The sequence below is a fragment of the Mytilus galloprovincialis genome, chromosome 10 (genome assembly GCF_965363235.1).
Source record: "Mytilus galloprovincialis chromosome 10, xbMytGall1.hap1.1, whole genome shotgun sequence".
NCBI classification, from domain to species: Eukaryota; Metazoa; Mollusca; class Bivalvia; order Mytilida; family Mytilidae; genus Mytilus; species Mytilus galloprovincialis.
This window is the reverse complement of record NC_134847.1, coordinates 52,589,447-52,715,868: the sequence shown is the minus strand read 5'-3', so window position 1 is coordinate 52,715,868 and position 126,422 is coordinate 52,589,447. Positions and strand designations below refer to the sequence as shown.

General features: G+C 31.6%; 4 protein-coding genes across 6 annotated transcripts in view; 2 read left to right on the top strand and 2 right to left on the bottom strand.

The window, feature by feature from the left end:
• LOC143047815 (protein henna-like) overlaps nucleotides 1-2,196 on the top strand; it is a 17,926-nt gene extending 15,730 nt beyond the window's left edge. For all 3 annotated transcript variants that reach the window (XM_076221093.1, XM_076221095.1, XM_076221096.1), the window contains exons 12-13: nucleotides 396-511; nucleotides 916-2,196. In XM_076221093.1, coding sequence (XP_076077208.1) covers nucleotides 396-511; nucleotides 916-974 — 175 coding nt within the window. In that variant the 3' untranslated portion in view covers nucleotides 975-2,196. The remainder of the gene's footprint in view (nucleotides 1-395; nucleotides 512-915) is intronic.
• A 2,999-nt stretch (nucleotides 2,197-5,195) lies between these two features.
• LOC143049226 (peptidase M20 domain-containing protein 2-like) lies at nucleotides 5,196-12,505 on the bottom strand. The gene is made up of 7 exons (XM_076222936.1): nucleotides 12,392-12,505; nucleotides 11,441-11,817; nucleotides 9,849-9,997; nucleotides 9,131-9,273; nucleotides 8,505-8,659; nucleotides 7,553-7,796; nucleotides 5,196-5,364 (listed from the first exon to the last, which is right to left on the bottom strand). The coding sequence occupies exons 1-7, from the start codon at nucleotides 12,468-12,470 to the stop codon at nucleotides 5,237-5,239; spliced, it is 1,275 nt and encodes a 424-aa protein (XP_076079051.1). The 5' UTR covers nucleotides 12,471-12,505; the 3' UTR covers nucleotides 5,196-5,236.
• Nucleotides 12,506-21,190: 8,685 nt separating this feature from the next.
• Nucleotides 21,191-30,082, bottom strand: LOC143047817 (charged multivesicular body protein 1b-like). Its single transcript, XM_076221098.1, has 7 exons — nucleotides 29,947-30,082; nucleotides 28,468-28,565; nucleotides 27,438-27,584; nucleotides 26,292-26,360; nucleotides 24,785-24,936; nucleotides 22,775-22,856; nucleotides 21,191-21,851 (listed from the first exon to the last, which is right to left on the bottom strand). The coding sequence occupies exons 1-7, from the start codon at nucleotides 29,951-29,953 to the stop codon at nucleotides 21,810-21,812; spliced, it is 597 nt and encodes a 198-aa protein (XP_076077213.1). The 5' UTR covers nucleotides 29,954-30,082; the 3' UTR covers nucleotides 21,191-21,809.
• Nucleotides 30,083-30,136: 54 nt separating this feature from the next.
• Nucleotides 30,137-88,080, top strand: LOC143047816 (nucleolar pre-ribosomal-associated protein 1-like). The gene is made up of 34 exons (XM_076221097.1): nucleotides 30,137-30,323; nucleotides 35,254-35,393; nucleotides 37,244-37,531; nucleotides 39,098-39,194; nucleotides 39,830-39,912; nucleotides 47,334-47,492; nucleotides 47,982-48,112; nucleotides 49,299-49,494; nucleotides 50,811-50,948; nucleotides 51,667-51,840; nucleotides 57,220-57,316; nucleotides 58,141-58,394; nucleotides 59,384-59,485; nucleotides 62,417-62,669; nucleotides 63,157-63,238; nucleotides 65,183-65,250; nucleotides 65,672-65,823; nucleotides 70,385-70,585; nucleotides 72,358-73,390; nucleotides 74,688-74,825; nucleotides 75,421-75,647; nucleotides 76,769-76,833; nucleotides 77,294-77,457; nucleotides 77,862-77,972; nucleotides 78,759-78,822; nucleotides 79,385-79,547; nucleotides 80,096-80,192; nucleotides 81,045-81,317; nucleotides 81,455-81,561; nucleotides 82,042-82,185; nucleotides 84,174-84,283; nucleotides 84,613-84,774; nucleotides 85,713-86,488; nucleotides 87,958-88,080. The coding sequence occupies exons 1-34, from the start codon at nucleotides 30,185-30,187 to the stop codon at nucleotides 88,008-88,010; spliced, it is 6,441 nt and encodes a 2,146-aa protein (XP_076077212.1). The 5' UTR covers nucleotides 30,137-30,184; the 3' UTR covers nucleotides 88,011-88,080.
• The last annotated feature ends 38,342 nt before the right edge of the window (nucleotides 88,081-126,422 follow it).

The window sequence follows — 126,422 nt, the reverse complement described above, 5'->3', positions numbered from 1 at the left end:
AATAGTTGTCAGTGAGCAATTTTGTACTCTGATTCAAATCATCTTATCTTAAACTATATTTTTTTCTATGAGAACAGTTCTTTAGATACAATTGAAAATTGGTACTGATCATCTGCGTGTAGAACTTTATATAGATAAAAACGTGAGGTCTACATGTAAAACATATCCGCATACGGGCTTAAGTGGCATATAAAATAAAAATAAAATATGTAATTGATATAGTTTTCACATTCATTGCATTTATAATATGTGTTTCTCCAAATTTCGCTATAGTTCTATTGTTATTTGTTAATTTGCAAAATTTGCAATGATTGGAGTGTATTAACAATTTTTAATCATTTTCACTTTAGAGACTCTTCAAAGTGTGCATTTAATAAACATTGTCTGTCTTTCAGGGCATTTGCATCGACCATTCCCAGGCCTTTCAGTGTCAGATACAACCCTTACACACTCTGTGTTGAGGTTATTGACAGCAAAGATCAGATAATTAATCTTACAAAGACAATCAAAGGTAATTTGTTACACAATTATAATTGTAAATAGTAAAAAGAAAAAAAAAGTCAGTATATATGTTACATTATTTAAAAGAATTCTGAAACAAATTCATATCAAAAGTATTACCATGGTCCACACTAACGAAGCACAAACTTTAGTTTTATTTGAATAAAAATCGACAATTTAGTATGTATGTCTAACAGTTTATGATATTGAATCCGTAAAAAATTTCCTTGGAAATGTCAAGATATAGAAATTCCTTCATAATATAAGTTCGAAGTGGAAGAAATATTCTGCAATATTGTTTCCATTGAATAAAAATTACAGTACTTGTTTTTTTAAGGGAAAACGGTATACACAATAACTGGAATAACCAATTTAATATGCATTATACATTTAATTCGTTCTCTTTTTCTACAGGCGATTTATCACTGTTGGAGGATGCTTTGGCAAAGTTGGGAAATAACAAGAAAGCATAATTATCGTATCATTTGGCAGTAAACATCTGACTGCAGATCATACACATGACAAGAACTTGATCTATGTTGGACTTTTGTGTATGCATTGTTGACAAAATGTAAACCTGTATATTGTATAAGGAGACTTAGTTTTCTCCTTATACAATATACAGGTTTACATTGTTCAAATATGTTTTTTTAATATATGTTACTTTGTTGATTTTGTTTTATTTTAATTTTTACACAAAAGGAGAATTTTAACGGTTATTTATGCATTTAACGTTTAATTATTTGATATAATGTTACATTTAAACATTGTATATATTTGTGCATTTTGGTAATGATAGAAATTGATATTTTTAGAAGATTTGAATTCTTGTAGTTATTGTATTTGTGTATGGATTTATATCAACACAACAATGATAAATCTGCTGTTCCTCACTCGCCGGGATTCGAACTCATGTATATATAACATGTATATAATACATAGAAATTTTATTCAAAAGTTTCGATTAGCAAAGAAATTTCGCTCTGAGAAATTGTTTAAAAAATGAAAGATTAAATGTGTGAAATATGTCGAAGTTGTGCTTTATTTTAGTCATTGCAATACAATTAAATGATGACAGTATTAATTCAATATAATGATTTTGTTAACAACATTGTTATCTTAAAATGTGAAGGTTTGTATCAAAAACTCAATAGGGCATATTGTATTGCACAGAGATTATATGATTATAGAAGGTGGGTGTTAGGGCATACGGAATTCAGGATTTGCTTTCGAAATACAAAACTGGGTTGAAGAATTCTTACATTTTAATATTTTTAATTGTTTACACATTATACAGGTTATAGTATACATAATTTAAATGATAAACACTTTGGATACTGGTATCTAGTCATTTTTTTAATTTCATAACATATTTTACTGTTATATTTTGATACATATATGTTGGGTTTTTTAACTGCCAAAATTTCATAAGTTTATCCTTGCTAATTGGCATCGAGAAAGATACTTTAAATACTAACAACATAAATTGCAGAATTTAAATAACTTAGGGTTTAGCTACAAGAGCTTATCATTAGTAGCTTCAAAAGAAAGATCACCAAGTCAACGAGAAACATTTTTGAAAGTATGCTTGTATATTTGATGTAAAAATTGTCCTAAAACCACAGATGTTATTAGAAATTGTTATTTTATTCATGTTTGACGTGTTATTTGTTGACAATAAACAGGTGATATATGTGATGTGTTCATGTCTCCATGTCCATGTATGACAAGAAATTAATTACTTATGTGACACCATATGTATTGTTTGTCTGTAATACATCACTGGATTTTAAATAGGTCAGGTATTCACAGTACAATTACGTTACCCCAAAAAATCATGTGTAATTTGACTGTGTAGATTTCCCTTTGCAATTTCAAAATTTATTCAAAATTTTATTTAATTATTTTTAATTCATCCAATATTCTACAATATAAATTCAAATACTTTTCAATAAAAACTATAATGTTTTTTGTGGAATAACGTTAAATCATAAACATACTGAACTCCCAAGGAAAATTCAAAACGAAAAGTCCCTAATTAAATGTCAAAATCAAAAGCTCAAACACATCTAACGAATGGATATCAACTGTCATATTCCTGACTTGGTACAAGCATTTTCTTTTGTAGAAAATGGTGGATTAAACCTGCATAGTTTTATAGCTAGCTAAACCTCTTAAAATGTTTGCAGACGCTAGGAACCTTCAACAGACTTTGTTTGATCTTGGCGTTGAGTTAAAAAAAAATTAAAAAACGCAATTAGGAATATCAACTTCAACTTTAGCATAATATGAAATAGAACAATAAAACAGCTGTGGTGATTTGACGATAGACGCACCAACGAATAAAGTTGTAAAAGATTGAATTATTTATAAATATTTCCTCAAATGAATACATTTTGATGGGTATATGTAGGACTCTTAAGTGCGGATGGGACGCTAAAGTGCGATGGTGTTCGCTGAAGTGCGATGGTCCGCGAAAGTATAGACAAAAGAAACGTACTTTGATGATGACGTTAACAGTCGTTTGTAAACATGAACAAGAATAAATTAAAATTTTTGTTTCACAACTTTTGAACCAAATGTCCATGACTTAGCCTAATTATTTTAAATCTAACCGTGCTTTGTCGGCTGTGGCAAATGTATATTTTGGTGTTGTTTTTTTTTTGGGGGGGGGGGGGGGGTGATGGAAGAAGGACATGTATCCTTCAGTCAACCATTTTTGCTAAATACTGAATAGTATTCCCATGATAAGTATCCTGTATCCGGCTTCTTTCGGAAGCAAACGGATTTAAATCATTTTATTCATTGTGGTCTTCGTAAAAATACTGTCTATTTTATTGAAAAGTAACGTCAGTAAAATAAAGGTAATTTTTCAAGCGTTAATTATAAATATCGGCTCAAAAATGTTTGTACATTGTAGTCAAATATAGCATGTATTTGTACTTGCTACGAAAAGGGGAAAGCGAAACAAACATTGCATTTTTCTATCGTTTAAATTAAAGCTTATACAAATAAATGTTACTTACACTGTAAGGGAAGATGTTTACATTATACTGTGTGAACAACAAGCTATACTACACCAATTATCAAATACGCCCGAATTGTTAAACAATTATTTACAGGAAATATATTATGTTGGGACACCTAAATTACTTTTTCAGCAATTATTACGTGGTCAGTTTTCTTAAGGAGTAGGTCCAGTAGAAACCCTTTTTGGCCCCGAAATAAAGCAGTTTTACAAAATTGTTAAAATGTAGACTTTTAGCTATTTATTGGAAAGAAGAATGCTTCTTCTACATAAATATGGGCTGTTTTTGACAATACAATGCACATATATCGAGTACTAGCATCATTAAATCGTGCTAAATTACTGAAATCTTCACAATTTTAGCATTTTAGTTAAATTTTAGACGGTTTTCGTCTTAAATGAAAGTGGCCGCATTCGTGTTCATTCTTAATATTGAAGCGTAAGTTGTATTTGATAATAATAGATAACATATATAAAGGTTGAGGATAAACGGATGCGGCCACTTTTTGACAAAAACCATCTGAAAAGTGACATTTTTTGGCATATTTGATAAATTTTTCATATTTTAGCTTGAATCGGAGCGTTTCTAATGACTAAATCAGTTAAAATCGTTTACATAAACTAACTGATTCAACTGAAATAGACACTTAAGTGTTTAAATAGTGTTCAAAATCTTTCGTTCGATGAACCTGAAATTTGAGGCCAAAATCGGCCCTTACTGGACCTACTCCTTTATAAACAATCGCAAAACAGAACGGTAAATCATACAGCCTATCTCATTATATGTTATACCTTAGTATACTAGCTCTTGCAAAAAGACTTGTTTTTAACATCCATGTACTCTAATGCTTGAGCCCTCGAACCTTACCATAGTGTTTAATCGTGTAACCACCCATCGTACTTTAGCAAACAAGCAACCATAGAACTTTAGCGTGTTATACAATCGCACTTTAGCAAACAACCAACCATCGCGCTTTAGCGTGAGACATCATCGTACTTTAGCGTGACCATCGCACTTTAGAGTCTTACATATATATTTATTGATATATCACGCTTGTATAAAGTAGCTATGTCTTAACAAGCGGAAGATGCGATTGCAATATTTATGGGTGAGCCGTCTTTACTATTTTGTATGCAAGTAAACACTGTACCTAAACTAAAACTACTTACAAAATATTGATCTATCATATGTAGTTTTTAGTTCAGTTACAAATCACTGCAGATCTAGTTGTGAGAGTTTTAGATAGCTATAAAACCAGGTTTAATCCACCATTTTCTTCATAAAGAAATAACAGTGCCCAGGTAGGAATATGACTGTTTCTTTTTATTCGTTGATTTGTTTTGACTTTTAATTTTTCAATTTGAAAAGGGCTTTCCGATTTAAATTTTTCTTGGAGTTCGGTCTTTTAATTATTTTTTCCCTTGCACATTGTCCTAGTGACGGACTAATTCAAACAACCTAACCAGCGGACCATGGAAATAAGGTCGACACATATACTTGTTGGACAGGTTTATATTATACAATCTCTATGTTCTTTGAGCTTTTTACCTTTGAAAAAATACACTTGAACAATACCACTGATCAAACACATACAGAACCAAATGAAGTTGGCAGTACGAAGAATGTCAGTAGGACACATTCAGGTACAAAACGATTACGGCCGCAAACTGTTTGATCATTTTAATTACAAATAATATGTTATAATGTTATTGATTAAGGTTACTAAACTCTTCCTTTATCTCTTTAAGAACAGCTGGTTTTGTATATATATCTAATGCTGTCATTGCCAATGCTTTTGATATAGCTAATGTGTATGGTTGTGCTGCTGGGTCACCTATAAAATATTATGTATATTCATTAGCAATTAATGAGACTTCCATTATCAAATCGAATTCAGAAGACACCACATGTAGCAGAAGGTATATATAATAGAGACCATTACCGACATCTTTTAATACAATATATAGATACAGGTATTCGTCAAATGCTATTTGATCAGTTGTCCGTCTTGTTTTATTCAGTTTTAATTACTTTTCGTTTTTATTATTTTCATATCTTGACCATCTAATTTCTTTTTTAAAATTGAAAGTGTGATTTGTCACACACAGGAAACATGGAAAAAAGTAAAATCAGTTTACCTCTCATTTATTTTTCTACTTGGAAATTCACGTAGTTAATCTATAATGACAGTCATTATCCATTGTTTCAGCAACGCATAGTTAATGTGTCCTTCTTTTATCCCTGCACATTTGGACATTTTTCAATAATGTTGAAACAAAGTGAATATATTATTTCAAATTTTTCGTAGGATTAAACATTTCAGGAATAAAACAAATTAGTTTTATTTGCGCCTGTCCCAAGTCAGGAGCCTCTGGACTTTGTTAGTCTTGTATTATTTTAACTTTTAGTTTCTTGAGTACAATTTGGAGTTTAGTGTGGCGTTCATTTTCACTGAACTAGTATATATGTGTTTAGGGGCCAGCTGAAGGACGCCTCCGGGTGTGGGAATTTCTCGTTGCATTGAAGACCTGTTGGTGACCTTCTGCTGTTGTCTGCTCTATTGTCGGGTTGTTGTCTCTTTAGCACATTACCCATTTAAAAAATATAGATGCGAAAGATATAAAACGCAGAATTAAACTCGGAGATAAATCTACACAATTATGGCAAAACATGAAAAATATCTTGACGGTGTCCTGTGGAACGGGTATGGTATGGAGAGATGTGCCATTGCTGTTTGTTTGCCGATTGAGTCCAGATTGAATCCCGAATGCGAACTGTCTTTGACGAAACTGTTCCGGAACAGTCCCGTTATAAATACAAAATTTGTCAATTATACCCTCGTCTGAGTCCCGACAACTACAGACACGACACGACTGAGTCTAGACAAAGCCGTTTGCGATGAGGTACAGCAGACTGTGATAGAAATATTGCAACAGTTTTCTAACGGATATCTTCCGTCCGTGTCGGTTCACTGTCTGATGTCTGTCGGATCGTAATCGACAGAATCCGAACGCTGTCGGGATAGATTCTGTCGTTTTTAACCATTGGAAAGATGCAAATCGGATTGAAAACGGGATAATATGAACACTGTCAAGTTCGGGTGGAAACGGCTGAATTTGGACGCTTCCTGAACAGTATCTGATTGTTGTCTTGATTAAGTGAATATTTTTTTTAAATTCAATAAAATTGAAATTCCCATCCACGATTTTCAAGGTCTTGATCAGACTTTTAATATACTTTTATCGGGAATACTCCTAACAAGGACGGCAGTAAAAATCGTGAATGTGTGATCGAAGCAATATATTGTTACCAATTATGTCCTATTCCCGATAGGGACATTTTGATCGGGTGTGGATTCGTATGGCAGGTGATACATGCATAGCATGGAAGCTTATCATGTCGACGTACCCGGTTTCTCCTCTTTTGGAATTCACGTAGATCCTCCGTTTGAGTTGGTTGCCTAAATGTGTCTCTTCTTAGTCGGTTCACGAGATTTGAACATCGGTAAACAATTGCGGCTATAATTTATACCTTGTCAGCATCATGTATTAATATATAATATTCATCTCCCAGTTTAAGAGGTCTAAAAATCTTTCCTTTTCTAAAAAGAATAATTTGCAAACCCAAAGAGAATGTATGTCGCCTCTCGTTGATTTATATCATATACACAATTATTTTGTATCACATGATGGAAACAACAGATAGTGTGTTCGACCAAATTTGTATTTTGATAGGGAAAATGTGTATCCAAACTGAACATAGTAAAGTATAGAAGTATTCATAGATAATTGTGATAGTTTAAAGGATAATCTGACAGATGGTATTTGAATTCACTTGACTTTGGAATGCTTTTTAGTTCATTCCATATATGAGTTTTCATTCGACTAACTTTTTATATCCTTGGTAAAAGCCATGTTGTATGTGTTTCACAAGGATTATGCAGATTACTGATCAATTTGGAGATTATCTGGTATTGTAAACAAAATATGCTAGAATCTGCATTTGTATTCCCAATTTCTTACCCGAAGCTGTTGTGAATCCTTCGTTGTGGTTGCATATTTTTGTTCCGATATAATACTTCGGATGTATACTCGGAACAATCCTTGATACATTTCCCATGTCAGTGGCACCACCATATTTAAGTACCACATCCAGGTCATTGTCAATATGCACGCCAATAGATGACGCATTTTCTTCAAACAGCTTTGCCATTCTGCTATTCGACATTAAAGCGGAATAAAAGTGGTCAGCAAATTTATATGTTACCTAAGATAAAAAAAAAAAAAAAAATATAAGCTTGCGGTCAAGAATAATACGTGTAGCTGTGTGGTCTTTCTCTGGATGTCTTCAAAATCATTATTTAAACAAGATTTAGACACATTATAACCTAACACTTTAGTTTAATATAATGTTGAAGGTTTTTTTTTCAACTTACATATTTGAAGGGTTATGAATATATTTGTACACATTAAAGGGTAATTTAAAGACACTTTTCACAAAACTTGCTGTGCCTAAAGAACAAGAATTCTGATAAGTTGTAAATGAAAACTTACAGAAAAACAAAAGTGGATGAAATGAATTGAACTGATATACTATGATTGGTATAATCGTTAAACTGCAATTAATAAATGTCAATTTCATATTTTAATTGCTCGAATAAAAGAAGATAGCTTAAATAAAAACATACAAGAATAATGTCAACAGGGTCCAAAATATAACGGTATAATATGTCAAACCTTTAAATCGTTCCAGAGAGATTTAGCTAGCTTAAAAACCAGGTTTTATCCACCAATTTCTACATAAGAAAATAACTGTACCAAGTCGGGAATATGAGTTGTTATCCATTCATTTAATGTGTTTGAGCTGTTGATTTTGCCAATTGACTAGATATGTTCCTTTTTGAATTTTCCCCTGAGTTCAGTTTTTTTGTGATTTTACTTTTTCCTAGCGTCAATAATACTATAAAGTGTGTACCTTACATCCTGTCGCAGTTGCTGCACCTTCAATACAACCGACGAATTTCTCCTTTAAAATATTGAGCTCTTCATCTGTTGGTGTGCTGAGGTAGTATTCAAGTTCTGCTTCATTGGGAATAATATTAGGTACATCCCCTCCCTTTTTAATAATACCTAGAATAAAGAAATGTACGTTGGCAAAAGTAACGGTTTTTTTTTTATTATTAATTCTAAAGACATATATACTCGTTGTATGCATCAACATTGTATGATGAATAAAAAGTACAAACTACATTGGTCATCACTTATTTAATATGTTGAATTATCAGATCAGAAAAATTAGTATAACGGGAATGCATTTATCGATTCCAATGGTCTATTATACATCAGATATTCTTGATAATTGATACAATTTGTACAATCGAACCTCCGTTAAAGTGTGCCACCGTAGGTTTCGCCCAGTTTGTTTAAACCGATATGATCTACAGTTTTTACAGATTGAGTACTTTAGGGAAATTCATTGGGAACCAAACTTTCGAATTTGATACATAGTATAAGAAACCCTTTGTAATTGCCCAGTAAAGGTTGAATAAGTGGCTGCAAACGACGACACCTTTAGCAAATTAAATTAGTATTACTTCTTACCCATAGCTCTCCACATTGGTTTCATTTGCTGTCTCATACATGATATATTGTTATAACAAGTTACTGCTGCGTCTAAAGCATTCACTCCATCCCAGGGGAAAGACGATGCATGTGATGCCTTTCCCGTAAAACTAATGTTGATTCTGAAATGTATAAAGACGGGTCATTATTGGAGACTTGATTTTAAATATTGATCAAATCAAATACAGGAACTATGCCAAGATAATTTGTATCCATCAACACGGACAGGTTTATGCGTAATCCTTTAATTTCATATGTAACTAGGCATAGTCACAACACATGTTGAAAAATTTCTGAGTGTGTGGTTTAATATGAGATTAAAAGTTAAACACTCTGAATAGTGACTGATGTAGCACATGGACTGTTTACCCTTCCAGTACATCTGGAATAATTAACATGATAAATTATGCTCCAGATTTTACTTACCACTGAAGATCCAAAAAATATTGGCTATACTTTTTCTAACTTTTTAGATGAAAGCTCTTCGTCTTTTTAATAAGCTTTTGATTTTCAAATATGTTGGCCTCGAGCATCACTGAAAAGACATTTATTGTTGAAATGCGCATTTGGTGCTGAAAATTGAAACCGTTAATATTATTATAAAAGATGAAGAAAGGAAATAAAGTGGAATTGTTCTTGTCCATCAAGAATATATATAAGTATACAGATCAAACTTGACTATAAAATTAAATCTTACGGAGTCATAGCAACCATAAGAGGTTTAGATAATGTGAACTGTGATGGGTGAGCCATCATGGCGACATCGACGTCATCAAATACACCTGCAGCTATCATGTAGGACTTTCCACATTTCCCTTCTTCTGCTGGTGTACCAATTACTGAAAGCTATAGATAGTTGCAAACTTAAAGTAAAATCACAAAATAATCCGAACTCCGAGGAAAATTCAGAAAGGAGAGTTTCTAATCAAAAGGTAAAATCAAAAAGCTCAAACACACCAAACGATGGATAACAACTGTCATATTCCTGACCTGGTACAGGCATTTTGTTATGTAAAATGGTGGATAAAATCTGGTTTTAAAGCTAGCTCAACTTCTGACTTGTATGACAGTCGATCACATCAAATTCTAAAATCAAATTACAGTATCCATTAAAAGGCTACATTAGCAAACGCCTGTGTTTTGTCAAATTTTATATATAAAAAGACTGAGGCCCACTTCGGGAGGCGGATTTTCACGCTGTGTTGAAGACCAATTGGTGGCGCCCTAGGACTATTTTATGCTCTTTGGATTAGTTGTTACCTCTTTGACACATCCCCTATTTCCATTCTCAATTTTATATCTTAAAACATACTTTTCGTAAAAAGCAATGTTATTTTAGTTCAGTGGTATTTAACAATCAAAGAGCTTGTAAGCACTGAACGGTAAAGATTGTTTAAATTTATCATTGGGAAGTAAAATTACTAATTGCATTTGGTTGAAGTTGATTTAACAGCATTTCTAGACAAAGGAAGATAACTCAATTTTTTTAAAGATGATGTTAACAATGACATCATTATATTTTAGAACATATATTAGATTCCTTCACCTTGCAAAAGTTATGTATTTTTCTTGACAAATGTAACAATATGTTGTGCCTGAATATCTGAGCATCTATTACATCCATAAATTTCTTGAAATGTTCATGGAAAATCAAATGATGTAAATAATGTTTTGATCAATGCACTATATTTTGTGCATCAAAAAAGGTAGTGAAAAGCCTTGGAACATTTAGATAACAAGTCAGTCCCATAAAATTTGATTGCATTTCATGTAATCTTTACCTAAAAACTAAATGCATAGCAAACTTGATCAAAATTAACATTCGTGTCTTTGGTAACACAAAAAAACATTAGCCCAAATTGAAGCAGACAAGGCAAATTTAACATGCTATAAGTGTAATATAAAAAAGTATCATATACAACCTGAACTATTATAGCTCTCTAATAATTGTTTTGTTAGGGTTGTTTTAATTACAGAATTATCAATACCAATTATTTCTCCAAAGTCGGTTATTTTCAACATTGGATATAGTTATAAAAAAGAACAGTGTAATGAAATGATTTTGAAGGATGTCCAGAAAAAAACATGACCTTGTTGACATGGCGGACAAGGCTGAAATGAAAGTCAAAGAGAGATAGCTATTTGAATTTTAAACCGGAAGTCAAGGTTACGGTGCGCAGGTGTGATAAAGTTCCCTGTAATGCGTATACATAGTCAGACATAACTCTAAAATGATCTATTTCTTTAAATTTGCAATTGTGTTAAGGAAACGAATATCTATATCCTTACCTTTCCACACTTCAGGTTTTTTGTTGACATTGATTGCTTTATTGCAATCCCTGTAGCCACGCCTACTTCTGCGATAAGGTTATGGCCACATGCATGTCCTATATTTGGTAAAGCATCATATTCACATATAACTGCAATATGTGGCTTTCCTTCGCCATAAACAGCCCGGAAGGCAGTGTCTAGTTTGTACTTTCTAGTCACATCAAATCCATTTTCCTCTAGAAATTTTGTAAGCACTTCATGTGCATGGAACTCTTGGAAACCCAGCTCTGGTGTTTTCCAAATGTCTTGGCTGAGGTCATTGAGTCGATTCTTATTTTCTTCGATGAATGTACAAGCGACGGACTTTATGTCAGACATACTTTGATGGTTAACTTCTAAAATTAAAATAAAAATTAATTCTGACTTAAGTTTAGGTATGTGATATTGAATAAGTTAACGACGTTCGAATGCATAAATTGTTACTAAGATTTGAGCCGGTACGGCATTCGTCAAATCTCATTTGTTAGCTACCGTACGTTAGCGTCAAATGTAACTTAAAATGTATAGAAATAATATTGTACCCGTCATTCGTCATATGGGCTACCCCATTCCTACCCTCATATATTAGCTGTAGTCCAGATATCTTCACACGAGTTTGATCAATGTTTATAAATATGTTGATATAAAACTGAGAAATCGCAAAATTTTATTAATGAAAATGCTGCTACCATATCTCACATAATTTCATTGATTTATGTAAAATACAAAAACGTATTTTAGTGTATGATATCACCGTTAAACCATGATTTCAACATTTATTGCATTCTTAATAGAGGGATTGTGTAAATCATGTAAATGTTAAATTGGCTTTCCTTATGTTTGGGTGTTACGTACACTTAGTAAACTTTGTAATTTAGTTTCTGTCAATGAAATTATGTTATATACATATCAAAATTGTTGTATACAAACTGTGTAAACATAGCGTCCTTGTAATGTTCAATTTCTGACAGAATCTTGTCCGAATCCTAAAAACTGTGGCTATAAACATTAGTACTGAAATTTACTGGATTTAGGATTTATGGAAGACCATTAGTGTAAACATACACTGTATAATGTTTATATTATATTATAGTTTATGTTATATATACACACTAGTCCTGTTTTTATAGGTATACACGTTTGGTAGTGTGTATCGTTCTAAATTCATATAGCTTATATTTTTTGCTTTTGTTCTCAAAGAAACTTTTGACCTATAGGAGATCATACATGTCGTAGGAAGTATATATGTTCGTCTTTTTCGAGGATGCAGTTTAATAAAACTTACTCAATTCAGAATTTTAAAAAGTATTTAAATTTTAGGTTTTTTTTATTAGGGATCAAAAGATCAAAAGATCAATCTTGGATAAAAAAAAAAAAAAAAAACTTAAATCAAATAGTTTTTTTTTTTTTTTTAAGGGGGGGGAATGCTGCAAGTTTTGTTTACTTGACATCATACATACCAATTTGGTCAGTCAATTTTTCTCAAATTACGTTAAGAAGGGTAAGAAGGGGGGGGGGGTCAGTGAAAAAAATATGTGAATTAAGTTTTGAAATTCTTAAATTGTTTAAAAATTAAACAGTTAAGATAAGTAAGATAACTTTAATAATACTAAATTGAACGTAAAGTTTTGATCAGTTTGATTTTGAAACTGACGGTTTGACAGTTTTTATTTTTGAAAGTTTTTATTTTTTTTTGATTTTTTATAAAATATACGAAAGGGAAAAGGACTATATATTATGTCTGTTATAATTGCGAACGGAATAAGAACAAAACGAAACGAAATGATGAATACAAAACTGAATATAATATAAAAAAAAAAATATGCTTGAAGCCTCGGTCACACCTTACCGGATATCACGAACGGACGCCTAACGGATAAAAATAAAAGTTGTCCATTGACAAAATTGTTATCCGTTGGGAGTCCGTTGATGTACTGAACGAATAAAACGGACGCGTAACGAATGCATAACGGACACACAACGGATATGCAACGTACGAGAAACGGAAACGTAACGGACAGAACGCTAAGCTGGTTCTCGACTGATACTACACATTTCATCCGTTGGACGTCCGTTCAAAGTTTTGAACATGCTCAAAATTTCCCACCGGACAAAACGGACGTCAACGGATAAAACGTACGCTAACAGTCATTCCCAAAAAATGGGTACAATTCGAATGTAGACACTGTTAAAAAATAAATTTCAACTGAGCAGAGAGAGAGTGTTGTTTTCTTCTGTGTCTATATCTAGTCTGTCATTTTTTAAATTTTTACTTACACCATTTTTGTTGTTTTCTAGTTTTAGCATTTTTTGTAAGACAAGGTAAGTATGAACGTATCGGAGGTTATTGTTGTATAAAGTCATCTTAAAAATTGCATTAGAGAAAAACACGAGATTTAAATCCAGGCTCATGTGAAATGGGTTACATTTACCACCATAGCAAACTGATTTATACGTATTATTCTGTATATATTGAAAGCAAATACTAATTTTAAGGTCTGAATTAATATAGTGTTTAAAAAATAATTCAAATAAGTAGTTTTCACAACTTATTTAGTAATAAATTTAAACTAATGTAATGTTATGCTGTATAATATTTTAGTTTCATAATACAACTTTCCAGGAAAAAACCTATTATTTATGTTTTCAATCACTTGTATGTAATTTTTATGCTTGTATTAATCCACACCCCCATCTTTGTTACGGAGGTTGATATCAAACCAGTATCTGAATGCTGACACATAGTAACACTTAACTCTTTAATGCTAGCTTTTCTAAACAATTTATTGACATTACAAACTAAAAAACTGTTTTCTATCAAGTTATATGTTTCTTTCAGTCAAATGGACTTGTTCTTGTCAAAATCTCCGTAACGATTCATGAACTTTCACTCAAAAATATGTTTTACCTAAACCGAATACTGTTCAACTTAATTTTATTAGCTCTATACAGATAATGTCATCTTCCTTCACACCATAATGTATGTATTATACTCAACTATGAAGTTTTGGAGTCAAAATAGTTTCATTTCGAAAATTTCTATCCTCCGTAACGACATTTAAAACCTCCATAACGGACAATTCCAGTTCTTACCAACAGCAAACATATAATTGAATGTAAATATTGGAATTAAATGACAAATAAGACAACAGAATTAAACATTTTTCTTAGTAAATCGTTATCTACAAAGAGTAAAGTCCTGTTAGAGAAAATAAACTTTTTTTCCTTAAATTTCTATCCTCCGTAACGTAAATCAATGATGTCGTCTATGATTGACATCACCTTTTCATTTTTATTAGTGATAATTGATGAACTGATTTGGTATCTATAACAATGTACAAGAATTCAATTGGTATGATCGTGTTTACATGCATCTTTAGACTTTTTTTATTTGCATAACCTCCGTTACATTGATGAGTCCTAAATAATCTTGAAAATGTTTGCCATAAACCGCTGTTAAAGTTCTGATTGTCGTCGTAATTACACAAGTTGTGTTGTAGACTATTTTAAATCTAAGAAAATGGCTGATATAACGTTTATTAAACGTTATAATGTTGCTCACATAATAGGGAAAAAAACAAGTTAACCTACCTTTTTCAAAACAATATTTTTTTTCTCAAATCTGTATTTTGTTTGTCTGTTTTCTTTATAATAAATGATGTCTGCTACAAAAATGACTTTCGGCAGTGTCAGCAGCCGCTGATACTAATAAAACAAGTCTGACATCTTAACTGTAAATAACTGCGTCACGGAGGTTATTTAAACGGAGGTTAGTTTTATTTACATTATACATGGAAATATGTAACAATATTGTTGAGTTGCTTTCTCCAAACTGATTATTGAGAAGCTTTATAGGTGCTTTCAATGAAATAATCATCATTTTGATTTGTTCTTGGTTAGTGCGTTCCAAAATACGCGTTACGTAGGTTGAATTCTTATATGCGACAATCGAAAAAAAGAGAAAGAGAAGATTTTTTTTTATTTTTCGTTTCATTGCAATAAAAGTTAAAGGCCGGATTTTAAAATTTGATGTATCAACTTTGCTTAAAGTCCCTTTGAGCATGATTTCCAATCATATAAATATGTTTTGACTGTTCCTAAAGATACGTTACGGTAGGTTATACGTTTATCGGCGACATTGGTTTAATGGGTAAATCAAAGTGTATATTATAACTTTTGATTCTAAAATATTTTTGTGGATAAAAATCAATATAGTGTCAAATAAAAAAACCAAATCTAATCATGATTTAGATGAAATAAAGTGTTTTAATTCACACCGATATTTGGAGTTTTTCTTGGCGACATTCGGAATTCGTGTGATTTCCGTATATTGAATAGAAAATCACCCAAATATATTTACGATCTACATCACAAAAGAATATAATTTTATTTTAGTATACATATTAATCACTTAGAACACGAAAAAGATTATCTGTGACGTATGTTAAGCTTGCATTTTGTGGTTATTTGCCGGCGACACTGAAATTTTGTAATTGTACCCATTTTTTGGGAATGACTGAAAACGGACATGGACGGACGTCTAACGGATAAGAACGGACGTCTAACGGACATGAACGGATTGAAAAACAAATTATACGTTAGGCGTCCGTTCGAGCTATCCGGTAAGGTGTGACCGAGGCTTTAAGGTGTGACCGAGGCTTACGTGTTTAATCTACTGGATGAAAATGAGAAGTATGATTTTAGTCGAAAAATTAATAAGTTAGACCTGATTTTGACACACTATGATTCTCTAAATAATTGAATAGCAAGCAGACATTATTTGACAACTTTGTGATTACTGCTATAAAAGTGGTTATCAATAGTATGTCTGCATATGTGACTTAGATACCTCCGGCACGTATAATGGTACATTTTTCAGGTGCGGACCAGGAATTTGAGGGCCTCGTTAGCCAACGTAGTTGTAAAATATTTCATGCATGTTTATGACGATATCAAATTAACAAAAAAACACAATAGGAAGGTCATGTAATATAATCCACAAGATCGCCACTGGAAAGTTATGCATGGTATTGGATACGGACAGAAAGTTTGGCTTGCAACAGGCAACCACGAGTTGTCGCAGAGGTTATTAACGTGCAGAGAGTGTGGAACTCTCACTTCACGTCCCATTACATAGTTCATATATACAACATCACAGACATTTGGAAAGGTATGAAAAAAGACAGAAGCAATATGCTTAAAAAGGATGGTAACGTAAGCAACACTGAAGATCAAGCGAAAGAGCAGATCAAATTAAAAAAGCCAATACTAATATTGGATTTCAGTAAGACTGTGACAACACCGCCAAATCAGACAAAAATAAATAAAAGAGTACAAAATAAGACTATTTCTAGAATAAGAAATTAATTTCAAGAACTATCAAACGCTTTGTGTTTGTACCGACCGACAAAGCAGTCAACAATGGGGTCGGCGTTTTGCATTTGCGCCGATCTGCATTTCATTTGCGCCGATTTTTTCTTTCATTTGCGCCAATTTTTTCAGGTAAATTACAGGTAATTACAGGTGAATAGATATAATAAGATGTGTTATGAGTGTCAATGAGATAACTCTTCATCCCAGTCGTTAAAGGTGCACTAGATACATATTCAGACTTTTTCCTTGGCCGTACCCGTAGTTCTTAAGCCTCGGTCTTTCGGTCAACAGCACATGAGTATGTTCTTTCTGTGTTTTGACAATAGTCTTCCCTTCAGAATCCGTTGTGTCTCTGGCTTTACACGATTTGGTGGTACATCGGTAAGATATGTTATTTTTCAGGACACTCGCCTTCCGATATGTATGGCCGTCGATGATAAAAAAAAAAAAAAAAAAAAAAGAATTGACTCCTCGGCCCGTTTAAGTGAACAATATGTCCAGCGTGTTACAAAGAAGTTCCAGAACAATATGAATCAAAATAATCTTTAAAATGGTTTACTTTTATTAATAGTTACTTGGATGGAGAATTAACTCATTGGCACTCCTACCACATCATCCTATATCTATTTAACATAAGTGAACAACGTTGATAACCAGATTTACCAATATACCCTCAAGTTATAGTTCATGTAAAAGTATTAAAACTTACCTGTAAATCCAATTAGGAGAAATTATAAAATCGGCGCAAATGAAAAAATTGAAATCGGCGCAAATGAAAGAATGAAAATTTTCAAAATCGGCGCAAATGTCATACGCCCGCTCATTGGCCTTTTGTCTTTTTTGTTTTCTTAACTAATAGATAATTGGTAGAATTAAAAGTGGGCAAACCAGGAGTAAACCGCCGTAATAACTACACGACGTTCTAAATTCAAATTAATCTACATTCAAGTCCGTGCGATCCACAGAGAGTCTTTGTTATAGTAAACAAGTAACAACATATTTTTTACAAATTATGACTTGGATGGAGAGTTGTCTCATTGGTTCTCATACCACATCTTCTTATATCTATATCATAACCACATAACAGCTTAATGCCTTTTCTGGACATTTGAAGGTCCCTGACTACTAGTATGTATTGGTAACCTTAACTGCATGAAAATACAAGTTGTCAACAGTAAAATATCTTTTCATCTCGGCCCCTAGTAAGTGTTCTACAAATATAATCTTTCAGTACTATAAACTTTAGTTCCTTGCAATTGACTACTATCAAAGAACTTATCATAAACTTTTGTAATAAAATATATGAAAATAGTGGAATTAACTTTTTTGTAGCGTAAAAATGGATGTTTTAGATAATGACTCTGTTGATTCTATAAATTCTGTTGACGGTTATGACTTTTCAACTTTACACTACACTTCCACACAATCTTATCAAACAAAAGTTTCCCTATTAATAAAATAGTCCTTTGACCATATTTTTGTGATTTTACTTTTTTTAAAAATCTGAATGCAAATATATTTGCTGCAACTCATTTACATGCCTTTTTCTCTAATGAGAGAGGTAAATACGCTAGATATACTTACTGGAGATGTTTGAAGCTGTTAATTTTCTTATTGGTAATATTTATGTACGTTTCGGCAACAAAGTTTGTCGACAGGTTGTAGGTATTCCTGTGGGCACTAATTGAGCCTCTTTCATAGCAGATTTTTTTTTTTGGTACTTGTATGAATCACAGTTTATGATCAAACTCAGTAAAAACCCACCAAAACTACATTTAATTGATAAATTCAACAGCACTTACCGTTATCTGATTACAGATATTTTTCGTTGAATAATCAAGAATTTTCTGAATATACAGCCGAAATTTTACCCAAAGGAAATTACTTAAAACAAATCAAATGTAAACGGTAATAACTGCATCTTTTCCTAGATTTAGATATTTCAGTTTTACACAGGAAACTCCACAATAAAATTTATGACAAAAGGGACCATTTTTCGTTCTCTATTGTTAATTTTCCTTTATTTTGTATGGGGATGTTCCTTTTGCACCATCTTAGTGTTTATATTTCATAACTGGTTATCTATGTCCTTATCTATGGTGACTTTTTTTTTTAATGAACTTATTTTTTCTTTACTGGTAAATTATTAAGTCATGGATTTCGTTACAACAAATTTCTCAAAATCGTTACTTATTCTTCTATAGATATAAAGATTTAGTTTTCCAGTACAGTTGTACCTGTTAGAACATATTTCAAACGGCATATCTCATCCTCATTTTTACAGAGATGTTGTTTACTGTGCCCGGAAATTTAGAAACGATCAATGTAAACTTATCGATCCTTTAAATAAACATATTCTAATAGGTTGCCAATTCAACACTGTAATTAGATCTTTGAATATTTATGGATTTACAATCTGTCGATAACTGTATCTTGAATGCACAAGGACATGTTTTATCTGACTGTATATAATGACGTCTTTACACTAAATCCGTTGGATGTGTACTGATTGATAATTTAGTCTTAACAGTATTTCTTTATTAGTTCTTATTGGCTTTAAACTAGCCGTCAGTTACTGTGAGCACTCTCAGATCTTATTGTTGTTGGGATGTACAAGTACCCGGCCATGTCCACTTTGTGTTTTGTTAGGAGCCTGTGATTCAGTGGTAATGGTTTGTACAGAAATTTGTACAGAAATTAGGCCATTAGTTTTCTCTTTTAAATTGTTTTACATTGGTCATTTCAGGGTCCTTTAAAGCTGACTATGTGGTAGCGGCTTTGATCATATTTGAAGGACCTGGGTATGTTGACCTAAAGTTGTTAATTTCTGTGTCATTTGGTCTCTTGTGAAGAAGTTGCCTCATTGCAATATTTATCATACCACATCTTTTTTTATTTTATAATAACAGTATTGACAAGCACAAAGACAATTGGATAGTGAAGTAACTCCAAAACAGAAAACAGATAGAAGTACTGTAGATTGGGGTACCAGTATGACATTCTTTACAGAAAACAATATAATAGAAAGTAACATGGAATCTAGAAATGACACAACTACAGAACTACACAATTTGTTTAGAAAGGAGGTATATCAATGAGAAAATGTCCTTCAATCTATGCATGAGGGGAGATAGGACCTTTATTAGAACTCCGGGATCAGGTGTTTTTAAGCTCGGGATTTCGGGATTGACCCTTTCGGGATCCAGGAATTCTTTTTCTAATTTCAGGATTAAAGTTTATTTAAATAAGCCTGGGATTTCGTGATCAGGACCCCCTCCTTCCCCCCCCCCCCCTCATGCATAGAAATGTTATGTTCTTCAAGTTACTAATCAGGACATCCATTATATGAACTTAAAACTAATGTCTTTCACTGTACAAATGATGTTGTTCTTAGATAATAATCTATGTATACATGTATGTACATATATTATATTATGTTTCATTTTAATCCAAATGAGCTAACAATTTAATGATAAATTAGTATAGGAAAGTAACTGGGTCTGTATTTTCAATCCATTATATGTGATTAATTATGTTAAGAGATTCTTTTGTAGTATTTGTATTATGGATTTATCCACTAATAAATTAAAATGGAGAGGGTGTTTTTATGTGTAATAAGGTTGCTATCTGATAAATGTTCAAATTCTCCCTTTATTCATATGTAATATTTCTATAACTGCCAATAAAAAATAACAATCAATTAACCATAAATAGGCAAATTTTGATTACAGAAACTTATAATTTGAGTTCCGAAATGTTTAAACTGTAAATTAGTACACCTACTCTAAAATCAATTCGAAAAATCTTCAGAGCAAAGTGTGGTCATCTTAAGCAATAGCATACCCAATGAAAATAATATAACTATTGCAGACTACAACCATTTTTAGTCGGTATCAGTATCCTACCTGATTCAACATTATACTTCAGAATAACCATCAGATATAAGAAGGCTATCTGAGTTTCATGTTTCAGATCAATAAAGTCCAGAAAAAAGGATTTAAAATTATGAAAAAAAAGGCACCTCACCAGATTAAGAAGTCAACCATAGGAGTTGGACTCCCCTGGGCTTCCACCCTACCTAAATCTGCCACTAAAATCTTAGCATTTTCGAAACTGAAAGAGAACTAACAGTCACCAATCCCAACAATAATATCAAATTGTTAAAATCCTATAATTCTGAATTTGAAAAACCAGAAAATTTCACAAGTGAGGGTGAGGTTACCTTTTGTTTATTCTAATAACAGTGTAAAGTTTCTAGTAAATCATTTTGTTCAAAGCTGCTGCCACCAGATAGTTATCCCTATGTCTTGCATTATGCAACCTGTATGGCAGCCAAGACAAAACTAAACCCACATCATAAATATGTACTTTATGTAACATTCACTCATACAACATGTCTAATTAATATAACAAAGAGAAAATGTAAAGACAAAATATTATTTGTACACAATTACATAATAAAACATAGTAAAATCATAATAATATGGACATATTTAAAAGTGTAATATGTGTATTTTTATTCAATCTACTTTCATTGCCTATTTGAAAATAATAAAACATTGGATGATTTTTTTTGTCTTGGAAGGGTGGTTTTCTTAGTTTCTCATTAACATTGATCTTTCAAGATATAATTAAGACAAATATCATCTACTTCATGATGAAACTACATGTAGAAATAAACTAAGTTTTGTTTTTATTACCAGTATATTGTTTTGAATTTTTAATAACCAATAAGTCAGTGAAGAAAAGTCCAACAATATCTTTTGCCGAATATTTTCATAATTTTTTGTCAAACAAATAATTGAATCTATCAATATAATGCACCTTTCTAATTAGTCTTAGTTGCATAAACTTATCATGCAATAGTTTTTGTATGAATCAGAAGATAAGTGTCTGGAATTCACAGTTTTGATCTTTTGCTAGAAATGAAATATAATGCGCTATAATTATCCATGTTCCTATATCCATTATATCTTCACATCTGCCGTAATTTTGCCAGTCTGTTTGATAATTCATCCTATAATTAGAAATCATATTTTCAATAAACATCCAAATATATATAAATAAAGAGCATAAAATGCTGTTGAAAAATTCTTTTGTCATGAATTTTTTTAATTAATATTGGTATTAAAGGGCAACTACTTTGAAATATCTATCTGTATATTCAAAAACATATGGTACCTTGTACTTATTAGAACTGGGTTTTAAACCAAAATTATTGTCTCAATTATTCTGTTTTGCATTGAAAAGTGTTGGAAGTTTAAACATACTCAAGAGATCGATTAAATGTTTACCAAATACAGTGCATTTTCTTTAAAAAAAATTACTAAAAATTCTGAAATTATTGCTTGTATTTATTATTGCGATTTTGTTATTTAGACTTAAATGCAATTTTAATTTTTATGTTGTTGAGAAAAATCCTGTTTAATTCATATAAAGTATTTCAAAATGAGAGTTTAAATTATTGCATTTACAACTCTGTCGAATTTTTCCCAACAATAAAAACCTCACAATAATTTCTGAATTTACAGTATTCAAAAGGATTTTGTTACTTTCTTTTTCATTTGATGAGAAATGATATGCTTGAAAATGTGTAAACTATATATATAGGAACCTCAAAACAAATTTTGGGATAAAATATCCCTGTGCAACGTATACGTACATCTAATTAATGTATTAAAGAAATTTTGGGTAAAGTCTAGATATAATCAGATTTATTTGAATTTTTTGTTTTTTTCACCACTTTTGGCTATATCAAGGCGGCCAGTATGCTTTGCACACTATGAAAGGCAAAGAAGCGATAACAAGGATTTGTCTCTACAAGGGAGACAGCTAATTCTAACAACTTAAAGTGCTCATTATGGATCTTTGCCAAGTATTAAATTATCAGAACTTGTCTGTCTATTTATAGAATTTAATGAAATAATGACATAAACCAACCTGTTCTGATGATGCTTGTGTTGATGATGCAGTCCCAATTGCTGACCCCTGAGCTGATGGTAGGTCCATATTTAATTCAAGTCTGCAATATAAAAAAATGTCAAACTTAATTATTCAAATTGAGGGTTTTATTATCATATTGAAAGCACTGAGTTTAATTGTAAAGAAATAAGGCATGGGGACTATGAATTTCATACCCTTTAATGCTTGTGATGTTGTGTGCATGTTTAAAACATATGCACATACTCTATGCAGGGTAAATTAGTGGGCTACTGCGCTAGTGAATGGTCAACCTTCTGACCCAATCCATATATTTATTTTTTTATGTGGCACACTGGCAGTGTAAATCTTTACCTTAATTTCTAATAAACCTACTTTGTACTTGCAGTACCAACATTTGTACAGCTATTCTTAAATGTATATTAATGTGTGTATTTTTATGCGTTTACTTGTGTCTCATAAACATGTGTTTAACCCTGCCCTATTTTTTGCACCTGTCCCAAGTCAAGAGCCTCAGGCCTTTGTTAGTCTTTTATCATTTTTGATTTTAGTTTCTTGTGTATTATTTGGAGTTTAGTATGACTTCCATTATCACTGAACTAGTGTATATTTTTGTTTAGGGACGAGCTGATGGACGCCTCCTGGTGCAGGAATTTCTCATTGCATTGAAGACCTGTTGGTGACCTTCTGCTGTTGTCTGTTCTATGGTCGGGTTGTTGTCTCTTTGACACATTCCCCATTTCCATTCTCCATTTTATTAAAAAAAAATTGTGGCTTATATATGAGTGTCCTCAGCACCAATAATTTATACATCTATTTATTTATTACTTCTGATAACTGTTAGAAAAGCTAGGCTTAATTATAAAAAGTCAATATTGAAATTATGCATGAAATATTTTAGTATTGCAAACCTGATAATGCAACATTTATAAAGACATGACAAAAATTTCTGAATTTACACTATTACAAAATTGTGTAAACAAACAGTTGTAATGTAGACAAGAATGGTCTACACATGAAAGAAGTAGCCACACAATACTATGGATTCATTTATTTTACGTGGGTATCAATTTTCATTGATTGCTGAAAACTTGCATACTGTGAAGTACTTTTATTCGTGGGGTACCAAGTGCCCAACAAAATAAAACAACCATTTTCCAAATCAAGACATGGAAAGATCCCCATGTAGGTTTGACTACTGTAATGATCTAGAGAATATATTGAATAACGCAAAATCTGAGAATACTATAATAGAATTCACAGGGCAAGTGCACTATGAACTACAACTGCATGCAGGATTATACCCAGTTAATCTTTTATAACATAAACTGTACAACTTTTAATCTTTTTATTCTCATAAAAAATATTTTTGATCGATGAAAGTCAGATTTCCGTTATTAATATGCTAGTATGTTAAAGTGTTCATTTTATATCCTCATAGTCCTCGTACATATGGGAAATAATAATTTCATGCTGTGCTTGATTTTGATAAGAATCATTTTACAATTCAAGATACATGTACGTTTATAGTCTTTGATTATGTTACTATTTTCTTAAGGTGACATGTTTATGGACACATTTGATGGTCTTTAATCTGTTGATCACTTTATCTTAGCTATAGGTTTATAAGTGTTGTCACTACGATTTATACAGGTCAATGTTTACTTTGCAATTTCCTTCAATCCAGATTAATTGTAACCTTTGTTTCTTAAGGCTTCAATATTTCAATTTTTTTTCAAGAAAACTTAAATCCACGAATTCAAAAATCAATGTATATGTAAATTTTGTTGAAACCACGGAAATTGATACCCACGAATTAAAGTACTTTCACAGTTTTTGTGGATATTTCCTGGTTTTGCGAATCTCTGTATACAAGGACTATTGAAAATAAGTTATTCATTGAAAATTTAAATTCGTGGTACACCTGTACCTACGAAACACACAAAAATTGGTTTACAATTAATAATAATAAGTTCACAGTAATTTGGTTTACAAGATTATCTTCCTTACCCTGCTTCATCTGCTACTTGTTGCATTAAGCCATCCACCTCTCCTTGTGGTGTGGTTAATGTTGACGAATTACACATGGTGTTCTCCATTACTTGTGATTGCACATCTAAGTTCTCAAACTGTGTTTCAAATCTGTCCATTAACTGTGATACCTACAATGGAATATTTAGTCATCAGTTTTACTTCAGATTTTCAAGTCATCATCATCATCATTCATGATAATACACAAATGTTTACAATGTAAAAATTTTACTACTGGTACATTTAAATACATACATTGCTTGTATTTAACTAAAAATACCAGGAACTTACTACAAACAGTAACAGACTAGTCAATCAATTATTCAACAATTCAATGATTGACTGGTGTTATCACCATTTTCATTAAAAGTCAGCTGTGTGTTAAAAATCTTTACAACAAAAGAGTTGATATCGTCTTCCAAATTGTGAACTTTCCATATATATGTAGCAACACTCCAGCATCTCCTGCATACAGAGTGTATATCTCCCTTGATACTATATTTCCTATTTCCTTGATAGAGAGTTGCTGCTCACAAGGAAGCTATTAAACCAAGAGTTCCAAATTAAATGGTGAGGAATTTTAAATATCGCCTCGTAAATTTCATGGACGCCATCACAAGTTGGTTGACCTTTATGAAGTAACTATTTCACAGATGATATCATATATGTTCCTAATGTCAATACTACAGTCTCCTTTCCTTTTCACAATGTGACCTAACAAATTGGACTACATACCAGGTTTGTAATAACATGAGCAACTCAATGGTTGCCACATGTGGATCCGGATCTGCTTACCTTTCCACAGCACCCGAGATCACCCCCAGTTTTTGGTGGGGTTTGTGTTGCTTGGTCTTTAGTTTTCTATGTTGTGTTTTGTGTACTATTATTGTTTGTCTTTTTCTTTGTTGGCGGATGAAAGAGTGCTGGGATAGAACCAACAACCTCAACAGAAAAACTTAAAATCCTAATCAATTTAGATTGTAGTCGAGTGCACCTACCATTTGCTGAGTTTTGAACTCACAACACCAGCGTTGACAGACTGGTAATACATATTAAGTTTAACTACTTAGACCACTCATCCATCAAGGCCCTTTTCAATTAATGACACAACTTTCTAAACCATTAACATTCTTAAACATTTTGTATTATATTGTTTGATTTTACCCTTCTGCTTCTGTTATACAACTACTTTTTACCCTATAACATCTGTTATACAACTACTTTTTACCCTATAACATCTGCTATACGGCTACTTTTTATCCTACCACATCTGTTATACAACTAGTTTTTATCCTACTGACTCTGTTATACAACTAAATTTATCCTACCCCTTTGTTTAACAACTTGTTTATATCCTACCGACATTGTTGTATGACTAATTTTTTACCCTACCGCCTCTGTTATATGACTAGTTTTTACCCTACTACATCTTTTATAAAACTAGTTTTTATCCTAGTCTCTATTATACTGGTCGATGTTACCTTACCTTTTCTAAATTCATTGATTTCATTGCAGATTCCATAGACTTCACAACACCTGCCATAGATCCTGTAACCTGAAAATTCCAAGGAAATATTTTGTAAGAAAACAAAAACCAAAAAAAACATCAGCTTTTTTCATTATAAAGGGGTATAACTCAAGAACATCAAAGTAACGCCACCCAATTTTTCAACTTGATCTGTATTATGTGGACAGTGGTTATAAACTTATGTATAAGTTTCATAACAATTAGTTGAGGCAAACTCAAGTTTGAGAACAGAAAAGAAAAATTCAGCAATTTTCCATATGTAAAGGTGCGTAACTCTAGAAACATATAAGTGATGTCACCCCAATTCAAGTTTGATCTGTGTTTTGTTTTTATAAGCATTGTTTATAGTTTCATAACATTTGGGTGAGACAAACTTCAGTTAGAGTACTAAAAGAATATTTCGGCAATTCTTCAATTTGTAAAGGGGCATAACTCTAGAATGTTAAAAGTAGTGCCATCATATTTCAATTTCCATAGATCTGTGTTTTGTTGTTATAAGCATTGTGTTTAAGTTTCATAACATTTGGTTTAGCTAAGTCAAACTTGTGTTAGAGAATGGTTACCTATTTCAGGACTACAAACAGACAAGGGTAAAACTTCATGCCCTTGGAAGACATAAAAATATTAACTAGCTTTTGATCAATAATGGTGGATTCATTTATTTACACGAGTACCAATTTTTGGTTGAATTGAAATTGTATGTTTGTGGATTTTTTATTTCAAAGTTTTGCCAAAGTAAAGTCTTCATATATCATTATATAATCCCTATGAAAATTTATACTTTGTTGAACATTTAAATTTGTGGTTCCCAAATACATTGATATACCCATGAAATCAACACAAGTTGGTACCAAACAAGTAATATCAAACCACAATATCATAATTGTAGCTGTTCATTTAGAATACTTTTATGTTTTTTTAAAGGTACTTTTTTAAGATGAGGAAAATAAAATGACCCTATAGTTCCAATAGTTCTAAAATATGTCATGTATGTCACTGGATAAGGTTGTGTCTGATTATGACTGAGTATATAATATTTCAAAAACTTGATTCATGAACATTGCTTGTCATGTTTGTATTTTTATACAAAAATCAATTTCTTACCTGTTTTGTGGTTAAAGCCGTCTGGACTCTAGCAGCTACAGCATCAATTCTGGCACTCATTCTACGATAATTTAGTGCTTGGTTCTTTTGTCGTATGGCACTTTCTGCATGTATTTTGGCCCCCTCCATGTTACCTTTCTGAATTGCCTATATTTTCAAATATAAAAACTGTCATTAAACATGTTAAATTTAAAACTACATCAATGTAAACACAATTCTAAACTTCCTTTCATGCTGGGCTTCTTTTCTCTGTGGTGTAAATTTTATACCTCAAACTACAGCAATGTAAACACAATGTTACACTCCATTCATGCTGAGCATCTTCTTTTCTCTGTGGTGTAAATTAAATACCTCTTATTGTTGACCATGTATAGAACAAGTTTAGAATACATTATGTTATGTTTGATACTATATATGACATACAAACAAATCTTTATCATATATATATACAATGTTGTTTTTGTATACATCTTTATAAATCAGGCCATTGCTTTTCTTGTTTATTTTTTTTTTCTTTTTGTCAGACAAGGCATTAGATACCTGCATTGCTATAAATATATGATTGTTGGTTGCTTTACGCCGCATTACTATAAATATATGCATTTAAAATATAAAAAAGAATATTTGGTATGATTGCTAATGAGACAACTCTCCACAAAAGACCAAATGACACAGAAATTAACACCTATAGGTCACTGTATGGCCTTCAACAATGAGCAAAGCCCATACGGCATAGTCAGCTATAAAAGACCCTTAAATTACAAATGTATAACAATTCAAACAAGAAAACTAATGGCCTATATTTATGTCAATTATTATGGCGTGGGTTTTGCTCATTGTTGGAGACTATACAGGGCCCTTCAGTTGCTACCATCTATGCATTTGGTCTCTGGAGGATAGTCATTTGTCACATGTGCAATCATACCACTTCTCCTTACTTTGATATTAATTTCATAATGCAATCATGGCCATTTACGTATGATAAAAAAAAAAAATCAATAAATGTTGATTTGCAGATGTTATAGTTTACCTTTTTCAACTTTGTTTTTTCTTCTCTTTCTGACTTTTCACTTTTTTTGGCATTTCTTTCAAGATCTTTGGCAGCAAATTTAAGATTAAATAAATGTTCTGAACATAAATTAAGGAAAATCATGAAAATATATAACAAATACATTTTTTTTATGATAATTGGTTTAAAACAGATGAATAAATATAATAGTCAGTACAATTGTAATCCAATGTCATGAATGTAAATAGTCAGTTATTTTCTACATTTTATTCATTTGCAAAGTCTGAGATGGCAAAGAGTAATACAAAATGTATAAAATATACTGTCATTTTAATCGTTCCAAGACTGAAGACTGAAGTTCATAAAATTCATTTCCAAATATGGATTTAAACATTTTTAAAGGGCTGATGATTATGCAGTGAAACAGTCACAGTCTGCACTGTTTTCCACTAGTCTGATGCCTTAGACTAGTCATGCTAGTAGTAATATTTTATGCTTTATAATTAAGTTTTATGCAAAGCTTTGTTTAGACACATAAAGAAAATGTACATGATGTAGGCATATTGATTCTTTGGACTAGTAGTCGGAAAAGATTTCGGTGCTGACTGAGTCCTTACAATTTCATTTATGCAGAGCTAGTGACACCTGGTTTTAAAACATAAACAGGAACCCAATGTTTTGTTGATGAGGAATGTCCCCTGAGAATTACCTAACTTCGTCCTAAGTGAAATTTTTTAACAAGATTTCCAGATCCTTGTTCTCATCTAAATAATTAAGCATCATGTCAGTCAAATCATGCAATAACTGTCTATATTTGTACATGCCTGAAGCCTTGAAAGATCCAGGTCCTTGAAGTGGGTTTCATTGGAGTCTAAGCTTAAAGCGGAATTGCTGATTTTTTGTAAGCGTGACACGTGAAAATCAAATTTTCATGCTGTGAAAAAGGGAAATGAAGTCTTGGGGGACACCAGAAATTACCCAAAAAAATCAGAATTGCTTATTTACCTAGTGTAAGCGGGATACCCTAATCTGACAAAACAGTAAATGGGATCCGGGATCAGAACCCCCCCCCCCCCCCCCATGAGACCCCCTTGAAGGACTTACGCATATGTAAAGCAAGAGATATATATCCTTGGTTCCCTAATTTAAATGAAAATGAAATTGATTGCATCTCACGTAAAAGTGACTATAGTATAGCCCTCAAACATCTGGCTGAAACTGCTGTTTACCTTTTTACACACTACATGCACTAAGACAAATGTCCTTGAGAATTATCAATCAGCGAGCTATGATTGGCTCCCATCTTGAAAACCAAGCTGGACCAAAGTAATACTCTTTGTGGGAATAATATTCCTTTATAAGCCTGGAGATCTTCCCAAACTGGTAAAACTTACTTCCGTTGTACATATCATATTAATTTTACATTTTTAAACACTACAACAAAAACTCGTATCTTTCTTGAATCTTAGAAACAGATTTTCATCATTATTAAAAGGATACTGTCCATTTTCTCTGTTTATGATTTTAGAACCCTAGTTGGTCAAAAGAAGATTTATATAATGACTTTTTCTCTTGTGATCCTGTGTTGTTTTTGTTCGTGATGTCATTCAAGTCGTGAGTAATATCTGGAACGATTGCTGGTTCTTTTCTAATTTTAGAAACAATTTATTCGGAACTTAAAAACGACAGAAAACTCTAGAGGTCAATAGAAAGGAGGAAATGAAAATCACATGTGAGCATGAAGGATAAAACTCACAATAAGAGAAAATCAGATTCTACTGTAATTAAATCACCCAAAAAGAAGAAGACAGAAAAGGATGAATACACAGAAGTGCATTTCAAAGTTGAATTAAAAGATCCCATCACCACATTCTTAGGTAAGACCAACAAATATTTGTGTTGATGGATCTCACTAATAATTTTTCGTCAAGAAAAAACAAAGTAGCTCTATCTTAAGTAAAAAAATAAGATGTGGTGTGATTTTCAAGAGACTAATGACACAGAAATAAGCAATATTAGGTCACCATACGGCCTTCAACAATTAGCACAGCTTTAGTCTTTAGTCTTTAGTGGTATCCAGTTATTCCAGTACCGGTCCCAAACCGATCCGGCATCAATCCCAGACCTGCCAACTTTTGAAAATCTCTATGGGGGATTTAGCGCGCGTCCAGATTTTTAAGAGTTACAATTTTTGCGATGTTTCTGTTTGCATTGTTTTTACTCCTAAAATAGTCCCATTTCTCGTTCTTTTTTCCTTTTGGAATACATTCAAATGATGAGCTTGTAGGCCTTGATTTTCTTTTATTTGCATGATTCTTGTACTATTAAAAATTTTTAAATTTACAAATAACTGAAGAATAGAGAAAAATGACATTAAAAATAAAGGATTCAAAGTAGAGACCCCCCCTCACCAGGGCTTCCCAAAAATATTTGAGCCAGCCGGACATTTATATCTGATCCTGATTTTAATCCCTTAAAACTTAGTCACAAAAGCCAATTATGGTAATCAGTTGGCCATCCCAATGATTGACACGAGATTAAAAAAAAAACGATTTTAAACTTTACTTTGATATGAATTTGATGTTCAGATGTAAACTGTTAAATTGGCAGTGCATCATTCATAGTGTGCACATCAACGTGCTCATCAGCGTGCTCATATCTGCCTCAGACTCTTTATTTGTGCAAAATGACATTGTCAAAAACGTTACTTTCGTTTTTAAAATCACATTTTCCTAAACCAGATGTTGACTTGACAATGGTAAAACATGGACCATAAACGGATACGTAAACTCTGTATACGTTTCAAACCACGACTGAGTGAAGAAGCTCTTTCCACTTTATTTCTTCAACAAAATACTTGAAATGAACGTTAGATACAGGTATCAATGATAATTTTTTGCATTTTTGAAGAAATGTAGGTTGCATAATTAAATTTCCCACCTGTGCACATGCGCACACGTGTTCTAGTTCATACAACGTAGTTCTGACAAGTTTTCATTTAAAACCTTTTTAATTTTTTCATCAAATCATGTTGATAAACTAATTTTTATAATTTTAATCTTTTTTACTAAATCAATTAGATACAAACCGCTGAAATGTAAGAAAATAATTGTGAATAGACGGATAATTTTTACGATGTCCGATACTGAAAATAGTTTACCTGTCACCTGAACAGGTAGCTTTCAGCTGTCCAACAACTAATTAGCCTTGATTAAAATTAGAAAGTATTGGAGTAGGGGTTGTTTTGATAGTAATTAATCATCATGTCACTTTTATGACTGGATGTGTGGATGTTAAAGGCAAAAGGTTGGGTCAAAAAGATTGTGAATTTAAATGACTGAAAAGCCTTGAAAACTAAGAAGTAGATGACCGTTTCATGCTTTGCCCAGCCGGACTTTTACCAGACATTATACAAACGAAGGGAATATATGACCATTTGGAAGCCCTGCCCCGCCCCCCCTTTTCCCCCTTCAAAGACCTTCTTACATGTATCTATGAACCATAACTCAAAAGACCTAAACCTACATGTCCTAAAGTTAGAAGGATGAATACAGATTTTGATTTATCATTATTAATGAGAAAACAGATAAAATTTGAGTTATCTTTCTTTGTATTCAGAGGTGTTCTTACCGGCAGAGGCTTATACAATAACACAGTAGAAGTGATTACAAAATGGCGTCGATTTTAAATCAACAGACACACAAAGTCTGGTTGCAAAAATTAAACGGATTTCAAGATAAACCATGTTTTCTTGAGAGTTCAATACAGTTCTCATCTTTTAGTTAACTACGATTTTGTCACGGAAGTAGGGTAAACGTTGCAAATTGTGCTTGTATGATAAATTGATTAAAATTGAAAGGCTGTCTGACTGAATTTGTGGTTACAAATTAATTTTGAGGATTATTATGACCCATTAGGTAATCCGATTACATACAACAACTAATTATGACACCTGTTGTGACTGTTAATTAGTGTAGGGTCGTTAACTTGTCATAATATGTCCCCAGGCAAAAGTTGTTAATCTATAGATAGTAAAGACTAATGAAATCTAACCCACTGTTAAAATATTTCTTTGCATTTTTTTAAAACTTCCTCAGTAAAATGCTTGAGCCACTTGACTTTCATAGCTCATAATTAACGTTTTTACACAATCTATACTATTAAACGAGAAGACCTCATTTTTGGTGTCGCTTCTCTTCTTTCCAGAATAAATTAATCAACACGCCTCTGTGTCCTATAGGTACAGTGCATAGTCGCATTTGTCATCCATTCATATGATTATTCAGATTGAGTTATTTTAGGAGAAAAACGAGAAAAAAGGCATCCGGATATTGTCCCGTCATTGTACGAAATTTTAAGTCAGATTAGACTTCCGGTTTGCGTTTTTCTGTATACTTTGAACATACATATACTACGAATAAAGTGTATTTTTAGAATTTTATCTGCTATCATTTTCAAGTTTACTATCCACGGCGGTCACAGAGTTAATTAAATAGAGAGGGTCTGTATAGTATATCAATGATCACCATGGATCGATTAGTAAACTTAGAATTGAAAGTAAATACGCTTTATTTATATAGTAATGAATGTTCATAATATACAGATAAGCGCTAAAATTATTCATGTGAACTTTTGATACTTTTTCTGAAATTCTCCAGTCATTAAATCTTTTACAAAATTCATTGATTACATAAAAAAAAAAGAAGATGTGGTATGATTGCCATGTTAAGACAACTCTCCACAAGAGACCAAAATGACACAGATATTAACAACTATAGGTCACCGTACGGCCTTCAACAAAGAGCAAAGCCCATACCGCATACTCAGCTTCAAAAGGCCCGAAATGACAATGTAAAACAATGCAAACGAGAAAACTAGCAGCCTTATTTATGTACAAAAAATGAACGAAAAACAAATATGTAACACATAAACAAACGACAACCACTGAATTACAGGCTCCTTACTTAAATAAATGTTCATAACATACTAATGTATGTTCATATTGAAATTGATAGAAAACCAAAAATTGGGAACTTTGGAAATAAAGGTGGAGGGTAAAAAAACATTTTCCTGTCCCCAATAACCTATGACTTATGATATTTTTGCTGAAATTCTCCAGTCATTCTGTATTTTACAAAATTCTTCCAACAACACTTTACATACTTTAAACTACGCTCTGAATGCCCGCGATTTCGCGGGTGTGTTCTAGTATTTAAATAAAGTAGCTAAAGATTATTCGCTTCTCAAAGTGTAAGACGCAATAAAAATCGTATGCTTGCACCATCTTACCCAAAAACAGATTTAATTAAGTTCTGAACATTTCGACATTTCTTCGTTAAAACCGGTTTTAAACAAATCACAAGTACGTGTTAAGATCCGACTAAATACCCATATCCCGATATCGTCAGGTTAATTTGCTAAACTAAGGTAATGCCTCTTGTAATCAATTAATTCACTCAAATCCTGATTGATTAAAGTTACGTAATCAACAAGGTCTTTATAGTTTGATCTTTTGTTTCGTGTTATGTCCTATAATAATTAATTGTATTTTTTTTTCAGGTAACATCAGAGGCTTCTTTAACACTTGTTTTGGTTTTTTTTGTAATATCGAATATAGTCAATATATTTTTTTTTAAAGTTGACAATATTTTGAAAAAAAACATTTGTGATATTAAAAGCAAACGCATTCTGTCTCCTCTTTTATAGAAAGGATTCATCAAACAACATTTCTCAATTTGAGAATTTTTAAGAACTTTAAACAAAAACAAAGTTTGTATGTATTAGCTTGGGGATCGGCTTGTACCGTTGTGTATATAACTATTTGTTATTACACAGATCTGAGACTACTATTAGTTATAGTAGTCTCAGCACAGAATGAAAATGTTAAGATCACACTCAATTGAAAGAAAATGCTAATTACTGCTAATTATAATGTTGATGTCTGTTGATTGTCCTATGATTTTAATACCCAATAATCTTGAAAACTTGTTATTAAAACATTATTAACCTAGTTGTTTTATACTCATCTAAAGAAAATTTTTGTCCAAGGCCTTTTTTTTTTTACCGTACACCTTTTCATTATAATAAAATTCATAAACATTTATGAATTACAATTAATATATATCTTTATTTTTATTCCTTATAAATAGATTTTTTATTGTTGCTGGATCGACTTAAAATATGTGCCGGATCAACATTGGGCCGGATCGACGTGGGCTGGATTGACTTGGGCCGTATCGACGTGGGGCCGGATCGACATGAAAACCGCATAGTTAGTCCAAATAATTATGATGTTTTGAAAGGCTATTGTCCTTTTTTACTTACATGGACGCTGATGTTGCAAGACGTCTAAGCGAAAAAGTATAGTAGCCTTTCAAGACTTCAAAATCACAATAATTTTTTGGACTAATTATAATTATTACGTCTTGAAAGGCTATTATACTATTTTGCTTTGACACCTTTCAGTGACGCTGTTAGATGGACATAAATAAAAACATCTAACGAAAAACACTGTACATTGCCAGGTATTGTACATCAAAATAATAAAAAGACACTAACTTCCTCCTTAATGTATGAATTTTTATATAAGATGTTCATTGAATAAATTGTAAAGTACCATCTACAAACATGGAAAAAAACAGTCAACATGAAAGGTAATGAACCCCTGTGTGGCAACAATATACTTGATATATGCCCTCCATAATGGATCCTAATTTTGGTAAAAAAGATATGTAATAAATAATTCTACCCTATATGGCTATAATACAAATATAATTGAAATATTCAACTTTTTATATGGTTTTGTAGCTTTAGACAAATTCCATGATGCTGCGGACAAGTTTTTAGAGGGAGAAGGATATGACATTGTAGCAGGGTACTGTAGATCATCAGAAGAATGTACAGAAATACTGCAACTGTTAGAAGGAGGGAAAAGAAAACCATCAGAGGTACTATACAATATTTTACATTTATCATATACTTAGTGTAAATATCTGACATAGCTTGTATTTTTTACAGTATGATAATAGCATTGAATTTGTGTGAATTCCATATTTTCTAAATTGGTGTTTAGCAGGGTGATATGAAAAATTTATCGCATGCTTCAGCTATTATCACATGCCTTTCCGTAACATTATCACATGGCATTCAGGCATTACTTTGCAAATTTTGATAAAAATTTTTAGGGAACAGGAAAATATATTATGTAAATGCCCCAAAAATTGGTACAATAATTGCATTTTCAAAGTTTGCAGCATATTTACAGGCCTCTACAATAACTTTTTTTCAACTTGTCCAGTAGGACAAGTACATACCAAAACTTACTTGTCCGAATGAGATTGTTACTTGTCCAAATTTCTTTTACTAAAAATAACGTTTTTACATCTTAAGTTGATTAAAGGAACAAAACGAATTTAAACATTAGAATAGAATTTGATGTTTTTCTTTTGAAATACTTTTCAAAAATATGAGTCAAGTACAACTGAATCTAGTCATGTCACAGGACTTAGGTTCTAGTTTTCATCAATGCTAGTATCATCAGACTCTGCACATGAGGCACCATCTGATAGGCCTGTACGCTCATTTCATAAAAAACATTTGTATCGTATATTTTTCTAAGTTGAAAAAAGTGTATTCAAGTACAATCAATAAAAAGAAGATAAGGTCTGATTGCCAATGAGACAACTCTCAGCAAGAGACCAAATGACACAGAAATTTACAACTATAGGTCACTATATTGCAAGTATTGTTTTTTTTCTACTTATGATCAAATATGATTTTGTGAATTTTACGGTAAATAAAAAAAATATTTTTGTGAAAAAATTACTGGTATGGTATGTATTATAAGGAACAGAATAAGGTAGCAAAATGAGATACTCATTTGTTTTGGTCCTGAATTGTCTCCTGCCTTGCCAAACTGTCTATCAATCATGTCTACTAAATATGTCTCCTACGGTGCCAAACTGTCTATTAAACTTGGAGCTAAACCTGTCGGTGACGAACTGTCCTGTAAAGTTACCTTATCTACAAAGCGCATCATTGATTCGGATCAGTTAAACTGGTTTCCGAGAATAGTATACCTTTTACCTTTTAAAATGTACCTGACAAAGAACCAGTTAAAAATTATAGAAAGAAGAAGAAAACGGTTTTGCATTTGAATAAACAGAATACAGACACATGTCAAATTAATATTTGTTTTCTTGTTTTTTGTTTATAATTACTTTGTTCATCAAAGTTGGATTATTAAAATGTATTTTCTGCAAAATAATTGAACTTGTCCCGACGGACAAGCTTGATACAGCTTTTACTTGTCCGACCTTTTCCCCCTCTGGTACCGGACAATCGGACAAGCGTTATTGTCGAGGCCTGATTTAAAATAGCTACTTTACAAAATTGTTGTCCCTTTAAAAAGAGTTTGATTATGTTTTGTTGATTCTTTTAAAATATATTATACTTTTGTTTTTTTCTGCTCTGGTGAGGCATATACATGCTATACATTGTAATTGAAAGATTTCAAATCAAATGCATTACATTCATTGTACGACGTCCCTCCCCTATACCTACAGATAATGTGTTATAAACAAACATAAAGCAATAATCACAATAAATTCTGTTTAAGAGAAGTCTGATGTTAGAATAACTGAAGAGTAACCGAAGAAACTAAGCAAAATGATAATAATCAACATAAATTGATAAAGTACTACTAGCAGTTACTACATGCTAACTCCCATACTCCAGACCTCAATTAAATTAAATAGTTTACAAATTTGAAAAATGAAATTTGTTTTTTGATTTACAGCTGCAGTTGATATTTGAAACTTTGGAATGCATTTTGATTCGTTTGGTTGACGATTTGTCCAAGTATCAGTCTGTTGGACATACGATTGTGAAGAAGATATGGGGATCCCATACTGGTTCTTTATACTCCAGTTTGTCTCAGAGGAACAAGGCCAGTCAAATCAAAACCACCCTGAAGCTGTTGTCAGCTATGACCATGCTAGGAGAGACTTCAGCAAGAGCTATCCTTACACAGATTGACTTCAGTAACCCTAACATACAGTTGCTGTATGGGAGAAGAGATAGAAAGGTTAGTTTTAATTATGTTGGCAGTATTATGGTTTATTTGACTTAAGTAACCCTAATATACAGTTGCTGTATGGGACAAAAGATAGAAAGGTTAGTTCTAATAGAATGAATAAGTTGGCAGTATTATGGTTTAATTCCTCTTACATACAGGATTTAGAATTTTACTTTTTAGTATCAAGGCAATTTAAACATTTTCATTAGTTGCCATGGTAATTGTTATGGCATGGTATAAATGGTACAGTACTAGTAGCATAACAAATGTAAATTGTTTTGATATACTATAACAAATGTACATGTATAGTGGTCTACTTAAAGTGGAAAATGGTAGCAGGTTTCTATATTTACATTAATATTGCCATGCCACCAAAATGATGGTGTATTTTCGTCAACTACAACATGTGCATGTACCATCTCATAGGCGGGCAAATTATCAATTCCTTATTTTATTCTTTTAGCTTACATGCTATTGAGTTCTATTGGAGACAATTATGAAAAGACAGTGAAAAATGTTTTTAGACACAATAAATAAATTCTTATAGCAAACATTAGCTACTAGGACTTAAATTATCAAACAGATCTCTGAGTAATGCCAACAACCTGATATCTAACATTGCCTTTATGTTTCCCCACATTTTTGTGTGTCTTTTGAGATTGTAAATTACAAAAATGTATACATAACAGGCTATTATTATACCCCCGCTTTAAAAAAGGGGGGGTATACTGTTTTACCTCTGTTTGTCCATCAGTCCGTCCGTCAGTCAAGTCCGTCCCATGAAACTTTCGTCACATTTTTCTCAGGAACTACACATCCACCCTTTCTGTAATTTGGTATCAACATTTATATATGTCAGCCATACCGTGTGATGCGTTTTCAGATTCATCACTTGACAACTTCCTGTTTACCGAACACTTGTCTGATTTTACACATGATAGCCAAGTTGAAAATTTTCGTCACATTTTTCTCAGGAACTACAATACAAGGATTTCTGAAATTTGGTTTCAGGATTTATATAAGTCAGCTATACCGTGTGATGCGTTTTCAGATTCATCACTCGACAACTTCCTGTTTACCAAACACTTGCATATTTTTACACTATTAATATTATCCACTTGCGGCGGGGGTATCATCAGTGAGCAGTAGCTCGCAGTTTCACTTGTTTGAACTTGGAATTATTTTTAATCATGGAATTTGCATAATTTCTTGTGTTTTCTTTGTAATAGAAAGTGTTGTGCGCAGCACAGAACATTTCAGTACAGAATAAACATGGAATTTATTAAAAATGTCAATAACAAGAAATCAAGCAAATTCCATAATTAAAAATAATTCCAAGTTCAAATAATAGCCTGTTACATACAGTATTTACTTTTCTATTGAATACAAAGAGATATTGCAGCAGCCTAACAACATTATAAGACACAGTAAACTTGATATGCAAGAAGACAAGAAGATTTATAACATGATAGATGTACAAAAATTATAGCAGATTCTCAAAAAATTGAAAAATCATTCAACTAGTTGTATGATCATATAAAATATATTTATTACCTCTAATTTGTATTTTTTCAGGATCCGCAAGATGTGCGGACTTGTATGATTCATTTTGTTCTAGGTTTTCTGTTGTCAGGAAGTGATAGCGTTATAAGACAGCTCATGGATTTGAAAGGTATTTAGATAAGTAATCTGTATAACGAAAAAATTAAAGAAAATATATACCAACAGGGCTGATTGTGGAAGGGGGCAATAAATTGAAGTACAGAAACAACAATTGGTGAAAGAATAAACAAAAAGACAAATTGTTCAGAAAAATTAACAAATATGAAGGTGACAAAGCAACAGTGATGAGGCCTGGGCTCTCTGTCATAAAACTTTACTCAAAACCAATCCAGTATTTTAATTGGTTGATTTTTGAGTCTGAGTATGATAAGCATAATTTTTTACCAGGTACAATTTATTTGTGTAAATAGATCTTTCTCTTATAGTGACACCTGTCATGTCTGAACCAATTAAAAATTCATAGTTACATTGTATGAGTATGTGTTATATGAGTGGGGTGTTCTTTTCAGGACATTGTGTTCAACTCCTTGTTCTCCTTGTAAATCATTAGGTGTAAAAGGTACAAGCTTTAGGTTATTTGAGATTAACTTTGAAATATTTTCAATGATTTTTGTTATTGCGAAAATTGAGGTTGGATAGTTATCGCAAAAACAGATGGAACATATGTATGAACAATAATAAATATCAAATTGCATGGTTATTCATCTAAAACAATTTTAAGATAAAGTGATTTCTGCATTTTAGATTTTTCTAGCGGCTTATTTAGTGGTCTATGTTATGACAACATAGAAACGGTACAGCTTGTTCTCAATACATTACTGGAGAAGGTAAAATTTACAGCCGATTTCATTGAGTGTGTAGGCAAAGGTAGTATCTTTGGTTAGCTTGCTTGCTAGCTGAACCATGAAGTCATTATTAGGTTAGGTAAAGTATCCTCCTTTAAGAGTAGACTAGTCCAACAGATAACTAATCCATCTGTATGTAGGACTAGGCTACTTCGAAAGGAGGGTTGTATACCTTACCTAATAATGACTTCACGGTTCAGCTAGCAAGCAAGCTTACCAAAGATATTACCTTTGACTGCTTACTCAATGAAATCGGTTGTAATAATAAATTAAGGAAACGCTATGTTTAACTTCTTGTTAAAAGAGATAGGTCAAACATAATTCTTGAATCATCAACATGATCAACAAAACAGTTTTTATAAGTCATTCAGAAACAAGCTTACATGGAATGGGATAAATATGTTGTATATAATCATGTATGTAGTTCTAAACAAGTAAGTCAATTGATATTTACTGCCAACTCATTCTCCTGTTTTAATTCTTTTTTAGCTCACCTGGCCCAAAGGGCCAAGTGAGCTTTTCTCATCATTTGGCGTCCGGCGTCCGTCGTCCGTCGTCGTCGTCGTCGTCCGTCGTTAGCTTTTACAAAAATCTTCTCCTCTGAAACTACTGGGCCAATTTTTACCAAACTTGGCCACAATCATCATTGGGGTATCTAGTTTAAAAATTGTGTTCGGTGACCCAGCCAACCAACCAAGATGACCGCCATGGCTAAAAATAGAACATAGGGGTAAAATGCAGTTTTTGGCTTATAACTCAAAAACCAAAGCATTTAGAGCAAATCTGACATGGGGTAAAATTGTTAATCAGGTCAAGATCTATCTGCCCTGAACTTTTGAAATGAATCGGACAACCCGTTGATAGGTTGCTGCCCCTGAATTGGTCATTTTAAGGAAATTTTGCCGTTTTTAGCTCACCTGGCCCGAAGGGCCAAGTGAGCTTTTCTCGTCACTTGGCGTCCGGCGTCCGTCGTCGTCGTCGTTAACTTTTATAAAAATCTTCTCCTCTGAAACTACTGGGCCAAATCAAACCAAACTTGGCCACAATCATCCTTGGGGTATCTAGTTTAAAAAATGTGTGGCGTGACCCGGTCAACCGACCAAGATGGCCGCCACGGCTAAAAATAGAACATAGGGGTAAAATGCAGTTTTTGGCTTATAACTCAAAAACCAAAGCATTTAGAGCAAATCTGACATGGGTAAAAATGTTTATCAGGTCAAGATCTATCTCCCCTGAAATTTTCAGATGAATCGGTCAATCGGTTGTTGGGTTGCTGCCCCTGAATTGGTAATTTTGAGGAAATTTTGCTGTTTTTGGTTATTATCTTGAATATTATTATAGATAGAGATAAACTGTAAACAGCAATAATGTTCAGCAAAGTAAGATCTACAAATAAGTCAACATGACCAAAATGGTCAGTTGACCCGTTTAGGAGTTATTGCCCTTTATAGTCAATTTTTAACCATTTTTCGTTAATTAAAGTAATCTTTTACAAAAATCTTCTCCTCTGAAACTACTGGGCCAAATTAATCCAAACTTGGCCACAATCATCTTTGGGGTATCTAGTTTAAAAAATGTGTGGCGTGACCTGGTCAACCAACCAAAATGGCCGCCACGGCTAAAAATAGAACAAAGGGGTAAAATGCAGTTTTTGGCTTATTACTCAAAACCCAAAGCATTTAGAGCAAATCTGACATGGGATAAAAATGTTTATCAGGTCAAGATCTATCTGCCCTGAAATTTTCAGATGAATCGGTCAATCGGTTGTTGGGTTGCTGCCCCTGAATTGGTAATTTTGAGGAAATTTTGCTGTTTTTGGTTATTATCTTGAATATTATTATAGATAGAGATAAACTGTAAACAGCAATAATGTTCAGCAAAGTAAGATCTACAAATAAGTCAACATGACCAAAATGGTCAGTTGACCCGTTTAGGAGTTATTGCCCTTTATAGTCAATTTTTAACCATTTTTCGTTAATTAAAGTAATCTTTTACAAAAATCTTCTCCTCTGAAACTACTGGGCCAAATTAATCCAAACTTGGCCAAAATCATCTTTGGGGTATCTTGTTTAAAAAATGTGTGGCGTGACCTGGTCAACCAACCAAGATGGCCGCCACCGCTAAAAATAGAACATAGGGGTAAAATGCAGTTTTTGGCTTATAACTCAAAAACCAAAGCATTTTGAGGGAATCTGACATGGGATAAAAATGTTTATCAGGTCAAGATCTATCTGCCCTGAAATTTTCAGATGAATCGGTCAATCGGTTGGGTTGCTGCCCCTGAATTGGTAATTTTGAGGAAATTTTGCTGTTTTTGGTTATTATCTTGAATATTATTATAGATAGAGATGAATTGTAAACAGCAATAATGTTCAGCAAAGGAAGATCTACAAATAAGTCAACATGACCAAAATGGTCAGTTGACCCCTTTAGGAGTTATTGCCCTTTATAGTCAATCTTTAACCATTTTTCATAAATCTAAGTAATCTTTTACAAAATCTCCACTGAAACTACTAGGCCACAATCATCTTTGGGGTATCTAGTTTGAAAAATGTGTCCAATGACCTGGCCATTCAACCAAGATGGCCGCCACGGCTAAAAATAGAACATAGGGGTAAAATGCAGTTTTTGGCTTATAACTATGAAACCAAAGCATCTAGAGCAAATCTGACAAGAAGTTTAATTGTTAATCAAGTCAATATCTATCTGCCCTGAATTTTCTGATGAATTGGACAACTGGTTGTTGGGTTGCTGCCCTCCAATTGGTAATTTTTAAAGAAATTTTGCCGTTTTTGGTTATCTTGAATACTATTATAGATAGCGATAAACTGTAAACAGCAATAATGTTCAGCAAAGTAAGATCTACAAATAAGTCAACATGACCTAAATGGTCAATTGACCCCTTAAGGAGTTATTGCCCTTTATAGTCAATTTTTAACAATTTTCATTAATTTGGTAAATTTATGTAAATTTTTACCAAATATAGTTCTCTGTTACTAATGGGCAAAGTTCATTATAGATATAATTGTAAGAAGCAAAATCGTTCAGTAAAGTAAGAACTTCAAACACATCACCATCACCAAAATACAATTTTGTCATGAATCCATTTGTGTCCTTTGTTTAATATGCACATAGACCAAGGTGAGCGACACAGGCTCTTTAGAGCCTCTAGTTGGTTATTATCTTGAATATTATCATAGATAGAGATAAACTGTAAACAGCAAAAATGTTCAGTAAAGTAAGATCTACAAATAAGTCAACAGGACCAAAATGGTCTGTTGACCCCTTTAGGAGTTATTGCCCTTTATAGTCAATTTTTAACCATTTTTCGTAAATCTTAGTCATCTTTTACAAAAATCTTCTCCTCTGAAACTATTGGGCCAAATTAAACCAAACTTGACCACAATCATCATTTGGGTATCTAGTTAAAAAATTGTGTCCGGTGACCTGGCCAACCAACCAAGATGGCCGCCATGGCTAAAAATAGAACATAGGGGTAAAATGCAGTTTTTGGCTTATCACTCAAAAACCAAAGCATTTAGAGCAAATCTGACACGAGGTAAAATTGTTTATCAGGTCAAGATCTATCTGCCCTGAAATTTTGAGATGAATTGGACAACCCGTTGATAGGTTGCTGCCCTGAATTGGTAATTTTAAGGACATTTTGCTGTTTTTGGTTATTATCTTGAATATTATTATAGATAGAGATAAACTGTAAACAGCAAAAATGTTCAGCAAAGTAAGATCTACAAATAAGTCACCAAGACCAAAATGGTCTGTTGATTTCTTTAGGAGTTATTGCCCTTTATAGTCAATTTTTAACCATTTTTCGTAAATCTTAGTTATCTTTTACAAAAATCTTCTTCTCTGAAACTACTGGGCCAAATTAAACCAAACTTGGCCACAATCATCATTGGGGTATATTGTTTAAAAATTGTGTCCTGTGACCTGGCCAACCAACCAAGATAGCCGCCATGGCTAAAAATAGAACATAGGGGTGAAATGTAGATTTTGGCTTATAACTCTGAAACCGCAGCCTTTAGAGCAAATCTGACATCGGGTAAAATTGTTTATCAGGTCGAGATCTATCTGCCCTGAAATTTTCAGATGAATCTGACATGTTGTTGGGTTGCTGCCCCTGAATTGGTAATTTTAAGGAAATTTTGCTGTTTTTGGTTATTATCTTGAATATTATTATAGATAGAGATAAACTGTAAACATCAATAATGTTAAGCAAAGTAAGATTTACAAATAAGTCAACATGACGGAAATGGTCAATTGCCCCCTTAGAAGTTATTGTCCTTTATAGTCAATTTTTAACAATTTTCATAAAATTTGTAAATTTTAACTAACATTTTCCACTGAAACTACTGGGCCAAGTTCATTATAGATAGAGATAATTGTAAGTAGCAAGAATAGAGATAATTGTAAGTAGCAAGAATGTTCAGTAAAGTAAGATGTACAAACACATCACCATCACCAAAACACAATTTTGTCATGAATCCATCTGCTTCCTTTGTTTAATATTCACATAGACCAAGGTGAGCGACACAGGCTCTTTAGAGCCTCTAGTTATTATGCCCCATCTACGGTAGTAGAGGGGCATTATGTTGTCTGGTCTGTGCGTCTTCGTTCATCCGTCTGTCCTGCTTCAGGTTAAAGTTTTTGGTCAAGGTAGTTTTTGATGAAGTTGAAGTCCAACCAACTTGAAACTTAGTACACATATATGCATGTGCCCTATGGTATGATCCTTCTAATTTTAATACCAAATTAGAGTTTTGACCCCAATTTCACGGTTCACTGAACATTGAAACTTAGTACACATGTTCCCTATGATATGATCTTACTAATCTAAATGCCAAATTAGAGTTTTTACCCCAATTTCACGGTCCACTAAACATAGAAAATGATAGTGCGAGTGGGGCATCCGTGTACTATGGACACATTCTTGTTTAAAATTATATAATGTCAACGGCACAAGGTCCATGGTCTTTTGGTATTTATAATTCAAAGGTCCACATCAGAAAGTGAAAAGTTCTTACTTTTAAAATTACTCTCAGGAGTACTACAATGTAATGGGCCCATGAATTTCTATGCCCCATTTATGGGCATTATATAAAAAAGAAGATGTGGTATGATTGCCAATGAGACAACTATTCACAAAAGACCAAAATGACACAGACATTAACAACTATAGGTCACTGTACGGCCTTCAACAATGAGCAAAGCCCATACCGCATAGTCAGCTATAAAAGGCCCCGATAAGACAATGTAAAACAATTCAAACGAGAAAACTAACAGCCTTATTTATGTAAAAAAAATGAACAAAAAACAAATATGTAACACATAAACAAACGACAACCACTGAATTACAGGCTCCTGACTTGGGACAGGCACATATATAAATAATGTGGCGGGGTTAAACATGTTAGCGGGATCCCAACCCTCCCCCTTAACCTGGGACAGTGGTATAACAGTACAACATAAGAACGAACTATAAAAATCAGTTGAAAAAGGCTGAACTCATCAGATGGACAAAAATACAAGTGGACGTGGCCGGGTACTTATATACATCCCAACACAAAAAGACACAATGAACAGATCTGAGAGTACTTGCAGTTATCTGACAGCTAGTTCAAAGCCACAAACAACTAATAAAAAAATCATGCATCTAAGACTAAACAATCAATCCGTACATATCCAACATCCAATGGATTTAGTGTAAAGACGTCATAAACAGCCAGAGAAAAACATGACCTTGTGCAATGCCAAGTTACAGGTATCGACAGATTGTAGATCCATGAATATGTATATGTATATAACATACTAGTAATATTTAGTTGGCTTTTAATTTACTGATAACAAAATCAATATTTATACCAATAAAAACAATATTCAATGATCTTATTACAGTGTTGAATAGGTAACCTTTTAGAATAAGTTTATTTAAAGGAGCGACAAGTTTACATGGATCATTTCTAAATTTCCTGGCATCCTGAATCATTTCCGTAAAAATGAGGATGTGCTATCCCGTTTGAAATAAGTTTTCTACAGGTACAACCAAACTTCAAAACCAAATCTTTATATCTATGGAAAAATTTATTAAAGGTTTTAAGTAATTTATGGTAACGATATCCCTGGTTTAATAATTTACCAGTAATACAAAGGTTGCGTTCGTTAAAATCAAAAACGTCACAACAGACACGGGTATAGCCAACAAGTTGTGAAATATAAACACTGTAAGATGGTGCCAAAGGAACATCACCATCTAAAAATGGAAAATTAACAATAGGGAACGAAAAATCGTCTCTTTTGTCGTAAATTTTAGTGTGGAGTTTCCCGTTTAAAACTGAAATATCTAAATCCAGGAAAGGACAGTTATTACCGAATAAATTTGATTTATTTAAAGTAAGTTCCTTAGGGTAAATTTCAGCAGTATTTTGAGAAAATTCTTGATTATTTTAGCGAAAAAATATCATCAAGATAATGGTAAGTGTTGTTGAATTTATCAATTAAATGCAATTTCAACGGGGCTTTACTGAGTTTAGTCATAAACTGTGATTCGTAACAGTACAAAAACAAGTCTGCTATTAAAGGGGCACAATTATTGCCGTGTGTGCGTTTGTTTGTTCGTCTGTCTGTTCGTCTGTCCCGCTTCAGGTTTAAGTTTTTGGTGGAGGTAGTTCTTGATGAAGTTGAAGTCCAATCAACTTGAAACTTAGTACACAGGTCCCTATGATATGATCTTTCTAATTGTAATGCCAAATTAGAAATTTTACCACATTTTCACGGTCCACTGAACATAGAAAATGATAGTGTGAATGAGGCCTCTGTGTACTAGGGACACATTTTTGTTATTTCAAATATTAGGATCAAAAGGTTACCGACATCTGTAAAATTCAGTTCATTGCCAAAAAGTTTCTGGAGTAGAGGTGACCATGCCAGATTATATCATTCTTAGAACTTATTGTAAACAGACCTCTTCTGATGTCAACAGTACATTTTGTATTTGGCTTAATATTATGTGATATCTGGCATGTGAAATTTGTTCACCCTACTGCTCAGCAAGCCTCACATTTAAACATTTGTTTTTGTTAGAAGTATTGTATTGAACTAAATGTAGGATGGAATCTATATGTTCATAATACTGTAAATTCTGAAATTAATGAGATGTTAAGATTTTTGCGAAAAATGCGACAGGGTTATATTCGCAATAATTTAATCTTGCATTTTGAACTATTTTACATGAATTAAACAGGATTTGTCTCAATATCGCAAAAATTAAAATCACATTTTAGTTTAAAATAACAAAATTGCAATAATAAATTCAGGCAATTAATTTCTGAATTTACAGTAGTGCTTTATTTGTTTACATGTATTTATGGTATTTGGCTATATAACAGGTGATACAGAATCCAGTGATTAGTAAGACTCAGAAAGTTAGAATATTTACTGAAGAAAATATGAAACATTTAGGAAATCTCTACCACTGGAAGGGTATACAAGAATGGAGGAAATATGACAAATATGACAAGCATGATAAGCAAGACGATACTATGGAGGTAAGAGTACAGTAACTGTCAGAAATTCACAGTTTTTATCAAATTACTATTTACAGGTATTATTTTGCATGACTGACTTTAATTCCTCATATTTACAGTAAAAAGCATGCTTCTAGTGTGTTGATTTTTGCTTTAGATTTTATAGGCATATTTACCGTCATTAATGAATCTATAGTTCCCACATAATATAAATTTCATATAAATCAGAAAATTAATGTCATATTTTTCTGTTTTGAGGCAAACAAAAAAGATATTTGTCAAATGAACCAATGATATTGTCATTCTGCTCATACATTCTGAATCTCTCAGACTTTTAACTACACTGTTAATTATTACATCTCAACTCATGTTTTGCTGTTTTGGTGCAAACAGAAAAAGATATTTGTCAAATGAACCAATGATATTGTCATTCTGTTCATACATTCTGAATCTCTCTGACTTTTAACCACACTGTTAAGTATTTACATCTCGACACATGTTTTTTTTCAGGTAGAGGAGACTGATAATTCAGAAGAAAAGCAAATGGCAGCTGAGATGGTTCACCAAGTACTGATAGAACTTTGTACTACATATAAATATGGAATTATTTTCTTTGATAAATCTTTCGGAACATCTCAAAAGTAAGAGAACGTAAACAGCATTTTAATTATCAGTCTATATTATACTGGTGTGAAATCGCCCAGCTTATCCTGTAATTTGATTGTTTTTCAAGTAAACTTTTTATTTAGTCCAGATTACTCTGACGTCCAACAGCTGACCCACTGATTCTAGCATTCTGACTTTCATTTTGAAAGATTGTCATGTGATCACGAGAAAAAAGTAAGGCATTGGGAAATGATGTATGCATATGACCCTAGGTCAATATGAATATATAATCTAACACCTCGCTCATTTACGATGCAAGCAATGTAAATATTCGAGAGCTTCCGAATGTTATCGTGGTTGGCACTAAATGCTTAACACCGATCTCCTGTAAAGGAGGTGAAAAATTGTAGTTGGCTACTAAATGTTAAATATCGATCTCCTATAAAGAAGTGAAAAAAGTATAAATATTTGCATATTTGAGTATCGAGGTCGCGAAATCTCTTGTAGCTTGATGTCCATTTGAAAATAAAAGTAAAAATGTCTTAGTCGATGGTTTACTGTGAAAACTGTCTAAATATGAGAAAATAAAGGATGGCAGGTAGGTGAAACTTACATAAATGAAGAGATAAATGAAAAATTAACAAATTGATACCCAATTTATATTATTCCAAGGCCGTCCGTTGGCACCAGAAGTGACCAAGCAACGCATCTATTTTGGACGTGCAAATATCCACTTTTTGATATGGAACAAGCTCTGACGTCACACGGCCCCAGCTTGTCTGGCAAAACAGCCGTTGGACGTCAGAGTAATCTCGGACTACCTTTTATTATGAGCTTTTAAAGCTATAAATATTTATTTAACAGTCAGACCTCTGACAGACATATACCATCTGTTTCTGACTTATATAAGTCAAATCATGTATTTTGGTAGCAATGTATTTACAATTTCAGACTTATCTGAGTCTGAAAACAGCAGGCTTGTTTTATTCTTTTTATGCGTCATAAAACAGGATGAAAACACATTATTTGACTTTGTTGTTGATGTACATCACCTATATATTATAATATATTTTCTGAGAATTTGCAAGGACCTAAGCTATCTACAAGTAGGATATATGATTTATAGTACATATAAATATACAAAATATATGGCATACATTAATAACACATAAGGAATAAAATCTGTTTACTCCAAGTTAGTTGAAAACTTTTTTCTTTCAGAAGCCAGAATCATGTTATCACAGCCTTTTTAACATCCCTAACAAAAGTGATAGAAACTCCATTGATACAAGAATTGGTTGTAGCCTCACTGGTGGCTTCCCCTGATCAGTTACAATATTATCTCCCTTCGTTACATAGTTCTGTTACACCGAGAGTTTCTAAAAAGTGGATTACAACAATGGACTTTCTTATGAAGGTATGATACATTTTTATCCATTTTGATAATATACCACATTCCAGTGTTCTAAATACTGTATTGATATATCACAGAAATTGCTTTTGTTTAGGATAGTCCAGTAGAAATACAATGAAACCTTTTTAGATTGAACCCTGTACAAATCAGAAATCTGCATTGACTGGTCCTTGTCCAAATCAGAAACCTGAAAAAACCAAACCGTGTAAAAATCAGAAATCTGTCTGAAATGAACCCTATACAATATCAGAAATCTGTGTAAACTAAACTCATATGTTTAAATCTTTTTCACAACCACATAATGTTAAATGACACAAAAATAAAAGTGGAACTTGCTTTTCAATGAACATTGTTTACTGACTGCTTCTTTAATATACAAATAAAACATTATTGTTTGTTTTATGGAGGCTTGTGGGTACAAAAATTTCAGCAAAAAATTAAACATTTGTTTTTCATCACTTATTTTATTGATTACACTATTAGTTATTACTTTATGATATTGTACAAAAATCAAACCAAAATATTGATTCGGTTTGGCCCCAAATGACTTAAAATGTTTATATCATTGCAAAATATCCAAATTATCTCCCTTTGGTGCAAAAATGCCTTTTTTTTTAGCTTTGAAATTGAAGAAGTATCTTTTTTAACTCATCGGTGACCTATATTTTTTATTGTTGTTTTCAAATAAGCTGTACATAAACTAGATAATTGTATAAAATAAGCGATTTCTGTAATTTAGTTCTTTTTTTATTTCGATATTACCTCTATTTCTCATTTTAGTTCAACAGAAAAAAAGGACGACTGTCATACAAGTGAGAGGTTTAGCTAGCTATAAAACCAGGTTCAATCCACCATTTTCTACATTTGAAAATGCCTGTACCAAGTCAGGAATATGACAGTTCTTGTCCATTCGTTTTTGATGCGTTTTGTTATTTGATTTTGCCATGTGATTATGGACTTTCCGAATTGATTTTCCTCTGAGTTCAGTATTTTTGTGATTTTACTTTTTACAAATATGTATCTTCTTTAGAAGGCAGCGTATGAGCTTAAATGAACTGTGACCCGATTTTTATATTTTATTTTTCTATTAATTATATAATAAAGTTCATTTATAAATAAATATACCGAAATCCTATATTAAAAAAAAACAATTGTTTACACCTGCCCTTAAGTAGATTTCTTACTACTTCATACAATTTCATAAAAATCTCTAGATTTGAGATTATTTTATTTTCAAATTTTATTACTTTCATTTTGATCAACTTTTTTAATTCTAATCTCATAAGTTTAACACTCACCATTGTTTATGTTGTAAACAGATTTATAGTTGCCAGCCTGAGAATTTTAGTTTGACAAAGATAAGGGAGGTAATGCCTGTAAGAAAAATGGTGAGAGTTCTGCTTACGACACTCCTCCCTCCATCACAGATATTCCACTCTGTTATTCAAGGATTAAAGGTAAGAACATGCATACCATGAGCATGTTTACCATAGTAACAAAAGTTTTACCATAGTAACAAAAGTTTACCATAATAACAAAAGTTTACCATAGTAACAAAAGTTTACCATAGTAACAAACGTTTTACCATAGTAACAAAAGTTTACCATAGTAACAAAAGTTTTACCATAGTAACAAAAGTAAAACTTTTGGTAAATGACTTCAATTTAGTATGTTATGCTTTTTTGATAAGATAGTTAAAAAAAAATGAATTTATGGTTCACCTAGCAAGCAATTTACTCAACTTTGTTGTAACAAAATAAACACTGATGGTTATTTTTTTATGCTGTAATATTCTACAATGGAGATAATGTCTGAAACTGTCAGAATAGCAAGCTTTATGTTTAAACAAAAAAAAACTTCAAATCTGATATTTTACTTTTGATCTTTGGGATAGGTCATGAAATATTAAATCCCTATAAAAAAAAAGGTAAAAGAAAATTCACAAAAAAAATATTGAGAAAGAAAGTTCAATAAAAGTGACATACCAGGACAAGGGAAATTCCCTTATTCAAGATATAAACGTAACTCTGTGTACATTCAAAGTAAAAAAAAAAACAAAAAAAAACAAACTTTTTTTTAAGAATTTGACTAAACAAGTTATGCATCTCTGTTTGGAACCCACTAGGTACCGATACCATTCTTCTAGGCTTTTTTTTATTATTTTTCCTTCTTTAGCATAAAGAGTTAGCAGTCAGACATGTTGTTATGGATTTTCTAAAGATAGTTCTACAGAGGCTTACAGTGTTACTCAAACTTCTGTCTGGTCCCGAGGGATCAACCTTAATGTCTTTATACAGTCCAGAAGATTGGAAGAATATAATTGAGGGAGTAAAGGAAGATATTTCTAAGGTACAAAAGTTTTCTGATTAAAAACAAATGTATACAAATTACAGAATTAAGGATAAAAATATAATAACAAGAAGATGTGGTATGATTGCCAATGAGACAACTCTCCACAAGACACCAAATGACACAAAAATTAACAAATATAGGTCACCATGGGGCCTTCAGCAATGAGTAAAATCCATTCAGCATAGTCAGCTTTAAAAGGCCGCAAAATGACAAATGTAAAACAATTCAAAAGAGAAAACTAAGTTTGATAACAGATTGTCTAAGAAAATATAAATAAGTTTTATTTGAGTTGGCATAGAATACAAACAGACATAACATATTGAGCTTTTAACTGTCAATTAAATTGTGCCACTTTGATGAAAATCCCAAAAGGAATGCAGTACAAATTATATGTGTTTACATGCCTGTTTGATGTAAGATAGTTCAAGTTACAATAGCTTCGTTTTAGCACATTTCGACCACCACACAATTAACAGTCATACACTTTTGACCTACTTTGGAAAACATATGATACATATGGAAATTAACATTTGTTGAAATTGTACTGTAAATTCAGTAATTATTGCGAGGTTTTTATTGGTGGAAGAAGACTTCAAGTCTTCTGAAGGCCAATGGTGCCGACTTTAAAATCATTGAATTCTCCGTATGCCGCATTCGTTTCTGTGTATTACAATTTCATAACTTCTGATTCCTGACACCGTTTTTTACACATGATTTAGAATCCGAATCATTTAATTTGTAAATTAGGATTGAAAAACAATCACTATTGTAAATATGTACGCTTTTATTTATGTAAATTATTAGACTTCATCTCATCTACATGAACGTTATTTGTTTACTTGTAACCGGATGTTTTTACTGTAGATATTTGAAGTACGCATGCGTGAATTTGGTATCGGGACAACTCGCCCTGTTTACATGTTCGCTCTTGAAGTTACGAATTTGCAGACAAGAAGATTGTGTTTTTAATAAACAGAAAGGATCTATTTCTTATTAAATTGTTGTCTTTATTCATTGTTTTCCTTTGTCATGTGAGTTAGATGCCCTTCTACTTCAAATGGTTTGAATCTATTTATAAAATTATTCAAGACTCAGTTGACAAGAGCAGTACGTTGCTGTTGGGAGAATTTTGATTAAACTCTAAATGCTCAAAGAATAAGAAATATAATCTAAACTGAATGTACCTCCTTCTGAATAATTTATTGCAATATAAATATAAATCCCTTTTGACAAGAGAAATGTGCAAAGGTAATCACGTGTGGTGGCCATATTGGTTTGTTTACAAATATGTGAAGAAGCCTCTAGAACCATGACCTAAACATAAATAGTCTTCCAAAAACGTAAACTTTATGCAATACTCAGAGGCGGATTTAGGGGGGGGGGGCCCGGGCCCCCCCCTTTTTGGGAAAAAATTTGGTTGCTTATATAGGGAATCACTGAAGCGTGACTGGAGCGGGCCCCCTCTTAGGTCAGTCAGTGGGCCCCCACTTATGAAAATTTCTGGATCCGCCACTGATACTATTTTATCAATCATGATTATTTTCATAAATTTAAATTTGATTATTTAAAGAAATAAAATTATAACAATTACGATTTTAGATTAGAGATTCTACACAGACATGCTTTGATCTATTTATAGCCAAATTAGTTTACCTGTGTGAAAATGTAAATAATGGTCTAAATGGATATATTAATTTGTTTACTAAACAAGTAAATACAAACTATGGATGGAAGATAATAATTCACATAAATATTTCAGGACATTTGATTTATTAATTTGTTTACTAAACAAGTAAAGACAAACTATCACTTAAATATTTCAGGACATTTGATTTATTTTAATAAATATAGGATCTACTTCTTTGTTATATTAATCTGGTGATGATTCAAAATTTTATTTTTCAGTTATTAAGTATTTTGTGAAAAAGGGGGAGTGTTTTTTTACATGTCGCGCCGTATCTCAAAAACAATTTATGATTATTGCTTAACACTTTACACACTTCTTTGTTATATTAATCTAAAGATCTGTATACTTTTTGGTTTTGATTCAAAATTTTATTTTAGTGATATTTAGTTATTTTGAAGGAAAAAAAAGAGGGGAGGGGGGTTTTCATATGTCCCTCCGTATCTCAAAAACAATCAATGGAACTTAGCAGCCTGGATAAGTGAGGCTGCTTTTATGATAATTCAAATTACCTTTTATTCACCTTCTTCCACCTCAGAGCTATCAGCTCTTTGATTATTAATCATTTTGAAATATTTTATATGAATTCAACAGGATTTTTCTTAAAATCATAAAAATTAAAATTGGTTTTTGGAAAATTGACGCTTTCAGCGGCATGTTTCCAATACTAGTGAACTGAACTTCCATTACATTTCTCTGCCTACCACGCTTGGTTCGTATTTACTTTCCATTACATTTCTCCGTCTACCGCTCTTGGTTTCGTATTTACTATTTCATATACAAACTGGAATTTGCTTGTATATCATTTTTGTGTAGTAATCAACCGGGAACCAGCTTACATACCTCCGGTCCTTCGTATTACCAAAAAGATCGAAGTGTACCAACCAATGTTGTTAAGATACTCATAAATCTATTTTTATAACTTTATTGATTATGTTAAGTAAAACTAAAACATTGTTAAAACATTAAAGATATATAATTAATCGTGGAAAACTTGATAGTCTTTTCTTTTTACAAACAACTGCCTTTTTATAAGAAAATATAATGTGTCCGTGTTGGTCCCCTTTCTACTGGTTATAAGACAGATCGAAGTACCGGAAATCCGACTCAATCTTTGTTTACAAAGTTACAACAGTACAGTCTGTAACCGACTGTATCTGACATGTGAATAAATTGTCGATATCGATACTGGCTTAAATACAACAGTTTTATTGGCGGGGCGGGAGAACAGATTTGAAACTCTCTATGTTTGATGCGTGCACAACAGTGTCGTCTAGCTGATTCGGCGCGATCACTGTCTTATGGAATTCTAGTCAAATCGGCACTTGGTTAAATCGGCACCTGGTTAATTCGGCACCCGGTATAGTCAAATCGGCATCTAGTCAAATTGTCACCTGGTTAAATCGGCAAGTGATATAGTCAATTCGGCACCCATGTTAGATTTGTTTAATATATATTTTTAACAGTATTTTAAGCAAAAACAGTAGAAATAAGGAATGGGTTGTCTAGAAATTTTACAGTATTTACCCAAGAAGAGTTAGATAAGGAAGGGGTTGGCCAGAAATATTAACCTAATTTTATCATGTTTATTCACATTTTTAAGGGTTGAATCATTTATATATATTATTGATGTCTAATTGACTTTAAACTGGTGCCGGTTTGACTAGATGTCGATTTAACCAGGTGCCGATTTGACTTTTTCTATTGGTGCCGATTTGACTTGTACCCTATTATTAAGGCCCTAAAGTGAGTTTGAATATTGTACGGTGTTTTACTTGGTGCAGTGTCAATACACTCACAGTTAGAGTTATTCTTTACTTGCTTTTCCACAATAGTTGTTGCATGGTATTCTTTGAATTTCTCGGCAGATATGGTTCTCTTCGGACATGCTTTTAAGAGGAATTCGTCTGGTTCAAAAGCGTGAATCAGTCCCTCAACTGCTTTGTACATAAATACTAACTTTGGCTTCAACGCCTTGTTCGTCCTTGTCTGGAGATCTTTTTGTAGTTCCAGTTTGGCAAGCATTTTGGAGACTTATCCATCCTCTTTTGACTTGTAATCTCTGGTGATAAATTTTGCCGCTTGACATGTTTATTTTTGTTACCGAGTAGTGATTGCATACGATAGCTCCATATTAAATTATGAGATCAATTCCTAAAGGTCTAGTTCATTATCCAATCTGACACAAATTTCAATAACTAGAATGCCAACCAAGATGAAAATATTTGTTACCCTCTATAACAGCATAATTACTTGGAATTGTGTTTAATACCACGGTTCAATGGTATAAACTTAAATGGAGACAAAATTTAACATGAAAGATTGTGGATTAGTGTAAAATAAAAACTAGCTTACTATGATATATGGTTAAAGAATGAATATCAAATTATATGGGTCATGGGCAGAGTTGTTATAAAATATCAATATGGCAGAGAAGTGGTTTCAAGTTTCATACAAAGGGACCTGACTGACATGAAATAAAAAAAATCAAAGGAGTATCCCTATTTGTCTAATCTTCAATGTGAAATAAAACAAGGATAACAATATTGTGTAAATCTACAGAAATAGAAATTGCTTCAAGTAACAGAAATAACTACATTTGTGTATGTCACTAGTAACTTATTTAATGAGTATGTGGGTAATTAGTCCTATAACATTTGACCTCAGGAGCATTATTTACTATTTCTATTTACTGTTCTGATATGTTTTTTTTTAACTATCAATGTGTCACACTTTGCATTCAAAAATTAAAAAAAAATGAAAATATCAGTATAAAAACGTTAAAAATTGAATAAGAATGCGAAGTCATATGTTATAGGACTAGTGGGGTATAAGAGCTTATTACAACAGGCTCTTCATAATCATTTGGTTTGAATGGATACTAGTAGTCTGTATTCTTGATTAAGAAAAATGTAATTGCAAATCCGTACGCATCGAATGGAACCATCGCTCATATTAAAACCAGAAGAAGAAAAAAATACACATTACTTAGAATACTTTAGATCATTCCAGTAGTCTTTATTTAGTATGTACAAAAGAACAGCCAGTATTCATTGGATATTGTAGATCATATAAATAGTCTTGACCTATTTATTAGTACTGTACAAAAGAACAGCTAGTAATCATTGGATATTGTATATCATTCCAGTATTCTTGACCTATTTATCTGTACAAAAAAAAAAACAGACAGTAGTCATTGGAAACTGTAGATCATTCAGGTAGTCTTGACCTATTTATTTGTACAAAAAAAAACAGTCAGTAGTCATTGGATACTTTAGATCATTTAGGTAATCTTGACTCTTGACCTATTTATTTGTATTAAAAAAAACAGTCAGTTGTCATCTTCACTTCACACACTCATATACGAATATCAATTATATGCTTACGAGACATGTCAAGACTTGCATAAAAAATATCCCAATATTAGAGGCAGTGGCGTCATTTTTCCTCAGAGCTTTCAGCTCTTTGATTTGTCTTAAATGACAAAATTGCAATAATAAATGCATGCAATATTTCTGGATTTACAGTATTCAGTTTTCCTTCTAGCAGCATGCAGTATTTATATAAGACATTGTCCTTATATTTTACTCTCTGTAAATGTTTGGAATCACTGTTTTATACATGTATATATTGTAGAATGAAATATTACATAAAATAGTTTTGAATTTTAATTGTATTTTGATGATATTTAGGCTATACCAGATGTGCCATCATTGTTCCAGTGTTGGGATAAACTTGTTACACAGATGAAAGACAAAGAACCAAAGTTGGAAGAGGAGGCTTCATTAGGTTTGTGGTGAAATTTACAATTCAAAAAAGCTAACTTTTAGTTTCTTGTGTACAATTTGGAGTTTAGTATGGTGTTCATTATCACTGAACTAGTATATATTTGTTATGGGGCCAGCTGAAGGACGCCTCCGGGTGCCAGAATTTCTCATTGCATTGAACACCTGTTGGTGACCTTCTGCTGTTGTCTGCTCTATGGTCGGGTAGTTGTCCCTTTGACACATTCCCCATTTCCATTCTCAATTTTACATACGTTTGAGAAAAAAGAAATTATTCTATGGTCATGATGATTTCTATATTTTTACACACTTAAATTGTTTCAACTTACTCAGATATTTGAAGAATGCATTATTCTTTCATATAGGCTCCATAAAACACTATCTCATTTTATTTTGTTTCACAATCATGTAAACTAATATTTTTTTTAGCAAAAATGTAAATGTGATTAAAAAATTATGAGATTTATGCAGTTGTCTCCCATTGACCAGCAGAAATAACAAACATCAGACTTGCAATTTGATGTACGGAAGATGAGAAAAGATTAAAATTTATTTTAACATAACCTAGCCTCGAATTATTTATCATTTATTTAAATTTTAATTTTTGTTTTCCTGAGTAAAAAGCAGAAATTAGGGAAATTGATTGGAATGGAAGAAAATTATAACTGGATATGACATTTTGGAGACAAAGAAAACACCATTGATTTTATCCAGATAATAATGAAAGCAATGTTCAATGTCAAAAGGTCACATGTCAAGACCCTAACAACGAAAATAGAACTATTTATAAAACTAACAAGTCTGAAAGTATATAATATTTTTTTACAGAATTGCCAGCAATTTCTGAACCAAGTCATATGATCAGACTTGAACAAATTCTCTCCCTTTACCAAGAAGTTTTTCCATCCTGTCTGACAGACAATCCAGCAAATATTAGTAAAATAATGGAGGGAGTGAGATATTTGACAGAACAGCATGTTCAATCTGAAGACCAGAAAGATTTGGATGAGTATTTACCCCAGTTATATCTTCTCAAGTTGTTGTCTGGAGCTGATTCTAGGAAGTTACCATGGGTCAAGGAGGTGAGACAAATAGTTCATTATTGAGTCCATATATGAAAAAAGGGTCAAATATAGTTCATTGATCAATGTGGTTTTTGTTTTTGAATGAGGTTTAAAAAAACAACTTCCAATACTTGTCTATATCATGACAAAGTCTGTGTACTTCTCTAGTTCTAAGAAATAAGAAGAGAATACTTGCTTACAGTATTAATTAAGATTACAGTCTTGAACAGCTTTTCTCTAGTGTCATCATAAAATTCAACTCTTAACAGTCAACTAATCACAGTGTTTAAACAAATTAAAATACCTCATTGTGCTAGTCCTTTATTTCTTAAAAAAGTTTTTATGCCCCACCTACGATAGTAGAGGGGCATTATGTTTTCTGGTCTGTGCGTCCGTCCGTCCGTTCGTCCGTCTGTCTGTCCGTTCGTCCGTCTGTCCCGCTTCAGGTTAAAGTTTTTGGTCAAGGTAGTTTTTGTTGAAGTTGAAGTCCAATTGACTTCAAACTTGGTACACATGTTCCCTATGATATGATCTTTCTAATTTTAATGCCAAACTAGAGATTTCACCCGAATTTCACGGTCCACTTAACATAGAAAATGATAGTGCGAGTGGGGCATTCGTGTACTGAGGACACATTCTTGTTTTAAAATAACAGAATTTATAATCATAATATTTAATTTTGAGGGTTAATAAAATTAGGAATGGAAATGGGGATTTTGTCAAAGAGACAACAACCCGCCCAAAGAGCAGAAAACAGCTGAAGTCCACCAATGGGTCTCCAATATAGTGAAAAAATCCCACACCTGGAGGCGTGTTCAGCTGGCCCCTACACAAAAATGTATATTAGTTCTGTTTTATATTGAACCACAAAATCCAGGAACAGATTTGTATACATATGCAGAAATTTATTATTGAATATCAAGATTGCAGGAATACATTATTATTATATTGATATAGTTATTAGTTGCTGATTTAAAAAAAAAATTATGCCAATTTTATCTTTTCAGAGTCAAGAAGGTCATACTTTGATGTATCTATTATTGTCAATGGTGAAGAAAGTTAAAAATAAACCACAGCTTGTCAAGACAACACAGCATCTGATTTGTCAGGTATTTTTGTTTTAAGATATGTTTGCTAATTGATTGGTAATTTTGGTAATTAAAGATACTGTGCATTATTTTTTTTCTTGGGTACCAATTATTGCGGATTACAGTAAACTTGCATATTGCTGGATTTTTAATTTAATGGGTTTTGCAAAGTTTGTATATATTAATTTAAGAATTTAAATTCGTTGAAAATTTAAATTTATTGTTACCCTGTACCCTCAAAATCCATGAAAATTGGTATCGAATATTTATGAATCCACAGTATCAAGAAAATAATTTCAATCATTCCTTTACTTTCAACAGTGGTATAACAGCACATAAGAAAAATCTATAAACATCAATTAAAAAAGTCTTGACTTATCAGAAACAAATTTCACAGATACTTACAGCATACTATTTAGCTTTGCTAATTTATTGATAGTGCCAGACATTCTTTGCAAGCTATATATAGGTATGGGAAGTAAAATAGAATAGATCATCTGTCACATCTTTGCTACCAGGTATATGATCAAATATATTAATTGATCTTTAATTTTATTTGTTTCTCTTGAAATAGATAGGTACAAAATAGGTTGTGCTTTGTGGCAACCTGACGAGTCAACATTTTTATTACTGATTTTTTTCTACTTATTTTTTCAAAGCATTTTTAATTCATAAAGGTATATATTCCAAACACAAAATGAGCATCTATTTTATATTTAAGATACATTTAAGGAATGACTGTAATATTTTTTCTGTCTATGAAGATTGTGCACACTGAATAACGCGTGTAGCGAGTAATTTTAACAGTGTGCACCACATTTTTAGCTCACATGGCCCAAAGGGCCAAGTGAGCTTATGCCATCACTTGGCGTCCGTCGTCGTCTGTCGTCGTAAACTATTTCAAGAATCTTCTCCTCTGAAACTACTAGGCCAAATACTTCCAAACTTTAACTGAATGTTCCTTAGGGTATCTAGTTTATAAATTGTATCCGAAGTTTTGATCTATCAACAAACATGGTCGCCATTGCTAAAAATAGAACATAGGTGTCAAATGCAGTTTTTGGCTTATAACTCAAAAACCGAAGCATTTAGAGCAAATCTGACATGGGGTTAAATTGATTATCAGGTCAAGATCTATCTGCCCTGAAATTTTCAGATGAATCGGACAACCCGTTGTTGGGTTGCTGCCCCTGAATTGGAAATTTTGTTGGGTTGCTGCCCCTGAATTGGAAATTTTAAGGAAATTTTGCTGTTTTTGGTTATTATCATGAATATTATTATAGGTAGAGATAAACTGTAAACAGCAATAATGTTCAGCAAAGTTAGATTTACAAATAAGTCAACATGACAGAAATGGTCAGTTGACCCCTTTAGAAGTTATTGCCCTTTATAGTCAATTTTTAACCATTTTTCGTAAATCTTAGTAATCTTTTACAAAAATCTTCTCCTCTGAAACTACTGGGCCAAATTAATCCAAACTTGGCCGCAATCATCTTTTGGGTATCTAGTTTAAAAAATTTGTCCGGTGACCTGGCCATCCAAACAAGATGGCTGCCACGGCTAAAAGTAGAACATAGGGGTAAAATGTCAAAAACCAAAGCATTAAGATCAAATCTGACTGTGGTTGAATTGTTTATCAGGTCAAAATCTATCTGCCCTGAAATATTCAGATGGATCAGACGACACGTTGCTAGGTTGCTGCCCCTGAATTGGTAATTTTAAGGAAATTTTGCAGTTTTCTCATCACTTGGCGTCCGTCGTCGTCGTCTGTCGTCGTTAACAATTTTTCAAACATCTTCTCCTCTGAAACTACTGAATGGATTTGGATGAAACTTAGCATGATTGTTCCTTAGATTATCCTGCTCAAAGTTTGCGCTTCGATTTTTGATCCGTCAAAAAACATGGCCGCCGTTACTTAAAATAGAACATAGGGGTCAAATGCAGTTTTTGGCTTATATCTCAAAAACTAAAGCATTTAAAGCAAATCTGACATGGGTAAAAATGTTCATTAGGTCAAGATCTATCAGCCCTGAAATTTTCAGATGAATCAAACAACCCATTGTTGGTTTGCTGCCACTTAATTGGTAATTTTAAGGAAATTTTTCAGTTTTTGGTCATTATCTTGAATATTATTATAGATAAAGATAAACTGTAAACAGCAAAAATGATCAGCAAAGTAAGATCTACAAATAAGTTAAATATGACCAAAATTGTCAATTGACCCCTTAAGGGGTTATTGTCCTTTAATGACAATTTTTCACAATTTGTTCATCATATTTGCTAACTTTAAAAAATCTTCTCCTCTAAAACTACTCAACCAAATTCAACCAAACTTCATTTGAATGATCAGTAGGGTGTATAAAATAAAGTTTGTGTTTTATTTTCTAATTCGTCAAAAAACATGGCCGAAGGCATTGTTTACCAGGTGAGCGATTCAGGCTCTTGAGAGCCTCTTGTTTATGTTATTTCGAATAGACAGAAAAAATATTACAGTCATTTCTTATAATTTAATTCTAAATTCCATTTTAAACCGTAGAAAACCATGATAAAACGTTGATGACGTCACGGTCACATGACTAAATTATGTCTATGGGCTCATAACAAAATAACGTCAGCCAATCAGAAGACACGTTACATCCAAATTAAATTATATTGAAATAGATTAAGATATATTATTTATAGAGAGAAGAAGACCAATATATTCTGAATATTTGTAATATTCTTAGGAGTTTTGCACTGTTCTATATACATTAAATACAGGATTTTCTCGCTGTGTTGAAGACCCAATGGTGGCCTTCAGCTGTTGTCTGCTCTTTGGTCAGGTTGTTGTCTCTTTGACACATTCCCCTTTTCCATTCTCAATTTTATTTCCAAAATTTCTTGAATTATCTCATAGCAATGATCTGCATTTGCATATGAATAAATTAATCAATTGTATTATTGTCATTTCAGCTTCTTATCAGTACTGGCCTGTTTGATTTCAACAAAGACGAGCTTTCCCTGTGGATCAGACATTACACCAGACATGAATGTGAAACAGATGAGCTAACTAAGTTCCTGTCCAAAGTCATTACAACATACGTCAGTAACCCATACCCCTATAGTGACAAAGTCAATGATTATGTATCGGAGGGAATGAGTTTAGAATCCTCAGGGGCTGATGTTGATACACTTAGTATAGGGACCACTGATAGTAATATCGATGGTAGGTTGTATTTTCTCAGTATTATATGAGCTGCATTTGGATAGAAATCGACCTTATACAAATCAACATCCATAACCTGCTTTGGTTTTGATAAATAGTTTATAGATTGACAATTTTTGGATTTAATTGAGTTCAGTCATGATTCTTGAAAGATATCTGTCTATTAATCTATTTTCTTCAAACTTTTTCATGAACATCTGATTTTATGATTTTGAATATTTTTTTACCAGAGCCTAAAGAAAATTGATATAGTGTTGGAACATTAATCTCCTGATTCACATATAGGCACAAATCTACTAAACATTGTAGAAGAACCTGTCTTCACCTTCAAATTCATAAATATCTTCTTCCTCTCAAAGAAAATCAGCAGACACTCACAGCCTCTCAAGTTTCTCTTTTCCTCAGAGGCAAACACAAACAAAACAGACAACTACTTATTACTATGTTTCTCAATTTAAGACAACACATATTTTCTCTGTAATTCTAGCTCTGTTAGAGATGGAAGAAGAAGATATTAATGAACAGAATACAGACATAGAAGAAGATGATCCTGTACTGAATCACATCAGGTACGATATATTAAATATACATTCTGTATTTGCATATTATTGATTAGTGACTCATGTATACGTTCCTTGTCATATGTGGCACCTATAAAAACCAGTTGTTGGCATGACACGGGTTATGTTCTTCTCATATATGTTATGATGGTATGATACTAAACCCCTAACGTGAAGGAGTGTGCCTGATGTTCATATGATGAAATCATAATCTTTCAGTCAGTTTAATTGAAGTCTGGAGCTGGCATGTCAGTTAACTGCTAGTAGTCTGTTGTTATTTATGTATTATTGTCATTTTGTTTATTTTCTTTGGTTACATCTTCTGACATCAGACTCTGACTTCTCTTGAACTGAATTTTAATGTGCGTATTGTTATGCGTTTACTTTTCTACATTGGCTAGAGGTATAGAGGGAGGGTTGAGATCTCACAAACATGTTTAACCCCGCCGCATTTTTGCGCCTGTCCCAAGTCAGGAGCCTCTGACCTTTGTTAGTCTTGTATTATTTTAATTTTAGTTTCTTGTGCACAATTTGGAAATTAGTATGGCGTTCATTATCACTGAACTAGTATATATTTGTTTAGGGGTCAGCTGAAGGACGCCTCCGGGTGCGGGAATTTTTCGCTACATTGAAGACCTGTTGGTGACCTTCTGCTGTTGTTTTTTTCTATGGTCGGGTTGTTGTCTCTTTGGCACATTCCCCATTTCCATTCTCAAATTTATTATAAAAGAGCAACAATATAGCTGATGCTAGTTTTGTTGACTTTTCAACAGCTGTCAAGTTAAATAACATCAATAAAAGACAATATTTCTTTGATGTGCTGGTTATATCCTAGTTAGTGGCGGATTCAGAAATGTTAAGTTATATAAATAAAAGAAATCAATGTCTATCATGTCTATTAAATTGTTTTAAATTGGTCATAGAGGAAATGTTCATGATTATATTATTTGCTTTAGAATCTTATTATCTTGCATACATGTGAACCTCCCAAAGGGAGTACAATAATCTCGTTTTCAGGGGTCTCCTCCCGTCCTCCCGTTTAGGAGAAAAAAATCCAGTGTATGAAATATTTTATGAATGAAAATTTTCAGCCGCCATTTTTTATAATTTGTTAGGTAATACTACGGCTGTAACTGACACCTGTGTTAAATTTTACCTGTAAATCAAAGAGGATGTATAATTATATGGCTTCACTTGACAGTTTGGGTGTCAAACATAATGGAAATCAACGTTGTTTACCTCTAGAAATGTGTAATAAAAACTGTGTATTGGAAGATAATTGAAATCAATTTTGGTTACTTCCCTTTGATTTATCCTGTTTTTATGTATTTTTTTTTTAAATAAGGTAAATTGTAAGAGGATATATATTTTAAGCAAATAGTCATAAAAGGATGGTAATTAAATAATTTTAAATGTCCTGGGACAAATAAGATCATAAATGTAAAAATTATTTGAGGAATATAGACTTCTTTGCAAGGCTTAAATTGAAATTTATATAAAAAAATCTGACATTTTTGTAAAATTTGTCTATCATTTGATCACTTATTTGTGATTTTAACTTGCTTTAAAAGTTACCAATGATAAGGAGAAACTAGAAGGTCATACTTTGTTATTCATAGGCAGTCAACAACAATTATCTAAAAAAAAAACAACAACAAACAGACTCTTCTCAATTTTTTTTTTAATAATGTGATATCATTCAAATAGAAAAGCTACAATGATACTGTAAACATATTGTATTCTGATGGAAAGTTGAAGAAAAAAACACTCTGAAAGGCAATTTCTACATCAAACAGTTACATTTACGACACATGTCGATAAAAAACCTCCTGATCTGAGGACTAATCTCCTGACCAAAATTTCCCAATCTCCTGATCTGAGTTTCACAGTCTACCTGTAGTGATTTTGGAAAATCAGAATGTAAAAAATATGACATATATTTGATCATTTCAGGTTCCCATTCAGCCCCCTAATCATAGTTGCTTATGACCTGTTGGGTCAGAAAGATCACCAGTCACAAGGTAATAAAAAAAACTGGAATGAGAATGTCAATTACTTCTTTCCAAAACATTTCTTTATGTATGGAATATATTTAAACTCAATTATGATTTACTAGCCTTAAAATTGTTTCATAGTTCAAACTAAAAAAATAATATGCCCTTTTTAAGTTATTCACAGAACAATCTTGAAAAAAAACACCTTCTTCTGGTGGACATTTTATAAAGTGCACACAATGAGATTTTTGTTTTTTTACTCCCAAATATCTGAATGGCCATATCTATTATCCCCTTCAAATTGTCATTTAAGTCCCTTCTTTTTTCTTTAACACAGCTGTTATAATATAACAAGTTCTATGACAAAAAATTATAATTGAATTTCAGCTAATTGTTTTGATAAAATTCTGAAAGTGCATTGAAGATGAATTTCATTTTTTAATTACAGTCACAACAGATTATATCTCCAGCTTACTTGTTGACTTGTTGCACTGTCAGCTGAACCCATTACCACTGGTATCCCTTCTACAGTCTCATGAAGATGTCACTATTGATAAAACTGTCATGTTATATTTCAAGTCATTTATAGACCCAGGAAAGGTAAGGAAATAATATATAAGTCAGCTATACCTTGTGATGAGTTTTCAGATTCATCACTCAAAAACTTCCTGTTTACCAAACACTTACATCATTTTGAACATGACATTCAAGTTGAAAATTTTCTACACATTTTTTTCAGGAACTACATTTCAAGGATTTCTGTAATTTGGTTTCAGGGTTGATATAAGTCAGCTTTACTGTGTGATGTGTTTTCAGATTCATCACTTAACAACTGCCTATTTACAGTCAAGCATTTGAGAGGGGGTATCATCAGGTTTATGTTTTGGTCAAGATAGTTTTTGGCATCTAGTATTGTTTACCCAAATTGATTTGTGAATATTGATTATGATGCATATATTTTAATCAAATAGAAAATGTACTGTTAATTCAAAAATTATTGCATGCATTTATTATTGCGATTGTTGGAAAATGGACAAAAATGTGAGGGTAATTATTGCAATTTCAGGAAAAATCTGCAAACAGATATATGTATCAGATATCAGAATGCGAGTTCTTATTATTACGGTACTCACCCGTTGGCATTATTTGCATTGTTAAAAACGTCACTGAATTTACAGTTTTTTTAAACAAAATAAAGTGTTTGTCAAATAGAAAAAAAAATAATGTATTACACAAACTAGAAAAAATGAATTAATCTCTGCCTTTTTCCTCAATACATATAAATGTCTTTGGTTAATAAATTTTTGTTTTTACTTCCTTTAAAGTCACTCATTTTATGATTTTATTTATTTCCTCTTATTATAAATGAGGATGGTTGTCTCATTCATTTTATTACTCTTGTTTCCTTGTATCTGATCCTTTGCTCTCTTGAACTTGTTTATAAATCACAATATTAAGAATCACAGTCCGTTGCTGAAAGGAATCAAATTTGAAGTGCGTCTTTAATTTTCCCCCAGAAAATTTTATTACCATACTCATCATTTGGGTATTCAATGTATGTTTGTTTTTGAATAATTTCATATAATACCAAAGGTATCTCTTCTGGCAATAGTTTCTCATAGAATATGAGAAAGAGAACATTTTTACAGTTCCTTGAATGAATACTTTCCATACGTGCCATGTTAAATTCAAACATGCAATAATAAGATTCTAAAAAAGCCCTGGTAATGACACAGATTGTCTTTCGGCTGTTTTGTATAGCATTGATAATGTTGTCTGCAATGTCGTTGCCAGGGGTGAAATCTCTCTCATGTAGACACAGTTTTAGATCTCCATCTTTTTCCAGATTTTGAATGCAGTCATTTATAACAAAGTTTCGGTCATTGTCTGAATATGAAACAAACGCATCATAATGATATTCACCCAAATCTTTGTTAAAGTTCAACTTTGACGTAAATGTAAATTTTGCTCTGTAGTATATATATCGAAGTTTTTGTCTCTTTCTATAGACAATAACTGTAAGTAATACTCCTATACAGCTAATTATAGCAAATGACATGATACCGATTATAACCATGTTGAAAAATCTTGTGCAGTCTGCATGTAGATGATTAATCTTTTCTTCAAATGAATATGATACTACTTTGCTTCCGTTCACAGTAATGCACATATATTGAGAAAAATTGATCAAATGTTTTTGGTTTCGCAGCATCCATTTCAAGAATCGTAGTCTATTACAAGTACATTGAATAAGGTTGTTACTGAGGTCAATTTTCGTATTACTACTTTTCATCAGAGCTTTTTCTATATTCAACATTGATAAGTCATCCAAAAATGCTATTGAATTGTTCGTAAGATTCAAAATATTTAATTGTTTTATAGGAGAAAGATCAAAATGGACATCAGTCAAAAAATTAAAACTGAGATCAATAAACTTCAAATTTGGTTGTTGGATGAATATTGCTGAACTAAGTTTATAAATAGAATTGCTAGATAAACTTATATATTCAAGTACACTGTCCTGTGTAAGCATATAGCTATTCTCTGCGAGGTAATTTCCAAGCTGATTTTTTCTTAAGTTGAGATATTTAACGTATGTTAAGTTTAGAGATATCTGACCGAAAGAATTCCCGCTGAAATCAAGTTTCTTGAGACTAGTTGGCACTTGTACCCTTTCTGCTGTAAGAAAAACTATACCAGAGTTGTTTGCAAGTGTCAGTTCACGAATTGGTGGCTTGTGCAATATTAGTGCATTGTTGATTTCTTTATAAGTGAAAGTAGTATTCCTTTTCAAGATATTAATTAGTACCAAAATTTCAATAGGTGATTGTGATACTGCTAAAATCAAATTGATCAGCTCAGTTTCTGAATACAAATGCAAGTTATACCTAGAACTCATACTCAAATGAAAAATTCTCAATTGCTTTAGTTTAGAAAAAGCATAAGGAGACTGTAGAACAAATCTATAACACACATGGAAATATAAATTTGTTAAGTGTTGTGTATATTTGAATGTGTTATTTTTTATAAAAAGATCACATTGTTCAGAGCTTAGTGAATACAAATTATGAAGAGAAGAATATCCTTTCCCTAGAACTAATATTGGTTTTTTTCGAACTTTTTCATCGTCCATATCTAGTTCTAATTTTTCCAACATTTTTAAATCTGAAATAGTTTTATCTGGAAAAATAAAAGGTTCAATTTCAAGGAAATCCTCATTATCTTGAATTCTAAGATGTGTTAGTGATTGAAGAGATCTGAAACTTCCTGGTGGGAATTGCTCGATATTGTAACCCAGCTTATTATTGTTCATTTGAAGTCGGCGCAGGTTCTCCAGTCCAGTAAATGTCTGTTGATTGATAGACTGTAATTTGTTAAAAGATAGATCCAGCACAATCAACTTGGTTAAATGTTGAAATATATTATTTGGTATTTCCTTGATGCTATTGTGGCAAAGATTTAGGTATACAGTGTTGTTTGGTATCAATTCTGGAATCTTTGTCAAGTTTTTACGTGAACAGTCAATGTCGAGCTCTCCTTTTTCATAAAATGAAGTGCAGTTTAATTGCATATCAGGGTTTCTATTTTTGGCCTCAGTTATATCCAAACAGTAATTGCAGTAAAAATGAATTAACAGTGTCAATATGAATATTAAGATTGATTCCATTATGTCCTGAAAAAAATGTTTAAAGATCTGTATATAAAATAATTGATTGATGTTCTTGAAAATTCATTGGAAGTGAAAGAAAGTGCTGAATGACATTTATAGCAACAAGCTCTTCTTTTTGGTTGTTTAAATGTCCTTATGTACCCACAGGGACTTACACAGTCCAAATGAAAATAAGTTGCAAGTATCATGAGTATGGAAAACAAATTTTGTTTAGTTTGCTAGTGTCGACTGAGATAGGAAAATACCCTACAGGGCATGACATTTACTCCTCATTGATTGCAGATTTTGTTATATTAACAAACTAACATATTTTATTAACTTATTATGTATCAATGACAATCTAGTTAAAAACATTTGTTCTTCAATATTTTATAATTTAAACCATGTAAATCTGCAAAATTAGTGAACACAAGAAAAAGTATATTCTTACCTTATAGTAACAATATTTTTTTTTAAATATTTGTAATAAAAACTAATTTAGATGTATAATTTGTTTATGTGAAAATAGATATAAGGATTGCATAAGTTATTGGAGAGTGAAGTTGAAGGACCATATCCTGTTATTAATAATTCTTTTGAGATTTAAGGAAATATTCTTTTCAAAATTATATTTGACCTATAAATTAGTAATTTTAATTTCTTTTTCTCCCTTTTGATTCATAGACATTTTATTTTAAATCTAGATCCACAGATATCTAATGCATACTTCAAATTCTGTAATCTATGTTTGAAACAAAATCAACTTGTTTTTTTTCTGTCCCAATTTGGATACAAGAAAATCATTTACTAAAAATGATAAAAAATTCTAAAGGAGGATAGGAGAAATGAAAAATAAATGTTAACAAGAATAAAACTATGGCAAAAAGAGTTAATAAGAAACCTATTGAATGGAAATACATTTATTTTCATAATGCATGTAGTTTGAATGTTTGGTTAATTTGATTTCTCTGTTTATATAAACATTAGCTCAAGCAATTCAATTCAATTCAATTCAATATTTTATTTAAGTCTTATCTCTCAATAATATATAATACAACATTACATTAAATGTAAAAATATATAAATATAAAAAGAGAGCTATTCTGTACAGAATTACAAGAGACTATAACATTAAAAATTATATAAAGAATGCATCTATTATAAAACATATTGACATTAACATTATTTACAGTATAAAACATTTCTACGTCTATTTAAAATAAGAATACAGGCTTTGGCACAGCTAAGAATCATATTATTATCTGTAAATAAAAACACTTATTTCTGTTCAAGCATTGTTAATTAGGATTTACATCTGCAAACAATATAGACAGGCGTAGTTAAACCTATATATATTATATTTATATTTATCCCAATTACAATTGTACAATATACAAACAAAGAAAGCAATCTAACCAAAGACCTACTCTACATGCATGCATTAGGAAATAAGCTGTTAAGCAATAGAAACTCCTTCTCATAAACAAAGCAGTTTATTTCTATTATTTGTAGGCACAGAAGTTACCAAAGCAGCTCAGTGTTGTTCCATTGACTACAGTGTCCATTTCATTGGCTAATATTTACATAGCAGGGAAAGCAACCAATCAGCAAACAGTATTATCCACTGTGTCATCTGTGGCTCCAGAAGATGTTTCCATAGTTACCAAACAGTTAATGCTATACACCAGTCATTTGTTAAAAGCTGGTGGAAAGGTAGTATGTTTCATAAATTTTCAACATGCCCTTTTGTGATGTATATATATTTCATTTCCTTCTAAAGCAAGACAGGGGTATACAATAAGTTACCCTACATTTTGTTGTAACTGGTGGTTAAGGTCAAGTTACAGTAAATGGGCTATGTCACAGATTTCAGTAAAATTTTGCATACAACTCTGGCTTGATGAACTTCAACTGAAAATCGAAAAAATTATGCATTGATTTCATTTATCATTTAAAATATTACTGATTGAATTCTTACAAAATTGGTGAGCATTTGTATAGAAAGCACATAAAATCGGCATAAAACCTTCTAAAATTTGTCTTAAAATCGCCTAATCTCTAATTCTACTCCATAGATTTTTCTTAAAAAACTATATGTTGTTGATACATAAATTACCGTTATAATGATGTAAAATAAAGATAGGGTCACCGACTTCGTTTTTAGGGTATACATCATTCAATGTTGTGTTCTTTGTGAAAAAATCCTATAAAACGTCGAAATAATCGTAACGTCGCCGTGTTGCAGGCCGTAAAACGTTGATTTTTGACGTTTTTCACTACCAACAAGGTGAAAAAAATGATTATTAGACAACAAACGAAGTCGGTGACCCTATCTTTATTTTGCATCATTATAACGGAATTTTATGTGTCAACAACATACAGTTTTTAAAGAAAAATCTATGGAGTAGAATAAAACTTTTGGCGATTTTAAGACAAATTGTGTATGTTTTTTCGCTGATTGTATGTGCTTTCTATACAAATATTCACCCATATTAAAAGAAATCAATCTGCAATATTTCAGATAATAAAAGAGATAAATGCATTATTTTTTCGATTGTCAGTTGTAGTTCACCGAGCCAAGATTGTATGCAAAATTTGCGCAAAATCTGCGACATAGCCCATTTACTGTTCCTTGACCTTAAATGATACAAACTCCTGCTAAATCAAAGACAAGTGTTTATTATTTAGGTGTATGCCGTTACTTATTTACAAAATTTATTGTATAAATTTAAATTAAGAAATTATTAATATTGCATTCATTTTTTTGTGATTATTGAATTGTTAACACAAATGTGAGATTAATTATAGGGATTACAGGACATATGCTTCATACAACTGATTAAAGTTATAGTATTTTTTTTCATTTTGCATAAACCTATCACATCCCAATAATGAAAACATCATAAAATTACAGACAAGACAGTATGTTTTAAGTCATATGAAACGAGTGAGTGGTGGAAAATAATCCAATTCTTGAACCAATGCATGTATATATCAGAAACTTAGTCTTCTGTGCACGATTTTTTCATTTTTTACATATCATATTATCGTCATTTTTTTTCTCTCTGTCTGTAAGAAGTGAAATTATGGCAGCTCATTAATTGTCGTGTTTTGAAGCTGTAGTTTACCGATTGTCACATTATAGTAAACAATCAACAAAGAAGCATGTGAATAATATTTACATTCAGATAACAGTTTATTTCAGTGACATATCCATGCATATTGCGATCACCGAATTTTTACGAGAAGGGTCAAGCTCAGGTCACTTGCATACGGAAAATATGTCAGTGAATTGTTCCTGAAAGCAAGCAATTAAAAAAAGGTAAACTTCTTCTAAACATGCTAAATGTATAAAAAGTATATGTCTATAAATTCAATAATGAAAACTATCCATTTGTTAAAAAAAACATATGCATATTTTTTTTTATTTGAGGTTTCATATGACTTTAAATATTCAGAGTTAATAAATATTCTTTTTCGTTTAGGATGACATCTCTAGATTTAAAATGGTTAAATTCTTCTTCAAATGTCTGGAAGAAATAGTGAAATTATATTCAGATAAAATGGAGAAACAAGAACCCATGGACACCAATCAAAATGAGTCATCTGATCAGAAAGAGGAGAGTGATAAGACTACCAGTAGTCAAACTATGGAAGATGGCTCTGAAAAAGATCTTACTTGCAGTAAGGAATTCCAACAGTTGTCAGTATCAGACAATACTAATGAAGACATTTTCAAAGAGATAGTAGTTACAGTTCTTAGACATCCTACCATTTTGAACTGGTTCCTATTTGTCAAGAATGAAACTGGTTCCAGTGTTACCTCAGATACTGTCAAAATGTTGATGACTCCTCAGTCACAATTAGTTACTACATGTACATGTAGTTTTGTACAGATTCTGGAAGAAAAGGACGTTAAAAATCTTGAACATTGTTTTGTTGAATATGTCAGCAAACTTCAAACATTGCTTTGTGGTATACAAAGTGTGGAAATGAGTAAATTGTCAAATATTATAAAGGATGTGCAAGACAGTTTACCAGTTCTAACAAAGAATTTGCCAGTCGAGAAAAAAAGGAGTCTGTTAGAAACAATCTTGAAAATTCCAAGCAGTTTTCTGATTAATGATGACCAACTTACAAATCTCAGTTATGTAGCTATTGAGCTGTTTTTGAAACTAATGAAAGATACAGGTGCTAAACTGTTGAAGCTTCATAGTCAATGCACCAAAAGCTTATTTGATTTACTGCTGAAAACTTCAGATGAGAAATTGATGGGTTGTTGTGATGCAATACTGCAAAGGCAACCTCACTTATCAACAGGATTGGAAAAAAATGTTTTAGACAGTTTGATCAAGTCCAACAGCATTATCATGGCAGAAAACCTTATCCTTCATAATCATTTGATAGCTGATTACTTCAGAGAAAGCTTGCAGAAAGGAAAATATGATAAACATTTAGAGAGAATTACTTCCCTTGTTTTGTTCTTTGTGAGGAAGGTGGGATACAACCCAAACTTAGGTAATTTACTTTAAAATTTACTAACTGTCAACCAGATTCAATAAAATAATTTAACATCAGCCAGACAGTCATTTACTTGAAATTTATAAAGGAAAAGTTAAAATTGAAGATTTAAGTCACTGTCCTGTTTATTGTGCATACATTTGAAGCTCTGCTAGAAATTAAGGAACCTCTGCCAAATACAAAAGTTGAAACTATGATTAAGGGTTTTTTTATCACATTAGTGCTCATCAAAATTTAAACTTCAATGCTGAAAATTCATCAGAAATATAAAAGAAAAGCAAGAAAATAAATACAGTTAACTCTCGTTGTCTCGAACTCGGTTGACTCGAAATTTCGGATGAGTCGAAGTTTTCACGCGGTCCCGAACTTTATTCCATACAAAAGTATGTAATTCGACTCCTGATGAGTCGAAATTGGATGAGTCGAAATTTCGGTTGAGTCGAACTAAATTTACGGTCCCAACGCTAACAAAAGCATTCAAAATTCATTTTTTATCTCGAACTAATACACATATGTCAAAACATGACCTCCGGGATTTAAATGGATTGAAGAGTTAATCTGACAATACACGTGTAATTAAATTTCCAGTCACTGACCACTGTATTGATTTATGACATGCTATTTCCATGAGTGTTTACCTAAGATTATCTTTTATAGAATTTTTATAAATAATTAGTGATAAATTGTTAATGTTCATGAACAAGTATTTAAATTGTTTACAAAACAATTAATTTGTGATTTACACTAATGAGCTTGGGTGTGTATAAAGTGAGGATTATGGCTTCCGTTGATGATCACCTAAAAACTACTCAAACGGCGTCTTTAATCTTATTATATGTTCTTTTGAAAACAAAGAGTGAGATAAAACAAAATGAATAGAAATCAAAATTTTCTTAAATCTCTTGTATCCGAGAATAAACAATTTTGTCAGCTATTAGCGACCTGAATTACGAAACTGTCGATTGGAAATTACTCTCTTGGAAAAGCCATAGGATTTTTTTTTAATTGAAACAATTGAATAAGTAAAAATAACAGTCATTATAATAATAAAAGACTGTGACATACAAATACATCGATCTGATACTAGAATATCGATCCCCTTGTCATATTCACCCGGATTTATTTTAGCTTTACAAAGCTAAGCAAGAGTTGTGTCCCTTAGATTGTCGAACTTCCGGTGTTCGTTTGAGTCGAACTACGTGTATCTCGAAATATTTCTCTGGTCCGGCTGACTTCGACATAACGAGAGTCGACTGTAATTTATTTTCAAAATTCATTTTATCTTTATTTATAGATGAAGATAAGAAAGCTTTGCTGAAAGTTGTGTGTAAAAAGTACAAACTTTTAATGGACAATGTTTATAGTATGAGTGGTAACCAAGGAGATTGTTTGGTAGAGCTGATTATCTCCCTTGTCAACAGTGGAGTACTTGGTGAGTTCTGTAAATATCAAGTTAAATGGTCAAGTTATCTCCCTATGAAGTAATATTGTATGCCATTGAATAACTAAGACATGTTAGATTGAGAGCAGATTTAAAAAAAAAAAATTTTATGAAAGGATCCTTTGGTAATTTTTATACCCTGCTAACTGAAGCATTGATGTGTAATGATGGTTGTTTATCTGTCAACAACCCTTGGTAAACTAGAGACTTTATTTCAATGAAACTTTCACAGTATCTTATCTATATCTACAAAAGGGTTTAACATGTTTAACATCTGGTGTCTGAAACTCCTTCTATAATAAAAAGTTGATTTCAAAAAAACTTTCACAAAATCCTTCTTAGTACATAGTTCTTATTTGCATCTTTTATACTACTTCTATCAAAATAAATTTGGGGGTTTTACACAGCAAATCATTGACTTTACCATATCAAAACATGCTTTACAAATGAACAACATTATTTAGAAGGCAAGAAAAACTAACCATATGTTTGTAAATTTCTGTGTCATTTGGTCTCTTGTGGAGAGTTGTCTCATTCGCAATCATACAACATCTTCTTTTTACATACTTTTTTTTTGTAATTTCAGACAAACAGAAAGTCCTATCCAATCAGATAACATTAGCAGGGTCACATGGAATCCACAATTTACCATTTGTAAAATTGCTTCAGCATCTAAATGAGGAATCAACAGATAATCCGATGCAACTACTCAAACTGTATGTCAAAACAGTTACTGAAGCTCATAGTAAAAAGGAAAATTTGGATAGAATTTTCGTTGATTGTGTTATGGAAAAACTGGATGATCTGTTGCAGGTAAAAGTCAAAGATAATTTTCTAATAATCATCCAAAGTAATTTGATTTAAAACATTTTTACACAGGATTTTAACGAGACATGTCTGTATGTAAACAGTTTAGGAAATATTCTGCAAAATTCAAGCATTTTATAACAACATTTTGCTGTTAATATTTTTTATTTGCCAACAAACTAAATAAACATTCTAAAAAGTAATGTTGATTTACTTCCCTTTATCCATAGTTGATATTTGAAAACAAGCAAAATGTTGTATGATTGTCATTCTAACATGACGTCCTTCAAACGCTTTGAGTACACACCCGTGGTAAAATATGAATATATTGCCAGTGCTGTTCCGATTGTACTCCCACGTCATATGCTTTTTTATGAATGAGATACCCGACGTCATAGAACAATGACGTTAGAATGTAAGCATTTTACGGGAAAATACACGCTTGTGAATCCGAAAATCATCACAAGGAAACATACACAAATGATGCCAAAATGTGGCAAAAGCCCTTTATTGTACATCATATAAGACATATAAATAAATAATCATTCAAATTCATCCAAAACTGTCTAAATACATTATTTTAAATAGTTTAAGCATGTCACTAATGCAGTTTGCTCCGTTCTTTTACGCTAGTTTATAAGTGCGTTTATTTATGGGAACGGCAAATATTTGCCTACACCTAGAGCGCTTCGATCCAAAAGAATTGCCGTATGTGTCCTATCAGAATCGAAATAATTCATGGGGGCTTGAATATATCTAGATTTTACCACGGGTTGTCCCTTTATGCCGATATTTTACCCCTCGCTATCGCTCAGGGGTAAAATATTTGTCATAAAGGGCCAACCCGTGGTAAAATCACGATATATTCAAGCCCCCATGAATTATTTCTTAAGTAAAACAACTATCGACCAGAGACCAACAACAAGGATGTAAACAATTATAAGGCACTGTGCAACCATTTTAAAAAACTTCAACAATGAGCAAAACCCATACTGTATAGTAAACTATAAAAGGCCCAAGGTTAATACTTTATTCTTTCACACAGTTTCAAATTGCAGTCTTCAATAAAATGCATTTAATTTTAAAATTGACGAGAGGATAATGTTCTATGTGTTTATAATCCCCAGAGAAACAGTGAAGAATTAGAATTTGAAGGAAAAGCTCTACCAAAGTTTTTGAAAGTTGTACTAAAGTAAGTAAATGCTATTTATATATTATGTTCTATTATTTATTTATTGATTGTTCGTGTTTTATTGCCACTTTCACCACTATTGGCTATATTGTGTCTGTCAGATTTTGATGTTTTTATTGAACTCATTTCTAAAATATTATATGAGAAAACTAATCTAGTTTAGGAATTCTTTTGGCATGTATTCACAAGCCAAATGAGCCCAAAAATGTAAATTTTCATTTGACAACAAAGGTTTATACTTTTTGGTAAGAATACTTAAAGTAAATAATCTGACATTATGTAGATAGGTCTGTCTCATCTCCACAAAAATAGAGACCCTCCCCTCATTAGTCTTTATGTAGAAACAAGTTTATGATTTAGGTTGATGAATTTTAAAGATAAAATATTCATATTATCCAATAGGGAGGCATCATTTTATAAAATATGAGGTTACAGCAATGAATAAATTATTTAATTTCAGGTCAAGATTTTCAGACAAGAGGACATTCAAGATTATCTCAAAACTTGTTGAACATATATTTGATTGGCCAGAAGAGTTGCCATTGACAACGTTGTTTCAGATGGTGATGTCACATTCCTTGTTCCTTCCAATCATGTTCAATGAAAAGCACCAGGATGTTAAAGGTACAGTAGTGGATAATTTTTAATAGACGAGAAGTTAGTGAGTTCAAATAGAGATCAGTTGTCACTGCCAAATCTTGTGCAATGCAACTTTTCCTGCTCTTGACATTTAAATTTTTAATTTTTAAAAGTCTCAGCAAGCATCTCTTAAAATTTAGAGTGTTAAGAGGAGAAATTTTGTATCACACCCAATGTATTGATAGAATCTATATTTATCTTGTACAGGAACTATATAATTTCCGAAGCCAAAAGTAATAATTATTATTTTTGGTAGGTTTGAATTACCTGTTTCACTCTGATGTCTTATTCTTTACAATTGTCTACATCATTTTATATCATTACTTCATATTAAGTCACATGTTACTCAGCTAAACAAAATTTGAATCTGTATATATTTGTCATTACAGGAGATCTAACTATTCTGTTACTACACCTTATTGAGTCTGATTCCTCCTGCTGTTCTGACCAACATTTTGGCATACTGTTAGGATCTTACATGGCTACTCTGTCTGATACAGGTGAGTTTAGATAATAAACAGTAGATTTGTCAATCAAAAAATTAAGTAAATGATGACTTTACACCTATCTTAAAACCAGGGTTAATCCACCATTTTCTACATAAAAAAATGGCTGTACCAAGTCAGGAATATGACATTTGTTATCCATTCATTTGATGTGTTTGAGCTTTTAATTTTTGCCATTTGATTAGGGACTTTTCTGGTAGAATTTTTATGATTTTACTTTTTAATTGATGCACAGCATTTATTAAAAGATAGCTGTGTTCTGATTAGGATTTGACTACAGTACAGAATAATTAGTAGGTAACAACTAAAATAACTGTAGGAGACCGTAAAAACTTGTACTGTAAAACTTGATTCATTCCACCACATATATTTACAAGTGCTTTAACCTAGTTATAACTCTATTAGTTGCCAGTTACCAATATCTCAATGTGGATCATTTGAAGACCTTTTCCTTAAAATAGCCAGTATATCTAGACATTATTTTTTTTGTCATTTCAATTGGTATCATGTTTTGTTTGCAATTTGCTATATTTGATTTTGTGCTTTAATAACCACTTTTAGGACATTGTAATATATAACATTGTGATTTTGTCATTTAGACTAAAATGCAATTTAAATTTTTGCTGTATGGAGAAAATCATGTTTAATTCATAAAAAAAAAATTAGAATGCAAGCTTAGATTATTGCAATTTAATTCTATCGCATTTTTCGCAATAGTAAAAAAATCACAAAAAATTTCTGAAATTCGAGTATTTATTGGTATTTTATATATTCCTACAGATCAGAGACTGTTAAAGTTAATGTATCTTTATGAGAAGAATGAATGTGTGATCTCTGAGTACAGGTAAGAATTGGAATGTACACTACACCCGTAGCCAGGGGATTTGAAGGGTTTTACCCCCCCTCCCTTGAAAACAAATAAGCACTTTAAAAAGTCTAAATACTTTTTGAATTGTAACTGTTAAAGTTGAGTATGATTATATCGAACCCCATCCCATGGCAATTCCTGACTTAACTAGAAAAAAAAATAGAGATCTGACAAGATATGCCAAAGTGTTTCTAAATAAGCATATGCATAGACATTTATCAACAGATTCCTGATTATGTTAAATAATACATTTTTTTCTGATAATCATTGAAACAGGTTTCATTTTTTACATTAGTATTTTTTGTATTTATTAGAGTTTTAGTAACTATAATGTGTTTTTAGGGGCCCTTAATGAGTTTTTTTATTTTTTGTTCATATAGAGAAAGAATTAGTTAGGATTTCATATAAAAGTGCTGAACGTGCTATTTTTTTAATTTTCAAACTCCAGCAGCTTGAATGCAAACAAGACTCAGTTTAAGTACAAAAAGTAATAATTTCTATTAAAACCAGTTTCTTTCATTAAAACCTCTTATTACAGACCATATCTTTGGGGTCCAAAGGCTGTAGAACACCATTCTGTCCAGAAAACCATAGGACCATCATTGATGAAGAAAGCCTCTATAGACCAAGTGATAGAAAACTTAGACAAGGCAATACTACACAAATCTATTCTTAATTTTCCACTGAGGAGGAAATTACAGGTGAGTTAGGCAAATTTTAATGCTGCGTTAAACGTCTTTTAATACTTTGTAAAACTATTTTTTTCTTAGGAATATATGTAAATATATTATGGACGGCAGAAGGCAAAGGATTGGTTGCCATTATATTTGTATTTCAGAGTTTGGCCAGTTTCATTTATAGTTGGGTTTTTTCTTTTATCAAGTTTCAATATCTAAGGGAAATGTGAGATCTTATAAAAATCCCTAAATATTTTTTCATGTTAAATTTCTTTTGTTGTTTTATATTTGCTTGTTGTGAGAAAATTAATTATGAAATTAATATAAGTTCCACCAATGAAATTGAATATATACTTTTAGCAATTTATTTTTAAAACATATTAGTTTTGATTTAGAGTAGAAACCTAATTTGAAAGGGGAGTTGAAATAGGCAGATTTTCCCCGTAGTGCAACAGTTTTTTATAAACCCTATGTAGAAACATAGTGAAAAGTCTAATCAGGAAAGAGGACAGGATTCTACAAGTATAACATTTTTATTGCATGATGAATGATATGTATAATTGTTTTTACAGGCCTATACTCTACAAGATAGTACAGAATGTAAATCATCACTAGATATCTACGATCCATGTTTTATTCTACCTCTGTTCAGTCACATTTTATCTCCAGGTAATGGATGTTTATGTACTTTTATACCTTATAAAATTGGCAGTTTACAATTAGATTCAGCTGATTTATTACATCCGTTAGTATAAGATTGTTGAAATTTTAGATGATGAGGATGATGAAGATGACAAGTCTCTATAAAAATGAGAAAATGTGGTATGATTGTCAATGAGACAACTATCCACCGAGGTTCAATTGTATGGATGTAAGCAATTATATGCAACCGTACAACCTTCAACAATGAAAAAACCCATACCCTATAGTTGGCTTCAAAAGTCCCTGACATGAAAATATGAAATAATGCAATTGTGAAAACATATTGCCTTATTTATAACAAACAATTTATGATAAACAAATACCACAAGCACAAACCAAATGACAGATGCACATTAAGAATGTGGCAGGGTTAAATATGTTTGTGAGCACTCAATTTGTCCATATCCTGGAACAGGGGTATACCAGTACAAGATAAGAACAAACTATAGAAATCAGTTGAAAAGGCTTCGCTCATCAGATAGATACAAATAAAAATACATCTAACAAAAATACTGAGTGGACATTCAGTTCATACTTCAATTAAATGCTTTTAATTCAGAAATTATTGCATACATTTATTATTGGAATTTTTGAAGAATGGACAAAATGTTAGGTTGATTGTTGCTATTTCAGGAAAAATGTTTTTATTATTGCAATACTCACTGAGACACATTATAAGAATTTATAACATTCTTGCAATTGTTTCTAAATTTATAGTATTCTAATTTTAAAGCATGAAATATAACTCATTTAAAGATGTTCATCTCCATAAAGTACAATTTAGATTTATGTCAATATAATGTATTTTCCTTCCTATAGATCAATTGATTGACTGCAGAAAGTTTATAGAGAGAGGTTGCCTTGGTTACATCCTAGCTGCCTTGAGTTGCCATGACAGTACCATGAGAGGTGCTGCCTACTTTGTGTTAGATAATTTCGTACATCATTTAGAAGGGTCAAGGTTCCCAGAGAAGGACCAAATATTGTATGTGATGGTTTTACTTAGAAACAGTATAGAGAAACCAAATGTCAAGTTACCATGTATTATCACGGTATTCCTGACCAAGGCTGTCAGGCTTATGTTGAAAGCAGGTAAGACTTACAAAAATATCTGAATTTAAAATTTTCATGCAACGATATGACAATTAGAAAATAAATATCTTATTATAGCCTACCTACAGCACCAATTAAACTGTATTCATATTAAGTGTAAACATCTTATGTTACAGAGCAGCACATGTACCAGATGATTAACTCTTTCCTGTACCTTAAACCAACACTAGACATCTATAATGTTCCTGAATTCTACAAACTTTTCAACAGTTCTACATTAGAGGTATTTATGAAACATATGTTTTTGAGACCAAAGCTGTCATTAAGTTTGAAGCAGATTTTAATTTCTTGTATCTACTTTTTTTTAACAAAATCAGTTTACAATATCTACTATTAAACATGTTAAAGGATCATATAGTGAAGAAATGACACTAAAGAAATGAAGATATCTACACAATAAGGTTATTCTTTTCAACATCAGACCTTGACCTAATGAGATAGGTGACATGTGATAAACAGACCAATTTGTTAGATAGCACTATGCTAACATTTTCAAGGCGATGTCAGTAGAGATGTTTTTATATAGTGCAAGGCATCCTGTTAGTGTTTATATACAATAAAGCAAAACAAATATTATAACTCTGCTGGACAAAGTGTCTATATACTCTTGTTCTCAAATTTTTAATGGACGTTAAGCAAAAACAAACGATCAATCAAATTTTTAAAGAAGATATAACTGTATAAGCATATATAAATTTTTCAGTATAAGGAAGAAAGAGGTTGGATTTTAAGTTTATTATTGGATGGCCTTAGGGAGACAGCTGATTATAGGGTGTTTGAGAAACGCTACACCTTCAAACTTCTACTTAGTTTCTTTGATACTGCTATCAGTGACAGTAGTTCACAGGTAAGTAATACATACACTCATTTCAAGTTCAAGGTTAATACGTACATTTATTTCAAGTTCAAGGTCTTCATGAATTTGTCAGTATTGTGCTATATGACCTATAGGTATTAGCAAAACAATAATTTTTCGTCTTTGACATCAATTATTTTCTGTAGTGACGTTAAAAATACTGGAAAGGATATTTTGTGTTAACTTTTGTAGCAGACAAATATGCCTACTGACTGGAATATATAATGATTTTTTTTATTATTTCTCAGAATTGGTTGAGTTCTCGATCATCATGTTCCAGGATCTTGATTAAACTTTTCATTAACCTTGCATAAGGAAAAGACAAATTCAACATTTTGATCTAATAGACACCTTTTGTAAAAGAAAAGAGTTTTTGTTTTTCTCAAGATGTCTCCAAAGAAATAAATGTTAAACCTTATTAGAAATATACTAAAAAGATTGTTGAATAAATTTCAGAATGCTAAAATTTTGAAACTTTTTAAAATTGAGTTGAGTCAATTGTATTTCCAACATACAAAAAATATTCTAAACATGACTTGATATATATACATGTAAATTTCCCAATAAATGTGTATGGTCTGAATTTTTAGAGTACTTTGAATGTTTAAAGAAGTTTTTTTTTCACCTTGAGACATAACATCTGAAGCTACTTTATATAGGAGTTTGTAAAAATTTCAGAAATTTTATCCAGCTTCGTACTCTGAATATTTAACCACACATGTGAAAATGACTGCATTGAAACGTGCCCTTGTACAGATTAGGATATGGGCAGATATATATATATATGTATATATATATATAAAATTGAGAATGGAAATGGGGAATGTGTCAAAGAGACAACAACCCGACCAAATAAAAAACAACAGCAGAAGTTCACCAACAGGTCTTCAATGTAGCGAGAAATTCCCGCACCCGGAGGCGTCCTTCAGCTGGCCCCTAAACAAATATATACTAGTTCAGTGATAATGAACGCCATACTAATTTCCAAATTGTACACAAGAAACTAAAATTAAAATAATACAAGACTAACAAAGGCCAGAGGCTCCTGACTTGGGACAGGCGCAAAAATGCGGCGGGGTTAAACATGTTTGTGAGATCTCAACCCTCCCCCTATACCTCTAACCAATGTAGAAAAGTAAACGCATAACAATACGTACATTAAAATTCAGTTCAAGAGAAGTCCGAGTCTGATGTCAGAAGATGTAACCAAAGAAAATAAACAAAATGACAATTATACATAAATAACAACAGACTACTAGCAGTTAACTGACATGCCAGCTCCAGACTTCAATTAAACTGACTGAAAGATTATGATTATATACCAATATCTGTTATTGTTTTTATGACCCACCTATGATACCACCTACGATAGTAGAGGGTCATTATGTTTTCTGGTCTGTGCGTCCGTTCTTTCGTCCTTCTGTTTGTCCTTCCGTCCGTTCTTTCGTCCTTCTGTCTCTCCTTCCTTCTGTTCGTCCCGCTTCAGGTTAAAGTTTTTGGTCAAGGTAGTTTTTGATGAAGTTGAAGTCCACTCAACTTGAAACTCAGTACACATATGCCCTATGATATGATCTTTCTAATTTTAATGCCAAATTAGTGTTTTGACCCCAATTTCACGGTTCACTGAACATAGAAAATGATAGTGCAAATTTCAGGTTAAAGTTTTTGGTCAAGGTAGTTTTTGATGAAGTTGAAATCCAATCAACTTGAAACTTAGTATACATGTTCCCTATGATATGATCTTTCTAATTTAAATGCAAAATTAGAGTTTTTACTCCAATTTCACGGTCCATTAAACAAAGAAAATGATAGTGCGAGTGGGGCATCCGTGTACTAGGGACACATTCTTGTTATCAATGTTATAATTGTCATAATGATTATTAAAGAAACTTATGTTGATATTCAAACTCCAATGTTTTATATTGGGACCCTAAATATCCACAAAACATGACCACTAAAAGAATTGACTTTTTTTACAGGGGCTTGTGTTGAAAATATTAAATAGAGCTTGTCAAGAAAAGACTGTTGCTTTGGATCTTACAAGAAACCATGGAATTGTAACTTGGCTGATAAATGCAATAAATACCAAGTGAGTTATATTAATGTTTTAATGCTAAGTAAATTAGATTAATTTAATGAAGGCCAAGAAAGTTAAATTAATGTAATGTAAGCCATCACAAGTTGAATTAATGTAATGGATTCCAAGAAAATTAAATTAATCATCAATGAATCAAGAAATATAGTGCAATAGAGACAGCCTGTAGATTATAAAAGGATCTTATCTTCAACTAGTTAAAAAAAAAAGAACAATTGCATGCATGCATAATGCTTTGTATATTTTTAATGCCCTTTTTAGCGTCTTTTATACTTTCATTCATAAATGTTAACATGTTTTTTTTTATTTTGAAATTGTTGCAGTGATAGCAAAAGATTTGATATATTTACGGAGATTTTGTCTGGCCTTTGGACCATAGTTCTAGGAGACAAAGAAGAAAATTCAGATAATAAAACCAGATTCCTGCCTACAGCATTCAGTAGGGAGATGTTTACAGCTTGTATAGATTTGTTGAGAAAGTTCAGGTTTGTAATTACAGCTTTCACCATTAAAAAAGTTTGCTTCTGGATTACCATTTTGAGGAGTCTTATGTACATTCTGTTGGACCACCTACCAAGGATTTGGTTTTAAGCCAGTTCCCATTAAATTTCTTTATGAGGATCATATGAAAATAAAAATATGTGATATGATTGTCTGAGACAACTCGGCACCAAAAACCAAATGATGTAGATGCCTATATATAAAGGTAATTTCAGCAATGTGAAAACCCATACAGCATTTTAGCCCTTTATCATGTTTATAGCTTGCTGTTTGGTGGAAGTCAATGCTTGGTGTCGAAAACTGTACTTTGACCTATAATGGTTTACATTTTTTTTTTTAAATTGTGACTTGGATAGAGAGTTGCCTTATTGGCACTCATACAACATCTTCTTATATCTACTTATACCTTAGGGCTCTTACAGGACATGGGAAAATCCAAATGATAGCTCATGGACTAGTTGTCTTTGAAAGCTAGATTTAGGTCTGATTATATTTGATTATGTCATCAAGTCCTACAGTTTTCACAAAGTTTTTGACATTGAAGTGATTCTTTCTGTTCCATTTCAAAATTTTTGGGTGATTTGGTCATTTTTACTAGACATTAGAACTAAATTTTACTAATTTTTTCTCTGAAATTTAACAAAAGATGGTACCATTTTTGAAATCAACTCCTCCTACAGTTTTCTACCCTTAAAAAATACTTAAAACTTTATAGAAAGTGTGCACACATAATGAATTTGTTTAACTTCAGCTATGGAGTTGTTTTAAGTCCCACCCTTCAATATTTCCATATATTTAGATGTTTTATTATAAACCATTCTTTATTAGAAACTCTAGAAACATAAGTGCAACCACCATTTTAGATTTTTATTTATTGTGTTATTTTTTTTTGGCTTTTAATGGCTATCTTTTTCTATTTTAGCATTGAATCTTCAGTTGAATCAGTCATCAAACTGTTGGAAACAATCCTCTCAATACTGCAGCATTTACAGTTCACATGTGACCAACTGAAAGGTCAAGGTTATACTTATATTGCTCCATCATTGAGCTGCTCAGATGTAAAAGCACTTTCTCAGCTGACAAACAGCTTTTCTTCAAAATCTCTGCCAGAAGAATTACCAACGACAGATCACAAGAAAGTTGTCAAGGGAGATGATGAAGAAGATGTAGATCAATCTAGGGATTTTCAAGATCATGGAGAAAATGAAATTCAAGACCAATCAACGGAATCTGTATCCAAAAATCTAAGCTTTTTGACTCTCAAAATATTACTTTTTTGGAATCCATTTTGTGGTAAATCTTCAGTAAGTCAGATCTTTACTGTTCCTCTGAAACCCTCCAGTGATCAATGTCAAAACTGTCTTGATGTATGTACAATGATTATCGCTGAAATAAAACATTGTGAGGACATGGACTTGATTCTCAAAACTTTACAATGGATAAGAAAAAATGTTGAACATTTGATTAATGCTGATCTGATTAAAGATGATTGTAAGAAAGCTAAATTGGAACACATGACAGATGGACTTGTACAGTTGTATGGCATTATCAATATTTTTTACAGAAATGGGAAATGCTTGGGACAAGGACAGAAACTGGAAAATGCTACGCAGTCTATAAATTCAATTCTACTTTCTATGTCAAAGGCAGTTAATAATGATGCAGAGCATGTGTCATTGACAGAATCTGTTGCAAAAGGTAAAACTAGAACAATTAAAAATAGAAATTTTGAAAATTACTTTTTTCATCTATTTTCTTTTAATTGTTCAACTTTATTTCATTATGCTCTATCAATATCAATTAAAATTTGTTGTATTAAAGCAGCACAAAAATATATAAAAATATAAAAAAAAAATTGTGTTATATATTTACAGTAAATAAGTGTTGAAAAGTTGAATAAAGAAAACAAAATTATCTTAAAAACAATCAAACTCATATTGTATATCATGGAATGAATATAAGAAAAGGAATTAAGGCAGTGAAACACAAATCCATCAATGGTATTCAAGTGTAATGAAATAATAATATATACAGTTTAAAATTACTGAACCATGTGAGCATGTTTTTAAAAACGTTTGATTTTAATATAATGTCCCCTAAATACTGAAATTCAGTGCGAAAAAAGTCCATACACGTCATGACCTGAGATTTCATTCTCCAATGCAGGTCATGACCTGCATTTTCATTGTCATAGCTTGACAGGTATGCTTGACAAAAGTTTTAAATATTTTATTTCACTATTCTGATAATATATATTAAAGCAATTAACATTTTAGCAATGCAATTTGTTTTTTATGCCCCACCTACGATAGTAGAGGGGCATTATGTTTTCTGGTCTGTGCCTCCGTTCGTTCGTTCGTCCGTTCGTTCGTCCTGCTTCAGGTTAAAGTTTTTGGTCGAGGTGATTTTTGATGAAGTTGAAGTCCAATCAACTTGAAACTTGTTCCCCATGATATGATCTTTCTAATTTTAATGCCAAATTATAGTTTTGACCCCAATTTCATGGTCCACTGAACATAGAAAATGATAGTGCAAAGTTCAGGTTAAAGTTTTTGGTCAAGGTAGTTTTTGATGAAGTTAAAATTGCATCAACTTGAAACTTAGTACACATGTTCCCTATGATATGATCTTTCTAATTTTAATTCCAAATTAAAGTTTTGACCCCAATTTCACGGTCCACTGAACATAGAAAATGATAGTGGGAATGGGGCATCCGTGTACTATGGACACATTCTTGTTAGATTAAAAATAAAGGAAGACTATGGTTCCTTAATTTTAAATAGTGCAGAAATAAATTTCCTTTATATGGGGACAAACACATCAGAGGACATTGTGACGTAAATATATTTGCTTTTAGACAAAAAATATTTCCGTCAAAAAGCAACAAATTGGATGATCATGTATTTGTCAAAATATCATAATTGAAAACAATATCAACCTTTCAATCATTTGACAAAGCCAAAGTTTTCAAGCTACAACAAATATGAGGAATCATTGATAAGCATTTCAAGTAAAATTTTCTTTTGAAGAATTTTCTTGAAATTGGAATCCTAATAAGCTAATTTCTTCAAAAACAAACCACAAAGACTGCAATAGTAACAAAATACACCAGTTCTTAAAAAAATGTTGAACTGTGCACACATTATTATTTTATTTGACTTTTACAGATCACTCTACAGAAGCTGTGACTATGTTGCTGAAATCCCACTTTACAAGCTAGCAGACATTTGAGAGAGTTTCTACAAGAGCTTATCTTAGGAAAATTTATCAATAAATGACACTTATTGAAACATTTGTTGGCCTTTTTGGAAAATGAAGCTATCAGCGGCATGCTTTTTTGAGGAATTCGTCTGGTTCAATAGCGGGAATCAGCCCCTCAACTACTTTTTCCATAAATAGTCAGTATTCTTGACCTATTTATTTGTACAAAAAAAAAACCAGCCAGTAGTGATAGTCATTGGATACTGTAGATCATTCAGGTAGTCTTGACCTATTTATTTGTACTAAAAAACAGTCAGTTGTCATCTTCACTTCACACACACACATATACAAATATCAATTATATGCTTACGAGACATGTTGCAATGTTAAACTAATTACGGACTCGTTATGTGAAAATCAAGACTTGCATAAAAAATATTCCAATATTAGAGACAATGGCGTCATTTTTCCTCAGAGCTGTCAACTCTTTGATTTTTTGTAATGATAATTTTTCATTTTCATACAAAAAGTCCAAGCATAGATCGACTTAATATCCATGTGGAAAGACCATTACAGCCTTTCAAGGCCAGTAGTATTTTGAAATGTGTTCAATCTTGAATTTCTTACAAAATTGTCATTCTGTAGCTCTTCTTTTAGGCCAATTTGGCCCATATAGCTAGGAATATGTGAGCTTTTGCTACCACTTTGTTTTATTTTTTTCATTAACTTTTCTTTTAAAATCTGGCAATGGATTAAAACCAAATTTCAAAAATGAGCATCATGACGAGATGTCCCCTTTGATAAGTCCAACTAGTGAATTGAATAGGTTAAAAATATAAATTGCATAAAAAATCAGCAACACTGATATGAACTTTAGTTCTTATAAGCACACTGTGAGAATTAATTTCATATAGAGTTGTTTTGCAGCATCACAATGTTAGTGATAGCAGGTTATCAATTTTTTTTACAAATTCTGTGCAACCAAAACTTTATTTAATTTTTTTTTTTGGCTTCTCTGCAATAGAAAGTCTATGTTTGTTTTGCATGTGTCATACATTCACTTCGTTAGAAATTTTGCAAAGAAAACTTTCGTATTAATTTTTATTGGCTTCTCAGCAAAGGAATTATTTTATAGTTGTGTGCAGATTATCATGTTGAGTCGTAGTTGTTTTAAAAGCAAACGGCCTAGCCAAGATCAGATGTGCATTTCATATTGGGTCTATGTTATAGGCTTGTAAAGGCAAGAAGATAAAGTTAACATGAGTATTACTGCTTTGAACTGAAGAAGGGAATATAGGGCTTCACAATGAATATCAAATATCATGTATAGGTGTTACCGTTTTTTGGAAAAAAAACCACTAAAATACACGCTGAAAATGGGCAAAATTTCACGTTATGTTGTTTCATTCAAAATTTCGCTGTTTTTATCAATTGATAGTTAATAAATGAACTTAATTTGAACTACATTATTGGTTCACTGCTATAGACAATTTATTCATCTTTCTTTTACTGGTTGTTGCAACAAAAAATCTTCAGTGGTTACAAAGTTATGATAAAAAGTCAAATACTATGCGTTTGTTATGAAATTTTGTACTTTTGTTTTTAGCTTGCTCATTGTAGTGATAAAAGAGAAAAAGAAATCAAATTTATGCTATTATGTGTTTTGTTTTCTCTTCTAGTATATACATTATAAAAAAACTACCTCATTTATCAATACTGCAGTACTCTAGCTGGAGATATATGCCATCAAAGTTGGATATACAATACAAATAAAGTGAAAAATGTCTTGTCCGTAGACATGCATTCCCTAGTAAACTGGAAGTATAATAACATTAATGTTGCATTGCTAAGTTCCTAGATATGAAAACACTACTAACATTTTTTTTCTACCATCTATTAATAGAGGAAGAATTTGAAAAATATATCAGAATTTCTTGTCCGTAGACAAGTCTTTTTATCAATTTATGGGTCTAAATTAGTCCTATGTGTTGTTAAAACTTAGGGGTCATCCATAATTGTCAACCATTTTCCAAAGTGTACAAAACGTACACTTGGGGGGAGGGGGTTCAAAAATCAACATTTTTACCGTACGCTTTTTTTTTTATTTCCGGAATTTATATCGTTTCCGTAGGGAAAGTCGATTTATAAAATCGAAAATTGGCTTGGGTGTGTTCCTCTTCTTATTTCTTCTTTATTAATTTCACTTGATGATATTGATTTCGATATCATAATTCTACTCAATCGGGATTGAACGATTAAAAGATCAAATCATATGAAAACTAAATCTTTCAAAAATGTGAACTAGTAAAATTATTTAAACAAAAAGTTTGCAAGCATTTCTCAGTACCCCCAATTTTCAATTTCACTTGCTTTATTATAGATCGTTATCGTTTTACTCCGTTTAATAAACAAAATTAATGGAAACACTAAATTCTTTGAATGTTTTGATTTTGACAAGACGCCATTTTGTGAAAAGATTTTAAACTGGTCTTTCGATTAATTTCCTTGTAATGCATTCCAAAATAGTAAACCAGTAAACCGGAAGTAAACTTATTTTTCTTCGTATAAGCCTCCTTTAATTAGGAGCACCCCCATATGAAGTTTAACCTTAACTTAAAATATATCCAATATATGTACACGTTACAGTATATATACATAAACGATAATAGTGCCATGAATGGCATATTTACTGGGACCTTTTAAATAGAAATACAGGCGGGAAATTTAAAAACTCACATTACACTTTTATTGATTGCTGTCTTGAGCTCTGATTCCATCAACAACTGTCAGTCCATACTTTACCAATGCAATATAATCATGCATTTCCCTTTCTTTGATTCTTAGCATAATTTATGTGCCCTTTTGTTAATCTTTTGCATGCTCTAGGTGCCCTTTTTATTGGAGTTACCATTCCCACTGTGTGATAGGGGAAACACTAATCTTTGTACTCTTTATTCTGACAAAACACAAGCATCACAGATAGATGTCATCAAATAAAACAGTCAGATATGTTTTAGTTCTTTTTCAATGCAAATTTCTATATTAAACTAAAATATAATAGACAGGATCTTCTTTTTATTAAGAATGACTGATCCTTCTCTTGAAATCTGAAAATGGTTGATGTACACTTTTGAGGGAGGGTGGGGGATCTGAAAAAGTGTACGTTTTGTACACTTTGGAAAATGGTTGACAATTATGGATGACCCCTAAACATATTTTGTTGTTTTTGTCATTGACCAAAAATCTGACACTGGTGACCATGTCTTGAAGGCAACCATTTAAGAAGAGTATACAGTAGAATTAAATTCAAAACAGTAGATGTGGCCATTGATTGACACATTAAATTCATCCAATGGCTGGGACAATTTACGTGAACGTTTGTCTGTAACGACCACTGTTCACGACGTACCTACGATAGACATTTAAACTGTGGGGTCACCAAAGGTTTCTTAACGCCTTTAATTATAAAACAATTCGAAAAATTAATCAGGAATAACCTTTATGTTTTGATTTTTATAATTGATATCAATCAAAACATCGTATTATTTCTGATTAATTTTTCGAATTACTTTATTAAGGTGTTGAGAACCTTTGGTGACCCCATAGTTTAAGTGTCTTTAAAAAGTACATAGTGAGCAGTGGTCGTTACATACAAACGTTCACCTAAATTGTCCCAGTCAATGGATGAATTTAATGTGTCAATCAATGGCCACAGCCACACTGTTTTGAATTTCATTCTATTTAAACACCATTTATTTATTAAAAATATTAAAAGTTTCTTCAAAAAACTGCATGTAATTATATAAATGATTCCAGTGTTAGCCTAACGATGGCAATTTTTCATAATTTAAACCATTTCTGTACCAAAATATCAAAAGAGTTTTTTCCTGATGTAGTATTCATTTTTGACTTTATGTGAAACACAACATGAACATCTGAATGTGGATAGGCCGAATGTGTACATTTGCAGTGGAGCCTCTCTCTATTTGTCCATGTCAGTTCAGCAACTGTATAAGTTAACCTTTAACGATACGATGTAAATACAAATGACACATACAATTTACAATTGCATCACTGTAGATCCTTGTTTGGGATACAACAATTTTTGCGGAACTTCTCTTATAAAGTTTTTGTTATAAAAATATTTCGCAATTATAATATACAGGTTTCTAGAAAATGAAATAAATACTGAAATCATGGTGTACAAATAATTCATTTCAAAATATACCAGGAAGAAAGAAAAAAAAATGACCGCTCTTAAATTCTAATGTAAAAGTATCTTATGATATTTTTTTCTGCGATGAAAAGTTAACTGACCTAGTTTCGAAATACTTTAATAATGATATATCTTATTTAGCTTTTAGAACAATTATGGATGCATTCATTTTTATACTTTATTATTGTGCTGTTTTTCTTTTTCCATCATGACCAAATGCTTTATTACTATTATATTGTAATCCGATAACCCGTATTGATATCAAACGTAATATAATCCTCACTGATAATGTGACCTAATTATGTAGTTATTGTTTTACTATATGAGACCCATTTTTCCAGATATTTGATCAAATAAATACTTATTTCTATAAATATATGTATTTGAAATACTAGTTTTTGAATATTTTATTCCATAAGTATATACATATATGTTACATTAAATAATTGTCAAAGGTACCAGGATTATAATTTAGTACGCCAGACGCGCGTTTCGTCTACATAAGACTCATCAGTGACGCTCAAATCAAAATATTTATAAAGCCAAAAAAGTACAAAAGTGAAGAGCATTGATGATCCAAAATTCCAAAAAGTTGTGCCAAATACGGCTAAGGTAATCTATGCCTGGGATAAGAAAATCCTTAGTGTTTCAAAAGTTTCAAAGTTTTGTAAACAGGAAATTTATAAAAATGACCACATTATTGATATTCATGTCAACACCGAAGTTGTTAAAATGTGGATTTTGCAGGTAGCATAAACATATAGAACTCAACATATACCACACGACACTTACTAAAATGAATCCTGGATAATCATAGGTCTGTTCTATGTTCTTTTTGGAATTCAACCAAAGATGAAGAACTGGATCTTCAATCGCTGTCCTGAATACCTAAACTTTATAAGTGTCGTTACAAACAACGGTATATTGTTTGGTCTTCCAAGTGCTCCACGAAACATCTTTCTAAATTATCAGATCAGATATAGATTAGAGGGTAAAAAAATCAAAAGATCTTTTAGTGTACATACAATTTCAAACTCATCTTGCAATAGAATTAAAACATTTGATTTTTTCTACACTTTACAGAAAAATTCCTTATTCCAAACTGAAAGACAAATTGAAAGAGTTGGTATTGCTTTGTTTAAAAAAACGAATGGCCAACGTAAAAACAGGTATCTTGTTTTAGGGAGAGTGAAGCCTACTTTGTAAAAAATTACTCGGATTCAAACAAAAAAATATCTGAAACTGACATCAAGATGCCTATTTCCTGATTGACAACAAATTTGTAAGGTTTGAAGGAGGTTTTTTTTTTATTAAACAAACTATCGACATTCCAATGGGAACCAACTGTGCCCCTTTGTGTTGCCGACTTGTTACTTAATTCTTATGCGGAAACTTCTTAGGAAGGTACAAAAGAAGTTAGCAATATCTTTGAACTTTACTTTCCGCTGTATAGATGATGTTCTCACTCTAGATATTACAAAATTTGATGACTATGTGAACGCATCTATCCCATCAAACTAGAGATAAAGGATACTACAGATACAGTTCAGGCTGTCTCATATCTTGATTTACTTCTGGAAATTGACAATTAGGGTCAGTTGAAAACAAAACTGAAAGATGAGAGAGATGATCTCAGCTGTCCATTTGTGAACTTACCATTTCTATGTAGTAACATAAACCAAGAACTCCAAATGATGAAGTTGAAATCAACCCTTCGTTAATTTTATCGATAATATCACGATTTGTTTTATCGTTATTGAATATTTGTTTCACATATGATATCAGATATATTCCTCATATTCGTAACTACATTCCCGTTCCCTTTTCACGAATGTGACCTATCCAATTATACTATATACCATATAATAAATGAAAGGTTTGTTGAGTATAGCTATATATAGATTATTGCTTTTCTTCCTTAAATAATATATTCAAAGGAAGATTAATCGTAGAGAGATGTACTTTTAATTTATAGAAAAAAAAATCATTTTCAATCGTTAAAACATCCACCTCTCTCGATAATTATTCTTTTGTTTTGTTATCATCCTGAGGACACGTACAATCTGAACGAAGTATGCTTGACCTTTAACCTACTATAGTTTATTGGCACATACATTATATTCGAACCCAAAAATTAAATAGACACAAAGGGCATTAGTCGTAATAGTCGTAATAAATTCATTTAAGAAATAATTCATGGGGGCTTGAATATATCGTTATTTTACCACGGGTTGGCCCTTTATGACAAATATTTTACCCTGAGCGATAGCGAGGGGTAAAATATCGGCATAAAGGGACAACCCGTGGTAAAATTTAGATATATTCAAGCCCCCATGAATTATTTCGATTCTGATAAGACAAATATAGCAATTGTTTTGGTTCAAAGCGCACTAGATGGAGGCAAATATTTGCCGTTCGAATAAATTAACCCACTTTAAGATTGGCGGTAAAGAACGGAGCAAACAGATTTAGTGACATGCTCAAACTATTTACAATAATATATTTAGATAGATTTGGATGAATTTTAATGATAATTTACTTATATATCTTCTATGTATATAAAAAAGGGCTTATACCACATTTTAGTATTGTTTGTTTACGTTTCATTCTGGTGATGATTTTCGGTATCAGAAGCGTGTATTTTCCCGAAAAATGCTTAAACTATTACGTTATCATTCTATGACGTCGTGTACTCCATCCATAAACAATCATATGACGTGGGAGTACAATCAGAACAGCGCAACCAATATATTCATATTTTACCACGGGTGTGTACTCAAAGCGTTTGAAGGACGTCATGTTAGAATTTGGAATAGAACTAATCCAAATCAGTTTTCAGCTATTGAGATATTTTTTAATAAAAAATAGCTTGTATGACATTGAAAAGAAATAAGAAATATTTTATTAAAGAAAGCTCAATTATGAACTTAATCATTAATAGCACACTAGATACAACAAAGAATCACATTAAACAATCTTAACTAATATTAATACTACACAAGTTTTAGCTTTATAAAAAGCTATGGACTACTTCTCTCTACACTATTTCAGGTTATATGTGTGCATGATGATGTGGTTGTTAAATTAATATTGGAAATGTGGTATTTTTAGATATTGATTGATATAAAATGGATGTACTTTGAGAGTGTGCGTTATACACCCATTCTTTAAAAATAGACAATAGAAAAAAAGAAAAAAAGTACAGCTGACGGTAAATATTGTGAACATCACACATGTATTACTATATGTAGATTAAGACTCAGGGTATGCGTATCAGGATTTTTCCGTGCGAAAGGACTACTCTAAATATGCTCCGTGAATACCGCTACATGTGTTGTGTGTTCCAAAATGGATAAGGACGTTGAAAGTGTATTCCTAATGTAATAAAAGAAGAAAGTTGTGATTAGTGATTGTGCTGTAATAAACGTTTGATTAAAATCAAATGTGTATTTAGATGTATTCGATTTAAGTGTGGATTTCAAAGAAGATATAGTTTTAGCAGCTGATATAGGCAAGTTTTATATATATCATATTTCAAAATGTAGTCCTCTCCTTTCAGTTTCTTGTTTCTCGGGTTTCATTTCTTACTAGGTGAATGAAAAAAAGAAAAGAAAAAACACATACGAAGACAGGTTCACGTTGAACAATAATGTGTGCACCGCAGTCGATTTTGTTTCAAATATATACTTTATATGAACTAATGAAGAGATAACAACGTTCAATCATTTTACATTCTTTTGTTGTTCATCGGAATTTTCAAGAGAACGTAATTGTTTACCCAAACGGTACCATCTGAAATTTCATCTTTTCATCGATTATTTTCCTTGAAGGTCGTGTCAGCTCTTGTTTTTGGTTTATTTGTGTATTGATGTCCCTTGTGTTGTTTTATTTTTAATATTACCGGAACTTATTTTTGTCTCTCGATTTCCTTTTGCAAAAAAACACCACCCTCTCTCTTGCATAATTAGTTATCAATAAAACGATCACTGCGAACAAAGCGCGAATCGAACACACGAACGATTTGTTTAACAGATAACATGCAGTAACTTTTCCTTAATTCTGCTTAAATTCCCATATCCATCGTCGTTCATAAGCGAAATGTTGTATTATATTTATATTCAAGCAAAAATATGAAACTTAAAAACCTGAAAATTATAACAACTAATGTAGTCCTGTAGTTCATGAAGTAAGCTCTAGATTTGCGGTGTGATCTATCAAACGTCAGAAACATTACTTTATTGGGTCTTTTTAAATTGTAGATGAAAATGATGTTAGGAAAAATAAGAGCAACACCAGAGGTCCATTTTGATAACCAAAGATGGACGAGAATACATCTTTTGGTAGTGTTAAAATCAATTTGAATGTGATTTTTTTTCTCAAGAAACTGTTTTGACGAGTTATTAAATTATTGAATTGGAAGGTGATTCAATAAAATGTTGGTTTTTTTTTGTAATTGTCATTTGTTATTTGGTTGTATTTTTTTCTTTTCACATGATGAAAACAGTTGGCGAAATTGATAGGTTTTTTTCAGTGATTGGACTATTATTTACCTGTAGGAATCAGGTATGCTACCTTCAGCCGTCCAATATTTTTTAAGAAAGAGGAGGGCTATTCTTCAAAATACTGGACAGCTAAAGGTAACATAATGGTTTCTTACAGATGAATGATAGTCCAATCACTGAAATAAAGAACTGGTACAACAATAGAATGACGTCACAACAATGTTTTAACATTATATAGTCTAATAATATCAATATATAATTGAAAACGGCCTAGCTACCCATACAATGCCAGTTTATATGTTTCAAAGGCAGCAGAAGTATACCGCTGTTCGGAATTAGTCATAAATCGATTGAAAGAAAACAAATTTGGTTACAAAACAAAACTACGGGAAACACATCAAATATAAGAGAAAAACAACAAAACAACCGAAATACTAAAGTGCAACAAAAACCAAACAACAATGACTCAAGATTGAAATTGGACACATGATATCATAAAGTGTTTAAATGAAATAGAAGAACTGTCTATATGATAATTTGAAACGGCATAGTGTATACAAAGTTGTTGATTGACCAACTATGCCCATTTTCCTGACTTGGTACAGGACATTTTAAGAAAAAATGGTGGGTTGTTAACAACAATTCCACAAAATGAGTGTTACCACCGTATTTGTTCTTGGATTGAGTAACACGAAGAATGTAACTAGCGGAAGAGATACGGTGCAGGAAATGCTTACTCTTCCGGAGCACCTGATTTCACTCCCGGTTTTTAGTGGCGTTCGTGTTGTTTCTTATTTCTTATTTATAACTGTTTATGTAAATGTCCTTTGTTTTTTTTTAGTCTTTGTTTACTCCTTGGTTTTGATTGTTATTGTCTTCTTATTATTCGGAGAACCTTCGTTCATTAGTGGATGTTGATGAGGTTCATATAAATCTTTCTATGGTTTTTGGTGAAGTATGCTAAAATTGTTGGGTTTCTTTCTTATGAACGCCCTTTTTTTTCTTTTTTTTTTTTTTTTTTTTTTTTTTTTACAGCGGATGACCTTGAATTATTCCGTTGTTTTTGTTGCCGCCGACATTCCTACCCAGCTTTCAGGTATAGAAATATGCTTTTGCCTGAGACAAGTGCTTGCGATGCTCCTGAGGTTGCGGTCATCCGATGTTCAGTAATTCAGTACTTTGATTAACTATTGTGGAATGTCTGCTTTTATTGGACATGATTTATGTATCGCCCCGTTGTTCTACTGTTCTGATGATACAGCAGTCTAAGTGAATGGTAGACACTCTTCTTTCATTATTCGTCTGAGGACTACTTCATATTGTCCTGCTTTCGTTGCAAAATGTCCTCGAGATATTCTTCCGCACGCGTTTAATAACGCACATTTTCGGTATTCATGATTTGTTATTGACATATATATTTCTCACGACAAAACATTTTTATATCATTTGATTTATCTATTTTATCAACATTTATTTTCATGATTATTTAATGAGGAAATTGATATATAACAAGTGATAAGGAATGTTATTTTACACTCGATAATATACGCGTAGTTATACGAAATACGTTCGGTTTTCAGTCAAAAACGCAAGTCACATGGGTAGGAATGTCTGTGGCAACATACCACCGGAATTAATCAAGGTCATCTGCTGTAAAAAAAAAAAAAAAAAAAAAAGGCGTGTTTAAAAAAAAAGCAATTATAAGATAATTCACCAAAAAACAAAGAAAGTATGAACCCCATCAAAAATCCTATAATGAACGCAGGTTCTCCGGAAGAATAAGACGTACGCATACCTCTTTCGCTAGTTACATTCTTCGTGTTACTCAATCCAAATAAAAATACGGTGATAACACTCATTTTGTTCATGTAACAATCATGGAAAAAATAGACTGAATTGAGGTTTACACGGTGACAAATGACACTTACGTATACGTGGTCATTTGTAACATAGAAAATGCCATTTAATATGTGACTATTTTTAGATAAAAAAGAAGATGTGATATGATTACCAATTGGACAACTATTCACAAGGGACCATATGACACAATTAACAAGTTCGATTCATCGTAAGGCTTTCAACAATGAGCGTAGCCCATACAGTATAGTCAGCTATAAATGATTCTGTAATGAAAAATATAAAACAAAGAAAACTAACGGCCTATTTAATGTACAAAAAAATATGTAGCACAGCAACAAACAACAACCACTGATTACGGGCTCCTGACTTGAGAAAGACACATACCTACAGAATATGGCGGGGTCAAAAATGTTACATGTTTTAGTTTATGTTCACATTTTTCAAATTGTTCAGTCTATTTACCTGAGCACATTATTATCGCATATGTCATCTTTTAGAGGGAATTTACACATGAAATATAATGTCATGATAAAAGATGATATTTTTATTAACATATGTAAAGTTTTCTGTGGCTTTGAACGGATCATTATGATTTAGAATATTCGCTTTTAAAGAGATCTTAGAATGTTTTATAATAAAAACTAACAAAAGAATCGACCAGTACAAAAACAATATTTTGATATTTCATGTAAAGAATGAAGTACAAAACCTTGCTAACAATTTATACAAAGCTGGAGTTAAGTGAAAATTATCACTATGCGCTTTAGTGGAATTAGAAAATGAAAAAAAATCCATTAAACCTACTTTTGGAAACTTGTTACGTAACATTTCTTTAATTAATATATTCCACAGCTGAATCCTGCGATTATTTTGAGGAAATATTTTGTCACCTCTAACTGCTGTCGTGCAAATCCAAATTACATTCTGACATGCTTGAACCAAATGGTGTACATAGAAGTGTACGTTCTTAACATAATGTTGGTCTGTTAGGGCTGGTAACACCATATCATGAATACCAGAATTAACCACACATATATTTGGCAAGTTTGAATTGAGGTACAGAGAAACAGCTTCTTGTGTAGTATTACCGATTGTAGACTGAATTTCGACATCTCGTGCATATTCAACTGAGATATATTCAATCTTGATTTCTCCACAATCAAAAAGTGCACTGTAACATCCAGAACAATCTGTACAAAATGGGTGTTTCAATCCATAGAAAAAAGGTCCTTCTGTACTAGATGGCTTAGTCCAATTAGAACGTTTTTGTTGACCCAAATACGAGATGAGGTTACACCGATAAGCCTGTTTTCGAACTTTCCATGTTTCTTTTTTTTTCAATATAGCCTTAAACAACTGATGCATACATGAATCAATCAGAAAAACCACTGACTTGTAGGTTTTCTTCCAAAAATAGGATTTTACAAAGTTGGTACAATTACGACTAGTGCAAGATTGGGATGGTCCTATATCCACTTTAATTCAGTCAATTGTGTGTTCCACTTCAATTTATTTAATAAGTTGTCCCATTTCATTTCAATTATATTATTACATACTCCAAAATAAGTCACAAAACACATTCCTGTTATGATAATAGCAACTTTTGATTTAACATACTGGCCTTTGACCATTCTATCTTTAGATGAGATGAAAAATCGTGTGACTTCTCAATTTACATACAAATACGAAGGTAAAAATTAAATAAGTAGTTGACACAGCAGTATGGCTCGTCTTTATGTTATTTTGTTAGTATAATGTAAAACAAACGCAAACTTAAATATGCACTTATATGTTATATAAATAATGTTTATACATAGTTTGATTTTCATTACACTCAGTAGTAATTATTTTAGGATTTTCACAGGATGTGCGTTTACTACTGTTAAGATGAAACAGATTTATTATCAAATCTCAATCAGTTAGATGTGAAGATTATCACATGTTCTTAGCAGGCGGTTTAATTACGTCAGTTCCAATACAAATATACATGTCTTGTTTATTAGTGACCACTTGTGGCATTTGGCTTCCTTTGTCCTTTGGTTCTTTATACATTAACCTTGGTGTAGTTTTTAACTCCTCCCACTTAGGAGTATCCCATTAAGAAGTTGAGGACCAAAAAATCCTAAATATTTTGCCAAATACAGCTAAGGTAATCTATTCCCCACGTGTTAACACACTTTCCTATTACATAACATATTACCAAAGAAAAGATACAGTATAAACAACAGACAATTAAAATAAGATAAGTACAACATCACATCAAACATAAATTAATTTACCCTTAACATATTAACAAAGAATCAGAACACAATGCAAACATGGAACAATTGACAATTAAACATATTCAGAATAATTTCTGAGAATTTTGTATTTACGTTTTACCTTAATTATACATCCCTTATTCTTATTACTAGTAACTATGTATTTGCATGGTATCACAGATCAAATTTATTTGTTCATTTTGTGTTAATTTGTGTAACTACGTTATGTATTCAGTTAAGCCTTCCAATTGATATTTCATAGTGTGTTTTTCTATGTTGTGATGTTATACTATTGTTTCAGAAAAAAGAGAAGGTTTGGTACCATTAAAACGTTAAATCCCGCTGCAATTGTTTGCACCTGTCCTATTAGTTATTAAAGGTACCAGGATTATAATTTAGTACAACAGACGCGCGTTTCATCTACATAAGACTCACCAGTGACGCTCATATCAACATATTAATAAAGCCAAACAAGTACAAAACTGAAGAGCATTGAGAACCCAAAATTCCAAACAAATGTGCCGAATACGGCTAAAATCTATGCCTGGGATAAGAAAATCCTTAGTTTTCCATTAGACAAAGAAACATTGATGACGAATTATTCACTTGCAACTGAAAAAGTCGATCTCGATGAATCTGTATTCATATGAACTGCTACTTAACCCCTTAGTTAGAGATGTACAACGAATGGTTTGTGCGTGTTCGGTTATCTTAAGGAAAAGAATGTCAACATTGAAAGTGAAACAAATGTAAAATATTTTATTGACTGATTCGATCCATACAAATTCATTCTATAACAGTTAAAAATGATGATAAAAATATATTTTAAATCCATCATATGAAATTAAACAGTCCTCGAAAAATTCCATTGCACAAGTTCAATGTCTATTTGTATCTATATTTTTCGCTTATATGACCATCGGAGGTCTTTGGAGGTTAACTCAATAGTATTGGATGGTGTCTAGACTGATATACATACAAAACGAAATTACATATTTGAACTTTTTATGATTTGGATAAATGCTTTACATTGTTATAAATCAAATATGAGAATTTCAGTCAAATCGGTGAATATGAATTTGATAGTTAATGCTCCTTTAAATTCAATTAGTTAATATTATTAATTCGTATATTTTAACAAATTTGATTCGTTTAGCGATAGTCACATGTTAAACTATATTTTTGAAGGTAGAGAGAAAACGGCGAATAGCAAAAAGCATATTGCACAGCAAAACGCATATCTCACGTTTATTTTTAGAATATCTAAAAACCGATATACTATGTGACGTCATATAATGAATTTCAGGATATTGTTAAACGTTTTGCAACAAAGGATATCTGTGATCGATTATTTGACGAAAAAAATCTTCAAATACAGTATTATGTCATAAGATTTGTCAATCAAACCAATGAAAGTAAATTAAATTATAACAACTAATATTTTGTTATTGTCAAGGAGACAATATGATATCTACAAACAAAATCAAATGACGATTTTTATACAAGTATGTTTGGAAATTAATAATATAACAAATATAGCCTTTGTATGGGGTCAACACAGGATATATCGACCCAAAGAAATATATCCTTGTATCGACCTCATACAAAGGCTATATTTGTATAATAAACCAGGGGGATATGAATATTACTAAACGTTGAAGTGTCCCAACACTTGTCATGAAGCTTTTTCATGATCGATAGGATGCCTTCATGTTAACATTGTATATCTCATTACATGCATATCTTTATTTCTTGCATCGAATTACCTTTGGCTTCTGACAATTATTTAATAATATATCGTCTAAAACTTAGATAATTGCAATTTATAGGATTAACAAAAACTTTTAAAAAATGTTGATGAAACACCCATTCAAATGTTGGTGCAACATTTTGTAAACGTTATACATGACTATAAAATATTTTTGGAACAGCGCATAGGTTTTCCTGGTACCTTTTGATAGCCATTGTTTGTGTGTTTCTCTGTCCTATATGTTCTCCCATTTATTGTATTTTAGTCCTGTTATGTAATGTTGTCATTGTAATGTTATATTTAAAAAAAGGCATAAAAGCGGGAGGTTTGGCTAACCACAAAACCAGGTTCACCCCACCATTTTTTTCTTAAAAGTCCTGTACCAAGTCAGGGATGGCCATTGTTATATTATAGTTCGTTTCTGTGTGTGTTACATTTTAGTGTTGTGTTTTTGTTGTGTCGTAGTTCTCCTCTTATATTTGATGTGTTTCCCTCAGTTTTAGTTTGTAACCCGGAATTTTTTTTCTCAATCGATTTATGAATTTCGAACAGCGATATACTACCGATGCTTTTATTTTCCAACATAGGTCCTATATAGAGTAAGTTTAAGCCAAATACGGAATACTTTTATTCTAAAATGAGCAACACTGCATACGTTTTCCGATATTAGGCCTACGTTAAGCTCAGGTTAGATATTAACAGTTTATTGAACGGCATTATGCTATTGAAACATTTCATGACTGTTTATTGTTGGTTGGTAGTTGGTTGTTTATATTATTTTGGTTCATCGGATGATCTATAAACATATAATGTATCATTATAAACATGAGTTAATATAGAGGTATCTCCCTTTTTAAAACGAATATCACTAGTAGTTCTCATAATTTCTGTATTTATTTAATTTAATCTTAAACATCTGGATTTCTGAAAAATGCAAATAAGATGCTTTTCATGTATTGTTTTAAATGTGATATAACTTATATAAGGTCAACACATTTATTTATCATGCTTATATTTTTCGTATTGCAACAAATATAGCATTAATGTTTTTATCACACAATAAAAAAAATGTTTGCATGTTGCACGCCCTTATACTATGAATAAAAGAAACATTTGGGCAAACTGTTCTGTAATAATTGTTGTTTGTTAGAATGTGTATTTTTTAAAACTTCGAATCAAATCAATGTTTACTAAAGCGTAATTTTTTTGCGGGTAAAAACATAATACTTCTTGGAAATATGCCACTACATAAGGATGTTCACATCTGAAGAGCAAAAAAATTTCTATAGTTAAACTATTTTCCTTAACCCGTTTTTTTTGGGTTTATATGACTTTAAAAAAATTTGTGTGAAGAAAAAATCTTATGGTGGTGCACTTCTTTTTTTTTTTTTTTTTTTTTTTGTTACGGCCCTTTGAAAGTACCCAATTTTCATGAGTTTCCCATTTTTCATAAATTTTTCCTTTTTGGGGCTATTATCGTAAAAAAAAATCACAGTTCCACAAATTCTAACTAAAGAAAACTATAGGTATGTGTTATTATAAGAAAGTTTTATCCTATTTTGATGCTTTTTGTGTCAAATTTACCATGCTGTCAATTTTGTAAATTTGTATTTTTTTTTTTCTGTTTTAAGAACAAAATGCATATTTTTTCAACTTCTTTGTTATAAATGATTGACAAAATACATTTCTAAGAAATTTGAAAAAGAAAAAAAGGATATAGGATGTTCATGTTTCTGGTAACATCATTTTTTATATTCCTCACCTATATTCTAAAAAAATTGGCTAAAAACACTAACTTTGATTTTCTCAAGATTTTGGCTAGCAAGACTGACTGGATTGGTAATAAATTTGAAAAATTGATTACTCAAAAACTACTTATTGTAAATACACACTTTTTTCACAGAGTTAAGTTTGATTATAATATTTTTCAAATTCATTGATATTTTCCACTTGTATCCCATATTTTGGAAATAATTTAAGAACGAGATTTCAACGAGACTGAAACGTCAGAAGAATACATCCACAGTATACTTCAAAGTTCAGTTCTAAATATAGGTATTTCTTCTCGATCTTGTAAGCTTATAAAAAAATGACTTACTGACAGAAAATACCCACATACATTAAAACGAGAGGAACTAGATAACAAAGGGACATTCAAACTCATCAGTCAAATATTAAATATTAACTGACAACACCATGACTAAAACAAAAGACAATCAGACAAACAAAAGTCAATCAGACAAACAAAAGTCAATCAGATAAACAAAAGACAATCAGACAAACAAAAGACAATCAGACAAATAAAAGACAATCAGACAAACAAAAGACAATCAGACAAACAAAAGTCAATCAGACTAACAAAAGACAATCAGACAAACAAAAGTCAATCAGACAAATAAAAGACAATCAGACAAACAAAAGACAATCAGACAAACAAAAGTCAATCAGATAAACAAAAGACAATCAGACAAACAAAAGACAATCAGACAAACAAAAGTCAATCAGATAAACAAAAGACAATCAGACAAACAAAAGTCAATCAGACTAACAAAAGACAATCAGACAAACAAAAGACAATCAGACAAACAAAAGTCAATCAGACAAACAAAAGTCAATCAGACAAATAAAAGACAATCAGACAAATAAAAGACAATCAGACAAACAAAAGACAATCAGACAAATAAAAGACAATCAGACTAACAAAAGACAATCAGACAAACAAAAGACAATCAGACAAACAAAAGTCAATCAGATAAACAAAAGACAATCAGACAAACAAAAGACAATCAGACAAATAAAAGTCAATCAGACTAACAAAAGACAATCAGACAAACAAAAGACAATCAGATAAACAAAAGACAATCAGACTAACAAAAGACAATCAGACAAATAAAAGACAATCAGACAAACAAAAGACAATCAGACAAACAAAAGTCAATCAGACTAACAAAAGACAATCAGACAAACAAAAGACAATCAGACAAACAAAAGACAATCAGACAAACAAAAGTCAATCAGATAAACAAAAGTCAATCAGACAAATAAAAGTCAATCAGATAAACAAAAGACAATCAGACAAACAAAAGTCAATCAGACAAACAAAAGACAATCAGACAAACAAAAGACAATCAGACTAACAAAAGACAATCAGACAAACAAAAGACAATCAGACAAACAAAAGACAATCAGACTAACAAAAGTCAATCAGACTAACAAAAGACAATCAGACAAACAAAAGTCAATCAGATAAACAAAAGACAATCAGACTAACAAAAGACAATCAGACAAATAAAAGACAATCAGACAAATAATAGACAATCAGACAAACAAAAGTCAATCAGACAAATAAAAGACAGACAAACAAAAGTCAATCAGACAAACAAAAGTCAATCAGACAAATAAAAGACAATCAGACAAATAAAAGACAATCAGACAAACAAAAGTCAATCAGACAAATAAAAGACAGACAAACAAAAGTCAATCAGACAAACAAAAGTCAATCAGACAAATAAAAGACAATCAGACAAACAAAAGTCAATCAGACAAATAAAAGACAGACAAACAAAAGTCAATCAGACAAACAAAAGTCAATCAGACAAACAAAAGTCAATCAGATAAACAAAAGACAATCAGACAAACAAAAGTCAATCAGACAAACAAAAGACAATCAGACAAACAAAAGTCAATCAGACAAACAAAAGTCAATCAGACAAATAAAAGACAATCAGACAAATAAAAGACAATCAGACAAACAAAAGTCAATCAGACAAATAAAAGACAGACAAACAAAAGTCAATCAGACAAACAAAAGTCAATCAGACAAATAAAAGACAATCAGACAAACAAAAGTCAATCAGACAAATAAAAGACAGACAAACAAAAGACAATCAGACAAACAAAAGACAATCAGACAAACAAAAGACAATCAGACAAATAAAAGACAATCAGACTAACAAAAGTCAATCAGACAAACAAAAGTCAATCAGACAAACAAAAGTCAATCAGATAAACAAAAGACAATCAGACAAACAAAAGTCAATCAGACTAACAAAAGACAATCAGACTAACAAAAGTCAATCAGACTAACAAAAGTCAATCAGACTAACAAAAGTCAATCAGACTAACAAAAGACAATCAGACAAACAAAAGTCAATCAGATAAACAAAAGACAATCAGACAAACAAAAGTCAATCAGACAAACAAAAGTCAATCAGACAAATAAAAGACAATCAGACTAACAAAAGTCAATCAGACTAACAAAAGTCAATCAGACTAACAAAAGACAATCAGACAAACAAAAGACAATCAGACAAACAAAAGACAATCAGACAAACAAAAGACAATCAGACAAACAAAAGTCAATCAGACTAACAAAAGACAATCAGACAAATAAAAGACAATCAGACAAATAAAAGACAATCAGATAAACAAAAGACAATCAGACAAATAAAAGACAATCAGACAAATAAAAGTCAATCAGACAAACAAAAGACAATCAGACAAACAAAAGTCAATCAGACAAACAAAAGTCAATCAGACAAACAAAAGACAATCAGACTAACAAAAGACAATCAGACAAATAAAAGACAATCAGACAAATAAAAGACAATCAGACAAATAAAAGACAATCAGATAAACAAAAGACAATCAGACAAATAAAAGACAATCAGACAAATAAAAGACAATCAGACAAATAAAAGACAATCAGATAAACAAAAGACAATCAGACAAATAAAAGACAATCAGACAAATAAAAGTCAATCAGACAAACAAAAGACAATCAGACAAACAAAAGTCAATCAGACAAACAAAAGTCAATCAGACAAACAAAAGACAATCAGACTAACAAAAGACAATCACACAAACAAAAGACAATCAGACAAATAAAAGACAATCAGACAAATAAAAGACAATCAGAAAAACAAAAGACAATCAGACAAATAAAAGACAATCAGACCAATAAAAGACAATCAGACAAATAAAAGACAATCAGACAAACAAAAGACAATCAGACTAACAAAAGACAATCAGACAAACAAAAGTCAATCAGACAAATAAAAGACAATCAGACAAACAAAAGACAATCAGACTAACAAAAGACAATCAGACAAATAAAAGACAATCAGACAAACAAAAGACAATCAGACTAACAAGAGACAATCAGACTAACAAAAGTCAATCAGACAAACAAAAGACAATCAGACTAACAAAAGACAATCAGACTAACAAAAGACAATCACACAAACAAAAGACAATCAGACAAATAAAAGACAATCAGACAAATAAAAGACAATCAGATAAACAAAAGACAATCAGACAAATAAAAGACAATCAGACAAACAAAAGACAATCAGACTAACAAAAGACAATCAGACTAACAAAAGTCAATCAGACAAACAAAAGACAATCAGATAAACAAAAGTCAATCAGACAAACAAAAGTCAATCAGATAAACAAAAGACAATCAGACTAACAAAAGACAATCAGACAAACAAAAGACAATCAGACAAACAAAAGTCAATCAGACTAACAAAAGACAATCAGACTAACAAAAGTCAATCAGACAAACAAAAGACAATCAGACTAACAAAAGTCAATCAGACAAACAAAAGACAATCAGATAAACAAAAGACAATCAGACAAACAAAAGTCAATCAGACAAACAAAAGTCAATCAGACTAACAAAAGTCAATCAGACTAACAAAAGACAATCAGACAAACAAAAGTCAATCAGACTAACAAAAGACAATCAGATAAACAAAAGACAATCAGACTAACAAAAGACAATCAGACAAACAAAAGACAATCAGACAAACAAAAGTCAATCAGACTAACAAAAGACAATCAGACAAACAAAAGTCAATCAGACTAACAAAAGACAATCAGACTAACAAAAGTCAATCAGACAAACAAAAGTCAATCAGACAAACAAAAGACAATCAGACTAACAAAAGTCAATCAGACTAACAAAAGTCAATCAGACTAACAAAAGACAATCAGACAAACAAAAGTCAATCAGACTAACAAAAGACAATCAGATAAACAAAAGACAATCAGACAAACAAAAGTCAATCAGACAAACAAAAGACAATCAGACTAACAAAAGTCAATCAGACAAACAAAAGTCAATCAGACTAACAAAAGACAATCAGACAAACAAAAGTCAATCAGACAAACAAAAGTCAATCAGACAAACAAAAGACAATCAGACTAACAAAAGTCAATCAGACTAACAAAAGACAATCAGACTAACAAAAGTCAATCAGACAAACAAAAGACAATCAGACTAACAAAAGTCAATCAGACAAACAAAAGTCAATCAGACTAACAAAAGACAATCAGACAAACAAAAGACAATCAGACAAACAAAAGACAATCAGACTAACAAAAGTCAATCAGACTAACAAAAGTCAATCAGACTAACAAAAGTCAATCAGACAAACAAAAGTCAATCAGACTAACAAAAGACAATCAGACTAACAAAAGACAATCAGACAAATAAAAGTCAATCAGACTAACAAAAGACAATCAGACTAACAAAAGACAATCAGACAAACAAAAGTCAATCAGACAAACAAAAGACAATCAGACTAACAAAAGTCAATCAGATAAACAAAAGACAATCAGACAAACAAAAGACAATCAGACAAACAAAAGACAATCAGACTAACAAAAGACAATCAGACAAACAAAAGACAATCAGACTAACAAAAGACAATCAGACAAACAAAAGACAATCAGACAAACAAAAGTCAATCAGACAAACAAAAGTCAATCAGATAAACAAAAGACAATCAGACAAACAAAAGACAATCAGACAAATAAAAGACAATCAGACAAACAAAAGACAATCAGACAAACAAAAGTCAATCAGACTAACAAAAGACAATCAGACAAACAAAAGTCAATCAGACAAATAAAAGACAATCAGACAAACAAAAGACAATCAGACAAACAAAAGTCAATCAGATAAACAAAAGACAATCAGACAAACAAAAGACAATCAGACAAACAAAAGTCAATCAGATAAACAAAAGACAATCAGACAAACAAAAGTCAATCAGACTAACAAAAGACAATCAGACAAACAAAAGACAATCAGACAAACAAAAGTCAATCAGACAAACAAAAGTCAATCAGACAAATAAAAGACAATCAGACAAATAAAAGACAATCAGACAAACAAAAGACAATCAGACAAATAAAAGACAATCAGACTAACAAAAGACAATCAGACAAACAAAAGACAATCAGACAAACAAAAGTCAATCAGATAAACAAAAGACAATCAGACAAACAAAAGACAATCAGACAAATAAAAGTCAATCAGACTAACAAAAGACAATCAGACAAACAAAAGACAATCAGATAAACAAAAGACAATCAGACTAACAAAAGACAATCAGACAAATAAAAGACAATCAGACAAACAAAAGACAATCAGACAAACAAAAGTCAATCAGACTAACAAAAGACAATCAGACAAACAAAAGACAATCAGACAAACAAAAGACAATCAGACAAACAAAAGTCAATCAGATAAACAAAAGTCAATCAGACAAATAAAAGTCAATCAGATAAACAAAAGACAATCAGACAAACAAAAGTCAATCAGACAAACAAAAGACAATCAGACAAACAAAAGACAATCAGACTAACAAAAGACAATCAGACAAACAAAAGACAATCAGACAAACAAAAGACAATCAGACTAACAAAAGTCAATCAGACTAACAAAAGACAATCAGACAAACAAAAGTCAATCAGATAAACAAAAGACAATCAGACTAACAAAAGACAATCAGACAAATAAAAGACAATCAGACAAATAATAGACAATCAGACAAACAAAAGTCAATCAGACAAATAAAAGACAGACAAACAAAAGTCAATCAGACAAACAAAAGTCAATCAGACAAATAAAAGACAATCAGACAAATAAAAGACAATCAGACAAACAAAAGTCAATCAGACAAATAAAAGACAGACAAACAAAAGTCAATCAGACAAACAAAAGTCAATCAGACAAATAAAAGACAATCAGACAAACAAAAGTCAATCAGACAAATAAAAGACAGACAAACAAAAGTCAATCAGACAAACAAAAGTCAATCAGACAAACAAAAGTCAATCAGATAAACAAAAGACAATCAGACAAACAAAAGTCAATCAGACAAACAAAAGACAATCAGACAAACAAAAGTCAATCAGACAAACAAAAGTCAATCAGACAAATAAAAGACAATCAGACAAATAAAAGACAATCAGACAAACAAAAGTCAATCAGACAAATAAAAGACAGACAAACAAAAGTCAATCAGACAAACAAAAGTCAATCAGACAAATAAAAGACAATCAGACAAACAAAAGTCAATCAGACAAATAAAAGACAGACAAACAAAAGACAATCAGACAAACAAAAGACAATCAGACAAACAAAAGACAATCAGACAAATAAAAGACAATCAGACTAACAAAAGTCAATCAGACAAACAAAAGTCAATCAGACAAACAAAAGTCAATCAGATAAACAAAAGACAATCAGACAAACAAAAGTCAATCAGACTAACAAAAGACAATCAGACTAACAAAAGTCAATCAGACTAACAAAAGTCAATCAGACTAACAAAAGTCAATCAGACTAACAAAAGACAATCAGACAAACAAAAGTCAATCAGATAAACAAAAGACAATCAGACAAACAAAAGTCAATCAGACAAACAAAAGTCAATCAGACAAACAAAAGTCAATCAGACAAATAAAAGACAATCAGACTAACAAAAGTCAATCAGACAAACAAAAGTCAATCAGACTAACAAAAGACAATCAGACAAACAAAAGACAATCAGACAAACAAAAGACAATCAGACAAACAAAAGACAATCAGACAAACAAAAGTCAATCAGACTAACAAAAGACAATCAGACAAATAAAAGACAATCAGACAAATAAAAGACAATCAGATAAACAAAAGACAATCAGACAAATAAAAGACAATCAGACAAATAAAAGTCAATCAGACAAACAAAAGACAATCAGACAAACAAAAGTCAATCAGACAAACAAAAGTCAATCAGACAAACAAAAGACAATCAGACTAACAAAAGACAATCAGACAAATAAAAGACAATCAGACAAATAAAAGACAATCAGACAAATAAAAGACAATCAGATAAACAAAAGACAATCAGACAAATAAAAGACAATCAGACAAATAAAAGACAATCAGACAAATAAAAGACAATCAGATAAACAAAAGACAATCAGACAAATAAAAGACAATCAGACAAATAAAAGTCAATCAGACAAACAAAAGACAATCAGACAAACAAAAGTCAATCAGACAAACAAAAGTCAATCAGACAAACAAAAGACAATCAGACTAACAAAAGACAATCACACAAACAAAAGACAATCAGACAAATAAAAGACAATCAGACAAATAAAAGACAATCAGAAAAACAAAAGACAATCAGACAAATAAAAGACAATCAGACCAATAAAAGACAATCAGACAAATAAAAGACAATCAGACAAACAAAAGACAATCAGACTAACAAAAGACAATCAGACAAACAAAAGTCAATCAGACAAATAAAAGACAATCAGACAAACAAAAGACAATCAGACTAACAAAAGACAATCAGACAAATAAAAGACAATCAGACAAACAAAAGACAATCAGACTAACAAGAGACAATCAGACTAACAAAAGTCAATCAGACAAACAAAAGACAATCAGACTAACAAAAGACAATCAGACTAACAAAAGACAATCACACAAACAAAAGACAATCAGACAAATAAAAGACAATCAGACAAATAAAAGACAATCAGATAAACAAAAGACAATCAGACAAATAAAAGACAATCAGACAAACAAAAGACAATCAGACTAACAAAAGACAATCAGACTAACAAAAGTCAATCAGACAAACAAAAGACAATCAGATAAACAAAAGTCAATCAGACAAACAAAAGTCAATCAGATAAACAAAAGACAATCAGACTAACAAAAGACAATCAGACAAACAAAAGACAATCAGACAAACAAAAGTCAATCAGACTAACAAAAGACAATCAGACTAACAAAAGTCAATCAGACAAACAAAAGACAATCAGACTAACAAAAGTCAATCAGACAAACAAAAGACAATCAGATAAACAAAAGACAATCAGACAAACAAAAGTCAATCAGACAAACAAAAGTCAATCAGACTAACAAAAGTCAATCAGACTAACAAAAGACAATCAGACAAACAAAAGTCAATCAGACTAACAAAAGACAATCAGATAAACAAAAGACAATCAGACTAACAAAAGACAATCAGACAAACAAAAGACAATCAGACAAACAAAAGTCAATCAGACTAACAAAAGACAATCAGACAAACAAAAGTCAATCAGACTAACAAAAGACAATCAGACTAACAAAAGTCAATCAGACAAACAAAAGTCAATCAGACAAACAAAAGACAATCAGACTAACAAAAGTCAATCAGACTAACAAAAGTCAATCAGACTAACAAAAGACAATCAGACAAACAAAAGTCAATCAGACTAACAAAAGACAATCAGATAAACAAAAGACAATCAGACAAACAAAAGTCAATCAGACAAACAAAAGACAATCAGACTAACAAAAGTCAATCAGACAAACAAAAGTCAATCAGACTAACAAAAGACAATCAGACAAACAAAAGTCAATCAGACAAACAAAAGTCAATCAGACAAACAAAAGACAATCAGACTAACAAAAGTCAATCAGACTAACAAAAGACAATCAGACTAACAAAAGTCAATCAGACAAACAAAAGACAATCAGACTAACAAAAGTCAATCAGACAAACAAAAGTCAATCAGACTAACAAAAGACAATCAGACAAACAAAAGACAATCAGACAAACAAAAGACAATCAGACTAACAAAAGTCAATCAGACAAACAAAAGTCAATCAGACTAACAAAAGACAATCAGACTAACAAAAGACAATCAGACAAATAAAAGTCAATCAGACTAACAAAAGACAATCAGACTAACAAAAGACAATCAGACAAACAAAAGTCAATCAGACAAACAAAAGACAATCAGACTAACAAAAGTCAATCAGATAAACAAAAGACAATCAGACAAACAAAAGACAATCAGACAAACAAAAGACAATCAGACTAACAAAAGACAATCAGACAAACAAAAGACAATCAGACTAACAAAAGACAATCAGACAAACAAAAGACAATCAGACAAACAAAAGTCAATCAGACAAACAAAAGTCAATCAGACAAACAAAAGACAATCAGACAAATAAAAGACAATCAGACAAACAAAAGACAATCAGACTAACAAAAGACAATCAGACTAACAAAAGTCAATCAGACAAACAAAAGACAATCAGACTAACAAAAGACAATCAGACTAACAAAAGACAATCAGACAAACAAAAGACAATCAGACAAATAAAAGACAATCAGACAAATAAAAGACAATCAGATAAACAAAAGACAATCAGACAAATAAAAGACAATCAGACAAACAAAAGACAATCAGACTAACAAAAGACAATCAGACTAACAAAAGTCAATCAGACAAACAAAAGACAATCAGACTAACAAAAGACAATCAGACTAACAAAAGACAATCAGACAAACAAAAGACAATCAGACAAATAAAAGACAATCAGACAAATAAAAGACAATCAGATAAACAAAAGACAATCAGACAAATAAAAGACAATCAGACAAACAAAAGACAATCAGACTAACAAAAGACAATCAGACAAACAAAAGACAATCAGACAAACAAAAGTCAATCAGACAAACAAAAGACAATCAGACAAACAAAAGACAATCAGACAAACAAAAGTCAATCAGACAAACAAAAGACAATCAGACTAACAAAAGACAATCAGACAAACAAAAGACAATCAGACAAATAAAAGACAATCAGACAAATAAAAGACAATCAGATAAACAAAAGACAATCAGACAAATAAAAGACAATCAGACAAACAAAAGTCAATCAGACAAATAAAAGACAATCAGACAAACAAAAGACAATCAGACAAATAAAAGACAATCAGACAAATAAAAGACAATCAGACTAACAAAAGACAATCAGACTAACAAAAGACAATCAGACAAACAAAAGACAATCAGACAAATAAAAGACAATCAGACAAATAAAAGACAATCAGACTAACAAAAGACAATCAGACTAACAAAAGTCAATCAGACAAACAAAAGACAATCAGACAAACAAAAGTCAATCAGACAAACAAAAGACAATCAGACTAACAAAAGACAATCAGACAAACAAAAGTCAATCAGACAAACAAAAGACAATCAGACTAACAAAAGACAATCAGACAAACAAAAGACAATCAGACAAACAAAAGACAATCAGACAAACAAAAGTCAATCAGACAAACAAAAGTCAATCAGACCAACAAAAGACAATCAGACAAACAAAAGTCAATCAGACTAACAAAAGACAATCAGACTAACAAAAGTCAATCAGACTAACAAAAGACAATCAGACTAACAAAAGTCAATCAGACTAACAAAAGACAATCAGACAAACAAAAGTCAATCAGACTAACAAAAGACAATCAGACTAACAAAAGTCAATCAAACAAACAAAAGTCAATCAGACAAACAAAAGTCAATCAGACTAACAAAAGACAATCAGACTAACAAAAGTCAATCAGACAAACAAAAGACAATCAGACAAATAAAAGTCAATCAGACAAACAAAAGACAATCAGACTAACAAAAGACAATCAGATAAACAAAAGACAATCAGACAAATAAAAGACAATCAGACAAACAAAAGACAATCAGACTAACAAAAGACAATCAGACTAACAAAAGACAATCAGACAAACAAAAGACAATCAGACAAATAAAAGACAATCAGACAAATAAAAGACAATCAGATAAACAAAAGACAATCAGACTAACAAAAGACAATCAGACAAACAAAAGACAATCAGACAAACAAAAGTCAATCAGACAAATAAAAGACAATCAGACTAACAAAAGACAATCAGACAAACAAAAGTCAATCAGACTAACAAAAGACAATCAGACTAACAAAAGTCAATCAGACAAACAAAAGACAATCAGATAAACAAAAGACAATCAGACTAACAAAAGACAATCAGACTAACAAAAGTCAATCAGACAAACAAAAGACAATCAGATAAACAAAAGACAATCAGACTAACAAAAGACAATCAGACAAACAAAAGACAATCAGACTAACAAAAGACAATCAGACTGACAAAAGACAATCAGACAAACAAAAGACAATCAGACAAACAAAAGTCAATCAGACTAACAAAAGACAATCAGACAAACAAAAGTCAATCAGACTAACAAAAGACAATCAGACTAACAAAAGTCAATCAGACAAACAAAAGACAATCAGATAAACAAAAGACAATCAGACAAACAAAAGACAATCAGACAAACAAAAGACAATCAGACAAATAAAAGTCAATCAGACAAACAAAAGACAATCAGACTAACAAAAGTCAATCAGATAAACAAAACTCAATCAGACTAACAAAAGACAATCAGACTAACAAAAGTCAATCAGACAAACAAAAGACAATCAGACTAACAAAAGTCAATCAGACTAACAAAAGACAATCAGACAAATAAAAGTCAATCAGACTAACAAAAGACAATCAGACTAACAAAAGACAATCAGACAAATAAAAGTCAATCAGACTAACAAAAGACAATCAGACTAACAAAAGACAATCAGACTAACAAAAGTCAATCAGACTAACAAAAGACAATCAGACTAACAAAAGACAATCAGACAAACAAAAGTCAATCAGACTAACAAAAGTCAATCAGACTAACAAAAGTCAATCAGACTAACAAAAGTCAATCAGACTAACAAAAGACAATCAGACTAACAAAAGACAATCAGACAAACAAAAGACAATCAGACTAACAAAAGTCAATCCGATAAACAAAAGTCAATCAGACTAACAAAAGACAATCAGACTAACAAAAGACAATCAGACAAACAAAAGACAATCAGACTAACAAAAGTCAATCCGATAAACAAAAGACAATCAGACTAACAAAAGACAATCAGACAAACAAAAGACAATCAGACTAACAAAAGTCAATCAGACTAACAAAAGTCAATCAGACTAACAAAAGTCAATCAGACAAACAAAAGACAATCAGACTAACAAAAGACAATCAGACAAACAAAAGACAATCAGACTAACAAAAGTCAATCAGACTAACAAAAGTCAATCAGACTAACAAAAGACAATCAGACAAACAAAAGACAATCAGACAAACAAAAGTCAATCAGACAAACAAAAGACAATCAGACTAACAAAAGTCAATCAGACTAACAAAAGTCAATCAGATAAACAAAAGACAATCAGACTAACAAAAGACAATCAGACAAACAAAAGTCAATCAGACTAACAAAAGACAATCAGACTAACAAAAGTCAATCAGACAAACAAAAGACAATCAGCAATAAAAGTCAGACAAACAAAAGACAATCAGATAAACAAAAGACAATCAGACTAACAAAAGACAATCAGACTAACAAAAGTCAATCAGACAAACAAAAGACAATCAGACAAACAAAAGACAATCAGACTAACAAAAGACAATCAGACTAACAAAAGACAATCAGACTAACAAAAGTCAATCAGACAAACAAAAGTCAATCAGACTAACAAAAGACAATCAGACTAACAAAAGACAATCAGACAAACAAAAGACAATCAGACTAACAAAAGACAATCAGACTAACAAAAGTCAATCAGACAAACAAAAGTCAATCAGACAAACAAAAGACAATCAGACTAACAAAAGACAATCAGATAAACAAAAGACAATCAGACTAACAAAAGTCAATCAGACTAACAAAAGACAATCAGATAAACAAAAGACAATCAGACAAACAAAAGACAATCAGACTAACAAAAGACAATCAGACAAATAAAAGTCAGACAAACAAAAGACAATCAGACAAACAAAAGTCAATCAGACAAACAAAAGTCAATCAGACTAACAAAAGTCAATCAGACTAACAAAAGACAATCAGACAAACAAAAGTCAATCAGACTAACAAAAGTCAATCAGACAAACAAAAGACAATCAGACTAACAAAAGTCAATCAGACTAACAAAAGTCAATCAGACAAACAAAAGACAATCAGACAAACAAAAGTCAATCAGACAAACAAAAGACAATCAGACTAACAAAAGACAATCAGACAAACAAAAGACAATCAGACAAACAAAAGACAATCAGACAAATAAAAGACAATCAGACAAATAAAAGACAATCAGATAAACAAAAGACAATCAGACAAACAAAAGACAATCAGACTAACAAAAGACAATCAGACTAACAAAAGTCAATCAGACAAACAAAAGACAATCAGACTAACAAAAGACAATCAGACTAACAAAAGACAATCAGACAAACAAAAGACAATCAGACAAATAAAAGACAATCAGACAAATAAAAGACAATCAGATAAATAAAAGACAATCAGACAAATAAAAGACAATCAGACAAACAAAAGACAATCAGACTAACAAAAGTCAATCAGACAAATAAAAGACAATCAGACAAATAAAAGACAATCAGACTAACAAAAGTCAATCAGACAAATAAAAGTCAATCAGACTAACAAAAGACAATCAGACTAACAAAAGTCAATCAGACAAACAAAAGACAATCAGACAAATAAAAGTCAGACAAACAAAAGACAATCAGATAAACAAAAGACAATCAGACTAACAAAAGACAATCAGACTAACAAAAGTCAATCAGACAAACAAAAGACAATCAGACAAACAAAAGACAATCAGACTAACAAAAGACAATCAGACTAACAAAAGTCAATCAGACTAACAAAAGTCAATCAGACAAACAAAAGTCAATCAGACAAACAAAAGTCAATCAGACAAACAAAAGTCAATCAGACTAACAAAAGACAATCAGACTAACAAAAGACAATCAGACAAACAAAAGACAATCAGACTAACAAAAGACAATCAGACTAACAAAAGTCAATCAGACAAACAAAAGTCAATCAGACAAACAAAAGACAATCAGACTAACAAAAGACAATCAGATAAACAAAAGACAATCAGACAAACAAAAGACAATCAGACTAACAAAAGACAATCAGACAAACAAAAGACAATCAGACAAATAAAAGACAATCAGACAAATAAAAGTCAGACTAACAAAAGACAATCAGACTAACAAAAGACAATCAGACTAACAAAAGTCAATCAGACAAACAAAAGACAATCAGATAAACAAAAGACAATCAGACTAACAAAAGACAATCACACAAACAAAAGTCAATCAGATAAACAAAAGACAATCAGACTAACAAAAGACAATCAGACAAATAAAAGTCAATCAGACAAACAAAAGACAATCAGACAAACAAAAGACAATCAGACTAACAAAAGACAATCAGACAAATAAAAGTCAATCAGACTAACAAAAGTCAATCAGACAAACAAAAGACAATCAGACTAACAAAAGACAATCAGACAAACAAAAGTCAATCAGACAAACAAAAGTCAATCAGATAAACAAAAGTCAATCAGATAAACAAAAGACAATCAGACTAACAAAAGACAATCAGACAAATAAAAGTCAATCAGACTAACAAAAGTCAATCAGACAAACAAAAGACAATCAGACTAACAAAAGACAATCAGACAAACAAAAGACAATCAGACTAACAAAAGTCAATCAGACTAACAAAAGACAATCAGACAAACAAAAGTCAATCAGACAAACAAAAGTCAATCAGACTAACAAAAGACAATCAGACAAACAAAAGTCAATCAGACAAATAAAAGTCAATCAGACTAACAAAAGTCAATCAGACAAACAAAAGACAATCAGACAAACAAAAGACAATCAGACAAATAAAAGACAATCAGACAAATAAAAGACAATCAGATAAACAAAAGACAATCAGACAAACAAAAGTCAATCAGACAAACAAAAGACAATCAGACAAACAAAAGTCAATCAGATAAACAAAAGTCAATCAGATAAACAAAAGACAATCAGACTAACAAAAGACAATCAGACAAATAAAAGACAATCAGACTAACAAAAGTCAATCAGACAAACAAAAGACAATCAGACAAACAAAAGACAATCAGACAAACAAAAGTCAATCAGATAAACAAAAGTCAATCAGATAAACAAAAGACAATCAGACTAACAAAAGACAATCAGACAAATAAAAGACAATCAGACTAACAAAAGACAATCAGACAAATAAAAGTCAATCAGACAAACAAAAGTCAATCAGACAAACAAAAGTCAATCAGACAAATAAAAGACAATCAGATAAACAAAAGACAATCAGACAAATAAAAGACAATCAGACTAACAAAAGTCAATCAGACAAACAAAAGTCAATCAGACTAACAAAAGTCAATCAGACAAACAAAAGACAATCAGATAAACAAAAGACAATCAGACAAACAAAAGTCAATCAGACAAACAAAAGTCAATCAGACTAACAAAAGACAATCAGACAAACAAAAGTCAATCAGACAAACAAAAGACAATCAGACTAACAAAAGTCAATCAGACAAACAAAAGTCAATCAGACAAACAAAAGTCAATCAGACAAACAAAAGACAATCAGATAAACAAAAGACAATCAGACAAATAAAAGACAATCAGACTAACAAAAGTCAATCAGACAAACAAAAGTCAATCAGACTAACAAAAGTCAATCAGACAAACAAAAGACAATCAGATAAACAAAAGACAATCAGACAAACAAAAGTCAATCAGACAAACAAAAGACAATCAGACAAATAAAAGTCAATCAGACTAACAAAAGACAATCAGACTAACAAAAGTCAATCAGACAAACAAAAGTCAATCAGACAAACAAAAGACAATCAGACAAACAAAAGACAATCAGACAAATAAAAGTCAATCAGACTAACAAAAGACAATCAGACTAACAAAAGTCAATCAGACAAACAAAAGTCAATCAGACAAACAAAAGTCAATCAGACTAACAAAAGACAATCAGACAAACAAAAGTCAATCAGACAAACAAAAGACAATCAGACTAACAAAAGACAATCAGACAAACAAAAGACAATCAGACAAACAAAAGACAATCAGATAAACAAAAGACAATCAGACAAACAAAAGTCAATCAGACAAACAAAAGACAATCAGACAAATAAAAGTCAATCAGACTAACAAAAGACAATCAGACTAACAAAAGTCAATCAGACAAACAAAAGTCAATCAGACAAACAAAAGTCAATCAGACAAACAAAAGTCAATCAGACAAACAAAAGTCAATCAGACAAACAAAAGACAATCAGACAAATAAAAGTCAATCAGACAAACAAAAGTCAATCAGACAAACAAAAGACAATCAGACAAATAAAAGACAATCAGACAAATAAAAGACAATCAGACAAATAAAAGACAATCAGACAAATAAAAGTCAATCAGACAAACAAAAGTCAATCAGACAAACAAAAGACAATCAGACAAACAAAAGACAATCAGACAAATAAAAGTCAATCAGACTAACAAAAGACAATCAGACTAACAAAAGTCAATCAGACAAACAAAAGTCAATCAGACAAACAAAAGTCAATCAGACTAACAAAAGACAATCAGACAAACAAAAGTCAATCAGACAAACAAAAGACAATCAGACTAACAAAAGACAATCAGACTAACAAAAGACAATCAGACAAACAAAAGTCAATCAGACTAACAAAAGTCAATCAGACAAACAAAAGTCAATCAGACTAACAAAAGACAATCAGACAAATAAAAGTCAATCAGACTAACAAAAGACAATCAGACAAACAAAAGTCAATCAGACTAACAAAAGACAATCAGACAAATAAAAGTCAATCAGACAAATAAAAGTCAATCAGACAAACAACAGTCAATCAGACAAACAAAAGTCAATCAGATAAACAAAAGACAATCAGATAAATAAAAGACAATCAGACAAACAAAAGACAATCAGACAAACAAAAGTCAATCAGACTAACAAAAGACAATCAGACAAACAAAAGACAATCAGACAAATAAAAGACAATCAGACAAACAAAAGACAATCAGACAAACAAAAGTCAATCAGACAAACAAAAGACAATCAGACAAACAAAAGTCAATCAGATAAACAAAAGTCAATCAGACAAACAAAAGTCAATCAGACAAACAAAAGACAATCAGACAAACAAAAGTCAATCAGATAAACAAAAGTCAATCAGACAAACAAAAGTCAATCAGACAAATAAAAGACAATCAGACAAACAAAAGACAATCAGACAAACAAAAGTCAATCAGACAAACAAAAGACAATCAGACAAACAAAAGTCAATCAGATAAACAAAAGTCAATCAGACAAACAAAAGTCAATCAGACAAATAAAAGACAATCAGACAAACAAAAGACAATCAGACAAACAAAAGTCAATCAGACTAACAAAAGACAATCAGACAAACAAAAGTCAATCAGACAAACAAAAGTCAATCAGATAAACAAAAGACAATCAGACTAACAAAAGACAATCAGACAAATAAAAGACAATCAGACAAATAAAAGACAATCAGACAAACAAAAGTCAATCAGACAAATAAAAGACAGACAAACAAAAGTCAATCAGACAAACAAAAGTCAATCAGACAAACAAAAGACAATCAGACAAACAAAAGACAATCAGACAAACAAAAGACAATCAGACAAACAAAAGACAATCAGACAAATAAAAGACAATCAGACAAACAAAAGACAATCAGACAAATAAAAGACAATCAGACAAACAAAAGACAATCAGACAAATAAAAGACAATCAGACAAATAAAAGACAATCAGACAAACAAAAGTCAATCAGACAAACAAAAGACAATCAGACAAACAAAAGACAATCAGACAAACAAAAGACAATCAGACAAACAAAAGACAATCAGACAAATAAAACACAATCAGACAAACAAAAGACAATCAGACAAACAAAAGTCAATCAGACTAACAAAAGACAATCAGACAAATAAAAGACAATCAGACTAACAAAAGACAATCAGACAAACAAAAGACAATCAGACTAACAAAAGTCAATCAGACAAACAAAAGACAATCAGACTAACAAAAGTCAATCAGACAAACAAAAGACAATCAGACTAACAAAAGACAATCAGACAAACAAAAGACAATCAGACAAACAAAAGACAATCAGACAAACAAAAGACAATCAGACAAATAAAAGACAATCAGACAAACAAAAGACAATCAGACAAATAAAAGACAATCAGACAAACAAAAGACAATCAGACAAATAAAAGACAATCAGACAAATAAAAGACAATCAGACAAACAAAAGTCAATCAGACAAACAAAAGACAATCAGACAAACAAAAGACAATCAGACAAACAAAAGACAATCAGACAAACAAAAGACAATCAGACAAATAAAACACAATCAGACAAACAAAAGACAATCAGACAAACAAAAGTCAATCAGACTAACAAAAGACAATCAGACAAACAAAAGACAATCAGACTAACAAAAGACAATCAGACAAACAAAAGACAATCAGACTAACAAAAGTCAATCAGACAAACAAAAGACAATCAGACTAACAAAAGACAATCAGACAAACAACAGATCATACAAAAAACAACAAAATAAAACTGAACTACACGAACCCCATCAAAAGGGGGAGGGTAGTTGATCTGGACTGATGATAACATCTTTTTTCACAATGTATGCATTATCAGTAATAAATATTTTGTCTTAAACACTAAAATCTAAAACTTTGCTAAGTAAATATTCTTGTCAAGTTAGTGACTGACATGCCATATCGCTGTGACCAAAACATCTGATATATAAAAGTTCCCCATTTCACTGATGACAATAAAGAGGTGTAATAATTAAATATAATATCATTTATTTCGTCAAGTGTTTAATAGGCTTTAAATTTTTCGGTGTGGTCAAAGATTGACTGAGTTCAAGAGTTGTTATTGTAGCACATGTTTTCTGAAGAACGTAAATAATTAAAACCAAAAACTATTCAAAGGACGGGTTCATTCCCTCTATTCCCATTTTTTTATAAATCTGGTAAGAAAAGGTAAAATCGCATTTGGGAATAGGAGGAAAACTTGAACAAACAAAGGATTATACTGCACAAACATTTTTTAATCAATTATTAATAGATCCAGTGTTTTTTAACAGGTAATTAGTTATTTTTGCATCTGCATGAATTCTGGTTTTTTGGGTTTTTTTTAAATATGAAAGAAATTAAAACAAATATATTTTAAAGTAAATTATTTTATTACTTTTATAACACAAATTCAACTTTAGATTGAGACAAGCATAATATAACATAAATTATACAACAGCACTAAATCAAATCACACATGTTCGCACAAACATTAGACAATCACTGTATCAATGTGTATACAAGTCTATTAAACTTTATCAATCTATTCCACGTGAAGAAGGTGGGAGGCTGCATCGCCAAACTCTACTGTTGTGACTTCCTGGTTGCGATATCTTTTCTTAACTTCGTCTAATCTGTTGTTGATTTCTATCTTCTTCATTTTTTGGGCCCACTCTCTTCCCGCCGGTTGATACTGGATCATGGTCAGGGCATTGAAGGCTTCCTCGTGTTTCATAAGTTTAATTAGTTGAAAGATGTTTGAATGTGGATGCGTGACATGATTCTTCAACTTACTGTGCAATCCCTCTAGATGATTTGTTGTCCTTGGTCCTTGTGTTGAGTAGTGGTTCCAAAGGTGACTGTTTTGTTCAACCCAGTATTTTGTTACACAGTCTGTAAAGGCTGTGTAGTTGATGTTGTTATCAATCTGATCTATGTCTGTTGGGGTATTATACCGCACATCTTCAACCTCAGCAAAGGGTATAAGCGGAAGTACAGCGGCACGGCGTACTAGTTGGTGAATATTTTCGTCTTCCTTGTATGGAACCTAAAGACCGGTGTCTTGTGCTTTTCTCCAGATGCATTGCGTGTATTGGAAGAAACAGCCTTTTGCGTTGATGCCAGGAACTACAGAGTATGCAGCATTTCGGATGGCGACATCTTCTGATAAGTGTGTTAGATTCTTCACCCATTATTTTAGATCTTTGATTATTGGTCTCCGAGTATTTATATTTTTATTTAGAGTATAATTTTATTCCACATCTTAAATTATACTTGATTATAATATCATTTATATCATGATTTATTAGTACAGCAGACATTTTTTTAAGTTACAAGTTCAAAAATTTAACTCCAATCTCATGAATCTATTTATCATATTTTTTCTTTATTTTTAAGTATGTCTTTGATGAAAAAAGAAACATATTACAAATAAACAAAGTATTATACCTAAACATTGTATGAAATATGTTATCCTTTAAAAAAAATACAAATCTTAGGTGAAATTTTAATTAACCTTGATTGCTATAAAAACAAATTATTTATCAAAACATCAATTGTTATTTGCAAGTGAGAATAGAAGGAATCGTATTTTTAAAAAGTGGGAATAGGAGGGAGACACCGAAGGACGTATATTTAATTGGAAATTTACATACTTAAATATGCTAATCGAAATCAGAATCTGAAATAGCTTACAAAGATTTACTTATTATCTAAAAACAATAGAGCTAAGAAAACTTTTCGAAGACAAACGTATCTGTAAATGCACTTGTGTTATTTTATAGTCATGCAAATAGATCTTAGATTAACTGTTAGAATTGTTTTAACATGATATCGGTCTGTTATAAAGGAAGTGCTTCAAAAGAAACAGAGGCATTGATGAAAGATTTTTCACAAACAATGTTTTGAAAGAAATGGAATTTTCGGAAGTATTTATGTCATGTTAATTTTATAAGAACTTTGTCGCTCAATGTGAAACTGTATAATACTTTTTCAGAAATCAATTTCAATAAATTACTAAGCATGTTTCAGAGCGAAATTTGATACTTATGTTTCTATTATGCACAAATATTTTTGTAGGCAATCCGCACGTTTCATCTAAAAAAAAACCAACCAGTCACGCGCGAGTTTAAAAGTTAAAACGCAAATTTAAGTATTTAAGCTATGTAACATTCTTAGGAAGAAAGATAAGAAGTTAGCAATATCATTTAACTCTACTTTTCGCTATATAGATGATGTTCTTTCACTAAATAATTCAAAATTTGGTGACTATGTGGAACGCATCTATCCAATTGAGCTAGAGATAAAGGATACTACAGATACAGTTAAGTCGGCCTCATATCTTGACTTACATCTAGAAATTGACAATGAGGGTCGGTTGAAAACAAAACTTTACGACAAAGGAGATGATTTCAGCTTTCCAATTGTGAACTTTCCATTTTTAAGTAGCAACATTCCAGCAGCACCTGCATACGGGGTATATATCTCCCAATTGATACGATATTCCCGAGCTTGCATTTCCTATCATGATTTTCTTGATAGAGGGTTGCTGCTCACAAGGAAGCTATTAAACCAAGAGTTCCAAATGGTGAAGTTGAAATCATCCCTTCGTAAATTGTACGGACGCCATCACGAGTTGGTTGACCGTTATGGAATAACCGTTTCACAAATGATATCGGATATGTTCCTAACGTCGTAACTACAATCCCCTTCCCTTTCATGAATGTGACCTACCGAATTAGACTATTTACCGGATTTGTAATCACATAAGCAACACGACGGGTGCCGCATGTGGAGCAGGATCTTCTTACCCTTCCGGAGCACCTGAGATCACCCCTAGTTTTTTGGTGGGGTTCGTGTTGTTTATTCTTTAGT

Coding starts and splice junctions, on each gene's coding strand:
- LOC143049226 (XM_076222936.1), bottom strand. CDS start 12,470: ATGTTTATAGCCACAGTTTTTAGGATTCGGACAAGATTCTGTCAGAAA. Junction 9,998..11,440: donor AAAACCTGAAGTGTGGAAAG/GTAAGGATATAG, acceptor AACTATCTATAG/CTTTCAGTAATTGGTACACC. Junction 8,660..9,130: donor ACCAATGTGGAGAGCTATGG/GTAAGAAGTAAT, acceptor TCTTTATTCTAG/GTATTATTAAAAAGGGAGGG.
- LOC143047817 (XM_076221098.1), bottom strand. Junction 22,857..24,784: donor CAAGTAGCAGATGAAGCAGG/GTAAGGAAGATA, acceptor TTTATATTGCAG/ACTTGAATTAAATATGGACC. Junction 21,852..22,774: donor CACAAGCATCATCAGAACAG/GTTGGTTTATGT, acceptor TTCTAATTATAG/GATGAATTATCAAACAGACT.
- LOC143047816 (XM_076221097.1), top strand. CDS start 30,185: ATGAAGGATAAAACTCACAATAAGAGAAAATCAGATTCTACTGTAATT. Junction 37,532..39,097: donor ATGGGAGAAGAGATAGAAAG/GTTAGTTTTAAT, acceptor GTATTTTTTCAG/GATCCGCAAGATGTGCGGAC. Junction 80,193..81,044: donor CAGTCACATTTTATCTCCAG/GTAATGGATGTT, acceptor TCCTTCCTATAG/ATCAATTGATTGACTGCAGA.